The following is a 121,896-nucleotide window of genomic DNA, read 5'->3' as shown; positions in this document are numbered from 1 at the left end:
AGGAGACTGGCTTGGGGTTTTTATGGTGGTTAGAGGGTGAGTCCCTGCATGCAGGGGGGAGGTTATGTGGTTTGAACTTCCCGTGAGGGCTGAAAGTGGCAGCAGTCTTTTGGCTCTCTAAGCCGCTTGGCCAGACATGGAGGAGGAGAGGAAAAAGGAGGTGAGGCTTAAAAGCTGTCAGCAGCCAAACATCAAAAAATAAAGCCAGATTTTTTACTATGGATGGTGTAAAAATTGCACATGCCAGTATTTAAGAAAAACATTTAGTTTTATATTTACATGTGTTTGTGTATCTCTTCTTTTAGTTAAGATAATTACACTGGATTCATAGTGGAGTCTGCTTCAGAGGCTTGAGCTACTAGAAGAAAAGGAATACACAATAGTCAGTCATTTCATATTAAACTTTTTATTAAAACTGAGTCTTTACAATATATTTAAAATGACATGTTCCACAGACAAATATTTTAAAAAAACCTTTTTTATGTATAATTATTAGCATACAAATTTAAGAACATCGTTAAAACTAAGCTAAATATTTATATGTATATATATACGTGTGTGTGTGTGTGTGTGTGTGTGTGTGTGTGTGTGTATATATGTATGTATATCCAAATTCATATCAATGATCTGGAATACCTGAGTTTTAAGTTGTTGGTTTTCCAGATAGTGTGAAACACTTTTCATCCACTTCAGAAAGGACCCAGCCCATCCAGAAAGAATAACTTTGGTTAACTTTGGTTATCTCCCAAAGATCACACAGAAGTCTTCAATGTGATTACAGTTTATCTTCAGAGTCTTCTTCCAAGTGGAGATCTGTCTGTGATGTAAGGAAGGATTCCCACGTAGCAAGGCACTAAATAATCGGAACACAACACGAGGAGATCAACAGTAGTTCACTTTTACTGTTAGAAGAATTAATAAATCCTTACATATCTGTTCCTATAGCAATCTGCCCTACTCCTCTCTCCCACTGGCTTGCCAGGATTCGTGTCATTTTCTACGTGTTTTAATTCTTAATGAGGGAAACCATTCCTAAATAAAAGGAAAACACAAAAAGGTCAAAAATTAGCATGGATTAGTTTGCTGAAATAATCCACTATTCCCCTACTGTCAGGGAAGGAAACAGATCTAAACTATAGAGAAAAAGATGGACCATTTGGATCTGAGGAGGCAGGCATTAAGCATCTAGACAGAGGAGTGGTGATACAAACACGGCTTAATCAGATTTGAATCCTACTATGCCAAGTGTGAGTTTGTGCAAGTTGGTTAATCTCTACCATGGTTTCTTCAGCTATAAATTAGGTTAATGACAATACTTACCACTAAAACAACTGTGAAAATTAAATTTACATACTCTGTATAAATCCCTATGCAGAATGCCTGGCTCAAAGTAAGAATTCGGAAAATTAGCAACTATTATATTATGAAGGTCTGTGAGGACTAGTTGGTGAGGTCGTCATTAATGAGCCCAGGAAATGAATCAAGGTGACCTAATTGATAGCTATAGAACAAAAGAGAATACATATTTTTTTCCATGTGCACATAAAATATTTACCAAAACACACCACATTCCAGGTTATAAAAGAAATCTCAATAAATTTAAAAAGAATCAAGTCATATGAGGTTTGTTCTCTGAACATGATGACATTAACTAGAAATCAGCAGTTGAAAGATGTTTAAAAAATCTCCAAATACTTGAAATCTAAACAGGACACTTATAAATAACCCCTTGTGTCAAAGAAGACATCAAAAGGTAATCTAGAAAGTACTTTATTTTAAACTGAATGAAAATGAAAACACAACATATAAAAAATTTTGGAATGCCACTAAAAGAGTACATAAAGAGAAATTTATACCACTAAACGCCTACATTAGAAAAAAAGAAAGGTTTTAAATGACTTCAGTTGCCATCTTAAAAACCAAATAAGAACAAATTATACCCAAAGTAAGCAGAAGAAAAAAAAATCAAAAAAGATAGAAGTGTGAATCAATGCAAGAGAAAAACAATGAAACAAAACATTGGATCTTTGAGAAGATAAATAAAATTGATAAACTTTTAGCCAGACTGTTCATAAAAGAAGAGAGATGACACAAAATACCAACTGTTAGGAATGAGAGAAGTAACATCACTTCAAATTCTACTGAGGAAAAAAAGAAAATATTATTGAAAACTTTATACCTATACATTGGAGAACTTAAATGAAACCAATGAAAAGACACAAAGTACCAAAACTCATACTAGAAAAAATAGATAATTCAAATGAATTTGAATTTATTGTTAAACATCTTTCCACAAAGAACACTTCAGGCCCAAATGGCTTCACTGGTGAATTCTATCAAAAATTTAAGGAAGAATCATATTAATTCTACACAAACTCTTCCAGAGAACTGAAGAGAAAGGAATGCTTTCCAACTTTCTAAAGACATTACAAGAGAAGATAACTACAGACCACTATCCCTCATAAACACAGATGCAAAAGTCTGCATAAACAAAATTTAGCAAATCTAATCCAGCAATCCATAGAAAGAATTATACATCATGACCAAATGGAGTTTATCTCAGGAGTGTAAGATTGGTTTAATGTTCAAATATCAATGTAACTGACTGTATTAAATGTAATATCTCAATAGATATGGAAAGATATTTGTCAAATTACAATGTCCATTTCTTATTTTTAAAAAATTCTCAGCAAATTAGGAACAGATGGGAATTTCCACAACCTGAGAAAGAATATCTATAAAAAACCTACAGTTAACATCATATGCAGAAATGCATTAAATATTAGCTCTTATTATTTTATTACTTTTCTATGCCAAGAAAAAAAATTAGTTCAGCTTTATAGATACTCAAACATCTCCTTCACCAAATTTTGAGTATTAAAAAGAAGGAAACACAAAAATATCTAAATACATATAATGTTTAAAAATCTATCCACAATGTTCACAAAACAAAGGAAATTATGAACTGGGATTGAAGGGCTGATAGAGAACCGTAGTTCACTTTTAGAAAGAGCCCTGTTTCCCTTGTGAACCTCATTTCTGGCCTCTTCTGCAAATCCATACATAATATAATATCTGGTAACACTGCAGGGCAGCCCAAAGCAATTATTGCTTTCAGGAGATATCATATCTTTTTGATAACTCTGCCAAACTATCATTTAAATAAACTTCTAAACATACTCAAGGTAAAACTCAAAATGAAAATCTGAGCAGTCTGCTCTATTTAGAATTCCTGTCAAATAAGGAATCCAAACTGCACCAAAGATGGTATTAATCCTAATGTGAAGAAACTTCTTTCATTGTCATATTCTTCAACTCTCCCAGTTTAATAAATGTCTAAGGAAGATCAGCCCTCCATGCTGATTAGTGTTGTAAATTAACATTTTCATTTCTAAAGTAAATCCTAAAAATGACAGTGAAACCTGGTAAAAGAAGCAAATTAGCTGCCTATCTCCTTACCATCCACCATATGAAAGGCAGAAAAACAATTTATGTATTTTGAAATACAGATTATAGGACACTAGCACAGAAAAACAAGGGAGGTGTCATGACAACAGCTGAATAACTATATGAACACTTGGTCAGGCATTATAATGGTTGTTTCATTGCATATTACCTTCTTTAAACCTCACAGTGACTATTATGAATCTTATTTTGTAGGTAAGAAAGCTGAGGATCAAACAGTTAAGTGTTTGTGATATTACAAATCTGATAAAAGATATAGCCACTCATCGGCAAATGGAAAATAACCAATCTCTTGAATGAACACCAGGGTACATTTAAGAAGTCACTGGCCCATCAAGATGAGAGACCTTTCTTTTACACAGTGGAAGAAGGACCATTTTGGAGGGGAGGTGGGTAAAAATAAATGTGTAATTACAGGGGGATCAGCTTCTAGGAAAGAGTATGTATGCAGGCTGAGTATGTAGAAATTGATTCCTTACATATCTCTTGGAAATTTTTACATATTTCCAAGAGTATATATACCCTTTGAAGATGACTGAGTTAATACATACCAGGCATATAGTAAGTGCTCAGTAAATGCAGAGACTATAGAGAAGAAATGTACTGAACTATAGATGCAAATACGCTGCTCATCATAAACACTACATTTTTCAATCTGAATGTTAATGAACTGACATCCTGGCTTCTATTGATCTCTAAATTTGTTAATGTTAAGTTTTGCCATAAAAGTCTGATCCCCACTTAGATTGCTGACCATCAGGTTCCTGGGTCTACAAAGCTGAGGACGTGCCCTGAACTGGCAGCTCCTGATGCTACCAATCTTCTTTCGAAATTTTGATAGCAGATTTTTTTACTAATTAAATATGTTAACTGCCCCCTCCTGCCAATGTTTAATATTAACCTGTTACTTGATATGTTGCACATTTACCCAGTTAATGTATATAAATCTATTTTAAAATAATGAAAGATAATCTCTACAGTTCCTTAAATCTTTTTACCCTTTCTTGCTTTTCGTGGTTTATCTGAGTATGAAAAACTAAGTAAAAACTCAAGCAATGGATTGTTTATACCACATAAATAGTTTAGTTCAGTATTCACTGTGTCCAGGACTATGATAATTGGAGGATATGAAGAATCATCAAGGATTCCCTGGTGGTGCAGTGGTTAAGAAGCTGCCTGCCAATGCAGGGGACATGGGTTCGAGCCCTGGTCCGGGAAGATCCCACATGCTGCAGAGCAACTAGGCCCATGCACCACAACTACTGAGCCTGTGCTCTAGAGCCCATGGTCCGCAGCAAGAGAAGCCACCACAATGAGAAACCTGCGCACTGCAACAAAGAGTAGCCCCTGCCCTCAGCAACTAGAGAAGGCCTGTGCACAGCAACGAAAACCCAATGCAGCCAATAAATAAATAAATAAATTTATTTTTAAAAAATCATTACAATGACAACAAAAAAAATCTCAGAGTCTAGTGTGAGACTTCCTTACAATTGCAAGTTATATATTTTAAAAAGGTATTTCTGTTATTTGGCTTCTCATTGTTTCTATCAAGGAATTGACTTTCCCCACTTTTAAATCATAATTAGTAAAGAGAGCTAATATCTATCAAAATTAGAGTAACAACCAAAAATACCCAGTGTCACGGTTGGCCTGACTTTAACTATACCCATCAACTCATTCTAGTTTTCGATTCTTATACTGTCATAAGAGAATCAACAACAATTCTGCTTTTAGTTGAATAATGTGTCATAATTTTCCCTACTCATTATTTTATTTGATACAACAATACTTTGACAAACTCAAATATGTTGAACATATTTATTGGCAAGATGTTGGGTGACCAGAAAGCAAGTTGGTCACAAATCCTCATTAACTGAGAACCCAGTGCACATTTTTTCCCAGATGGCTCCAGTTTGTAGACAAAGACCAAAGTACCTTCTCTATGAAGGGCAGAACTGGGAAAGAGGCTGTACAGTTAGAAAAGTCAGTCAGAACTAGGGCAAACAGACCTGGCAGGTAAACAAAAGACCTTTTGTTCTAACACACATGCTTAAAAACTTCTCAAATACACAGACAGAATATTTAGAAAATAAGTTTTAATTCCAAAACTAGTCTTAAAAGTAAATTTCTTACTTCCCCAGTAAAATAGTGATGACATTTTGCCATTAGAAAAGGTAAATGTCTCTTTAGTTCTCATAAGTAGGTAGTGATCCCACAAGCAGATGTGATCCAGTTTTCTAAAGAATGAATTACAACAAAAATGGTATTTCTGTAGATATAATGTAACTTCCACTGAAAGCTTCCACATTTAAGAATCAATATTTTCTCAAGGTGGTGGGTTATGAAGAGGTTCTGTCCCACAGTCTGACTTCAGGCAAATCTTTTCATTTCTCTGGGCCAATTCACCCAGTCATACAATAGGGGGCTTGGACTATGTGTGTCCACTAACTTTCATCCTAGAACCTAAAGTGGCCAACACAAAAAAAAAACAAATGCAACCTAAAACTTTTGCACAGCAAAGGAAACTACAGATAAAACGAAAAGACAACCTTCAGATGGGAGAAAATATTTGCAAATGATGCAACTGACAAAGGATTAATCTCCCAAATATACAAAGAGCTCATACAGCTCAATATCAAAAAACAACCCAATCAAAAAAGGGGCAGAAGGTCTAAATAGACATTTCTCCAAAGAAGATATACAGATGGCCAAAAGGCACATGAAAAGATGCTCAACATTGCTAATTATTAGAGAAATGCAAATCAAAACTACAGTGAGTTACCTACCACCTCACACCAGTCAGAAAGGCCATCATCAAAAAGTCTACAAATAATAAATGCTGGAGAGAGTGTGAAGAAAAGGGAATCCTACACTGTTGGTGGGAGTGTAAATTGGTACAGCCACGATGGAGAACAGTATGGAAGTTTCTTAAAAAACTAAAAATAGAGCTACCATGTGATCCTGCAATCCCATTCCTGAGCATATAACCAGAGAAAGTCATAGTTCAAAAAGATACATGCACCCCAATGTTCACTGCAGCACTATTTACAAAAGCTAAAACATGGAAGCAAACTAAGTGTCCACTGACATACAAAATAAAGAAGATGTGGTATATATACACAATGGAATATTACTCAGCCATAAAAAAGAATGAAATAATGCCATATGCAACAACATGGATGGACCTAGAGATTATCATACAAAGTGAAGTAAGCAGACAAAGATAAATATCATATGATATCACTTATATGTAGAATCTAAAAAAAAGAAAAGATACAAATAAACTTATATACAAAACAGAAATAGACCCACAGACACAGAAGACCAACTTATGGTTAGCAAAGGGGAAAGTGGTGAGGGGGCAGATAAATTACGAGTTTGGGAATAACATATACACATTACAATATATAAAATAGATAACCAGCAAGGACCTACTGTATAGCACAGGGAATTATACTCAAGATTTTGTAATAAGCTATAAGGGAAAAGAAGCTGAAGAAAATAGATACATATGTATGTATAACTGAGTCACTTTGCTGTACACCTGAAACTAACACAGCATTGTAAATCAACTATACTTAAATAAAAATTTTAAAAATTAAAAAAAAAAAGTTGGCAAATGAGATCACATGCAATTTGTAAATATGCCTTGGTGTATTTGGCTTGACACGGCATTAAAAGGCATCAAACACAAAATTTTACCTCTCCCCTTAGTATTTGATATTCATAAGGTAATTGTCACTATAAATAATTTCCAGAGATAAGATTCAGAAATACATGAGAAATATTTTCAATTACTACTACTGCTACTATTACTACCAATAGTCGACATTTATTCAAATCTTATTATGTGCTAGGCACTGAATTAAGAACTTAACATATATTTTACTTATTTATTTACTTATCTGTCTATCCAGCAGCTTTGAAACATATTTTCTATATTGGCAATTTCAGGTTCAAGTGAAATAAGTAGTGGCTTAAGGGATAAGCTAGTTGAGACTCCTGGGATAAGCTAGCATTTAACAGTATAAAAGCTTCAAAATCATTTATTTTTAGTGACTTACTGGGAATATTAAATTTTGCTTCTAAGACTTTTCTTTCATCTTTATTCCACTAAATACATACATACATATGTACATATATATTTTATTACCAAATAAAACTGATGTATATACTATTATTTTCAGCACTTTATAGATATGGATGCTGAGGTTCACTGAAATAACAAAAAGTCTTCAAGGTCTCTAAGCTTAAAGTCACAAGTTATGCCTGTCCAAAGCCCATGTTCTTAGCCACCAGGTGATAATGCCAACATAAAGTCTGATATCTCCATAGGTAATGCTACCACCCTGTTCATGGAACATAATAGAAAACCTAGTCTCATCCAAATTATCACATAAGTCAAATTAATAAAATATTATCGATCTATCTCTGCTAATAAAGTAAACCATAAATTTGCCTAAAACAATAACAATGATACCTATTATTACAAAATATAATAAAAGCCAAACCTTACCATGTACTCCTTTTTAAGCCAGAAATTTGCATAAGTCAAAAGTTGTTGTGCTTCTAGTTTTCATACTAACCTAAAAGTACCTTTTAGACAGTGCCATAATAACTGCCTCTCTTAATAAACTAAAACTGAGAAATATGACTGAGTGTCCTTTACGTATTTTAATACTATCTCAAATGATCTTGGGCACGGATGGCATCACCTGCATTTGAGGAAACAACTGAAGCTCAAATATGTAAACATCTCCATACTAGGCCAATATCATCACAAAATAAATTACATTAGGCCATGCCTAAAATGAGGGCAATGGGCTGTTTTTAGCTGCATATTTAAATATTTTTCTGAAATGTAATCAATCTGGAAAGAAGTTAGAGAAGATGTTACAAAAGGAAAGCAACTTCTATTTTACAATGGCTCAAAATTACTCATTAAATACCATTTTTGGAAAAGTCTAAATTCAGAATAATCTGCCAATTTATAATTTGAGAAATATCAATAACTTCAAAATAACAAGATTTGCATACTTTTTCTAAAATTACTTTTACGTATTTCTCAAGAATATCAGTAATAAGTTTGCGCTTGTAAATACTGCAAATACTTAAATGACTGCAACAGAGTTAACGCAAAAAACTCATTAGCTACAAACGCCATCTTGTGGTCCATTTAAAAAATTATTTTGTAGTATTAGCATGTAGATCTTTCATTCAAAAACTGTTAAAGATAGAAAGAGCCCTAGATACAACTATTTTCATTTCTCTCATTTTTAGATGTGGAAAAAATGGGGATCTAATACATTGGAAATAGTTATAGAAAGAATTAATACAAGAGCCAAAATTTTCATATCTATCTTTTCAACTTATACTTTTCTATGCCACATTGTCATTATTTACTAATAACAAACCAATTACACAAAGTTTGTCCAGTTTAGTACCAGACACTTCAAACACCAAGCTTATCTGTGTTTGTTTATCATACATGGAAATACAACAAACTAAAAAGAAGAGCACATTGGAAAATTTTCAAGGCACAGCTATGATGTTTAACCACATTATTTTAAATCATTTCACACATGTTTTCTAATTTTATTCTCCTAAAGACCTGTGAGGAATGTGTGTGGATAGGCAGCAGGGGAAGAGGAGGACCATCAGGACCACTTTTTGACAGATTAGAAAACTGGGTACAGAGAAGAAACGATGACTTTACACTTAGCGGCAGGCATCCTGATACCCAAGTTTAACGTTTTTCATTAGTAAATCTACCTTCCTTTTTCAAGCTGTTACATCGTGCAGTGTGTGCATATGTGTTTTAAATCATTTCTTCCCTTTCTTTACAGGAACTGTTATCTTGGTCCATCGTATATAGTCTGTTGTTTATGAAGCACAATGAGATAAGTTCTTGATTCAGAATCTAGATAATTCTAGAAATTATTTCATTATAATATGTATCACCTATTCAAATATCTGATTAACTTAACTACAGAAAAACTTATCTAATCCAAAGGACGGGAAGAGGCACAGACTGTCTATGCTATGGCATAACTGTCCTTTTATACCTAAGCTCAACTTCACTTGTATGGATAATTGAGAAATAACTATATCTCAGAATATAAGAGACTGGTGAAAATGTTTTTAATAGAAGTTTTAAAGAAAGCAGAAACCTGCAAAACAACAAAAGCTTCTAAGACTTACATGAACTATAATAAAAGACATCCACAGCTATGTGGAAACATGAGCTATAGCTATGGCTTTAGAATATGAAATTCAGAATAGAAATCATCAGTTAATAAAACAACAAAATAGTTACTTACATAATACTTTAGAATTCTAAAAATGATAAACACTAGATTTTTAAGGTTTCCTTAGAAGTAAATAAAAATCAGACTCTGGTGCATTTAAATGGAATTCTATGATTTACTGTGCTTTATACACATTATAATACTTGAATATTAATCAGATTATAAATTTTCAAATGAGAAAAGATACTACTTATGTTAAGAGATGAACAGACTCTTAGGCAACAGAAGGAACTTTAGAGCAGCGCTTCTCTCTGTGGTGAAGAACACGTCTTTTTCTTTCAATCTGCTAAGGACCATTAAGTGATCCGACTGAGCTGACTAGTTTGCACTTCATGCCTCAAGAAATCACCACAAAAGCTGGACAATACCCAAATTGGCCTATACCTTATTCAACAAAAGAAGTCTAATAATCACCTACTTGATGTCATGACAATGTCTAATTGCTATAGAAGGTTTCAATTGATTACTTTTAATTTCTGAATTTATCATGTTATAAATCTGTAATAAACAATTTATGAATTGGGCATTAGTTCACACTTTAAGTAGCATTACTTTAGAGATCAACATAATTACCCAAGGTTTCCTAAATTGTGTTCCATGACAGGCTAATCCTATAAGAAGAAATGCTGACCTAGTCAAAGAAATTATCTCTTCAGATTCATAAACTACATAAGCACATAAAAGACTCTGAGAACTTCTTTGGTAAATACATCTGTTTAATTCAAACTTATTTGACTACAGGATCTATCTTTTCTTTGAAGATTAACACCTATCAACATTACAAAGACTAATTTCCTATAAAATGCATTGAGAAATTCTAGTATAGACAGAATTGCTGATATACATTATTCAACAACTGCTTAAAAACTCCCAGTGGCAGAGAACTTATTTCTTTGCAATACAATTTAATATAATTTAGGAATTTCAATGCATAGGAAATAATTCTTTTTTTGTGAATTCAAATTATACAGTTTCCAAAAGTTGGTTCTAGACATATTTTCGGAAGCAATAATAAAACATGTACTGCTTCCATGACTGCCTTCCATGACTGCCCTCTTTTCCAATTACTTCGAAGAAGATTCATTTCTCAGACCAGTATCATCATGATAACCTTATTCTGACTCCATCTTATTTTGTCAATATTACTCTCAAATACACCATCAGGACTGAATTCAGTATTTTGAATAGCTACTGAAGAATGGAGATCATTATTTTGTTCTAATTTTTTTTTAAGTCAAAGTGTCTTCTAACATGACTCTTATTGCAAAGTAATTTTGGCTTGAGTATAAAGATTCCTTGGTGTGGGGGGGGGTGAGGGGGCGGGGATGGGTAGAACTAGTTAGAAGTAGATTTTGCTGCTTGGAATATGAAAGCAGGACCTTGTCATCAATGCAGAGGATAACATTTACCTTATATGCTATGACAGATGAGCATTCATTTGTATCACTGAAAACCTGTATCAATTTATTGAAATGTAAGTTGCAAAGGTAGTTGGCTACAACAGAGCAGTGTTTTAAGCCAAGTGGAATTGAAATTTACTGTCAAGAGCTCATACTTACCTAAACTTCTTCAGATGGTTTTACAATAAAGGTTCCAATGAACATCAAAAGTCTTACATTTTTATCAGTTTCCTAAATATTTTCTAGAGGCTATTTCAGACATTAATTCCATAAATGACTTCTGTGAACAAATAAATCTTAAACAAAGGTGAACAGATTTTTTTCCTAAGGAGTTTCTTAGAAACTTTAATGTGCTGTGATGCACTGTCATCCTTCTCCAATAAAGTGAAACAGTATAACCTAAAAGGAAGGCACCTGGCTATGAAGTTGTCATACCCAATGGTAGCCAAAGTAAAATCAATGGAAGCAAATGATTGTGTGATCAAGTATGTCCTCAAATACACAACAATTAGAGACCCAAAGAACTATGCCCAGGGACTTCGTCTGGCAGTTGATTTAAAAAAAAATTATGAATTGTCATTAATGTAGAGTTCCCTCAGCTCAGTTGATAATTTTCACCTCTTCACTCATCCAAGATTCCCAGGACAATCTATTAAACTGAGAAGGCAGCTTTGCAGCCTCTGTGGTAGCTATTCTCCATAGATGCCTCCCTCCCCAACCAATCAACCAATAATAGAGGACCATAGCCTCGCAGCAGTCCAAGCAAGTGTTTTATTGATGATTCTGTTTCCATAATCAACGATGAAGCTTCTCATCAGACAATAAGAATAAAAAGTTGTAAAGTCTTAAGATGACACAAGGTTATTCCATCTGCTTCCCTTGTTCTTATGATTATTACTGTGTATCTTGAGATACTATTTGAAATAGGAACTGATTGCTCACCAAAAAAATGATCTCCATAGCATACACGGTAAAGAGGACACGATTAATCATTATATAATCAATAGTGTTGGTCTCTTTACACAAAATACAAAGGGAAACGCTCCCAGGTATTCAATGGATTGTCATTTAATGGCATAAAGAAGATGAAAACTTGGTGTTTTTCTTTTGATGACGATGACCATCCCTAAATGAATTGGATGGTCCATAGAAAAGTGGTATAATGTAGCCTGCATTCGCTCATCTAGACATTCAGGCTTCTAGTGAGTGCCTCCCAGTGAGTGAAAAAAGTAAATAATGTGGACAAAAGAATGTAATGAATTGGAAAATTTAACTGGCATAAAAATGGTCAGGTTGAGTAAATATCTAAGCATCTCAGCCTCTCAAGCTGGTGGTATGTTTATTCACCAGGAAATCTATCCTACCCATTAATGGAAATCTACTGAATCCCCTAGGGCATATAATGTAGTTCTGAAACATTCTTTAAATAGTTCCAAAGATAGAATGTTATTTTCTGAAGGGCTATTTTAGCACCAACAGGAGATCTGTCTCCTAAGTCCTAGGGATTAGGTCGGGTACCAGCTTTAGTAAATGTTGTGAGGCATAACTGTAAAAAGAAGGTACCTTGATATGGATTTTAAAACCCCTGTCCTAGATAACTCTGAATTATTCCAGCTCTAGCCAAGTTCTTTGTTCTTATGATTTGGAAAGGGAGTTGAGACACACATTAACCTTAAAGAAAGTATCTGTTTACTGCATTTCATCCTAAGAGACTATCAATATAAAAATATAAATGGTTCAACATAGACCAACTATAATGCTTTTCTCCCAACATTTAAAAGGAAAACTCAAAAACTACAGGTCATTCCTTGGGACCAAAATGATATTAAACAACTATAGCTGGGTAAAGCATCAATCACTTGTACCCTTCTTTCTACAAGAAAGGTCGTTACAAAGAGTCGAGAATGTATTAGGTGATTGTGTATGGTGTGTATCAGAAATTACAGAAGTTAACTATTTTGGAAACAGGTGCCATTGTTCCAGTATTCCCCAAAACCTTCTCTGGAGCTAATCTGAGTATTCACCTAGGAAAGAAAAGTGGCCTGCATTTCTCCTGGGTGAGCAGAAGTCTGATGATATTCTCTATATAAGTCAGTTTAGTATTAAAGGCTTCAACCAAGCCTTTGTAAGCAATGCTTTGGGGCTGGTAAAGGAAAGGCTTTTGCACTGCTCATTGGAAAAAGAACATGCCAGCCTTCTCTTTTTGTGGCAATGCATAGCTAATTATCTTTCAAATATACTGAGTTATAGTTACCTTTTATTTACATTTGCCCAAATCTTGCAACTTATATTTTCATTCTCCTTGATGGAGAAAACAAGAGTGAAATAGAAATGAAGTAGCTCTGTTTTCTCAACATGATTTCCATTAGAGTCACTTTACTAATTTTATTAGAGCTTATTAATTCCTAATTTTCTTGTTTCCAAAGGAGGCTCCTCACGCCTACTTCCATTTGACTTTGATACTGTTTGGAAGTCATTCCATTTTTTTCCCCCAAAACCTCACTTCTTCCTGAAATGTGCCCTCCCTGACATTGTCTGTTTCTCTGTATCCATCTCCAACTGTCTCTCTCTCTTTACATTTTTGTCTTTCATAGTCCATGCCCACAGGTGTAATCATATGATTCTTTAACTGCTTCACTCCTTTTATTTTTTAGAGTTGTTCATTCCTCTTATGTCATATTCTTTTTGAGTCTGTGATGTTGAAATTATACTAACTTTTCTGTAATTTTTTCAAATCACTTTACTAAATTCTAGGGAATATAACTGAGAATGGCCAGTTTCCTCCCCTTCTTTCCTTTTACTTCCCACATTTTGAAAATGGTACTTTCTCCCCAGGTTTCTCTCATATTACATAACAGCTCCTCTGTGCCGGATGCAATTAGGTCTAGGGCAGCTATTCCCTCTCACTGTTCTTCTAAATTCATGCAGATGAACAGAAAGTCCATAATTTATCTGAGTCCCAATTTTTTAATAAAAGAAAGAAATTTTGGACAGAAATCTCAATGCTAAGCAATGATCAGAATCTTGCTTAGCTGACAGTTTTATAATCATTATTAATATAAAGTCACAATGCTTGGGAGTTAACTTGGACTAGAGTGTTTTAAATATTCACAAGAATTTTTAAAATGTTCCAAAGTATGTAGTGAACCAATGAATTTAAAACAAACAACTCTTTCATTAGAATTTACCATTCCCCAACATAACACGGAACACATTTCTAAATAAAAACAACCATACCTGAAGAACTTCCAGGACATTCAATGTTTATCTATTACTTACTTTGCAGAAGAACTGCTATAATACCTATTTTTTTAAACTTTTCTACTTTTTAAATGGTCCATATATAGCTGGACTTGGATTTTAGGAAAGCATTAGTTGTATTATTGAGTTGGCTAGATGGTAAACCCTTGTAATGATTTTTTTTCTTCATTTATTTTAAAGAAAACATCCTATACTATAATTGCTTTTCTGCTTCCTAGATGTCCATGTATATATCTATATTTTTATTATGCAATAATGATAGAACCCTTCTATTAAGTCAGTTCATTACCATTCAAGTAAAAAAAACCTAATTTAAATACTCTTCCATTAAAAAAAAGTAATACATTATAAAGCTGTATCAATCAAGTGAAAAATACATATACTTATTATTCCTCCCTAAGGGCAAGATTTAAGTTTGAATTTGAATGCTACTTAGCGTAGGGTTTTGATGTTAATAGAATCTTGAATGATTTTACATGAGGCAACTGACATTCTTAAATAAGAATGATAGCATTTGAAATGAAGTTACCTCTAACCTGGTTGGTTATTTCTTGAAATTCTTATTAAGAAAGATTTTAAGTCTAATGTTCATAATTATTTTTAATAGTATTATATATGAGCAAAAAATTTACTACATAAATGCTCAATCATTAGTAGTTACCTTCATTAACAAATGTATATTAACATGATGTACTATATGAAGATTACATCATTACATGGAAAAGTGTTTAAACAAATGAAAAATAATACCTATCCACTGTAATCATCATGACACAAATAAGCAACCATATGTTTTTATGTTGACACATTTGGAACACACAGAATTTTAAAAATATTTTGATTTGCATATAGCAAATTATTTTTCTATAATTGCATTTAAATGTACCTCTCTCTAGGAGATAAGGTTATGGGTGCTCTTTCTTTCCTATTTATATTTGTGTACTTAGCTTTTGTTGTTGCTTTTGCTTGTTTTTTGTGTGCATGTATTAACTGCAAAACCAGAAAATGAGGCTATGAAACAAAGACTTCCATACATTAAATAATAATTCAAAAATAAACTGTGCAAAGGAATAAATTATATTACTTTAAGGATTATATTCACTTAACTACAAACAGTTTTACCTGGCAAAAATTAACATTATGTGATCTTTTCATGATTATGATACTAAAATTAAACTTTCAAAGAGCATATTCTTTCAGATTATAATACCTACCAAGGATTACTTCCTTTCACATCTCTTCACCATCATCATAATCATCATCAGCATCATCAATATACTCTTTTGTACCTACTAAAGAACAATTAGAAAACGTCCACGCACTTTATCCAGCATGTCATATTTTATGATTTCAGTATCCCTTCACATTTTAGCAAGAAATAATTTTCTTTGGTTATTTGGATACCAATACACTTTGAAATTATTCACCTATGCACAACCGGATTTTTGGTTTTATTGCTTCGTTATTCTTGTTTTGAAGAAAAAGACTCAAATTTATTCTTAGTTATTGGTCATACAGAAAAAAACTGGGAATAGCTTCATTTCACCAATTCAGTTTTAGAGTTGGTGTCAACTGTCTCCAAGTAAATTCACACAACTAAGTATAATATTTCAATATGACAGTAGTTGGCTTCTGATACAGACCTATACCTCATATTTACAACCTGATTTTCCTCTGTCATTTTAATATTTAGATTTTAAGTTGTGACCATTTCACTTCATAAAAGTCCAGAGGCAAATGTTTATACCCCATTTCTTCTATCACATTAGGAACAAACCCCTTTGGGGATTTATTTTTGCAAATGTTGATGAAAAAATAAGTATTTCCATAATAATGTGATTAAATTGAAAAGGACTGGAAAGATTCTGCAACATTTCACTTCCTTGTATATCTGAGATATTCTGAAGTTAACAGATAACAGTAGACTGTTGCTGTTTCAGGCCACACAGCTTGTGTGTTAATTAGGAAGCCTTGGTTATATAAGGGCCCCAATTCCCCGATTATGCTTGGACTGATGTGCCGAATCAGTTAAAAGCTATTCACTGAGGAAAAAAAAACAATAAATAACTGGAACTGCAAGAGTCTTGTGAAATTACAATTAAGAAAACCAATGATTCCTCTAAATTCATACATCTAAGATACAGTACACTTGATATAACTTTAGCAACATTTAAAACTACAATTCACTTGGAGGAAAGAGTTAAAAACATACTGATATAAACTGCTGTGAAGAACAAAATTTGCAATATGGTACAGTGATGCTAATTTAACTATTTCTAAGAAAAGTGTATTTTGTATAAACTGAGTGCAATCTATGAGAATGACAAAAATATGTATTTATATGAGAAGTACAGTCAAAACCCAAACATTTCAGTTGGAGTTCAATGGAATTTCTATGAAGATTTTCTCTTAGAAAAATAAAATAATAATAAAAAAAAAAACCAGAAAAGTTTTGCAGACCTTATCACTGAAAGGAAAACATAGTAGGTGCACTTGTCACATTATTTTTATAACCTAATATATTTATATTTTATAATCCCAATCACTTATAGTATATTGTATGTTCTAATTTTCAAGGCATTTTCTTAATAATTATTTCAATTAATTGTCATAACACTGCTATAATGTCAATGTGGACAGGTTCTATTGTAAAGGAGACATAAAGTTATTTCTGTGGATTTAAATAGTTAAGTGGTAAAAAAAAAGCCTATGGGTATAAATGTGCTTTATTGAACAGAAATACTTTAAATCATTTCAAAATCTGAGATTTATAGGAAATTCCTTCTAGACACCTGAATTTACTTAAGGTTGTTAATGTAGAATAAAAAAATAGGAGAGGTAGAAAATGATCTTTCTGATCCCACCTGCTAAAAAGAACATCACTTGAATCTGTCCACTAATCTCTAGCCCACTGCCATGAAACCTCTATGTCAGTTCACATCTCTGTCTTTGTTGCTATGTTTTCTAACTAGGCTCAGTATGTTTACTTTTGTTCCACTCTGACCCATATATAGCCAGCGTGATCTTTCCAAAAGGCAAGTCCAATAGACATTGTCTCTTCCCTGCTGAAAACTTTTCAATGGCATTTCCCATTTCCCTCAGAATGAAAAACAAAAGACAAAGCTTACAAGGGCCTCTTCAGCCTAATAGGATTCAGGACTTACTAATGTAAAATATGACACGTTGGCATATTAAGATGAACCAGTTTGAGAATATGGCAGAAACAGAAAGGTCGCTTTGACCTTCTTCCAACCTTTATCTCCTGAAGCAGCTCATAAAACCCTCACATCAGGACTTCCTAGGTGGCGCAGTGGTAAAAAATCCGCCTGCCAATGCAGGGGACACAGGTTCAAGCCCTGCCCTGGGAAGATTCCACACGCCACGGAGCAACTAAGCCCGTGTGCCGCATCTATTGAGCCTGTGCTCTAGAGCCCATGAGCCACAACTACTGAGCCCATGTGCCGCAACTGTTGAAGCCCACATGCCTAGGGCCCATGCTCCACAACAAGAGAGGCCACTACAATGAGGAGCCTGCGCACCACAATGAAGAGTAGCCCCCACTCTCAGCAACTAGAGAGAGCCCATGTGCAGCAATGAAGACCCAATGCAGCAAATAAATAAATTAAATAAATAAATAAATTTATTAAAAAAAAAACAAAAACAAAAACCCTCACATCAGAGTGCCGTCCTCATACCAGAGGAAAGGAGCATCCTTACCTCCAAAGACAAAGGAGCATCGAGAAGACTCCTAACAAAAAGGCCGTGCTAAATTTCCCCCGTTTTATTGCACTTATCTCATACTCATTAACTTATCCTATTTCTACACAACAGCCCACTCTTCAGACCTAGCAAAAAACACTCAGATCTGTTTCTTCTAGTCTTGATTTCCATATGAAGGCTCCTGTGCCACAAGGAACTTACATGAAATCAACTTGTATGCGTTTCTCCTGTTGATTTATCGTTGTCAGTTTCATCTTCAGACCCAGCCAGGAATCCTAAGAGTGTTGAGGAAAACTTTTTCCTCCTCTACAAGGCTCATTTTTCAACTCAACACTACCTCTGGGACATCCCTGGTGGCGCAGTGGTTAGGAATCCACCTGCCAATGCAGGGAACACGGGTTCAATCCCTGGTCCAGGAAGATCCCACATGTAGCAGAGCAACTAAGCCTGTGTGCCACAACTACTGAGCCTGTGCTCTAGAGCCCTCAAGTCACAACTACTGAGCCCAAGTGCCACAACTACTGAAGCCCTCCCACCTAGAGCCCATGCTCCGCAACAAGAGAAGTCACCGCAATGAGAAGCCTGTGCACTGCAATGAAGAGTAGCCCCCACTCACTGCAACTAGAGAAAGCCCGCACGCAGCAGCAAAGACCCAACATAGCCATAAATTAATTAATTTAAAATTTTTAAAACAAGAACTGAATACAAAAAAAAACCTCCAAAAAACAAACAAAAAACACTACCTCCACTCCACTATCCTCCAAAAAAGAACCTCAGTAATTTGAACATGTTCTTTCTCACTTCTAGGCTTTTGTGCATCTTTTCTCTGCCTGGAACTCTCTTTCTAACATCTTTATCTGGCTACCTTTCATTCATTATTCATTCAGGTCTCAGCTTAAACACATCCTCTGAGGAATCTTCCTCTTTCTTTCTAAATAGGGTTAGATGCCCCTGCAATGTCTTTCTATCCTGGAACTTACTATACTTTATTATAATCATATTTTGTTTTTACCTATTTCTCTCATTGACTGTAACTACATGAGAAAGGGACTGTGTTTGTCTTGCATACTGTTGTCTCTTCAGGGCCCAGCACAGTGTCTGGCGGTAGCAGGGGCACAAGTAATTATAATATCAATATCAGTTAGATAATCTTGCAAAATGTAAAATATTTTAAAGTACCTTTAAGCTGGCAAGCACTATAGACTACAAAGTATAAAATAATTTTCTTAATGTATCAATTTTGTATAGTCATTAATTCAGACAGAGATAAGGTTAAAGATGTATGTTTAAAATATACCTTCTTTTTTTTAAATTGAAGTATAATTGCTTTACAATGTTGTGTTAGTTTCTGCTATACAACGAAGTGAACCAGCTATAAGTATATGTATATCCACTCCATATTGGACCTCCCACCAGCACCCCCTATCTCATCCATCTAGGTCATTAGAAAGTACCAAGCTGAGCTCCCTGTGCTATACAGCTAGCAGGTTCCCACTAGCTATCTATTTTACACAGGGTAGTGTATATATGTCAGCCCTAATCTCCCAATTCATCCCACCCTCCCCTTCCCTCTCTGTGTTCACCTGTCTGTTCTCTATGTCTGCGTCTCTATTCCTGCCCTGCAAATAGGTTTCTTCAGAATATGCTACATGAAGAGAGTGGCAGTATAAAATTCATTTAAAACTGTCAGTTGTTCAAAAAAAGTAATCATTTGAAAAGCAAAATGTTGACTAGGCTCTTTCTTGAACAAAAAAACAAAAACAAACAAAAAAAACACAAAAAAACAACTGAACTATAAACTAAACTGAAGTAACGCTCTTTCTTTGATTTTTTTTAATAACTATGAAAGGCATGGTAGGGAAGGCAGGGATATAAGGTACAAGTCCTGAGCTAGTTTTCTGCTCATTCAAACCTTTGGTCCTTTCCTCACTGTGCAAACCCTTTAAAATACAAGAAAAGGAGAGGAAATGGAAATAAGATAGGAGAATCATTAGGAAGCATGATCAAGTGCTTTAAAGAATTCAAATACTTCCAAAACAAGAAACTAAGGGGACAAGAGGGCAGACAGCAGTATCAGCAGTATTTTGTTCTGTGGAACTGAAAACCACAGCCACAGAAAGACAGAGAAAATGAAAAAGCAGAGGACTTTGTACCAGATGAAGGGACAAGATAAAACCCCAGAAAAACAACTAAATGAAGTGGAGATAGGCAACCTTCCAGAAAAAGAATTCAGCATAATGATGGTGAAGATGATCCAGGACTTTGAAAAAAGACTGGATGCAAAGATCAAAAAGATACAAGAAGAGTTTAACAAAGACCTAGAAGAATTAAAGAACAGACAGAGATAAGCAACACAGTAACTGAAATGAAAAATACAGTAGAAGGAAACAAGGGCAGATTAACTGAGGCAGAAAGGCGAATAAGTGACCTGGAAGACAAAATGGTGATAATCACTGATGTGGAAAAGAATAAAGGAAAAAGAATGAAAAGAACTGAAGACAGCCTAAGAGACCTCTGGGACAATGTTAAACACATCAACATTCACATTATAGGGGTCCCAGAAGGAGAAGAGAGAGAGAAAGGACCCGAGAAAATATTGGAAGAGATTCTAGTTGAAAACTTCCCTAACATGGGAAAGGAAAGAGCCACCCAAGTACAGGAAGCACAGAGAGTCTCAGGCAGGATAAATCCAAGGAGAAACATGCCAAGACATATAGTAGTAAAACTGACAAAAATTAAAGACAGAGAAAAGTTATTAAAAGCAACAAGGGAAAAACGACAAATAACATACAAGGGAACTCCCATAAGGTTAACAGCTGCTGATTTCTAGCAGAAACTCTGCAAGCCAGAAGGGAGTGGCATGATATATTTCAAGTGATGAAACGGAAGAACCTACAACCAAGAATACTCTACCCAGCAAGGATCTCATTCAGATTCGATGGAGAAATCAAAGCTTTACAAGACAAGCAACAGCTAAGAGAATTCAGCACCACCAAACCAGCCCTACAACAAATGCTAAAGGAACTTCTCCAAGCGGGAAACATAAGAGAAGAAAAGGACCTACAAAAACAAAAACAAAACAATTAAGAAAATGGTAGTAGGAACATATATATCAATAATTACCTTGAATGTAAATGAACTAAATGTTCCAACCAAAAGACACAGACTGGCTGAGTGGATACAAAAACAAGACCCATATATATGCTGTCCACAAGAGACCCACTTCAGACCTAGGCACACATACAGATGGAAAGTGAAGGGATGGAAAAAAGATATTTGGTGCAAATGGAAATCAAAAGAAAGCTGGAGTAGTGATACCATATCAGATAAAATAGACTTTAAAATAAAAAATGTTACAAGAGACAAGAAAGGACACTACATAATGATCAAGAGATCAATCCAAGAAGAGGAGATAACAATTATAAATATATATGCACCCAATATAGGAGCACCTCAATATATAAGGTAAATGCTAACAACTATAAAAGAGGAAATCAACAGTAACATAATAATAGTGGGGGACTTTAACACCCCACTTACACCAATGGACATATCACCCACACAGAAAATTAATAAGGAAACACAAGCTTTAAATGACACAATAAATCAGCTAGATTTAATAGCTATCTATAGGACATTACATTCAATAACAGCAGATTACCCTTTCTTCTCAAGTGCACATGGAACAGTCTCCAGGAGAGATCACATTTTGAGTCACAAGCCAAGCCTTGGTAAATTTAAGAAAAGTGAAATCACATCAAGCATCTTTTCTGACCACAACACTATGAGATGAGAAATGAATTACAGGAAAAAAAAACTGTAAAAAACACAAACACATGGAGGCTAAACAATACTCTACTAAATAACCAAGAGATCACTGAAGAAATCAAAGAGGAAATAAAAAAATACCTAGAGACAAATGACAATGAAAACACAACAACCCAAATCCTATGGGATGCAGCAAAAGCAGTTCTAAGAGAGAAGTTTATAGCAATACAATCCTACCTCAAGAAACAAGAAAAATCCCAAATAAACAATCTAACCTTACACCTAAAGAAATCAGAGAAAGGAGCAAACAAAACCTAAAGTTAGTAGAAGGAGAGAAATCATAAAGATCAGAGCAGAAATAAATGAAATAGAAACAAAGAACACAATAGCAAAAACCAATAAAACTAAAAGTTGGTTCTTTGAGAGATAAATAAAATTGATAAACCTCTAGCAAGACTCATCAAAAAAAGAGGGAGAGGACTCAAATCTTCCAACACAAAACAGACAGAAAGTAAGAGGATAACTTCTTAAAAAGGACGCGATACCACATATCACTAATTACCTGTTCATAATAGTGGATATTCTCCTCAGCCATGTTTGTAAATGCTGACTTGATATCATTTTGCATGTTTTGTTTCCATCTTTCCCAATCTGCTTTCAGGGCATTATTGGCGCACTCTACTTTATCTTCCAGTTTTCCAATCTCTTCTGTAAGCTGAATGAGATCACAAAGAGAGATCAATTGATCTATGTATTCCTGCCACTAAGTGAATTCTTCAAATCTAAGCTGACTATTACTTAAAAAACAGTTTAAGAATAATACTTTTTCTTTTAAAAGTCACCAGTATTTACCATGTATACTAACTAGTTAAAGTAAGAGAACACTGGATTCAGTCAGAGATGTCAAGTTAGAGTTCTAAGGTGTGCCACTGATTAGCACTTGACTTTCCCTAAATCTCTCAAACCTTGGGCTTCAGTTTCACTACTGATGAAAGGAAATTGAATTACAAGTTATCTCAAAATTCTTTTGCAATAGCTCTCTCATTACCACTGTTTGTGGTGATAATATTTATGTTAAAGATATGGTTTCACATCTTCAGCTTCCCCTTACTGCTCCTCATTTTTCAACTGTTTTTAGCAGAATGATCAATTAACTGACATGTTATAACATCTATATAGATTATGTAGTCCAACCTGGAGGCCCAGAGGATTGCCTTGCCACATTCCATTCATTTGGTAATGGAGGCAGGTTTATATCTCAAGACCCCTGACACCTAGTCCATGCTCCATTAGACAGGCTGAGTGTGAGTCACACCTCCTCCCCAACTCACCCACCAGCCTTTGAGCATGGAACCCATCAATTTATTGCTTTATATTTAACACATGTATATTGATATAAATTTTATATATTTATTCATATCTTATAGACACATATTTATTCATATAGTCAGCATATATTTATTAAGTGCCTTTTCTGTACCAGGCAATCTTCTAGGACTTGGAAACTCAATAGTGAAGACAACAGACAAAAATCCCTGCTTTTATCAGTGCTTATATTCTACTGGGGAAAGACAAACCATAAGCAAGATAAATAAAATATGAACTAATTTGATAATAAGTGCCAAAAAAGAAAAATGAAGCAGAAACGTAGATAGGGATTAAAGAATGATGCAATGTTATATAAGATGGCTGGGGAAAGCCTAAATAAGAAAGTGTCATTTGAATAAATATCTGAAGTTGACATGAGAGTGAACCATGGGGGTCCTTAGCAGGAAAAGCATTTCTGGCAGAGGAAAAATGGGCAATGGTCTAGAGATGGAAGAATGCCTGGATGGTCCAAGAAGAACAAGGAGACCAGCATGGCTGTAGCAGGTGGCAGAGTTAAAAAAAAGAGTGAAGGTCCTAGGAGATGAGGTCAGAGAAGCAGTGGGTACCCAGATCTTACTGAGCCATGCAGCCCGTGGTAAGGGTCTTAGGTTTTATTGAGTGAGACCCAAAGCTAGGGAGATCCAAGTAGAAATAACACCATCTCTCCCATGTTTTAAAAGGGGCATTATACATTATCACTATTCCTTGGCTCCAAATATTTGAAAAAGGCTATCATTTAAGAAGGTCCCCATGACAGACATGCTAAAATGTGAAAATGTACGTCTTAGGATTAAAAAAATATTATTGTACTTCCAATGCTTGTTTGAAATACTACTCATTTTATTCATTTATTTTGCTATGAAATTTCACTTCTGACTTTATTTCACTGCAGCCATATTCGCTTTTACTTCCCTAAAAATAGACATCTGGTATTATAGACATCTTTTATTACCTTTGGAGATCTATTTCAGTAGTAAAGTTGGTTTTCATGTTTTGTGTGTGGCAGGAAGATGTGGTTTTTTGTTTTGGGTTTTTTTTTTTTTTAACTTTCTTGTTTTGTTTGTAAACTGTCTCAGTGAGGCCATTTATTACTTTTGAGTATGTATGACTCTTTTGGGGTAATTTTTTGCTAAATCATAGAGAATTTGATGTTAATGGAATGTCTAGTGGTGGACCATGGATGCGGGGGAGTAAGCTAAGATAAAATTACTGACAGGCCAAACTCAAACAGGATGCAGAGAAAGCTCAGGGGCTGGTTTTAAAACCTCATTCCTCTGGATTGTTGGATGGAGTTTTGCCATTTTCACAACCAGATGGAGATGATTAGAAAAGTGTTTTTTTTATATCTAGGATCAAGAGGTACCTACACCAACTGTACCTGCACTGTTTTTCTCCTCTGTTTACTTTTTGCACTCTAAAATTGCTATGCACTGGAATGGGATTACTGGCAAATTTCTTTATTGAAAGTGGCTTCAGGAAACACAGTATCTAAATCATATATTCTATCTTCCTTCCCCTCCTGATGGAGCTTAAAATGGTGTTACTGCCATAAGGGATTTACAACAAAATCTTTCCTTTTTCACTGCACCTCCCCCTCCTAAAAACCCTTGTTAGTGGTAGCCAGGCTGGTTGGCGCTTCTGTTCTGGCCCAGAGCTACTGCATTCCTAAAGAAGTCCTGTCCTATTCTCCAATTCCACTCCCACCTACAGGAAGACAGTTTGTACCTCATCAGGCACTGGGATTGGGACGACTAATGATAGGTTAGACTGATCTCAGACCACACATCTGTCTTTCACAAGCTGTGTGACACTGGATAAGACTACCTTTTGAAGCCCTAGTTTCTTCATCTGCAAAATGAATATAAAAATAACAATACCAATCCCGTAGGGATTTTTATTAAAAACTGCCTGCAATAATGAACACACTGACTGATGTGCACAGCACCCTGACAATCTGTCTACTAAACGTTGTCTTTTACCACTGCCATCACCACCACCATCATCACCACCATCACCATCATCAGCTGGTGAGATGGAAGCTGATTCCCTCTCCTCTTCCAGTATTTGGGTCTCTAGAAAGATGCTATTCCTCTGCCAAGGTCTAGGTCTTCATTTCTAGTGTTCTGTTCTTTCTTTCTTTTTTTAAATTTATTTGTTTGTTTGTTTGCTTATTTTGGCTGCATTGAGTCTTGGTTGCTGTGCGTGGGCTTTCCCTAGTTGTGGCGCGCGGCGGTTACTCTTAGTTGTGGTACGCTGGCTTCTCACTGTGGTGGCTTCTCCTTTTGCGGAGCATGAGCTCTAGGCACGAGGGCTTCAGTAGTTGTGGCATGCGAGCTCAGTAGTTGTGGTTCACAGGCTCTAGAGCATAGGCTCAGTAGTTGCGGCACATGGGCTTAGTTGCTCCGAGGCATGTGGGATCTTCCCGGACCAGGGATGCGTTCCCTGCATTGGCAGGCGGAGTCTTAACCACTGCACCACCCCGGAAGTCCCTCTAGTGTTATTTCTTGATTTATTCTCACCAAAGTAGAAGATGATACATATGGTCTAAATATATATGATCAATTTGTCACTTTTGGGGGTGACTATATATATACTTTTTTTATTTCTTTAATGGTTCCATCATTATTGTAGTTAGAAAAGGAGAAAAGAGACATTAGGTATTTCCTCACACTGAATCATCTTCCCATAATTTTAACTTTAAGAAGCTCTAGTTGATAATAAGCACAAAACACTTAATTCAAATTAAGAATGATCTGGACTATATCTTTTCTACCAATTTATAAAGACGTATTATTAGATTTCCCTTCCCTTAGCTGATTGCACTTTTAGCAAGTTCTTTGGTATAAGGAACTGTGCACTTAGATGGTGCGGTTCAGGCTCTGAACCTAAACACTCAACAAAATTTCACCGAAGTGGGAGAGTGACGTGTTAGGCACCTGGCAGGCCAAAGAAGTTCCTCCAGTGCTTCAGCACCCCTCTAACCACACAGCAGGTTTCAATTACTCTAAAAGTAGGGAACTCAATTCATAGTTTCTACCACAAAACAGCCCAAAAAAAGACTGAGTTTAAAAGGATTAAAGCTTGAGTCACTCATTTCGCAAATACTAGAAATGACTTGGCCCTCTCTGCTGGTGGAAAAACTGAAGAAGCAAGCAATCCTTTTTGCCCGGAAAATGTTGTAATATCAGAATAAGTAATAAAAGATTGTAATATAATGAAAAATAAATATTTAGATTTAACCGCAAGGCTAATGGGTAATCTCTAGCTTCAGTTATATTCAGCTAGAAATGAGCCACACAATTAAATGAAAACCATTAATACTAAGAGCTCAGGCAACCAAAACAATATCCTTCTTCAATAACAAGTAACTACTACGGTACCAGGAACAGTAGCAATAATAATGACCACTTGTACTTCTGCCATGGGCCACTGTATTAAGCTATATACTTCACATACATTATTTCATTTAATCTGCATAATAATGTTGCAAATTTGGTAATATTATCTTCCTTTTACAAGCTGGGAAACTAGAAGAAAGAAAGAAACGAGATCACATAGCTTTTTGTGGCATCATGGAGATTCAAACCAAGTCAAAACACATGCTCTTTCCATAGCTGCTGCCCCAAGCTAGCTTGCCAGTGACTTTCAAAGTTAAAGTGATTCAGCTCTTACCTCAAGGAGTTTGTTATCTTTTAGAATACAAATATGCAAAAATGAAACAAAAACCAAAGGCTATAATACAAAGCAAAATGTGATATATATCATAATGGAAGAAAATAATTGAAAGAGTATATAGAAAAACACAGGATGGAGAATTAATTCCAGATGGGGTAGGCGATATCCAAATCTTAAGTCTGCTAGGCAATGGCTGGGGAAGAAAATACCCGGATGAGTGTATGGCATAAATAAAACCACAGGGATGTCATGCTACAGAGTGTGACAAAAGAATGAATAAGAGAGAGGTCTGGAGGCTGGAGGTGGGCAAGGAGAAACATGGGAAATGCAGCTGGACAGGTTGATTGACGATTGACCACTAGAGGGTGTAAATGGCATTGAGCATGAAATGGATTCTGCAGGAAAAGGTAAGGTACCGAAAGTTTTTGACCAGGGCTGAGGTATACTTCAGATAGATACAGGGATGCTTAAAAGAGAAAGGAAGGAGGGGGCAGGAAAGGCAACCAATTAACCTGCACTGGACTATGGAAACAGCAATAAAAATGATGATCTGGTTCATTCCCACTCACTCATCCTGCAGCACTCACTCTGCATCCATCCAGCCTGTGTAAGGAACTAAGATGAAGGGTGAAAAAACAGACCTTGTCCTCAAGTACTCATGCCTAAGGGGAGAAATTAAAAAAAAAAAAAAACTGGATAAAGAAAATGTAAAATGCAGTTAATGTAAAGCAAATAGGGTATATGGCTCTAGAAGCATGTTTACTTTAAAGTTTCTAAAAATTGCAGGTGGTTTGTCAAGGTTGGTACCTAGAGTATGAGCAGGGGAATAGCAGAAGAGGAAAGAGAGGCAGGCAGTTGCCAGGTACTAAAGGGATTTCCCTGGGAGGGTGTCTGGATTTTTAATTAAAAAAAAAAAACCAAGTGGAACCACTGAAGGAGTTTAGGGGAGAGAACCAGGAAGGCAGCAGTAACAATCAGATTCCTGATACAGGAGATATTGAGAGGAGGAGACCCTGAGAGACAGAATCAGTAAGGGCTGGCAATTGACTAAGCATGGGCACTGGAAGAAAAGATAAGATTATCTGATATTTTTAACTGGATAACATTCACTAGAAGAACAGGTGGGGTAGGGTGAGGTAGGAAATGAAGGCCTGAAGGCAACAGTAATAGTCTTGCAGAGTGAGGTATATATCAAACAACTTTTGGAGGTCAATCTTGTGACATGTTTCACTAAAAATTCTTACTATCATTCTTACTAAGTGGAAATAAAAAGTAAAAGTACTCATCCCTGAGAGGGGGCAGGGTCACAAAGAAAAAAAAAAAATAAAGGAAATAACAATGAAAAAAAAAATGATCATGCTAAAAACAGTCCACCATTAACATGAACATATTAAATGTTAAAGTAATATTTAATTACTATACTTCGTTATTTCTCATCCATAAAAAGTACAGTCTAAGAGGTGGGTGCCAAATCAAAGAATAAAAGATGCACGAAGTTCATGTCATATCCCATCAACTTGGAGGTCTCCTAGATTCAGCTCAAGGGTGCCCCTTCCTTTACGTGTGAGACTGGGCTTGTTTTGTTTCTTTGATTCAGTTCAAGGTTATCTAGAGAATGGCCTGGTGGCTAAAGGGCCAAGAACAGATATACTAGTTCCATCCACGTCAGTTATGGCTCTGAACCCTGATTATATCATGTTATGAATGTCTGCCACAGGTCATATGGGAAAGTGGGTAAAGCAATTTGGATGACTCCACACAGATCATTCATTATTGCTAGGAAATAAAACCTACATTCTAATGGAATAGCCCTGTGGACCATTCCTACAATTACAGACCATTACACTATTTTTAATAGTTACTTAATTTTTGAAACACGTGTCTACTAAGGCAACAACAGGTGCACTGAATCCCTCAACCCCATTTAATCACCTTGGAGGTTTTCCTCCTTATTCCCTCAAAGCTGACTTTACAAAGTGAAACCAATCCAGAAACCCTATAGCATTTTAATAATTTTTAGTAAAATAGGCCTTTTATAGATTTAAATTTTGTGTTACTTTTATACATTTAAATTTGTAAGAACATATTTTCCCATAAGTACAACCATCAGAAATAGATCTATTTTTATAGAAAAGTTATATAAATCCATGCAAATATAATTTGCATATCTTTCTTTAACAAATGATTAATTAAAACAAACTTTTTTTTCACAGAAAATCAGTATTTTATTTAAGCTAATAAAAAAGATATAAGTTTGATAGAACATTTTAGAATCCAATAATGAAGATAACTTTTTTCCTTTGTGACAAAATGTGGTCCTGGAAATCATACCAGGAATATCTATTTATAAATAAAATACAGATGTGAACTGTATAATCACAGAGTTCAGTTAGTGAATAAAATAGAGTATGAACAAAATATGAAAAACATTTTAAAATGTTGTTTAAAAAAACATACTCCACAAATATAAATCTCCAAAAATCGTTTATAATAAAGTTGGGAGACCAATTCTATAGAATGGGATTACCTGTATACTCAACTATGTAAGAGGTAAATACAATGTATCCAGAGTGTGTATTTGATCTAATACCAAACATTTGAAAACAATTGGGCTTTTCTTCTTAGAGATTAAAGTGTGCTTAAAAATGATTAGGTAGGCCTTTTGCTCTTAAGATTTAAGGGTGATCTTTTGATGCTTTTTCTCTCAATATATTTCCAATACAGAGGCAAGAACTTCTACATTTACCAATAGAAACAAGAATTATTCTACTGGATTTGCTTGGCTAAACTATTCCTCCTAGAAATGGACTTTGAGAGCTTAATTGGACTTTCTGGCAGGGAAGTGCAGGTGTCTAGGAATTACTTTAGAATAGCTTTAGATGTGGCAAGGACTATGAAAAGAGAGCAATCAACTTTTGGAGGGATGGCACAGAACACGGGTAACCAGCTGGCCAGTCAATCGCCTTTGTCATTAAGGAGATGACAAACAGCCCTGATCTCCTTCACATTCTTGCTGGAAAGCCTTTTGATCATCCTTGTTTTCTTTGTCTCTAACACTATCAAGAATGGTTTGAGAGTAAGAAAAAGAGGGATTTACAAGAGGTGTCTTGAAGCTATGGTGAGGGGTAGAGTTAGGAAAAGGAGCTGTGTTTGTGCATGTATGTTGCACATTCTTAATATCTATCTGCCTGCTCACTTAATGCTGAGTCCCTACCATGATTAGGTCCTAAGCTGCATGTCACACATGGCATCTCATTTAACTTTCTCTGTAACTTTTAGAGGTAGCTTTCTTCCCCCCAGTCTAGCTGGTCCAAGTCTTACAAAGTAGACTTTGCACATGATGAATGTGGGTCCTGTAACAGTGCACTCTCAACATCCTTCTGCCAGTTCTCAATTATGTTTTTCTTCTCCTGAATTAATTGGCAAACTCAATTTAAGCTGATTTAAAAAGAAATATTTCCTGCCCCCATCTTAATTTTATTTATTTGTGCTCCTTAAACCTCTATTCTCCTCCAAAATACAGTTTCTTATTATTTTCAATAAGATGGAAGAACAAATAAGTTGAGTATAAAAGTAAACATTCATTCAACAAATCTTCTTTAAGTGCTTACTATGTCCCAGGCATTGGCCCAGGCACATGACCAAGGGCACAGCGGTGCATACAAGAGGGAAGGAAGGTCCCTGTTGCTGGAAGCTTACAACCTAGTAGCAGTTTCAGATCCACACTGCACTGGGCATTTCCTCTATGTCACCTTACCAACTGCCTTAGAATCTATCAACGAGCTTATTCTTTTTTCTTAAAAAAAAAAAAAGGAAGTACCTCCCAAACTAAATTTTAAGAAATCCAGAACATCTAGATTCAAAAATTTCCCTTAAAAAGGAAATGTATCTTTATAGCTAATAAATATCCTTATTTCATCTTTCTTAGTTGCCTTAGGGTATAAATAATTTGCATTTGGCTCCTCCTCTCCTTTTTCCCTGAATTTTAAAAATTTCATAATCACACACTTATAGATCAGTGATCTAGAGCCTGGGCTCTGAAGTCCACGGGTGGGAATCCTGACTATGTGACCTTCGCTAAGTTCAGTTCCATGACGGGTTGCTGTTTCCTCATCTGTAAAATGAGAAGAAAGAAAGTACCTACCTCATAGGATTGTTCTGAATAAGGTGTTAGCAAAGCACCTGGGACTTAAGTATTTAATACACGTTAGGGTTAGAGTGGCACTCCAAAGTGATTATGAAAGGACTATTGTTAGGGTCTCAGAAATGTCCTGACTGAATCTGCCAGCTCACTCACTTCCACTATGTTAGGGAATCCTTACTGAGGACATGCATATAAAAGGAACATCCATAGGGGAAACAAAGAGATATTAATTGCTCAGAAAGCTCCCCAAATGCCCCAATATGCCTGAGAGTGTTGCTGGCTGGAATGGACAATATAGCCAGGCCAAAAAGTCTTTCTCAGGCCATTCCAAATCAGATGGGTGAGGCCAAAAAGTCCAGAAATTACCTCCATTTTGAGGAAATAGGTTACCACATCACATCAATAAGTTATTCCACTCTAATACAAGAAATATTAGTATCTTGCTAATTATGGAATGATACAATCCTAAGATAAACAATGCAGATGGACCTTCCCTCACTGACTCTGAAAGTTCCTTAAAATATACTTCCTAGTAACTAAAAAATCCTGTCCAGCAACTTAAGAAGACCCCCTATATTTCCAAACATTCTCTTAGGCCTTTAGTTTTTCTTACTTACCAGAGATTAGTTTTTAGAAAATATATTAGTTCATTCAAGAACTATCTGTTGAGCACCTACTATGTGCCAAGAGTATGATGCTAGGCACAGTGCCCCAGTGCGAAATATCTTCCTTCTTTTCTCACTCAATTTTTGGCATACTGATGTCACAGAGGTAAATCTTTACTTAAATCAGAAAGTCCTCCCAATTCTGATATAGTTTCATGATGAGACCAGTACAGAATGCCTTAATGTGTGTTTCTTAAATTGCGATTGCTATATCCACATCAATACTCAGTGATAACCTAGACGATTGCCAATGTCGTGAATAAACATGGCATAATCTTGCCATAGATATTTTATGGAGATCAGAGAAAAATACTTTTAAATTAACATAAACATGGGTGGTGGGATGAATTGGGAGAAAAAAATTAACATAAACATTAATATATTATGGAGTAGTGATATTCATATGAAACTTTAAAACAGGAGACCTTAAAGAAATTTTGAGCTTGCATTGGCCATGGATGGGTCTTTTATTAGACTTCTGGGGTATACATTCCAATTTTCCTATACCAAAGAAAGTAAACTCTTCATAAAAATGTTTGAACTGTACACTGCATTACAATGTGTTAGAAGTAAAGGTGCTTGACTGCTGAGCTACATATTTAATAAAGAATTAATACACTTTGGCACGATAATTCTGAGTTAATTGCCATGATTACCAAGTTCTATCAAGGTATCATTTATAAAAATTACAGATTGAGGAAGCACCTTCCCCACAGTCTATTTCTCCAGGAACAGCTGCCAGGATGATAGAAGTCAAACTTTTTCCAACCACTTTGATCTATCACTGCTAAACAGCAGTCTTGGGAAAATTTCACTTACCTCTCTAAGAAAGAACCACCGTCTCTGACTACTGAATCATCCACCCTTCATCACTTATCCCTGATATTATAACCTAGAACTAGTGGCAAGTGAGCATCCCCTTTCGTCACTCTGTGACTGTCTCTATTTACAAGTACAGCAGTAAGTTCATCTGGGCAACACAATTAAAATTTAGAGTCGCTCCAATATCATGACTGAGCTCCTAACATGGAAACAACTTACAAGGGTCTGCTCCTATTGCATTATTAGAAGTTATTTTCCTAATGAATAATGGCAACCTGACACAAATTAGTCTAGCATGTAGAAATTTATAAGGATAGCATGACCTTGATACAAAAACTGACATTTCCGGTACAAGCAATGGTAATTACAAATCATCCCCCACTCCTACTTTATTCAGGTGTAATTGACCGGAAAAAAAATTGTGTATGCTTGAAACATACAATATACAATGATGACAAATTATTCTTATTCAGAAATACAAACACAAAAGTCCTAAAAGTTGAGCTAGCCAAATCCAGCAAGGGCCAAGTTTATTTATGTCAGGGATTTAAGGATAGTTATAAATCTCTTGGTGTAAATCACTACATTAAGTGAATAACGAGAAAAGAATCATACACTTATATGAGTTGGTACAGGAAACCACTCAAGAAATTTCAACACCCACTTATGAATCAACTTCTCATCACACAGGAGTAAATAAAAACTGTCTTAACCTGATTAAAAATATGTATTTTAAAAAGTTTAGCAAACATCATTACTAATGAAAAAATTCCTGAAAGCATTTACTTTAGCATCAGGGATAATACAAGGATGTCTCATCACTAATAACTTTACAATGCATTTTTTTAGCCAGCGCAATAAGAAATGAAAAAATAAACACAAGGTATAAAGATTGAATAAACAAGACAAAACCATCACTATGTACCCATAAGGTTTTCTACATGGAAAATTCCAAAGAGCGTATAAAGAAATTAGTAAAACTAAAAATAATTTAGACGATTGCTGGATATAAGATAAATATGCAAAAGTGAATTATATTTCTATACTCTGGCCCCAAAAAAGAAAATAAAAAAATTTAAATATATAATTTATGATAAACACAAACAAAAAATAAGGTACTTGGGGATAAACTTATGAAAGGATGTAGAAGACCTTTTTGGAGAAAACATTTTAAAACTTTATTGAGAGATATCAAAGAAGACAAATAAATGGTGAGGTTTCTAAAAATTAATCCATTTTAAATCTTCAAGCTAGTTCTCTTTCTTTTAATCTCAGTTTAAGTACAGTTCCTCAGATAGTTCTTTTCAGAACAGCATTTTTGTACAAAGTAGGTTCTTTTTCATTACTCTCTCCATCTCAGTTCACTGTTCATCTCCTTAACATTCATTAGAACAATTATTTTATGTATGTTTATGTACTTTCCTGTTAGAAGATAAGTTCTAACATGGGCCATGTATCTATCTTTTCACCATTATAAACTCAGTACTTACTATGTAGAAATGTGATAAATATTTGCAGAATAAATGAATGATTTCAGAAAGGTGAAATATTAGTAATGAATCTAGGCTTGCTTCACTATTGCCTTTCCATGGATTGTTTTATTACACTTTAAAATGCCACAGAAACTTACAAGCTGCCTGAACCTAAACCTAAAGGTATATATCACCAAAAATTTTCGGCAAAACAATACAATTTGAGAATAATAGCTTTTCTTACTTAAAAATATCTTCATTGTTTGCTTTTTGAAATGACTTCTCTATTATTGCCTTTTACGGAAAAAGTTAACCATTCAATCTATTTATTCAAATGCTAAAAATTTCTCTTCATAATCAGAAAAGCTGAGAAATTATCGTTTTAAAAGTTCTTGAAAATAATATACCTAAATAAAAAGATTTAGATTGCCACTCCATCAGAAGACAATAGAAAATTCAAAACTTCAATTCTAATCTGACAGCTACCTCTTCTTATCAGTATTAATTAAATTGCAGGGGAAAGAGAAGAGGGCTCATAACAATAAAATTACATTATTTTCTGATTTTTGAGAGAGGTAAGATGTATCTGAAAAATTAGATGTTTGACGATACAATGCTGCTCAGGCATACATGTGATTACTACACGTGAGTACCTTTCTTATACACTTTACAATACACAATTTCTTAAAAAGTAGAAACCTCTCTTCCTGAAATTCACTGCCAATTTTGTTATCCAAATGTAACCTGTGCAGTAAAACACAATGCATTTTCTGAAAATGACAAATTAAGTCATAAAACACCCACAAATATAGTTGACGCATCACCTTTCAAGTCAGTACCTCCAACACCATTAACATCCTTCAAATAAGGAATAATCACAGTTTCCTGTGACACTGGAGGCAACAGAAAGCCAATTATTTAAACAGCCCCATTTTAGGAAGCATAGCGATCTCCTTTGCACCCTCTGCACAACAGAGGCACAGTAAAAATATATGGGACAGAAGAGTATTAATTTTCTCAGGTGCTTTCATAAGTCCTATTAATATAAACCTTTTAAAAAGAAATGATGTGGCTCCTTAAAACAATTTTTTAATCAAGTTCTTTTAATTGTTTAGATATAGTTTCTTATATTTGTTTCTGAAGAATATAATGTAAGCCTAGAAAAGTGATATGCTACACTATCATTAGGTTTCAATAAAGTTAAAAATTATTTCAAAGCCAAATCTAAACATTTATTTTACAGACCTTCACAGGCCGTACAATTTTCTGCCATTAAATATTTTTATTCACTATTTAACCAAACAATACTTCACGTATTATCTTATTTAATTCTCACTATACACCTACAATGTAAATATTATTTTCCCCATTTTATTAACAAGAAAAAGGAATGTTTATTGAGACTTCAGTTACTTTTTTGGTAACTTCTTCCCAGAATCCAGGTCCTCTAATTTTTCATCCAACCCTACCACATTATAAAATTCCAGATCAGTCCCTCCCATCAGGAAGCACACAGGAGGCTCCTAGATAGCTTCCTCCACAAGAGGGCAGACAGCAGTATCAAGCAGTATCAACAGTATTTCGTCTTGTGGAACTGAAAACCACAGCCACAGCAAGATAGAGAAAATGAAAAAGCAGAGGACTTTGTACCAGATGAAGGGACAGGATAGGCACCCTTACAGAAAAAGAATTCAGAATAATGATGGTGAAGATGATCCAGGACTTTGAAAAAAGACTGGATGCAAAGATCGAAAACTTTACCAAAGACCTAGAAGAATTAAAGAGCAAACAAACAGAGATATGCAACACAATAACGGAAATGAAAAATACACTAGATGGAACCAATAGCAGATTAACTGAGGCAGAAAGGCGAATAAGTGACCTGGAAGACAGAATGGTGATAATCACTGATGTGGAAAAGAATAAAGGAAAAAGAATGAAAAGAACTGAAGACAGCCTAAGAGACCTCTGGGACAATGTTAAACGCACCAACATTCGCATTATAGGGGTCCCAGAAGGAGATGAGAGAGAGAAAGGACCTGAGAAAATATTGGAAGAGATTATAGTTGAAAACTTCCCTAACATGGGAAAGGAAATAGCTACCCAAGTCCAGGAAGCGCAGAGAGTCCCAGGCAGGATAAACCCAAGGAGAAACACGCCAAGACATATAGTAGTCAAACTGACAAAAATTAAAGGCAGAGAAATGTTATTAAAAACAATAAGGGAAAAACGACAAATAACATACAAGGGAACTCCCATAAGGGTAACAGATGACTTCTCAGCAGAAACTCTGCAAGCCAGAAGGGAGTGGCATGATATATTTCAAGTGATGAAAGGGAAGAACCTACAACCAAGAATACTCTACCCAGCAAGGATCTCATTCAGATTCGATGGAGAAATCAAAAGCTTTACAGACAAGCAACAGCTAAGAGAATTCAGCACCACCAAACCAGCCCTACAACAAATGCTAAAGGAACTTCTCCAAGCGGGAAACATAAGAGAAGAAAAGGACCTACAAAAACAAAAACAAAACAATTAAGAAAATGGTAATAGGAACATACATATCGATAATTACCTTGAACGTAAATGGACTAAATGCTCCAACCAGAAGACACAGACTGGCTGAATGGATACAAAAACAAGACCCATGTATATGCTGTCTCCAAGAGACCCACTTCAGACCTAGGGACACATACAGATGGAAAGTGAGGGGATGGAAAAAGATATTCCATGCAAATGAAAATCAAAAGAAAGCTGGAGTAGTGATACCATATCAGATAAAATAGACTTTAAAATAAAAAATGTTACAAGAGACAAGAAAGGACATTACATAAAGATCAAGGGATCCATCCAAGAAGAGGAGATAACAATTATAAATATATATGCACCCAATATAGGAGCACCTCAATACATAAGGCAAATGCTAACAACTATGAAAGAAGAAACGCAAGGCAGAAATAGAGACACAGGTGTAGAGAACAAACACATGGACATCAAGTGGGGAAAGCAGGGAGGGTTGGGGGGAATTAATCGGGAGATTGGGATACCAAATTGTACAGTCTAAATATATGCTGTTTATTGTCTGTTAACTGTATCTCAATAAACGTTCTTAAAAAAAAAAAAAAATTCCACAATGAGGTCCATGAACTTCAGGACATATTTAAGATCGCTCACGGGCTGCTCAAAGGAACTGTCATTTATATTTAATTATTTTTAATTGACATAAAACCTTATATTAGTTTCAAGTGTACAACAAAATTATTTGATATATGTATATATTGAGAAATGATCACAACAACGTGTCTAGTTTACATCCATCACCACATATAGTTAAAAAATTTTTTTCCTTGTGACGAGAACTATTGAGCTTTTAAGATTTGCTCTCTTAGCAACTCTCAAATACACAATACAGTATTATTAACTATAGTCACCACCCTATACATTACATTCCCATCACTTATTTTATAAGCGGAAGTTTGTACCTTATGACCACCTTATATTTAACTTTCATGTAATGTTTTCAACTTACGTGCATAGTTTATAATACAGATAAAACGTATGAGTACAGTAGTGCAAGTAGATAATTTGTAAATTTAAAATGTACACATATTGGGAGGTGTGCTCAAAAATATTTAGGTGATAGAGTACACTATTAAAAAGTCTAGTGACTGAAATGTTATCTTTGCTGAAGTACTGTGTACATAAGACTTTTAATCAAGTGATTTCTCTTGACGTTTTTTCAGACGTTCATCTCTTTTCCACCTGCATCCCTACCAAAGCTAGAACCTTCATTAGATATGATCTTTCCTCTCTGGCTCAATCAACCAAACTGGCATACATAAAAAATACAGCTCTTAAAATTGCAATGTATTCTAAAACAGAGCTAGCTAACAGAACTTTCTGGAATGAGAGAAATGTTCAATTCTGGAGTGCCCAAAATAGAAGCAATAGCCATATTTGACTTTGAAATGTAGCTAATACAACTGAGGAACTGAAGTTTTCATTGTATTTAATTTAAATTAATGCAAATTTAAATGTAAATAGCCACATGTGGTTAGTGGGTACAATACTGCATAGCAAAGTCCTAGAGAGCTGTGGATCAATATAACTGGAATAGCATATAAATTTTAGGTGTCCCCTCCTCAAAAAGTATCCTTTAGTAAACCTACTTTTACATGGCTTCCCAGAAATCCTCTAATATTATTCAATATTTTCTCAATTACTTCATTCTAAAAACATGATGGTATTTTAGAAGAAATATTAGCTCAAAACAAATTCGATTTTTGGTACTTTTGGATATATATAGTATTCTACTAATAGAATTAGTTTAGTTCTGTTTTGTTTTTTAAAGGGAGACAATACAGTAATTATTTTTAGGAAATAACATCATAATTCAAGTGTTTATTATCATTACAAATAAGTTATTTTAAAGTTTACTTTTAAAAGCACTGCAAACAGACAAACAAGAAGGGCAACGAGTGGGCAGTAGACAAGCTCTACCACATATAAAACTTATCCTAAAACTTCCATTACTGAAACAGTATGGGTTCAAGGCAAGTCAAGGGAACATATAGGAAGCCTTGAAACAGTGGCATGTGACAACAAAAACTGAGTATATTTCAAAGGTAGCATCACAAAGTATTGGGGAAAACATGATCACTCAATAAATAGTTTTGGTACAACAGGACAGTCACCTGAAAAAATATATAGTTGAATTCACACCTCACATTTATAACCAGAATTAATTCCAAATGGCTCCAAGATACAAATGTAAAAAAGAAAACCCCAAAAGTTAATAAAAGTGATACAATTCTTTTGTCATCCTAACTTGTACTTAAAAGTAAAATCCTTTAGAAAAAGATAGATAAATCTGACTTTATAAAAACTAAACATTTCTGTACAGCAAAAATCACTAAGAAGAAAATTAAAATACAATACAAATGACAAAAAGGACTAATTTCTCTAACAAGAATTTCTTAAAAATCAGGAAAAGATCAAGAATTAATAGATAAAATCTAATGAGCAAAAAACAGACAATTACAAAAAAAGAAATACAAATTTTACTTAAACATAAAAAAATGCTTAACCTTGTTCATCATAAGAGAAATACAAATTAAAGCTATAAGGGGATACTATTTTTCACTTATCAGATAGCAATGATTCTACAGTTTGATAACACCAACAAGACTGGGGTGAAGAGTACAGGAGTAAACAGGCAGTCAAATGTAATTTGGTGATAATAATAATAACATCAACAATAACAACAACAGCTAATTCTTTTAGCCCTTTCTTTGTACCAGGCACTCTTCCAAGCACTTACATATGTTACCTGTTTAACCCTATGAGCTAGGTACTGTTATTTCTTCCGTTCTACAAACTATGAAACAAAGTTGATGAGAAGTTAGCTAACTTGTCCAAGAGCCCACAATTAATAATGGGCTATCAAAACTGAATAGTCTTTGGTTCAGCAATTTCACTTTAGGCATTTATTCTACAGATCTACTGCTACATTCACAAAATAAAACACGTACAGGGTTATTCACTGAAGCATTTTTTATAGTAGCAAAAGATTAGAAATAAATGTTCACCAGTAGGAGTCAGATTAAATAAATTCTGGTACATTCAGACATCAGAAGACCATATAGCTGTAAAAGACCAATAACTGGAATGTTCTCCAAGATATTTTATTATATTAATAAAGCAAAGAATAGAAACCTTTATACCATATTACTACATTCATAAAAAAAGTAAAATCAGAATGTATGTTTGTATTTGTTGTACATCCGTAAAGAAACCTGGAAGGCTACAAAAGTAACTAACAGTAGGTACTTGTAAAGTGGGTGGTGGGAATTGGGAAGATAGGATATGGGGATGGGAAGGAGACTTTTCATTAAATGTACTTTAAAATTTATGAATTTTGAGCCATGTGAATATATTACATATTCAAATAAATTGTTTTGGTGGTGTTTTTTTTTTTTTTAAGCAACATGCTAACTGCTTACATTAGAGATCAAAAAATACATTTTGGGGATGAATGAAATGTTTACACTCCTAATGTTCTATAAATGAACACTGGTGGTTGGAGATAACATTTGTAGGGACATATCACACAGGGACTCAAAATTTGGCACAGACGCAGAGACTCTGAGCTCCTTTTTCCTGGTTGTTGAACTGTATGAATATATAACCTCTTCTGATGAAAAGTGAGTGTTAGATGACTCAAAAGAAGTGCTGAAGATGCATGTGGGAGTGTAAAAGGTGATGTTTCCACATTAACATATTATTTAATGTGTATATTAAAGAACCACACGTTCATATGTGTGTGTGATCTTAAATGTGCATGAGTAAGTTAATCTAAACATCATAACTAAAAACTTGACACTGGACGAAAACTTTGGTTTTTTGATGTGGAATCTTCTTTGGGAAACTTGTGCAGGGTGTCCTTACATTTGCGTTTCTACATGTGACAGTGATGACCACTTCTAACATATGTACCTGCACCTTCTGTACCTTCATGAATGGAGTATGGAGAATGTGTCCAGCACTTTCCTGGTATAAGGGTCTGTGATAGATCTTTTAATGCTTTAAAGATTTGTTCTGAGTGTATTTCTTTGTCCTTTCCCTTACTCATTTTAGATTAAAAGCTTCTATATCAGAGGCTGTCAGCAGCAACAGAACCTGCCTTCTGGGATGGAGAGAACCTCTGCAAGTTTGTAGTTTATTTTGAAAATGCACCTGGTGATCCAAAGCTCTTACCCTCCTCCCCAGGCACACTGCTATTGAGAACCACTGATATACACTGTGCTTCCTTAACTCATTTCACATTCTCTTTTTTACTAAAAGATAAGCAAGACAGGTCAATTTACTCTAAAATTCATACTATTAAAACTGCCAGTTCACTATCACAGAATATTTCAAATCACCAATAATGTTCTGGGCAGGAATGGCAAAAAGAATTTATCATGCATGCCAACGCTAACTGATTGGTATCAGTCATCCGAAGTGTGTTCATAAGTATTTTCAGATGTTACCCCAGAATACAGTTTTTAAGTTCCTGGAACAATTTATGGAGCCCTACTTCGACAACTTCTACATGTGCAATAATAAGCCAGTAACTTTTATTTCTCTGTATCTCAGTTTTCACATCTGTAAAATGAGGAAAATTACAGTATCTACCTCACTGCACTGTGTGAGACTTAAATGAGAGAACACACACAGAGCATTTAGAACTCCGCCTGGCACATGCTAAGTGCGTAAAGAATGGTAGCTCTTATTATCACCATCATCATCAATTAGTTTTAGCATAACACTACTGATCTGGTTAAAATAAAATTCTATACAGTAACTCCCTGAAGGAAAGCTAAAAGAATTTCAGCTTTCCGAGATCACAGCTCTACATGTTCCAAAGGGTTTCCAAATTGCAATTTGCAATTTACCGTGAATTCTAAATATACACATTTGTGGAAGGGATTGAAAAAAAGCACAAAAACTCTTAAAATTGTCTTTTTTTTTTTTTTTTTTTGGATCTTAGTAGACTATAATTGTTATCTGCCTTCAAAGTCTCATGCACCTCTAGACTTCAAACCCATTTATCAGGGAAAAAAAAAAAGTAAAAGAGACCAGGGAGTATAGTGCCAGCTTATAGTTCTGATTCTACTATTTAACTGTATAACTGTGGACAAATCACTTAACCTTTCTTATCAAGATCTCCACTACTTCCACCTTAGTTTATGCCGCCATCATCTCCTTTCTACTGTACTGGACTCAACAGTCTTTTCGTTTCCCTTGCAGGAAACAGAGTGAGCACTTGAAATCAATTGTCAGTTCCTCCTTTTCCCTTTCTCTTCCTGAACAATTCAGTCCTAAAGCTTATTTGGTAATGCAGTGCAAAGCTGGTGTCCATTCTGCTGGAGAAAGGAAGGCAAAGTCATGGTGGTCCAGAGCAGGATGTGAAGACATTAGCAAGATGATGAGGTCTTCCCTGCAGAGTGGTCTAGAATGGGCAGTAACATCGCAAGCAAGGGTGCATATTGTGTGTGGGCAGCATGAGGGAGGCAAGGCTAGAATGGAAAACAGACTTCCAGAGTGGTAAAGAGGATGCTCCTGCATGGGTGTGGTCCAGTGCAGGGTGTGGAAACTTGAGTGGGATGAGGAGTACCTCCACTTAGGAAAGAAGATGACATGGGCTATGCAAGCTTGGTTACAAACAGGGACTCAATCAAATACACAGAAATGTAAAGAATAACGGGAGCCCGTTTCTCATTGTCAGACAGGGAACCACAAATATTGCAAGAAAGAAAACTAGAATGAACCCTCATGATATTGGATTTAAGCTGGAGGTGTTGGTATGAAATTGTTGCTTTTTACATAAACAGACAAATCAATTACGTACATAAAAATGGGTGATTTTACATAGACGTATTTACTATCTATGTCCACTCAGATCTTTGAATAATGATACCTAAGTAGCAATGAACATATCCAATGCTAAGATATATATTCTAAACATAACTTTTCCACTAAAACTAACCAGGGCTTGTTAGAAAAATGGCTGATTCCAGGGCTGGGGCAAGAAAAGTAGAAGAGCCTAGAATGTCTTGTTGCACCAGAAAGAAGCAAAGAATGACGGGAACACGTCAAACGGGGAAAAAAACAAACAGCTTGAAGATTGTCCCACTAGCCAAGCTGGAGGCAATTTATATATCAAAATACATAGTGATAGTAATGGACTAAAATGCACTGACTAAAGTAGAAAACCACACACACAATTTAAAGTTTAAAGCAAGGTAAGGAATGATATAATTATACAGTCTCAAAGTATCTCCCCACAATATGTTTATTAATTACAAAGGGAAAGGAGTGATTTTACAGTGGAGAAGCTGGGCAGACATCACCTTAATCGAGTGAGATCAAAGAGTATATCACTAATGGGAGAAATAAAAATCATGTGCTACCTAACAGGTAGATCCCTTGAGTAATATTCCTGTCAAAGACTGACAATTTAAATCTAATCAGAAGGAAGTATCAAAGAGTTAATATTGGAGGTATTCTACGCAATAACTGGCCTGCAATCTTCAGTGTAATGGTCATAAAAGTCAAGGAAAGATGAAAAACTGATCTAGACTGAAGGAGACATCTACCTAACTGCTGTCAAGAACATTACAGAACACTGGAAAAATCATTCAAGGGTCTGAGTGTTAAATAATAGTATTGTTTCAGTGCTAACTGATTGATATTGATAGTTGTATTATGGGCAAAAGCCTTCAAGGGTCTGAGTGTTAGATAATAGTATTGTTTCAGTGATAACTGATTTGATTTTGATAGTTGTAGTATGGTTATGTGGGAGAATGTCCTTGTTTGTAGAAAACATACACCTTTAAGGGACCATGAGCATAAGATTTGCAGTTTACTTTCCAATGGTTCAAAGGAAAAAAAGAAAAAAAGATTTTTGAGCTGTACTTGCAACTTTTTTATAGCTTTGTGACTTCAAGATTAAAACAAAAAAATTTTAAGTCTATTTAATACACCAAATCATAATTCTTCCCTGCTCAAACTCTTCCGTGGCTCTCCACAGCAACTAGGATGGAACAAATGGCCCACATGTTCTCATCCTGCTTGCTCAGTCCTCACGCCCCAGCTGCTACCCCTTCGTTCCCTCTACTCTAGCTACACCAGATTTAACTGAGCTCCTGGAACATGAGAAGCTAATTCCCACTTCAGAGCTTTGCACAGATTCCTCTTAGAACACTTGGGCCAGATCTTGGAATGACGGCTTCTTGTCAGCACTCAGCTCTCCTCTCAACGCCACCTCTTCCGAAAGGCCTTCTCTTCCCCTCCTGGTGTTCTCCATCACATTACCCGGCTTTATTTTCTTCATAGCACTAACCACTATCCAAAATTTCCATAGTCCTTTACCGTTTTTTCCTTTATTTTCAGTATCCCTCCCCCCACTAGACCGTAATTTCCTTGGGGATGGGGCTTCGTCAGTCTCGGTCACTGCAGTTTCCCCACCACAAAGTGCTTAGACAGGGCGGGAACTCATAACTCTCAGCCAACTGACAATCGAGGCCTCAATTTTCTCATCCACCACAGTGGGAGTAAAGTATGCCTACCCACCGTATAGTATTATTCATTGGATAGTAAATGTAAATTATTAACACAGCGCCTGGCATAAAATACGTACTACACAGATGCTAACTATACTTTAGAAAGGAAAGCACTTATTCTGGGCCTAGAACCTCTTTGAAAGTTGAATGGAGCTTTGATTGGGGCATTTCCCCCTAAGTTTGCTCCCCTATTGACTAAGATTTAGTAGAGAGAAAAAGTTTACTCCCCAAGACCTAGAACTATAATAAATCAAAATGCAGTAAGTTTAGTGATATGGCACTGTGCTAGAAGAAAAACTACTGGTTCTGTTCTTTGTAGACATACAATTTTTTATTTTTAAAAGGACTATTTAAAAACAATTCATACTTTAGTTTTATGATACCATTACGTATTTTCTGCTATATTAGTCTTTTATACTTTCTTCTTCTAACTTACCAAAATTTTTACTGACACAAGCTCTAGATTTATAAATATTAATTCATCTTCAAAAAAATTTCTTCAAACTAAGCACTATTTCTGCATGTTCGTGGATAAAGAATACTAAATGTCTGATTAAGGTCACACGTTAAGTAAAAGTGAATCAAAGCCCTCTCCAGGCTTCAGACTCCCAGTGTGTTTCTGCTCTAAGCATAATCAAATATTTATTGAGTGCCCAGGCAGGGCCAGGAGTGAAAGAGATATGTAAGACAGACCCTTAGGACACATTTCTTATTAACAAAAAGTCTAAATGAAAAGGAAATTGAATCTATTTTGAGTTTCTATATGGGAAAGCTGTTTAAACTAGTATATCTATGGTAGGCAGAACTCCACAAACCAAACCACAAATCCACAAGGACACTGTAAGTAGAATTTCTTAAATCCTGAGAAGAAATGACTAGAATTTTAAACAACCCCTTTTACTTATCCATCTGTTACTTTTTCTGCTGCAGTCAAGACAGTAGGGAAAAAACGTTCCTAGAGAAAGACACAGAGCTTACACTCTTCCCTTAGAAAATCACCTACAACAATGCTACACTGCCTCTCTTCTTCTACAGTATTTCATTGTCTCCCCCACATCCCCCACCCGGTCCACCCTCACCCACCACAAACGTACACAGGCCTTATTCATCAAGACTGTAAGTCTGTGTGCTCCTTTTTCAAATCCATAAACCCTAATATGCAATAACTTCCCTAAGCAAATTTCATGGGTAAAAATTTTGGAAGCAGTACAATTTTTTTCACCTCATCCTTAAACATCTCCTGATTAATTTTCTGGGTAACAGTGAACATGAGTAATCTGGTGTTTAAGTTTGTGTTCACATCAGGTATGCTGGTGTTGGAGGTTTCCGAAATAACTAAAAACACATTTTGGGGGTCCAAAATATGTTATAAAAAATGTGTTGATCTTTGAAATTATTTAGAATATTTTACCTCTAGTCTTTATTTATTAATTTCTTGTTCCATATTAGATTTAAGATGGCTTCCAAAATTATACTCTACAACTAAAGGTATTAAGTAGATAAAGACATTAGCACAAAGGGAAAATAAGAGTAGGCTAAAAACAAGGTAAAGCCAGTGATGAGTTTGACACACAAAAGACATTTGTCAGATAGAAGTGGATCAGAATTGGAGTTCTCAGCAGTCTAGAAACTAAGAGTGGGATAGGGACTTTCTTGGTGACGGAGTGGTTAAGACTCCACACTCCTAATGCAGGGGGCCCAGGGTCAAAGATCCCACATGCATGCCTCAACTAAGGAGCCCACCTGCCGCAACTAAAACCTGGCATAACCAAATACATACATATATACATACATACATACATACACACATACTTAAATTTTTTTTTAAAAGGGTGGGATAAAGAGTAGGATAGGAAAAGATATAAAACCCAAGATGTGTACACGCTGAAAACAAGCTAACGGCTCAGAAGAAATTAAATCCAATGCTGGTGCTGAGACATAAATGAAACTTTTCTCAGGGGTCCTGGTAAAGGAAAACTAGAAAGTAGTCCATGCTGTCGATGCTTATTATAAAGGGATTTATGGTTCTCTTCCTTAAAATGTCCCTTATTACAAAATCAATGATACAATACCAAGTGCTGTTTAGTTAAAATGATTGTTTGGAGTCAAAAACACAACTTTTTTTAATGGTCAGTAAAAATTCATATACATTTTAAATTATCTATTCAATTGCCTAAAGATGACCAGGTGGGGCAAGTGGGAGTGGTCACTATGCAACTCAACATAACTAATGTTTTTTTTTTTTTAAACAATGTGAAGGTCTAACAAGCAGGATCAGTTACCACTTTCCAAACTTTGATCTAGAAGAATGAGACATCCAATATATATGTCAAATACAAAATATTTACAATCTAACACTGGTTAGGTAGCACACTAAGAGTTTTCACAGGCTGATTTAGCAACACCCTAAGGAAGATATTACCCACAACTTTTATAGTTGAGGAAACTAAAGCAAGGAGAATGGAAGTAACTTGCCCCAAACTACAAATGCACACAATGCTGTGGTTGAAATCACATGGAACTCTGCAACTGGGTTTAAGACCTTATATTAAACACTTTTCAGACACTGCTCTACCTGCAATGCCATGAGATAAAATGACAGAGGGAAAAAGTAACCTAGTAAAATCCCAAATAAAGACCCCCAGGCTCAACAGACTCTCATTCATAGGGTAGACATGATTTTTGCTATTTAATCAAATACTTATTATTATCCTTTACAAGTTTACATAAATATCAGCACATGGATTTTTTTTCCAACCACTTGAACGAATGATGCCCTGAATGAGAGGCCTGCCAGTGACAGTACAGAGGGAGAGCAATTCTAGGCACTGCCTGGTACTTTGTTCTGGGAGTAGAGGCTGCTGAGGGCTTTCTTGACTAAGCATCACTCACTCACCCAGATTCCCACCCAGTAGTGTGTTTGCAACTCCAATACACAGCTACACTGTGTATGTAACGCACATATTTATTAGCTGTTTTCCCAAAATCCATTCCCTGCTCTCCTTCTTACCACATGAAATAGCGCCAATTTTTTTTAGATATTTGCATCAGGGGGCAGCTTGTAGTTGGTCTAAGTCAATTCTGGTGGTCACATTCCCACTCCAAGCAACTCGTTTGATCATGAACTTCTCACAACTCTGGCCAATGAGGTGTGAGGAATAGTCTGCTGGATACCTTCTAGGATAAACTGATAAAAAGAAACATATAATAAGAAAGCCCTTTCTCCTTCCACTGGGAGAAGCACTGGACAGCAGCATGTCCTTCCCTGCTGTGTGAGTGTGTGCATATGTACATATGTGTACCTGCATGTGTGAGAAACACACATAGATGCAAACAGGCAAAAAAGGAGAGAGCAAAATATAGATACTAGAAAATGAGGCATATAGAAAGGAATAAATTTGTTAAAAAGTCAGGGGAGAGAGGTGAGACAACAAATATCTGAGAAAAGATAGAGCCAGCCTCTGCCCCCAACACAAAAAAAAAGCTATGTCAATGTTATCTCTTTAAAGCTTAAAAAGAGAAGGCAATCTTGCTCTATACAGCATTTAGTATACTATCAAAAACATTTGAAGATTAATAATCAAAATTTGAGGAGGGGAGTAAAAACCTGGTTCAAAAATAGCAACTCACAGAGAGCAAGGACCAGATTAAATAAATTTGGTGTCTGTTTGTATCTTCTGAATGTGGCTACATGCAAATCCAGACCATAATGATCTTATAAAAATGCATTTTTTATTTTTGTTCACATAAATATACTGCTAAACAGCTATGGCATTATATCTAGATCCAACTCTCAGATTCTATGCACATATTGCTAAATGTCAAATGTATTCATATTCATTTATATTTGAATGCTGCTTTGAGTGGCAAACTATAAATCATCCATTCAAAAATAAAAATAAAAATGAAATGGATATGCAGCATTATTTAGCACCACAGATGAACCTTATTTATCTTACAGTTAAACAGCGAAGTGAATAAGCATTTTCAAACAGAAGCTCTGATTCTAAAAACTTATAACTAAACTGCAAAAACCACAAGTTCCTCCAATATCTGAGCTTTCCTCAAAATCTCAGTTATTGTCATACCTTCATCTCCACAGGCAGAAATTTCCTTACTTCAACTGAATATCTATTTTTCTTGAGTATCTTCTTTATCAGAGCATATAACTCTCAATCTCTCTTAAAATGTTATTATCGAAACTAACCTTAATTATTCTGCATCAAGCTGTTTTATAAATACCTCATAAATGGAGAAGTGGTTAAAAAAGTTGAATGACCCTAAATAAATCAGTTTAGTTCATCTTATAGGTCCAATTATCTACCACCAGCCAAAGCTATATAAATTCTCTTTCCTTCTCCTCACTAGCCATCCCTTCTCTGAATTTTAAAGTAGGAATATGTCAAGGCTCAGTCCTATTAAGTCCTGGGACCTATTTTTTTTTCATCCTTTAGTGACATCAACAAACATCATGGCTTTAAATACAACCTACCTACTAATAACTCCCAAAGATATATCTCCAGCTGGATCCCTCCCCAGAGCTCTGGATTTTTATACGGATTTTCATATGTAACTCCCTACTCAACACCTCACTTAGGTATCTGATAGGCATATCAACTTTATACGTTCAAATCTGATTTCTTCATCTTCTCCATGTTCTTCCCAAACCTGTCCTTCCCAAAGTCTTTGCCATCCCAATGCCAACACTTAACTTCCAGTCGCTCAGTTCAAAAACCTTGGTATAATCCTTGTTCACTCACAATTCACAATCCACCAAATAGCAAACAGCTCTAGCTTCAAAATATCCTCAATATCTTACCACTCCACACTACTTCCACCCTGGTCCAAACTATGATGTCTCACTGGGATTGGAGGGGCTAGTCTCCAGCTCTGGCCTTCTCCCATTCCACGTACACCCCACATACACATTATCTCCTGTCCTTCCCAAGCACAGTCATCGATTTGCAGTAAGTCTGACCATGTCACTCCTCTGTTTAACTGTTGTCTTCCTATCTCATTGAGACCAAATCCCAAGGCTCTACGTGATCTGATCCCAGGCTACCTCTCCAACCTCATTTCTCACAACTCTTCTGCTTGCTCATTCCATTTCAGCAACACTGGTCTCCCTGTTTTTCATAAAACATGCAGGCATACCTCCACTTTGCACTTACTGTCCCACGGCCTGAAATTTCTTCTGCCAGGTGTTCATGTAGTTCAAGACCTCACTTTTTTTGAGTTTCACATAATTACTTGCTTGGTAAGATCTTTCATAACCCCTAATTTTAAACTGCACTGCTCCCCAACACAGCCTCTTCTCCACACTTATCAAGATATGACAATACACTATAAATTTTATTTGTTGCTTATTGTCTCTATCACTAGAATATAAGACTCATGAGGGCCTTTCTTGACCACGTCTCCCTAGTGTTTGGAATAGCATCTCTTTCATGTTAGGTACCCATCAATATTTGTTAAAAGGTTTTTGTTGAATACTTCTGCTTTAAACATTAGCTCCTCATGAATAAAGTTGCACATCTCCAATTTTCTTCTTCCTCTTATATGTTATAGCTCGATTTATAGAGCCACAATCTGCTTTCCTTACAAACTAGATATGTCAAGGGTCACTAAGAACTTGAAACAAGGGTCACCCTCATTCTTTAAGCACTTCAGGTTCTATCTTCCACCTACGTCTCTCTCAAATTTCTCTTCTCCGCAACTCCACTCCCACCTCTTCAGTTCAGGCTCTCGCTGAATCCACACAGTCCAAAGGATAAAGCCCATATTCCTCATCCTGACAAATAAGACTGCTTTCCCATCTGACTGGAGCCTACCTTTACAGCCACATGCCTCAATTCTCCAGCACCCTGCTCTCTGCACATCAACCAACCAGGGTTCCTCAGTTAGCACACTTTTTTGAGCTTTTACTGCTTTTCATAATATCCACTCGCTAGTCTTCAAGAAACAATTCCTTACTCATGTTACAGGACCCATCTCAAGTATTACTTCTGTAACGCCATCAAAATAACAACAGCTCACAACCACTGAGTGCTTTCTATGATCCATATAAGTGACTTGCATTGTATCGTTTAATGCTTAAACAAGCCTATTAGAAAAGCATGAATAATTTCCCCCTTTATACGTGACAAAATGAGGCTTAAAAATGTTAGGACATCTGTCTTAAGATTTAAGAAGCAGATAAGATAGGATTTGATCCTAGGCCTCTCTAATTCCAAAGCCAAAATGACAAAACTAAATGAACAGCTGAACTGACCTTCAAATGAGTAATCTGAAAGTCTTTACTGAGTTTAGGTCACTTCAAAACAACTGATTTTATTGTTGTGAGATAAGAAGTGCAAACCACAAACTCTAAGAAGCAGCCACTTGACAAGTACCCAGGTAATAAATCAAGGAATTTACTATAAAACATTATTTTAATTTGCAGGAAAACACATAATTTTCGTGGGCATATTTGTGCGATGAGAAAAAGTAATAATAATGCCATGATTGCCAATTTATAGCATATACAAAGTTACAGGCAAGGTAAAAGACAAGAGCCGTGTATCTGCATGCCACGTAACCCACATGAAGATCACCTGATATGTCTAGCATGACCTCTGGAATGTTACATCACTGCTCTATCTCTACCCAATAATTATAACTCCCCTAGTCTTTGCCCTTCTTGGTAGAACTTCATTTCACTGACCTTTGCATTGAGTTGCCTTGCTGGTTTTACATACAGCATCCCACCCGAAGGTGACTTTGATGGAGCCTCTGAAGACAGCCTCAGCAGCTCGCCATAGAAATGGCCCCAGGGTTGTCTCCAAAGTGGCCCTGCTTGAGTTGCCATGGTAAACAGCCAGGCTAGATTGCTCTATTCAGTTCTCTGCCAGGGTCGCCATGGTGACTGCAAAGGAGGGCTCCTTAGAAGGACCTCACAAGGGCATGTTTCCATGGTGACCCTATCCTGCATATTTCTAAGCAACTTCCCTTCAGTTGTTCTGTAACCAATCATAGCAGGTTCATTTTGAGAGTAACCCTCGAAGGTTGCTCCCAAAGACATCATCATAACACACAGGGATTTGGAAGTGAGGTCTGTAAACAAATAAACTGCTTGAAAATGTAAATGGTACATTCACAAATCATTAAATTAGTCCCTATGCATTTTAGGATCTGTTTTTGATGCGTAACAAAAAAAAAAAAAAAAATACCTGTAATGTCTCTGTTAAATGTCTGCTTCAAATCAGTAAAAATTATCTTACAGAATATAATGTAGATAATTAAAGTTTCAGATTTCTCCAATCTTACCGTATAGCAGCTAACTAGGTAAAAAATATAGTGGACATGTCTCACATACACATACAAAATGAAATCCAAAATACAGATGGAGCATCGGGTTATAATGAGATATCAAGGAAATTTTTATAGAGCAAAAGACAAAATATTTGCAAGTCAAATGAAACGAAAAAAATGTGTTTTTTAGTTGAGTTGGGAAAGCCTAGCCATATTTGGGCCTAAGCTATTTTTTCCTGTGTTTTTGTGGTTGGAACAATCCCAACTACTCTTCCTTTCAATTTAAAATACGAACATAAGCCATTCTGAACAGATGCTTGGTTTTTAAGCCATTTTACTATTCTCCTGAAACTTTAAAATACTGTACTTTTCCTACTATTTAGTGAAGGGCAAAATTTCATCTAATCACAAATTTCAATATACCACGAATTTAAATATCTTTAAAAATTATTTAACAAATAAAAAAATTCTACAGTTCCAAAGATCCAATTATAATTTTTGTACATATGCTCACCCAATTTCTGTTCATTCAAGTTAATTTTTTAAATTAAAAAAATATATATGTATATATATGTGTACGTATATATTTATATATACATTATACTTATATATAAATATATATGTATATATTTATCCCTTACTGTATTGAAAAGGTTAATCTTGGATTTCCTCTTTTTTCTCCTTATCTTGAGGTAAAAGCAAAGACAATTTACCCCTCAAGCATTAGTTCCATTTGTTCTACATTTTCTGTTAGATTCCATTCTCCTACTCTGCCCACAGCAGCCCACCACTCCTCACTCACATTCCACTCAGGAGAATAAATCTGTGTTTGAAAAACAAGCATAGTTAAGAAAGGTCAATTCATAGTCACTTTTCAGTGAAATGTCACTGAGATTTCAGTGAAATCTCAACACTTTACACAAACTCTGATTTTGTAGAGACTTACTGCTTCAAACCTTCAATATGTTTTTATGAATCCAAGCAATCACTGTAATTTTCATTCATTTACAATATTTACTGAGTGACCACCACGTGCCAGGCGCTGTTCTCTGAGCTGAGAACACTTCAGGAAACAGTTAAAAAACTCCTGCCCTCAAGGTGTTTAGATTATGGTCAGGAAGAGAGAGAGAAAGAAAGATAATACAAAGAAAACCAGTAAGAATATTATCTTTTGTGTTAGAAAATTATTAAAACTGGAGAGAAAATTAAAGCAGGGAGAATGGAGGTTAAGTCCCAAACCAAGTTGGGATGGGCGACGATAATACTACAGGTTAATGGGGGTGGGGTGGGGGTTCAAGGACGCCCCCATTCATCTGACATAAGTGTACTCTAAACCCTTATATTAATAATAAAATTAGGAAAGTTTCTTTCATAGGGAACTCAACAGAAGTTAACAAAGCAATGAGCAATTTTTCCTGCTTTCATACTTGCTCTCTGAGAGGTAGCCTGGTCTGAGGGAGGCAAGTGATAGCATCACCTCTAGTCCTACTTCTGTTTCAAAAACTATACAAATTTGGGTAACTTACTCTACCTTTCAAGCCTCCTTCTCAGGTTTAAAATGAGAAGAATAATTCAGATTTGATAGTATTACTTTGAAAATATGCAAAGACAATAAAATATAAATACTAACCTATCGTGGGTGAAAATATAATGTCTGGAAATTGCTTTAGAATACTTCAGAAAAAAAGTGAGGAAAGAGACAGGTGAAAAAAACTGGGCAAAATGCTGGAAATTAATAAAGCCCAGGGATAGGGCTATGAGTTCATTATATTATTAGATCCTTTTTCATGTTTGAAAATTTCCATAAAAAAGTATTTTAAGGAAAAGGTTAAACTTGAAAACAAAAATACTTCCTCTGTAAAGATTTTTACAATAAATAGAAAAAAACAGCATAGGAACACCAACTTACCTTGTACAAATTTCTTATAAAACTTATAAAAAGTAGATTTATTTACTGAGTACTTACTAATGTTCTGGAACAATGTTAGGTAATTTTTTCCATACCTTCTTCAAACACTCTAAAAAAATTAACTTCATACTTTACTCATTGTAAGAAAAAATACAGGACAGAAAGGTAGAGAAGCATCTTAAGCTTACAAACTTTCAATTTTTGGAAGAAAAAATTATCAGTTCTTGGAAGAAATTTTAGTTTATCATTTAGTAAATGCTTAAAAACAAGCATGTAATGGAGCTAATAAAAATTTCAGACAATGAATTCTACGTGATTATAACAAGAAACTTAAAAACTTACCAGATCAGTATCTGCCTTTTTAGAGGTCAAAGCTTCAACTTTGGAATCCAGTTCTGCCTGTATTTGGTCTCTTCTTTTCATGACACCCTTCATATTAAAACACAGGAATGAAAGAGACTCCACTTAGTTTTAATAATCTTTGTATAACAAAAATATACATTTGAGAATATAAATAGCACCTCTTCCCCAAGCCATCAATCATATGGAGGTATAATGACAAATTTTTTTTTTAATTTCTAAAAGCTAAACTGATAGCAAGTATTTAAAAGAAACTTTTTCATAAATCTTTTATTAGTTCTCTCAATGTACATCTTACTGGTTTAAAATATTTTATGTGCAAAATACATATGTTTTGATGGTGCACTCTAGGCATGTGCCTAGAGTGCACCATCAAAAAAAGTTCTTCAAAAAGAGCAAAGAACAACACAAATGAACAAAAAAAATCAGCAGGAGCACTGAAAATATGTGCTATGGTGTAAACTGGTTGCAACTGCGAGGGCACATGGGCCACGCATCTGAAAGTATCTACAATCAGCCCTCTTACTGGACTCCAAAGGCTTAGTTAATCAAAGTCAACTACAGCGGGGAATCAAAACTGAAGTACGCATTCACATCTTAAGATTTTACTCTAGCTTAAAATACTTAAGTATTAACCAATCAGCCAAGCTTTTGAAGAGAAAGCACGGCCTCTGCTCTGAGTGACAGGAGTTCCATCTTGTTTTCTTGAATAATCATGATTTCATGTTTTAGTAACACCCCTGTGAAGGAATTTGAGTGTAGAATTCATCTACATCTCTTATAATATTTTCCAGTCTTTTTCAATGTCTTTCCCTTCGTGACTCACTTTTCTTCCAAGACAGTCTACCTAGGCTTTGCAGATACAAACACTCTTTTTACTTGTACTCATCTTTCACCGGTTCTCATAGTATTAATTAAATAATGAAATTGTAATAATGAACACAAGTGGCCTAAACAGTTCAAGGCAAAAACTAAAACTAACTCTGGGTAAGCAAAAAGTTCAACAAGGGAGAGCAGAGTTGCAGGACATACAACTGAAGGGCCTTAATGAGGTATAGGTCTTCTGGGTGTTTTCAGGGGAAGGGAAGAACTTTAACCACAAATCAGTTGAATGGAACCAGATAAGCTGGCTCTATAGTATTTGAGAGAGAATTGAGAGGCATTAAAGATAAAAAGCATCCTGAAAACGACTCATTCTAGTTTTGTGCCTGGTGGAATCACTCTCAAAACGTTCAAAAAAGATTAACATTTCTCTTGTTTTCAAAGAAATGAACAGAAAATTCAACTAATTATCACAAATTCTTTTATATTTACTTAAATATTTAATCGCCATTAATGTCAGGAACCCCTTCCTTTCTCTAACCCAAATGACACATACTATAATTTAGTTCCATTAATTTAAGGTCTGTTTCCATGCTTCATATACATAGAAATATTGTAAGTAAGAGGTGCCTTCAGAAGACAACTAGTAAAGACTGCACAAATTTAATCATTTTGTCAAGGCATATATTTTTCATTATTTTAGCTCACATTGAAGAAAATATTCCAATACAAAACAGAACCAGAACTGCAATATAAGTGCTACTGATTATACCCTAGGAGTCTACAAAATCTACAAAATAACACAATCAAGTGAGGACCTATAAAATAATTCAATTCTGGTTGCTATTATAATTTTTCCACACCTTTTATAATACATGATTTAAACTGCATAATTTGTATTTTGACATGATAAAGAGCAAAACACATCTAATTAAGGGAAAAGAATATAATATTTTTAATGATAAAAATCAGATCTCTTTGAACAGCTACACAAGAGAGATCAATAATGAAGCAAACCAATAGAATGCAGCCAAGGAAACTGAAGGAGGCAAGCAGGAGGCACCTCAGCAGCGAAGCATTAGAGGACTTTGGGAAGCAGGAAGGGTGTGTTTATGGAGGAGCCCAGCAAAGTCAAGTAACAGCAGAAACCTGAAATACCTACAAAATATTTAATGATTCTGTGAAAGGAAAACCTAAACATGATAAACACGAAAGAGGCAGACATCATGCTGAAAGGGTAAGAGAGCTTTTCTTACCAAGACAGAAGCAACAAAATTTTTTAAATCCTCCCAAATCAAGAGTACAGGAAAACAGAAACTAGACATGAATTCAAGTATAAATGGCAGAAAAAAAATGGACTCTAACTGAATGCAAGCTAATTCCTTTCCCCACTGTCACCCTACAACACTGGAAAGCAAGGTATTGTGAGCAGAGAATAATACTGGATGAAAAACATTAGCTTTACAGACAGCATTGCTAAATCCCAAATATCTAGAAACCTTAACGTGAACTGAGGAGGTTAAATGTGAAACTTTGATATAAGAGGAATAAAAGCCTTTTCAAATAGTGAAAGAAAAACATGTTAACTTGGAGGATTTCTTTTCAGAAGCATCCAGAAGACAGAACAAACATCAACATCCTACGAAAGTACTTTCTACACGATGATACTAAATATACTGCTAAATCAAATGCACCTAGAAGCAAGAAAGCAACTCTTTCATGAAAAGAAGTATCTCAAGTGCTGAAAATTTTTGAAGTAAAATTTTAAAAGGCTGGAAAAACTAATCATACTCCCTATGTAAATCTTGACTGAAGATGCTTCAGATCTATGTTATTAACTGTTGTTGCTACTCTTGAATATTCCTGTCTTTTATTAACATATTCTCCTACTTATCAATTCATTCATGCAGTAAACAAACATTTATGAGCATCTACATGCAAAGCATCCTTCAAGAATAGGAAAATAGTGGTGAACAAACAGTAATAGAAACTGCCTTTATAAAGCTTATAATCAGGTCAGGGACTAAGGTAGAAGTATAATTAGGTGTTCTTACCATTAACATTTCACTATAAAGCACATACTCGTGTATGACAGGAAGCAGGGCCTCTGAGAGTCCAGACATCCGTTCTTCAGTGGTCTTACAGCATTTGTCAAGGCAGCTGGCAACACCTTTTAGAGAATCAACCAGATCTTCTTCTGATGCTGACCACAGAATATGAATTGGGCCATATTCTTTCATTTCATCTAAATATTCTAAAAAAATAAAAAGTTCTTCAATTTATATGTTTCCAAAATGCCTATATTAGAGACAATAAGAAAGGACTTTATTTTTCTCATTGTGCATGTGTTCTTGTACATGAACTTAAGAAAATGGATATCATTTTTCATTAAGTTGACCTAGCATCCCAGTCAGCTCAGAGCAGTCCTTGAATGAAAACTTTCCAGGTGTAATCAATAATAACATGCTTTTTCATTCTCAAAAGTGTCCTGGCTTGGGAGATAAACTATATGATCACTGTATCTATCAAGGACTTCTGCCTACCAAACAAACTACACCTGAATGTTTTATAGGCAACATAACCTAAACAAAACATGTCTTCTTTTTCCTCTTCTATTAACACATCCTACTTAATGGTAATTGCTTCCAGAGATTTAAGCCAAAAATGTGGGGTCATCCTAGACCCTAGACTCACACCTGCACAGAGCCAGTCAATCAGCAATTCCAATATTTCTAAATCTCTATCCGTCTATCATCTATCTATCCATCCATCTATCCATCCATCCATCTACCCACGCACCAATCTACCCACCCACCTATCCTCACTTCCACTGTCATCAGCATCTCTAACCTGCATTACTGTAAGAGACTTCTAACAATTCTCCCTCTTTCAATTTTTGTTACAGTATATGAACACTGAAGCTTCTTAGTTGAATTAAAAAGTCCTTTATGATCAGTCCCTACCTTGCCTCTCCAGGTCTAACTCCTGAGATTCTCCCCCAAAGATATTTTAATTCAAGCCAAAACAACTGCTCATTCATGAATATCTCATGATTTCTCCTAACTTAAACACTGCACATATCTTTTAGTCTTGCCCTCTATCATTTCTATCATCTGACAAACTACTTCTAATCCTTTAAGTCCTAACACAAATAAATCTCTTCTGTTTCTGTTCCAAAGGATACTTAGATGCTTTGTCCTCAATAAATCTATTATAACTTTATACTTCTATTATCCCACTCTATTATAACTGCTTGCATAGCTCACACACTCCTAGGCCATATGCTCCAAGACTCAACAGGGCATAGTCTTATTATTTTTTTAATCTCAAAGCCTAACACATAATGTCTTTAATAAAGATTTTCATATCAATGAAAGAATGAACAACAAAAGACTATTCAACGCTTGATAAGCCATTTATCTAAAAATTTGGATTTCATTTTAAAATCTGAATATTTTTATATGTTTGCTTCCACACTATCAACTTTTAATGACAGATGGCTGTTTATGGTAGAGAATGCATGAGAAGTGAGCATTTTTGGTCTAATACCCACATAAATACAATTAAATTCTCTACATTTAATCATCTTACTAGTCATTGGGATTAGATGAAATATGTCATATTCCTCTAAATTAAACTTGTTACTAAACTATTAAAATTTCAAAAGTTTATATGATCAAAAAGACTTTAAAAATTTTAAAAGAACAGATATATTAGTTGTCATCTAAGGAAGATATCAGATTTAATGACTACTAGAGCCCTTCCAAATTGCATCTTCCTGATCTAGGCCTGTCTTTTATTTTAAATAATGGCCATCCTAAACTAATATTTCTAGAAAAGAAAATATTATCCTTTATTTCTTTTCTCAATCTGTATATATATCAAAGTGTGTCATTATGTGCAGTATTTATTTTTATATATAGAGCTTCCCTGATATTCTAAACTGTGCTTATATATCACTCAAATTGCACCTGTATGTAAACACTTAATGAACTACACTCATTTGTCTGTTAATACATTTGTTTTCCCAGCTAGACTGTGAGCTCAAGGACAGGTACTATCTTAACCCTCTTTCAGTCTTTAGCACAAAGCAGCAGTACAACATGTGGTCAGTACAAATTTGCTTAATAAATTGGGGAACACAAAACAAAGTCACAGAAAAAAGTTGAATAAAAGTAAATCAAAAGAGAAATGACTCATTATGATCACCAAATTCTTCATGATTTAAATATGAATGAAATGCCCTATGTAGCTTAGACTCTCAGAACTACAACACCAACAACAAAATTCCATCATTTTGAATGAAATCTTGACAACTGGGCTTCACATCTGAAAGACCAAGAAATCCCTCATTTGGGCCAGTGTGCATTCACTCCTTGAAAATGAGAGCTCAAATTTATAAAGTCTACCACAAAATCCAGTTCTCCTTTTGAGTATTTCACAAATATTAGAATATATGAAAGATTTTAAAACTAGTCTCTTGTACCGGCAAATATAAAGCATATTGACATTCTATAGAACTCTTAAGTGTCAAGAGTTTCCAGGGGCGTCTTTGAATTGCTATACCACTTAACTATGCATCAAGAATCTACTTAATAGAATTGGAATTACAGACCTAGTTAAAACAATTAGCTTCTTGACATTTATAAAAAATGACAAATGGTAAACACAAAGGCAGACCAAGAAAGTGTAAAACAAATCATTAAGCTATATTTAGTTACCACAATGACCTCACCAAGTCAGTACATAGAAAAGGAAGTTAGAGAAAGGGCAATATACACTCAGTTATAACAATTTTTTCTATATCCCTTTTAATAACCAATCAATTCTTGATAAAGAAATTTTCCTACCACCAAGTTTTATGTTTATTCATTTATTTTTTAATCATTGAACAGATTTCAATGAGTATCTACAATGTGTTAGGTGCTACCTAGATACTACGTGTAGAAATAAATCAATCCCTTTCCCTTTTTGTCCTGATGGAACTTACAGTTTAATGGGGGACACAGACAATAAAGAAATAAACCATCAACATAGGGACTTTTAGTTCATCTCTAAAACCAATTTATATTAGGAAATACATTTTCTGACTTAGCCATCTATTTTTAATGTAGGTAAATGCAATCAGAAAATTAGCAAAAACTCATCGTAGAATTAGAAAAAAAATCACCATGGAATAAATTCTTTACTTTTTAATATTTATTTATTTATTTGGCTGTGTTGGGTCTTAGGTGCGGCACATGTGATCTTCATTGCAGCATGCAAGACCTTTATTTGCGGCATGAGAGATCTTTAGTTGCAACATGAGAACTCTTAGTTGCAGCATGTGGGATTTAGTTCCCCGATCAGGGATCCAATCTGGGCCTCCTGCATTGGGAACACAGAGTCTTAGCCACTGGACTACCAGGGAAGTCCCATCATGGAGTAAATTCTAATTTGAAAATAAGAAAAGGGACGTATTTTCTAATAAATAAATCTCTTTGCCATTGTTTGCACAGGCCTAATATAGAGTATTTATGCCCCTGACAAAAATCACTAGAAAATGTGGAAACCTTATTTCCTGAAACACCACTTCTTTGATTACAACTGTGGTCCATGTTGAACATTTGAGACCAACTACATCCAAAATATTAAGCTCTTTATCACTATTATCTACAAATGGGAATAAGAACAGCCAGTGATTAATTAAGACAAATGCAAACTGGTCATGACTACTTTCAAAATCATTTAGGAATCTGAAATTTTCACAATAGATCTGGGAGTAAATCACACTTTGAAGGTGAAATTCTAACTAAATGTTGTGTGATTCTTCTGTAAGGAGCTTGGAAGTCGCCACTTGGTCTTAACAAGTAAAATTCTGAGCAGACTGAAAAACCAACTTTTTTTGGATCTGTGAGAGAAGGGAGGACACAGGACAAACCATTGCCTGCAAGACTGGAAAGACAGACACATGGATACAAGGAATCTTGGCTTCCTGGAGCAGAGACTCAAGAGAGGAAATCACTTCTGCAGGCTTCCCTCCCAGGGAAGGGAGACTGAAATTGTCAATGAATTGCTGGAAGCTCAGTGCAGACAATTCAAAGTTAAAACCTCCAGAGGAACTCAGTCATAGAGGGACCCCACAATATTGTGAGACAGAGTAGCACAGACATATATATACTACCAACTGTAAAATAGATAGTCAGTGGGAAGTTGTTGTATAACAAAGGGAATCCAACTCGAGGATGGAAGATGCCTTAGAGGACTGGGGCGGGGAGGGTGGGGGGGACTCGAGGGGGGGGAGTCAAGGAAGGGAGGGAATACGGGGGTATGTGTATAAAAACAGTTGATTGAACTTGGTGTACCCCCCAAAAAATAATAAAAAAAAAAAAAAAAAAAAAAAGCTTGCACAGTAAATATCACAGAAAAACTACTTCTGCTTCCTGCAGCGGGTGGGAAAATGAACCATTTTGAAATACTCAGAGTGCTCTGTTCTTCTTAACAAGGCCTGCCCTTGTGGGAAACTGGTTAACCACAGTGTAACCTGCTGCAGTATTATCAGAGCCTAACTGACCTGGAAGGGAAATACCCACCTCAAGCCCACTCTGGCCATCCTGTCCCAACTAAGAGGAGGAGGAAAAAAACCTGAACTTTTGTGAAGGTCATGGTCCAGAGGCAAGACTCACTAAAAGAGACCTAATCACAGGCCTCTAGAACACTTCCCCTCCCTGACACCTCACCACATTACTAAGGGCCTATTTACTTTTTTTTTTTTAATTTTATTTATTTATTTATTATTTTTTTGGAGGGTACACCAAGTTCAATCATCTGTTTTTATACACATATCCCCGTATTCCCTCCCTCCCTCCCTCGATTCCCCCCCGCCTCGAGTCCCCCCCCACTCCCCGCCCCAGTCCTCTAAGGCATCTTCCATCCTCGAGTTGGACTCCCTTTGTTATACAACAACTTCCCACTGACTATCTATTTCACAGTTGGTAGTATATATATGTCTGTGCTACTCTCTCGCTTCATCTCAGCTTCCCCTTCACCCCCCGCCCCCTCCCAAACCTCGAGTTCTCCAGTCCATTCTCTGTATCTGCGTCTTTGTTCTTGTCACTGAGTTCATCAGTACCATTTTTAGATTCCATATATGTGAGTTAGCATACAATATTTGTCTTTCTCTTTCTGACTTACTTCACTCTGTATGACAGACTGTAGGTCTATCCACCTCATTACATATAGCTCCATCTCATCCCTTTTTATAGCTGAGTAATATTCCATTGTATATATATGCCACATCTTCTGTATCCATTCATTTGTTGATGGGCATTTAGGTTGCTTCCATGTCCTGGCTATTGTAAATAGTGCTGCAATAAACATTATGGTACAAGTTTCTTTGGGGATTATGGTTTTCTTTGGGTATATGCCCAGCAGTGGGATGACTGGATCATAGGGTAGTTCTATTTGTAGTTTCTTAAGGAACCTCCAAATTGTTTTCCATAGTGGCTGTACCAACTTACATTCCCACCAACAGGGCAGGAGAGTTCCCTTTTCTCCACACCCTCTCCAACATTTGTTGTTTCCAGATTTTGTGATGATGGCCATTCTGATGGGTGTGAGGTGATCCCTCATTGTGGCTTTGACTTGCATTTCTCTGATGATTAGTGAGGTTGAGCATCTTTTCATGGGTTTGTTGGCCATCTGGATGTCTTCTTTGGAGAAATGTCTATTTAGGTCTTCCACCCATTTGTGGATTGGGTTATTTGCTTTTTTGGTATGAAGCTGCATGAGCTGCTTGTATATTTTGGAGGTTAATCCTTTGTCCATTGTTTCATAGGCAATTATTTTTTCCCATTCTGAGGGTTGCCTTTTAGTCTTGTTTATGGTTTCTTTCGCTGTGCAAAAGCTTTTAAGTTTCATGAGGTCCCATTTGTTTATTCTTGATTTGATTTCCATGATTCTAGGAGGTGGGTCAAAAAGGATCTTGCTTTGATGGATGTCATAGAGTGTTCTGCCTACGTTTTCTTCTAGGAGTTTGATAGTGTCTGGCCTTACATGTAGGTCTTTAATCCATTTGGAGTTTATTTTTGTGTATGGTGTTAGGAAGTGTTCTAATTTCATTCTTTGACATGTTGCTGTCCAATTTTCCCAGCACCACTTATTGAAGAGGCTGTCTCTTTTCCATTGTATACTCGTGCCTCCTTTGTCAAAGATAAGGTGCCCGTATGTGTTTGGGCTTACTTCTGAGTTCTCTATTCTATTCCATTAATCTTCCTTTCTGTTTTTGTGCCAGTACCATACTGTCTTGATCACTATGGCCCTGTAGTATAGTTTGAAGTCAGGAAGCCTGATTCCACCAACTCCATTTTTCCTTCTCAAGATTGCTTTGGCTATTCGGGGTCTTTTGCGTTTCCATACAAATCATAAGATTTCTTGCTCTAGTTCTGTGAAAAATGCCATTGGTAATTTGATCGGGATTGCATTGAATCTGTAAATTGCTTTGGGTAGTACAGACATTTTCACGATGTTGATTCTTCCAATCCAGGAACATGGTATGTCCCTCCATCTGTTTGTGTTGTCTTTGATTTCTTTCATCAGTGTCTTAAAGTTTTCTGCATACAGATCTTTTGCCTCCTTAGGCAGGTTTATTCCTAGGTATTTTATTCTTTTTGTTGCAATGGTGAATGGGAGAGTTTCCTTAATTTCTCTTTCTGCTCTTCCATTGTTAGTGTATAGGAATGCAAGAGATTTCTGTGCATTAATTTTGTATCCTGCTACTTTACTAAACTCATCAATGACTGCTAGCAGTTTTCTGGTAGAGTCTTTAGGGTTTTCTATATATAATATCATGTCATCTGCAAAGAGTGACAATTTTACTTCTTCTTTTCCAATTTGGATTCCTTTGATTTCTTTTTCTTCTCTGATTGCTGTGGCTAACACTTCCAAAACTATGTTGAATAATAATGGTGAGAGTGGACACCCTTGTCTTGCTCCTGTTCTTAGAGGGAATACTTCCAGTTTTTCCCCATTGAGAACGATGTTGGCTTTTGGTTTTTCATATGGGCCTATTTACTTTTATGAACACATCACATCCGGCTACCAAGAAAAGAACTACAAGACATACTAAAAGGCAAAAACACAATCTGAAGAGAGAGCAAGCATGAGTACCATATGTGGCAGAGATGCTGGAATTATCAGATAAGGATTGTAAAACAATTATGATTAACACGCTAAGGCCTCTAATAGATAACGTAAACAGCATGCAATAACAGATGGACACTGTAAGCAGAGAGAAATCCTAAGAATGACCAAAAAGAAATGCTAATTTGATGCTTGCCTTAGCACACCAGCAAATGTAAAGATCCACCAGAAATCGAACAACTTTGAAATTGCATTTTGGTGATTCTACATACCTCTTTGTTCCTTGTAAATTCTCTGAGATATTTTATCTATCAAATTTATTTTCTGACTAAATATTTCAATAAAGTTATTCATTTCCATGAACTCCTCGGGACGGCTTTTAACTCCTCTCATCGATAACGCAACCGCTCTGACTGTCTGTCCCATCCTGCTGAATAACCCAGGCCCTTGCTTCTTATGAGAAGAGAGTTCCTAGAAACAACAAAATTAAATATTTTTTTATTTAATGATACATGCTATTCCAAGACCCAACAACAAAAAGGAAATCTAATTAGGATAAAATAAAGATAATAAAAATGTTTCATATACATCTCTTTTTTTTTTTTTCATGTTAATTTGAAGCAGATGGGTTTAGGGTAACAGTTCTTTCTCTAAGTCTCAGTCTCCTTGATAATATTCCTTTTCAAAGTGCTCATGTAAAACACGAAAACATGTTTCCTCAGAGCATGGATCTTTCAAAGAACAAGGTTTAACAGAGGGAATCACACTTAAGGAGATAATAGGATAAGAAGGATGATATGAGATGCGATTTATATTTTATAACAGGAATTTAATAGAAAAATGATTGAGAAAAACATTTCTCAGGGTATAAGCTACTCCCCAGGGGAAACAAAATTGGAAAACTTCATTAATTCTTTAGTTATAATAATAGCTAGCATTTATTAAGAGCTTAATATGTTGCAGGCACTATCCTTGCAATTTTATATGGATAACTCACGATAACACTATGAAGTAGGTTCTATTACTATTCTCATTGTACAGAAGAAAATAGAAATAAAGGAAGGTTAAGGAGTTTGCGCAAGGTCCAAAAGCATGAATTGGTGGATAAGGATTGGAACCCCGGCAGTCTGACCCCAGGGGCTTCACTGTTAAGCACTAACCTGCTTTGTCTTTCTTAAAGTCACTAGAATAGTTGGTAAACAGACACTCCCTGACCACAGCTCTGCCAACTTAACTGGACAAACTGTGACACTATCTCCCCTGGCTGGCTGTCTTTGGAGAAAGATTTTTAATAAAATATGCAACTAGCTGTTTCACAGTTAACTTAGGAGGGTCAGCTACAGAAGTGCAAAGAAGAAATGCTATAAAAAGATACACTACACAAAAGTATCCCTTCAGAAGTATGGCATACTCAAAAAAGAACACCAAGAAGGAGGACAAAGGATTCTGACTTGCAGCACTTACTGAAACATAGGTTTGGGATCAAATAAAAGTTGAAGAGTAATATACACACACACACACACAAATCTATAAATAGCAATGCTCACCACCAAATCCACAGAGAAAAATATTATTATTTACCCAAAAATTAAATATTATCTTTCTCCAGATCTTCTTTCCTGAAGGTCTTATACAAAATAATATATAAACTTGTTTGTTTCCATGTCAGTATGATTTTGTGTGCAAATAATAACAGATGCCACCCTTGACCAGGCAACACAGGAGTGCTACTGCATCATTTGATAGAGTAAACATTATTAGAAATGGCACAAGTCACAACTGGCAAGCTGTTACTACAACTGCTGACTGTGGAGAATGTTTCTAACAGCTTCCAAGGGTCTGGAGTCAGGCCACAAATTCATCTCATATAAGTGACACAGGGCTTCCAGACAGCAAGTACTGTTGAGATTGAGATGAATCACTTTTTAGCTTCGACCACTTTGGCAACAACTGAGAGATAGAAAACTGAACATTGGTCAGTATTTAATATTGACCATTTGTCCTACCTATCATCTTTCTTGGTGAGTTATATCTTCATAGAAGAAAAGGAACATGTAAGGTTTCTGTATTAGAAATCAGACCCCCTTCAATTAGGTAATTGAAGGAAAAGTAAGGAAATTGTATTATCTATCTATCTACCCATCCATCCATTTAATAAAAACTTTTACCCTGACTTGAAAAGCCCTGATGCATTACTACTCATAACAGTGTCAATTATTAAATGTTTATATATTTTCAGTATTGGCTATATATGCAAGGAGTACCCAGGCATTAAAGAAAAAAAAAATCAGCTACGAAGAGAACTATGAGGATGTATATGTGAGAAAGGTACAATATTTTCATACTGTTTATATGTAGCTCTGATGCAGGGTTACATCTGAAGGATATCTCTCCAATGTTTAAAAATCCATCTTAATTCAAGGATGCTGCTGCCTGACTTCTAAAGGTAAATAAGAGGAAGCATACAACCTACTACACATATAGATACTAAAGGATTATATGAGTATAAATCAAAATTCTTTACCCAAGCTTGTGCAGTAAGGAAAACTTTAAAGTCTTCATTAAATGTTAGAGTTGGATGATCAGCAATTCGGTTCAAAAATTTATGCAATGCCTTCCTGCGAGTCTCAATGAAGTCATCATTAAAGCGTTCCACCATTCCTTTCACTATGAACTTTTCTGGCAATGGCTAGGGCAAAAAAATTTTAAAAGGTATCTGATTGTTATGCGGCACAGGATTATATGGAATTTTATACTTTTTCTTTTTGGAAGACTATTTGAACACATGATCGTTTCTTATAAAAATAATTTTTCAAAATTCAAAATGCTAGAGCCAAACATTGTAAAATCTTAACACATTACAATAGTTAAAAAAAAAACAAATCTGTACATAGACTGAAAAGTTTAAAAACAAATGTTTCTAAGGTAAATGAATTACACTGAATTAAAGGTCTGAAATTGGGTGTTAGGCGTTCTAACGATTCACAAGAAAAAATGGCAGCTATTCTGCGGGAAAAAAAATGTAAACTTACTGGAATAATCAGAGTGGGGTGTGCTTCTTCAAGTTTTTCTTTCAACCAAAGGAAATCTTGATAACGTCTCCTAACTTCAAATTCACTGGAGTCAAATTCCCCACGAGATGTCTGCAGAAAGTAGGAGAAAATAACAGCACATGCAATATAAGACAGGAGACATTTGCCTAATGTTATTTTAGACATTCTGAAATAAATGGGTCTCTAAGAAAAACTAACAAATTCTAATTATTCAGTGTTTGTCAGCCTGTACATTTTTTTTTTGCAGTCATCAATTCATGTAGCAGATGAAACAAAGCAAACTCTCCAGTATTCCCAGAAAGAAAGCAAACATCATGCTCAAATTTAAAATCCAAACTGAAAAATCTGTCTTAGAGCAACCATCTGTCTCCCACAAGATTTTAACTACTATTATCTTTGGCATGACTTTCTTGCTAACAAGAAAGTGTGTTCTGAATTTAGGTTTCAAATATATTTCATTTCTCAAGATGATCAGAATTCAGAATTTGAGGAAAGTCCTATTTTTGCAACTTGGAAAATAACCTGAACATAACTGAGAAAAAAATGTTTTCCTGGAATTTACTCAAATGAGTTGCTTTGCTAAAATTTGCTTTTAGTATTTGAAAATTCTAACATTATACAGAGTGATTTTACCACTGTTTAAAAATGTTATTAATGGAAATTTAATGTGAAAAAATCTTTCTGTCATTTCTCAAGGAATTTTGAGCTATATGCCTAAACTCCTAAAAATTAAGCAAATACACTAAAATATCTGTTCTCAACAAACCAAAAATCTATTCCAACACATATGACAAGAAGAACATGGGTACAATATCAACCTCACGTCTCTTACCTGAATCCCAAGCCAAATACAAAAATAGCTTAGATAACGCACACTCACCTCTCATTAGAAAAAAAGTCACATAATTTTTTAAGAAAATTATACACAGTACTATTAAGTTTGAGATTTTCCTGGAGGAGTAAATATGGAATAAATAACACATTACATATTTCACACTAACCAGAAATATCAATCACCCACACAGACGAACACAATTATAAAATTAAGCAGTTCAAGTCAAAATAAGATGCTATCTTAATTGTCATAAAATAAGGCTCACAAAAGCTTGCCAAGGTTTATTCTCTTAAAATGAATGTTTAGAATATCATAAAATATATCTTAGCAAAACATTCCCTTTTCAGTGGGGAAAAAGTGGAGGTAAATGTGATGCAGAAGTCTAAGGAATTACATGTTCAAAAAACACTACAGAATCTAACTATTATGCAAAATAGTACAAGTTGTGGAAGCAGTAAAAATAGGCAAACTAAATCTAGTAGAAACACAGTTTAACAATATATATAAAAGTTTGTATGTGTGTATATATATGCAAATATACACACATGTATACATACATATGCACACAAAAACATGGTTAGAGTTACTCATTAAACAATACTTACTGACACCGCCTCATACCAGACACATACATACAGGAGGCTCACTATCAATTTCCAAGAAAATAAACTGGCATAACTAACAATAAAAACACTCATATACTGGGAAGTTAAAGTAAGATTGAGCTTTACATGTCCTCAAGAATTCCCAAAACTTCAAGTAAACAAAAAAAATACTGTATAAATTCCAGCAACAGGAGGATATAAAACCAAGTCAAATAATTGGTTGATTCTGTCCTCATCACTCTGCCCCTGACTTACAACAGCTCTCTAACATACTACAATAACAGAAGAAAACAGAAGATGAGTACAAATCTTAAGGATACTGCATTCTTTCTTCCGACTATAAGACTTCACTGGACTTCTAAAGGATTATAAATTATACATTATTTGTGCTCCAAAATAAGTTTTTAGAACACAAGTTTTTTCTAAGTTGGAAATTTGTCATCAAACCCTGTTATTCCCCCTGTTTGGAAGCTTTATCTATATCTTCTATTCTAGAATACAGTTACCCATGGAAGATAAATTATAAATGCTGTTTAATTTTTCATGTCTGATCATACGAGCTTGGCTACTTGAAATTTAGGACTAATGGACTCATGTGCTCTATACCTCAAAATGCATTTATTTAACAAATACTGACCTTTGGTCAAGGGTAAACAGTTAATTATAAAATCGGAGGATTGAGAAAACTGTTTTTGAGGAAAAATGAATCTTAGAATCAAGAATATACTTTAACCCCCAATTATATGCTGCCAAGCATTTATGAGTTTGTCTTCATGAAGACGATGTGAGAGGATACACCCTTATTAAACCTCTGAGTTCTTACTCCTACATGTCCTAAGGCAAGGCACATCTCTACATCTCTGAAACAGAAAATACTTCTTCAGAATAGTCACTTCAGGTATTCTAACCTGGAGAATAAAAGGTAGTTTCCCATAAGGGGAACAGATGCCAGGAATGTGGGCTTCCTGATATAATTATTTACAGTCAGGTCATTCTTAAGTATTCCTAAGCAGGAGATTGCCAGTGTGCATGTAGGCATATGAGTAGACACATTTATCCTTATAAACTTAGTGTCCATGAATATAAATTTTTATAAAACTAAAACTTTCCCAGGGCAGCCATCTCTGAACCCCCTAACTAGATAGAGTACCCATGCATATAAAATTCTGTATTTTTCTGTCATAGTATTTATAACTATAATTAATCAATTCAACATATAATTGTTCAACATCCATCACCCACTCACCCCCAAATACTGAAAAATCCATGAAGGCAGAGGCTACATCTGTCTTGATTGCTGGTGTAGTCTCAACATACAAGTGCCTGGGACATAACTGGCACTCAACAGAACGTTACTGAATATATGAGTAAATGAATAAGTGATAATAAGTGAATAACAAAAGATTATGTTTGGTGACACAACATACATCTACTAAATGTTTATATATTTGTATCTGAAATGCATATTTTAGTATATATAGGTATAGTCTATATACTAGGATATAGTAAAAGTAATCAGATATAGAACAAAGGGACGTAGTTTATAATAGCTAAGCTGAAAGATAGATTGCCATGATCATATACAGATTCACAAAAGTATAATGAAAATCTGCATAGTATGAAAGTAAACTGTTTAGATTTAAATCTTAGCTCAGCTAATGACTACATCTGTGTAACCTTTGGCAAGTTTTGAGTTTCAGTGTCCTTATTCCCAAAATGGCAGTAAATCATAAGATCTAGGATTGTTGTGAGCTTCAAATGAGTTAATATGTATGAAGTGGTGAGAACACTGCCTGGCACAAAGTAGTCCCACAATAAAAGTTACTTGAACACACTATAACGTTATCACTATCACTATTACCACTGCTACCACTACTATGACGACAAGAGCAGCACATTTAAAGTATGATGTAATACGGATAACTCATAAGAACTGTATGTCTGTGGTTTGAATGAAATCCATAGGGTGGCTTATAAGGTGTCTTTCTGAAAGAAACAAATGAGGGGAAAATAATTCAGCCACAAAATCTTTGCTAGAAAGGATGATGAAAATGGATGATTACAACAGCAGCAACAGGAGAAATCTGGCTCAATTCTTAGCAGTGTGCCCGTATTAACACAGTAAATATTCACAAAAACCCTATGAGTTAGTACTGTTATCTTATTTACAAATGAGGAAGTGAAGCATAGAGAGGTTAATTAAATAGCAAGGAAGGCGAGCAAGCAAGATTCAACTCCATGCTGTCTTGCTCTACAGCCTCTTGCTATGACTACGATACTATAAATTTCTTCAGTCACTCACTCACCAAAAGGTTAAACTGCTTACTTGCTATATCCCAAGGACTGCGTTTAGAATTATGGATAACTTAAGATACAATTATCTTCCTCGAGAAGTTCCTAGACTCATTGGGAATAAATACAAATAAACACACAGTTATTGACCTACACACAGGTAGGTGGCAATTACTGAATCCTTATTATATGTTGGGCACTTTGCAAAGTGTTTTACATTGATTACCTATCCTAAATTAATTCTTACAGCAACTCTAGAGAACCAGGTTCTATTATCATCTCAGTTTTATAGATTTAAAAAAACAAACAAACCTGAGGCTTAGAAGGATTAAATGTGGCTTTTAATTTCTTTGCTACACTGACTCTGATGTCTTATACTCTTTAAGAGTTCAGTGAGAACAGTGTGAGCAAACAGAATAAAGAGGACTCTCAGCTTGCGGGGGCAGAGGAGGCAAGCATCATTTTGAATTGTATCTTGAAAAATAAACAGTAGCTCTTCTGTCTGAAAGTGGGAAGGGCATACCAGACAGAAGAAAAAGCATACGCAAAGGCATGAGAGCAAGAAATAACCTAGAATATTCAGATAAAGGACGTAGTTCTATGTCAGTGGAAAGCAGGGGTATTAAAAGTGGGGAGTACAAGGTGAGTCACATACGGCAGGCTGGCCCCAGACTGAGTTCTCTGTCTGTCATACAAAGGAGTCTGCCCTTTGTTCTGTAGGACATGAGGAGCCAGGGAAGGATTTTAAGAATCTGAGTGAAGAGATCAGATATATACATCTTTATGCAACATAATTAGCAGCAGTGTGGAGGCTGCACTGGAAGAAGTGATTATACGTTGAGGGTCCAAAAGCTCTGCAGCTACAAAAGGGATGCACTACAAGAGATGTAGAGTAAGGCTTCATAAACAAAATATTATAACTTGGAAATAAAATTCTTAAAGGCTATTACACAAAGGACTTTAAAAAAAAAGATTATACTATTTGGTTTTTTTATTTTGTCACAGTAAACTGTGTTTTTGCAGAGCCTTGTCCTAGGAGTAAGGAGACTTGGATTCTAGATCTACTCTGCCCTTGCATCATTAAACAGAGAACAGTATCTCATATATTGATATGAGATAAAGTGGCCATTTGCTCTTACTTGGAAAACACATGAAATTATTTTTTTGTAATCTTCAGATGAAACGTGAATACAAAATACTGTATTGTATTTTTAACTAGCTATTTTCTTTATTAGCAAACTGAGGCTCTACTTTTCCAAATATATTTCTTTATAACTTTTAAACTAAAAATTTTAAATGTTCCTATTTTAAGAAGCACAAGTGTTAAAACGCAAGTGACTGGTACTCAGGCTAAACTGAATTCGTACAGAACGAGTGAGGGATAGATAAGATGCAACACCTTACTCAAAGTGGCTGAAAAACTAGAAGTCAATTCAGCTAAGATTCTCTAAGTTGACTATCAAAGTGAATAAGAAGCAGTTCCAAAAGTTCAAAGAAGCAATTGTACTCAAGAAAATCTTCATTAAACACTTACCTTAGTGATAATCCTATAAGTAATGAAAGTTTCAATTGTAGTAACATGGCTTTCAGGTTCATCAACTGTAATGAAAAGATCTTTCAAATCTGGCTCATCTTCAAACTTGACTTGGTTTATCATCGATAAAGGGGATGTTGGCATCATAGGGCTGAAGGAATTCATGTCCATCAATGAGGCATCCTAGGAGTAAAACATTCAAAAATCAGCATCTACAGGGAAAAAAGAGGTTCCACACATCTCTTTTTCTTAGACACCACAAATACTAATCAAATATGTCAAGAACAAAAAGGATAATTGGACTCCTGCTTAAATAAGGTATGTGGAACATGTATTTTTATCTCTGCTTCCTCTCAAAATCCCACTTTAAAAATGACAGTAAAGAAACAAACAAAAACAAAACAAGACCAAAAGTCATAAAAAGGCATAAACCCTCAAGGTAAAGTGAAGAGACCAAGCAAACAAAGTTAATTACTTTTTTGGAAACTGGAAATCTGATGGTTGAGTGGTAACTGAAAAGCAGTGCAGAAAAAGTTAAAGTAAACCTAGGAGAGAACAGTAAACCAGGAAAAGGAAGGCACATTTATGACAGCGGGACACAGAGAGACTCAAGAATTAGAGGTGCCAGAAACCTGTGGATATAGAATGATGGTAGAGCTAAACCGGAGGACTGGTTGAAAAGCTTATAAAACAAAACAAGACTTAGTACCTCAGATTCCCTCATCTATTCCATGCAATCAGGTGACCTTTCTTCCCCAATTTTGCAAAGAAACTGGAAATTTACTTTCTGGAGTGTCTCTGAACTCAAGGGCACCAGGCAGAATGGAGTGAGAGAGAGGCCCTCTGAAAATAAAGATATCAAGGGAAAGTCCTACACACTAGATGGAAAGATATCCAGCCCTTTCCCCTCATTTTGCCCCAATAATGTGGGCAGCAAGATGTAAAACCCCACACAATGGTTGGTTTCCTCTCCTAGCCAACTAATCCAAGAAAAAACTGACAGCTGCAGTCCCCCGAGGAATCAGCCAAGCTTCTGCATAGTCACCCTACAGTGAAGCCCCTTCCACACCTCATGCTGAACGTCTACTCAGCTTTTCATTACCTGGTGCAGGAACTACCAGACATCTCAGTATATGGAAAGCCTCTGATGTGAAAGATTCACAAATAAACAAAGAACATAGGAAGCAGACAGAATAGAGAATATAATGCCTTAAAAATAGATGAAATCATGAGATGATAAGAATGGTATCAATTTAATGAATAAAACAGGTGCTATATCTAAAAACAAGTTCAGAGAACAATAGGAAAAGCAATAAAAAAAGGAGGTTCATGAAAGTTGAAATATGATGGAAGGATAAAAATTCAACAGAAAGTTCAAAAGACTTAAGAACTAAGCCAAACCAAAAGAACATGGGATGGAAAAGGAGAAAGTATTTTTAAAAATTAAAGGATCCAGGTAGACAGTACCTGAATGAAAAGAATTCCCGAAAATGAAGAAGGAAAATGTCCTCTGAACTGAAGTATTTCCAGGTTAACAGGGTCTATCAGGCCTCCTCAAAATGAACAGGACAGTGGTGGGGTGGGTAGTATTCCTACAAGCATCCATCACCATATTTCATAATAGTAGGTATTTATAAATTCCTAAAAGCTTCCAGAGAGAATATGAACAGGTAAAATACAACAGGAATGGCTTCAGATTTCTCAATGGTAACAATGGAAATGAAATGATAATAAAATAGTATCTTCAAAATTTTTAGAGGAAAATACTTCCTACCTAGAATTATACATAGCTAAACTGTCATTCAAGTATACAGGCAGAATGAAGCCATTTCAGAAATGAAAGATTTAAAAAACTGACCTCCCATGTACCCAATCTTTGGAAGACTCTTCACTTTTCCAAATAAGGGCATTTACCAAGAAAGAAAAATTATAATCCAAAAGCAGGAGATTCAACATAGAAGAGAACTAAAGGAAATTCCTTGGATGACAGTGGAAGAATGTTTCAGGTTGACAGCTCTGCAACAGCCTTAGAGAACAACCTATACAGAAGAGAGCAGAAAGACTCCAGGGAGGCAAGGAGATGAAGAGGGAAAGAATAAAGGAAGAGAGGGAGGAAGGAAAGAGAAAAAGCAAAGGAAGAAAGGAAAGAGAAAGAGGGAGGGAAGGAAGGGAGGAAGGAAAGAAGGAAGGAGGGGGGAGGGAGGGAGAAGGAAAGGAGGGGAAGGAGGCTGACAGAATACCCGATACATTTACACCTAATGAAAGGAAACACATCGTGTTAGATTTTGTAGAGGAATTGGTGCAAAAAAGCCAACAGGGAGCGAAAACAAAAGAGGGAGAAAGGGAGGGGCCTCCCCCCAAAAAAATGAATGAATGAATGATGAACTCTAAAGAAAACAAAAGGTATAAGAATGAAAATGTAATCATAGATCTTTACATGGATTGAATGTGAATAAAAATAAATTGTTTTTAATCCTTTAAAAATGGTGATATAGTTATATTAAGATAATGGGAAGAAAAACATGTATATGTTTGAGGGGAGGAGGCGTTGCCCATAAAACAGCTTCAAAAATGTCAGTACCATGATGGAAAAGGAAGATGAGAACTATTCCAGACTGATGGAGACCAAAGAGACAAAACAGCCAAAGTAACATACGATCTTGGATTGGATTCTGTACCAAAGGAGAAGAACCTTTGTTTTTTTCTCTCTAAAGAGTATTATTGAGACAACTGGAAAATTTTGAAAGGGTCTGCAGATTATAGTATTATGCCATTATTAATCTCCCGATTTGCATACTTATACTGTGATTATGTAAGAGAGTATCCCTGTTTTCAAAAAATATATACAGATTTAATTAGGAGTAATAAAACATGTCTCGAATTTACTCAATTTACACACACACAGAGAAAGCAAATGTTGTGAAATGGTAATAACTGGGAAATCGAGATTCTTTGTGGTATTCTTGCAACTCTTCTCCAAGTTTGAAATTATTTCCAAATAAAAAGCATAGTTATAGTTTTCAAAAGTCAGATCATTCGACAAGCTTAAAATAAAATGAAACAAATCAGAAATCAAAAAGCAGCATCCCATGCTCCAGTATTGCGATTACCAGTTCATGCTCCTCAGAAGCAAATTCAGAACTCTATTAGCTCTTTTTGTTCCTTGTTACATTCCTTATTTCAAAATAACATACATGCTCTTTTTTTTAATTTTTCAATTTTGATATTATCAGTAGGTTTCCTACTAAGGAGGATGAAGAGTATTCATTTAAGCCAACTAATTATATGAGTATAGACTCAAGAATCCTATTCTACTGAATAGGTTATAATCCATTAAAATAATTTCTTTTGATGTTCTAAGTGTCCAAAATTTGCCTAGCAGGAGCTCCTTAAAGCTGGCATCTGTGTGTTTTTGATATGTCTTCATTACTCCTTGAGCATTTTATTTTCTTGCATATCAAGATGTTTCAAATTTACCTTATATTTTCCCTTCCCCAGTCATGGAATCAGACACTTCTCCAAGGAGCTCTGGTTTCTTTTAGAGGAGACCGGTATTTAGAAAACAAGATATAAATGCTAGAAAATATCTGTATATTAGGCATGATTTAGACCAAGGAATAGAAGAAAAATTACAGTTGGGTTGAGCAGACACACAAAAACATGGAGACAATAAATGTCTTGCAACAAAATTTTAGTGAAGCAAATTACAGTATATCCCTACAATAGGATACAGTAAAGTCCATCCATATAATAAAATACAGTAAAGTGACTACTGTATTAGAAGAATATATAGTAACTCGAAAAAAGGTTCACAGTATGTTGTTAAGAGAAAATATTAGCTCATAAAATTTGTATTCAACAAGATTCTAATACAAGTATGTGTATTTATGTGTGTGTATGACAGAGGCGGGCCAGAGGGTAGGAGAGAAAAAGTGAGAAAGAGTGCACTCATGATATGTGTGCATGAGCCTAAAAGCTACACCAAAAAGTTAAAAGAAGTTATTCCAGGTGCCGGGACTGCTGTTGAGTTTCATATTTTCCTATCTGACTTCTGTATTTCCAAATATTCTAAAATAAACGTGTATTATCTTGAAAAAAAGATTTTTAATTGTTAAGAGTCAACACTGTATCTAATGTGTTCAGAAACTGTGATAAGGTAAAAGAGTTGTCTAGGGCCATTTTGGCAGGAGACCTTGGATTACATATTTGATCATTTGATTTATTTTCTTAATTCAAAGTTGCATAGTTAAATACGAAATTTAAAAATTTAAAAATATGTCTGGAATCACATGAAAATGGGATTGTCAAAATAAATTATGGGATGCTAACACAATGGAATACTAAGCAGCCATTAAAAACAGAATTGAGAGGTCCCAAATAAATGTGCAATCAGCACGTACAAAAATCTCTCTCAAAAACCATTTCATATAAATAGTAATTTTTAAGCTCACAAATTTTAAGTTGATGGGCTTTAAATTTCACTGACAGCGCATACAACCATGTGCTTTGGCATTCTCTGTAGTCACCCTCTTAACTCACCACAACCCACTTCTTTTACCTACTACATAATTTAGCATTCTATTTCTTCTGCTTAAAATGTAGAGTGGGAAAGATCTGCATGAATTTACAAAGGCTCACAATTCCAATGAGTGTAGTGTGGTGTCATAAAAATATGCTTCGATATCTAGCAAAGGAAGAAAATTACACGCTGAAATTTAGCAACATCCAAAATTTCAGTAGAAGGATCTAAATTACTATGAATCACTCAAAAACATTCTTAAAACCTCAAAAAAACTGACTATCCAAAGAGTTTTATATTCACTTCAAAAAAAGGAAAGAAAATATACTGACAATACTTAAAAGATTTACATTTGGACATGAATAAGTAAAGAAAATAAGTGTTTGAGAAGATCCAAAGAAGTGATTAACCAAAAAGAGCTTCATTTAACCTTTTGTGGTTGATGCTTTTCAGGAGAAATGGATCGTTAAAATTTGTTCTTTTCAAACAAAGGTCTTACCGCCACAATAATGCATGCCTCTTTCTCTTGCTAGTTCTCTCTCTCTCTTTCTCTCCCTGTCCTGAACCTCATTAATATATTCGTTCATTCTTAGCATCTGGGTATAGGTCCATTATCCTATATGATATTTCAGACAATGAAAATACATCTTTTCATTTTTTTCTTCAAGAGATTAAAGCAGAAGGGAAATTATTTGCATGGTAAACCTCCACTTCTTAAATAACACTGAATACCTTTCTTATAGCTAGCCTAGTGAAAACACACACACACACACACAGGCACACATCAAAAAATCCTGGGATGGTTTCAGGCTGAGATCTGAATATTTATAATAGAGAAGTAGGCCAAATTGTTGCAGGAAGTCATTGTTTTTTATCCTTACTCCAAACCAACACATTCACTGTAAGAGAAACCATTTAAGTGGCTTTCCTGAAACAAATGGACATTAGCACTGTGCTAGTATAATACTGCAATTTATTGTCACTTACAAATTAAGGGTAAGTTTTCCTTGTTGTTACTTTGGGTTTATTATAAGCATTTGTTATGGGTTGAACCGCCTCCTCCCAAAATTCGTATGTTGAAGTCCCAACCCTTGTATCTCAGAATGTGACCTTATTTGGTGACAGGGTCTTTATAGAGGTAATCAAAATGAGGTCACTGGAGTGGGTCCTGATGCCATATGACGGGTATTGTTATAAAAAAGGGGAAATTTGGACACAGACACTCACAGACGGGAAACGTTTTGAGACACAGGGAGAAGACAGCCACCTATAAGCCAAGTGGAGAGGCCTAGAACAGATCCTTCCCTCACTGCCCTCAGAAGGAACCAACCCTGCTGACGCCTTGATTTCAGATTTCTAGCTTCCAGGACTGTGAGGAAATACATTTCCAGTTGTTTCAGACACCTAGCCTGGTACTTGGTTATGGCGGCCCTAGCAAATGAACAGCATTTCTATACATAGAGTGGTATACCATAAATATTTAAGGAAGGAAGCAAGGGTAGAAAAGAAGGAAGGAATTATAATTAAAATATTTTACCCTTGCTCCATTCTTTTTTTTTTTAAACAGGTTAACAATCAACTTCAGTAATTTCTGAGAAATGTTTCTGCCTCCCTCTTTTAATGGTATTAGATGGTTCTAAAGTTTTAATATTGAAATAAGTAAAATACACAGCTGAAATTTAAAACAAACAGTGGCTTGCCAATATCTGAATGCTCAGGAGATTAATTCCAAAAGAAAGAGGTTAAAAGGTGAGATATGACCACTCTAAAAGGTGTCCTTCCTTAATATCCCTCACTGAGATGCTACTCGGGAACATCTCATAAATATAACATGAATTACTCTGATAATACTAAATCGCATCCACCATCTGTGCACAAACAGCTCTTTTCTTTTTACAAGTAGAGGGGGAAAAAAATCAATGTGAGAAGTGTGATAAATCAGAATACTGGCATGAAAAGGCCATGCAAATAAAATTGCTGATGTACAAGAAACACGTCCACCAAGAGACATCTGGTAAAAAGCAACTTAAAGTGGAAGGAGTTTGAGAAACCATGTTGTTATGAGGGACACTCATCTTGATGGGCCTAAATTTAGACTTACCAGCTGTGTTTTGGTTTACAACTCCTTCCAATCTGCCTGCTTATAATAATAATAAAAAATTAGAAAGGCCTTCTGTGGAACACTGTTGAAAATGTGATTGGGGGAAAAGCCAGCCTATGTTGTGTTCTATAAAGGGGCATACAACACTCAATAATCTTGTTTGACATAATTTCCAGTGCTATGTAGTACATACACCCTTGTATGCATATATCATAATTTACTTATCCATTTTTCCATTTCTATTTTCTAACAGTGTTCCTTTGAATGCACTTGGACTTTTTCAGTTTTTGTGCACAATAAAGTTATATGCGGACCACAGAAGTGTTTCACATAATGTTATTTGACATAATTTTCCCCTCTAGCCAAGAAAGAAAAAAAAAAAACCTGGTATATTAGAAGAAAAAGTCTCTGTAGTTAGGCAGAGCTAAACTTAAGTTTAGATATATACTAGTTGTGTGATCCTGGTCAAGTCATGTTACTTTCCTGAAATTTAGTAACGTCAGAGAGGTCACATCTCACCTTGGATCACAGAGGACTAAGAAGAGGATAATGAAGACATTGTCTGCTTGAAAGTTTTATGTGAATTATATAAACCTTACCACAATCCCATAGAGTATGTTCTATTTCTTTCCCTTTTTTAAACCAGGTAGCAATACTATTGAGTAGGTGCCCCCTGGTTTTACCTCTTATTTTCAAATGAGGAAATAGATTAAATCACTTGTTCAAACTTTAACTGCTATTAAGTTGAGGAACCAGCATATGACCACCACCTAACTGCCAGTAAGTCAAACATTCTTGGGGTTGTCACTGAATTCAATTTTCAGTTTCCCACAAAATTAAATAGAAATCTAAAGCAACAACAAATCAATTTCTATGATTAAAATATAGTCATATAGTGGACAAAACCTAAGGAAGTACAAAAAACATTCAAGGCAGCCCAGAAGAATGAACAGATAAATTGTGGTATATGCATTCTATATATATAAACACAGCAATGAAAATCAATTACAACTTCATGTAAGTCCATTGATAAATATCATAAACTAAATATTAGGAGAAAAGAAAGCAAGTCAGAGAAGAATTCACACAGGACAACATCATTTTTTTTAAAATTCTAAAATATACAAGGTCCAAATTCACATAAATCTTTAACAAATAATACTTCAAGATACATATACAGATCTCCCTTGACTTACAATGGGGTTACATCCCAAGAAAACCAATGTAAATTGAAAATATCATAAATCAAAAATGTATTTAATACACCTCACCTATTGAACATCATAACTTAGCCTAGACTACCCTAATGTGATCAGAACACTTACATTAGCCTACAGTTGGGCAAAATTATCTAACACAAAGCCAGTTTTAAAATGTAGCACTGAATACCTCAGGTACTTTATTGAATGTTGTCTGAAAGTGAGAAGCAGAATGGCTGTATAAGTACAGATGGTGGCAAGTGTATCGGTTGTTACCCCTGGTGATCACGTGGCTGACTGGGAGCTGCGGCTCACTGCTGCTTCCTGGCACCAGGAAAGTTTATCTACCACTGCCTGAGAACAGATCAAAAATCAAAATTCAAAGTATGGTTTCTACTGAACATGTATCACTTTCGCACTGTAAAGTCTAAATATCATAGGTCAAGCCATTTTAAGTCCGGGAACATCACTTTTATGAAAACCAAATGAATGATAAAAACAAAATTCAAATTATTATTTTCTTTTAAACAGGAAAGAGAGATAATCTTGGGGAGGGCCACACGGGGAATGCAGGCATACCTCATTTTATCATGCTTCACTTTATTGCACTTCACTGATACCATGTTTTTTTACAAACTGAAGGTTTGTGGCAACTTGGCATCGAACAAGTCTATAGGTGCCATTTTTCCAACAGCATCTGCTCTCTTCATGTCTCTGTGTCACATTTTGGTAATTCTTGCAATACTATTTCAAACTTTTTCATTTTTACTATATTTGTTATGGTGATCTGTGATCAGTGATCTTTGATGTTACACTGTAATTGTTTTGGGCTGCCACAAACCACATCCATTTAAGATGGTGAACTTGACAAATGTTCGTGTTCTGACGGCTCCATCCACTGGTCTTCCCCTCTCTCTCTCCCACTCCTCCAGCCTTGCTGTTCCCTGAGATACAACAATACTGAAATTAGGTCAAGTAATAACCTTACCATGGCCACTGAGTGTTCAAGTGAAAGGAACAGTCTCAAGACTCTCACTCTAAATCAAAAGCTAGGAATGATTAGGCTTAGTGAGGAAGGCATGAGGAAAGTCAAGATGGGCTGAAAGCTAGGTCTCTTGTGCCAAACAGCCACGTTGTGAATGCAAAGGAAAAGTTCTTGAAGGATATTTAAAGTGCTACTTCAGTGAACACACAAATGATAAAAATGTGAAACAGCCTTATTGCTGGTATGGAGAAAGTGTTAGTTTTCTGGATAGAAGATCAAACCAGTCGCAACATTCCCTTAAGCCAAAAACTAATCCAGAGTAAGGCTGTAACTCTCTTCAATCCTGTGAAGGCTGAGAGAGAGGTGAGGAAGCTGCAGAAGAAAAGCCTGAAGTTAGCAGATGCTGGTTTATGAGCTTTAAGAAAAGAAGCCATCTCTATAACATAAAAGTACAAGGTAAAGCAGCAACTGCTAATGCAGAAGTTGTAGCAAACTGTCCAGAAGATCTAGCTAAGGTCATTAATGAAGGCTGCTACACCACACAACACATTTTCAACGAAGATGAAACAGCATTATATTGGAAGAAGATGCCATCTAATACTTTCATAGCTAGGGAGGAGAAGTCAATGTCTGGCTTCAAAGCTCTTCTTAATGGCTAATGCTGCTGGTGCCTTTAAGTTGAAGTCAATCCTCATTTACTATGCTGAAAATCTTACGGCCCTTAAGAATTATGCTAAATTGACTCTGCCTGTGATCTATAAATGGAACCATAAAGCCTGGATGACAGCACATCTGTTTACAACATGGTTTACTGAACATTTTAAGCCCACTGTTGAGACCTACTTCTCAGGGAAAAAAAAATTCCTCTCAAAATATTACTGCTTTGACAATGCACCTGGTCACCCAAGAGCTCTGATGGAGATATATAGTGAGATTAATGTTTTCATGCTTACTAATACAACATCCATTCATTACAGCCCATGGTTAAGGACTTTCAAGACTTTCAAGACTTTTATTGAAGAAATACATTTCACAAGGCTTTAGCTGCCACAGACAGTGATTTCTCTGATGCATCTGGGCAAAGGAAATGGAAAACCTTCTGGGAGGATTTCACCATTCTAGACGCTGCTGTGATTCATGGGAAGAGGTGAAAATATCAACAATCACAGGAATCTGGAAGAAGTTGATTCCAGCCCTCGTGGATGACTTAGAGGGGTTCAAGACTTCAGTGGAAGAAGTAACTGCAAATGTGATGGAAACAGCAAGAAAACTGGAGTTAGACGTGGAGCCTGAAGTTGTAACTGAATTGCTGCACTCTCATGATAAAACTTGAATGGGTGAGTTGCTTCCTATGGATAAGCAAAGAAGTGGTTTCCTGAGATGGAATCTACTCCTGGTGAAAATGCTATGAAGGTTGTTGACGTGACAACAAAGGATTTAGAATATTACACAAACTGATACACTTAGCTGATAAACTAGCAGCAGGGTTTGAAAGGACTGATCCAACTTTGAAAGAAGTTCTACTGTGGGTAAAATGCTATCGAACAGCATTGCATGCTACAGAGAAATCATTTGTGAAAGAGAGTCATTTGACGCAGCAAACCTCATTTTGTTGTCATTTTAAGAAACTGTCACAGCCACTCCAACCTTCAGCAACCATCACCCTGATTAGTTAACAGCCACCAACACTGAGGTAAGACCCTCAACCAGCAAAAAGGTTATGACTCACTGAAAGCTTAGATGATGTTCAGCATTTTTGAGCAGTATTTTTTAATTAAGGTACGTACAGTGTTTTTTTAGACATAATGCTACTGCACAGACTACAGCATAAACATAACTTTTACGTGCACTGAAAAAACAAACAAAAGGTGTAACTCACTTTATTGCAATATTTGCTTTATTGTGACAGTCTGGAACTGAAGCTGCAATATCTCCAAGGCATGCCTGTATCAAAATTTCAGGTTATGTCTTATTTCTTAAGCTGAGTGGTGGGTACATGAATGCACTATTATTACTGTATTACTAAGAGTCTGCAAACATTTTCCTTAGAGGGCCAGAGAGTAAATTGAGCCTTATGGGCCATCTGGTCTCTGTCACATTTACTCACCTCGGCTACTGTAGTGTGAAACTAGCAGTAGACAAGACATAAATGAATCGGTGTGGCTGTATGCCAATAAAACTTTGTTCACAAAAACAAAGCACACCAGATTTGGCCCACAGGCTACTGTTTACCCCTCTAGATACTATACAGATGGTTACATTACATATAAAGATGGAGGTAATATAGATACATATATATTCTTTTGTACACATGAAAATATTTTATAATAAAAATCATTTTCAAAGTATTTTGAAAGGTAGTTCAAGTAGGATAAGCATATATTCTTTGTCAACTCTAAATTGGAACTTGCCATCTGCCTGTACAGGAATTAAATCACTTTGTGCTGCTGTGGCTACTGACCTTCCACATCCCCTGAAGGGAATTAGGGTGGAGACCAGGAGTGAGGCACTCTGTGCCTTGGAGGATGGGCAGAACAGGTCTTCAGATAGTTAGATGTTTTCAGGAGCTGATTTTATGAGCCCAACCCTTGCATCTCCTCATATCTAGAAAAGCACTAAATCCCTACATGCTCCTCGTGACTAGCAGAAACCCCTTACAAAAAATGTGTTTGATTGCATGTACTCCTCCTTTACCAAGAATACATATATACTAATCTTCTCCCCTGCCTTTTTGGAACAATTTCTCAGAGCTATCTGGGATGCTGTCTCCCGGGATGCAGTCCCAATCTTGCCCCAAATGAACTCAACTCGCAACTCTCATGTTGTGCATTATTTTTAAGTTGACATCCTGATTATTGAAAATTGTCCATAAATTTATTTTTCAAAATTCTCTCATCAAACTTAGAAGTAAAAATTAAGTCCTCTTAACCATTGGTAGGTAGGCAGAAGGCAAATAAGTTTCAGATTTTTAGCATCTGCATTTCTTTTAGAGACTTTATTTTAACATTCAGACATAAATACACACACACTCACAAATTAATGTTTTTGGTCATCTTGAAACAGGAAGGAAGGGGCCAGGGCCTTTGAAAGAATGACATAGCCCGAGGACATGACATAAACTGATTAGAACCAAATGGGTCCAAGATGGCAGACAAGTCGACTTCCACTAGACCTTGAGCTTCAGTATATGCTCATTGTAACACATCAGCAACCTAAATGACTCTCCCACAGGCATCATGACAGTTCCAAGGCCAACCATAAGGATCAAAAAGTGGGCAGTGACCCAATTCCTAGAAACCCCCGCCCCTTCCCGAAATAGCTGGAATACTCCTCCCACTCATTACCCTAGGAAATCACCCACCCCTATAAACAATGACAACCCCATACCCTGGTGCCTTTCTCACCCTCTGAGATGGCCCACACTCTATCTGTGGAGTGTGTTTCTCTCTAAATAAATTCACTTCTTGCCTATCACTTTGTCTCTCACTGAATTCTTCCTGCGATGAGACATCAAGAACCTGAGCTTCATTAAGTCCTGAAACCAGGTGTGTGATCTCAGTTGGAAGGCCTTGGGTTTTGGCCAGGTTTGAGTCCTGGCCATGTGGGTTCAAGTCCCAATCTGGGTTTAGGCTGGGTTCAAGTCCCAATCTGAGGTGCACGGTTTCAACCTCACTAATGATTACTACATATGTAAGCAAGGACAAGTTAAAAAAACACAAGTAAAATGTTAAGACTGAAAGACAGGCGAGGCTCCCTCACTAAGCGTGTCCTTCAAACCACTGATGCACTTATATGTGTGCCTCAGAGAGATGTCATGCCACTGCATGGAAAAGACACTTAAAGCCATGAATGCTAAATCCACAAATGATAAGTCTACTAAACTTGCCTTAAAATAAGTTTGGGGTACTGAATAGATATATGAAACACAATACCAGCCAACTACTACTACTACTAATCTACTATTACAGATTCAGTCATGACAAACCAGAAGCAGAGCAAGCCAAGAAAAATAATTACACTAATCAGAACTCCTGAAGAGGTAGAAAATATGTCCTATGGGTGGGACATATTTTCCATTGTAGACCCAGCTCAGGGATGTAATAAAAAACGGTTCCTAAGAAGTGCAATCGGCTGGCTGTACGCTTAACACTTGGCTAAAATGGATCCTGCCTACAGCAAATGAAAACTACTTCCCTAAAGCAAAGTGCCATCTTTAGAGATAACTCCCCACAGAAAGCGTAGGGTTGCCTTGATATCCAGCCACACCTACAAACCTAAGTGCATTTCTGAAGAGACTTAATACATGTTATAATACGATATATCAAGAAAACTAGCAGACAGTTAAAACAGCTGTACCAAAACAAAAAACAAAAAAAAAAAAACAGCTGTACCAAGAATATTCTTATCCCCTAGTACTTCCAAATAGCCTGACAGACACTATGTGTAATGACTCACTCAAAGGGGGAACTATATACATAATATAGCATTTGAGACAATACCAGAATTTTGTCAGTAATAATCTCAATAATAATTGAAAAATGTATGCTTTAATTATTTTAAATTGAAAGTATCCCACCTCCTTAATGTTATATCCACAGTGCCTCCTTTGGCTCCATGCAATTTTTTTCCCATACTTTCCATACTTTTAACCTAAGTAAGCCCTCCTAGACTATTGTTATATTACCACAATACCCCTCCCTTAAGTATAAGCTTCTTAAATATAGGAGCACAGATATTTTTGTGAAGCTCTGAAGATCCTCACTACGAATGCAAAATGTTTATACAAGTTAAAAACATTAACCTTATATATCATAATAGCAAATATTGAGAGTTTTCTAAGTGCCAGGGACTGTGCCGTAGCACCATATACTTGCATTATTTCATTTAATCTTCTCAACAATCTGATGAAAGAAAGTGCAATTATCATCACCTGCATTGTACAGATAAATAAGCTTGTAGTATAGGGATAATACTTCTCCCCAAATCACTTATTTCTTAATTGGAAGAGCCAAGACTCCCCCACCACTACCATCACCACCACCCATACACACACACACAAAAAGCCCTTCGTATATCAGCTTTATTTCACATAACAAAGGTTCACTGAATGTCAACTATATGTCAAGCACTAGACTGGCTGGCATGGTGCCTTTCCTCATGAAGCTTACACTACAGTTGAGGGGGATGGTAATGGATAATAAACAAAGAAAAATATAGAAAAACAAGATAAGTCCAGATATAAATAAGTGTTGGTAAACAAGGGAGTAAATTCCAGAGAAAGTGGAAAGAATTGCTGCAGTAAGTGGTTAAGGCAGGGAGAGAGAGGAATGCTTTTGAGAGAGCTGTCAGGGAATGTGTCTTTAAGGAGGGGGTGAAGGGGAAGCTGAGACGAAGCGAGTATATATACTACCAACTGTAAAATAGATAGCCAGTGGGAAGTTGTTGTATAACAAAGGGAGTTCAACTCGAGAATGGAAGATGCCTTAGAGGACTGGGATGGGGAGGGTGGGGGGGACTCGAGGGGGGGGTGGGGGGGGAGTCAAGGGAGGGAGGGAATACAGGGATATGTGTATAAAAACAGATGATTGAACTTGGTGTACCCCCCAAAAAATAATAAATAAATAAATAAAATTAAAAAAAAAAAAAAAAAAAAAAAAGGAGGTGATGTGGGAAGGAGCCATCCGTGAAAAACACGGAGGGAAGAGGATTCCAATCAGGGCAACAATAATGCCTAAGGCAGGAAAGGACTTAGGATGTTGGGGGACCAGAAAGGAGGCAAATGGGTAGAACACAGGCTTTGATGAAGGTATAACCAACAAAACTTATTTTGACATTTACTGTGGCAGAATTTTAAGTATTCACATTTTTATCTCACGGGTCTTGAAAAAAGTGAAAGGAGAATTCCATGATAAATGAACGCTGCACCTGAAATCCAGAGTAAGACATCTGCTGCACAGCTAGAGGTCTTTAAAGATCTGTATGATCTTACTTAGACTATTCATGAGCACTAACCAAGAGGAGGTTCTTAACCACGACGAATGCCTTTCCATTTATCTCAATTATGCTTGGGTAGTTTCTTATCTAGTGGATATTCTTCTTTTTTGTATTTAACACTATGGGAAAAAATTTAGTCTTCCTTATTCAGAAAGGTTCAACATGCCATTTGCATATGATTTTGCCACAAAACTACTGTGGGAGTCGCTATGATTGTTCCCAACCACCCCTTGTCTTTCTATGAAATGAATATACCTCCTGGTCAATTGCCAGGTACCTTTCAGTGCCTCCTTATGGAAGGAAAATAGTTTCCCACCCCAGTGAATTTGACCAGTGACTTGCTTTGGATGCTGCCATGTGCCTGGGCTGAAGATTTGGAAACCACTGCCTGTTTCCACCAGTGCTCATATTCTTTTCCCTCTGCCACAGGAATAACATGTCCCAATTAGCATCACTCCTTTAGTCTTGATCCCAAAATGAAGAAGACACATGAAGCAGACTTGAAGCCTGGAACAGACTCTGAGTTCAGTCACAGTTAACAGATACGTACATGAGAAAGAAGTCTTTAGTGCAGGTAAGCCACTGAGATTTTGAGGCTGTTTGTACTACAGCATTATCTAATGAAACCTAACAAAAATACCATTCAACTTTCAATCAGGTTAAATACATGTAAGCATATATGTACATATGTATGTATGCACACAGATACACATACTTAACCTTCTCAGAGTTAATGCAAAAGAACAAAATAGGGATTTTTTCCCCCAATTTTGAAAATTCATAAACCAAGAGTTTACCTTTTGTTTTTGGTCATACATAATAAGGTTTCCATTTTAATTCTAAACAGAATTTCTATTCCTAATATTTCATCATAAATGAGTAAGCTCTGTTTTTCATTTTAAAGTGAAACTTTTACTTTTTAAAGTTCAAAAACTTTTAAATGATGATTAAGAATAATAAAATATTATGCTAAATGAAAGAAACTAGATACAGAAAAAAGTATGATTCCATTTATATGAAATGTCCTAAAAAGGCAAATTTACAAAGACAGAAAATAGTAGATTAGTAGTTGTCTATGGCTGGGAGTAAAAATGGATATTAACTGGAAATGGCATGACAGATTTAGGGTGGAAGATGAAAATATTCTAAAACTGGTTGGCAGTGATGGTTGTACAACTCAGCAAATTTACTAAAAAAAATCATCTACCCAAAATGGGTGAATTTTGTGGTATATAATTACACCTCAATAAAGTTAGTTAAAAACAATTAAAAAGGGGTATGTTATCCTAAAGTATTTCTCAAGGTCAAAAAAAATTTTATCAGTTTCAATTTTAAAAACTACTGATTTAACCTTCTGTTCTATCACAGATGTGTTTTATTGATTTTTATATCAGTATTTGATGACAATTTTGATTGTCTAATATATCCTTTTTTATTAATACTGTAAGTAACACTGCTTTATCTGGCATGATTGGATACATGCAGTGTCGGAGTTAATCAAATACTCTGTTTAAACAGACAAAACTTTCAAGCATATAACTTTTCATTTGTTTATTGAGACAACTTTAAAGTATATTCTTAAGTGAGTAGCTGTAAACATTAACTTTTAGTCTAATATCCTCTTTGAAAAGTGTGGGATATAACTTTAAAAAGAGATGAATAAAATAAATTTTGAACGCTACAACTGCATAACCATTGTTTCCTTTTGATCATACTAGCCACTAGTAAAACTAGCAGGCTATCAGAGTTATACTAGAGCATCTTATCAGGACCCGAAAAATGCAAAACTAAAACTCCACCTTCAAAACCCAACAGAATAAAGTATATTTTATTAAGCTCAAATCTGAAGTCTTTTAACATTATTTTCTCAAAATACTTGTAATAATTCCCCATTGCCACTGACCAATAAATAAATAAAATACTGTTATCTGCACAAAAGAACTCTACAGTTCTTCTTCCTATAGGTTCTCATGGATATTTTTTTTCTTTTGGCTATACAACATCCAATCCTGTTTCCAAACATAACACTGGGTATAGTTTCTGCTAGTGCCTGTCCCTTTCTGCCTCTGCATTTCCAGCTTTCAAATTTACTCTGTGAGCTACCATTTCATTCCTTTCCTGTCAGAGTTGATTTCCATTGCTTGCAACCAAGCCCCCTGATTGAGACAGGTGCTACTGGCTTAAAAGGATTTATTTTTTCAAGTAAAAGGAGGTTTCTAAATGATTCCCCGGGGTTTTCTTATGCTTTGTGTTTATTTCTTCTAATGAAATCTAAATAGGAGCTTTTGTCCAGGATTGAGGCTTTACATAGCTCTGTGTCATGCATCAGTAACATTTACTCACCATTTATCAAGACACGTTTGTCTTAAATTCTATTTGGTCTAGTAACCTGATTGGAAAGACCAATACAATACAAACTGAATTTACTGAAAACAGGTCATTGGCAAATTACTGTAATAATTGTGTCCATACATATGAAAAAAGGCACAGGCCATGTCATTCATTAATGTATTTATTCCATTAATATTTAGAGTTCCTGTTCATCTACCTTCAAGGACTTTAATATATTGGAGATAGACAAGCAATTCAGATTTTAGAGAAGAGAAACAAATACCTCTTCATAAGGCAACATGTAATAAGTATTATGAGATTCAAAACACAATTACGGGGAGCACAGAGTGGGAAGAAATTAATTCTAGCTGGAGAAAGAAGAAGCTCCTAGGGAAGAAGTCACTTTACAATGGGCCATAAATAACAGAAAGGATTTTGTTTTGTTGACCCAACAGTATACTGTAAGGTGCAAAAAAAAGCACTGAAGAGCCTTGTAAAAATACAGATTCCGATTCATTGGGTCTACAATGGGTGCTGAAACTGCATTTCTAACAAGCTCCCAGGTGATCCAATAGATTCATGGAATGTACTTTGAGTACTAAAGCAGGGTGCAGGGGGAAGGTGGAGGCAAGGAGAGTCAGGGTATAGCCTAATCAGCAAGAGCGTTGAATGACACAATGTGACACTATGTTCTTTATGTTCAGAGCTGTGTACTTTGGAAACAGTTTTCTGTGAGCACACAGAACAGACTACAGGCAAAACATGAGAAGAAAGAAGACCTTATGAGGCTATTTTAATGGTTCTCAAATGTAACCACAATACTACTTGGAGCAGTGGGAGCAAGATGAAGGCACTAATTCCAGAGATACCAAGATAAAACCAACTGGGACACCAGATATGTTGCAGACAGGAAGCGTGAGTACAAGGAATAAATAGAAGGTAAGACCTAGTGTTTTATGCTAGATATCTGAGAAATTGTCACATCATTAGCAGAGAATCAAATGGAAACGATAACAGGTGTGGGAAGAGAAATACAAGAATTAGGGATGGAGAACCATAGTTCAGTTTGGAAATGAAACTGCAGGGATGAGTTGAGGGGATGAGTAGGACCACCTAATTAAGGCTTTCCATTGCTCCTGTGGTTAAATTCAGCAAGTTAAAATTCCATTTCCATCTTAATAGCGGGAAGGGACAGTGCAACTGTTACACCCTCTTCTCCTCTGGGACAGTTAGTCATCCAGCTTGTGCTAGAGCATTTTTAGTGACAGAATTTAAGGCCTAGCTGAGTAATCCCTTTCATTTTGGAAGCTTCAATTAGAAAACTATTCCATAAACTGACCAAAAACTGATCTCTGCGTATTTTTGACCTAATGGTTCTAGTTTTCCCCTTCAAAACTACAAACATTGAATCCACCTAGATCATAACTACTCTTCATAAAGGTTTTTAAAAGAAGTAGCCTAACTCTTTTCCAAGCTAAACTACATTTTGTTCTTCCCAGCCTTTCTTCACAGCTGCCAGAACATATCATCAGTGAAACCCCTTAGTTTATTCTCCTTCACGACAGCAAATGCATGGCGAGACGGTTACTACTACAGCCCTCCGCACTTCTTGTGCCAATGGAAGACAGCGCTGATGGATCCAAGCCCTCTTTCTGCTAAGCCCAGCCTAGATCTAAGGCTCTATCTCAAAACAGCATTCCAAAGAATCAGGGTACTGGTATCAGCAGATGACATCATATCCCTTTGCCATTTTCTGACATAACTCCCCTTTAAAGTACAGAGTGTGGAATGGAACTTAAGTTGCATGGATAGTTCCAATTATAGTACAATTAATACTCCATATGACCTTAAAAATATGTTGTTTGTTCAGATTCACTATATACCTTGTCATGTGAATGTATTGATCATTCGGTCACTGAAAATCACTGGGAATGTTTATACATAAAATGGTCTTATACAAGGTCTCTCCAAACTTATCCTGCAAGTTCCCTGTTTGTTTTCATTCTATTGTTGACCATATATGCTCACTCATCCGGAGAACTTGAGGATTTTTCACCTTCTTTCTGCTTCACTTACCTACTCTTCCTCCCCTGGGAGGAATATAAGAGTACTTAACATATAATAAGGCTGTGACGATAGACAGTAGAGCTTCTAGTGGGAGGAATAGAAATAGTCCTGGATCAGCCCTGTTTTCCTTTACTTTATAGGTTCCTCTTTTTTTTTTAACCATCAAAAGGTAAGACTCACTGACGCAGGATCAGTATGAAGGTGAGAGAAAGGGGAACACATGACTTGCCTGCTGTAATCCTGTATTCTAGATTTTAGGTGAGACAATTGAGAATGCATACACACACACACACTACACATATATACATACCTAGAAACATTCACTATGCTTACACACTCTACATGCACACACATACGTGTGTGTATACATACACATTCACGTATGCCCACACTACACACGCACACGTACCTATGTAAATACTGTGTGTTTTATATATTTCCGTACAGATTACCAAGGTAGGAAACCACTCATTCATTCGAGGATATTTCTTGAATGAATCCAAGCTAGTAATAAAATATTAATTTGTTGAGACCTGTATCTCAAATTGGTAGCCACTAGCCACAGATGGCTATTTAAATGTAAATGTAAATTAATTCAAATTAAACAATTAAACACTCAGTTCCTCAGATGTACTAGTTACAATTCAAGTGCTCAAAAGGCACATGTGGCCAGTGGCTGCCACATTAAACAGACAGATCTGGAATATGCCCATCACCGTGTTCTTTCTGGACAGCAGGATCCTACTGGGGCTGCATATAACTGATCAATACTCAAGAGGGTTTACTGAGGGCCAGGCACTGTGTATAAGCTCTTTACATATAGTAAGTCATTTAATCCTCACCTTTATTATTTGCCCTCAACTTACAGGTGAAAACTCTAAGGCACTGAGAGGTTAAGTAACTTGCCAAAGGAAATAAAGCTAGTAAGCAGTGCAGCCAGGATTTCAAATACAGGCAGCGTAGCTACAGTCTCTGCTCCTAAATACTAAGCTTATGTCTTGCTATATTTTTATTTACAATGATGAGTAGAGCTTTCTTCAAGACTTCATCTTTATCCCAATCAAACTGCACAGTCTGCTTTTAAACCCAGTATTCCAATTTATCAAAAGATCTGGAAGACTGATTATGTGATACAGACTATTAGCTTTTGTTAGTTTCTACTGCTGTCTAACAAACCATCCCAAGACAATTTGTTTTTATTTTATTATGCACACTGGTTTACTGGGTCAAGAATTCTGACAGGATACAGCAGAAATGGGTTATCTCTCCTCCATTATATGTGTGGCCTCAGCTGAGAAGATCTGATGCCTCAATGCTGGGGACTGACATCATCGTTAGACATCTTCACTCACAAGTTAGTCATTTAATGCTGGATGGTGCTGGAGACTTCAGCTGAGGCTGCTGATTGGAGCATTTACATGTGGCCTCTCAACGTAATCTGGAGAGGTTACGTTGAGAGGTCACATGTAAATGCTCCAATATGGAGGCCTTAGGTTGTATTTCTTACGTAGCAAATCCAAAAAGCACAGTGTCCTCACAATATGGAGGCCTTAGGTTGTATTTCTTATGTGGCAAATCCAAAAAGCACAGTGTCCCACTGAACAAAGCAGAGCCTGCATTTCCTTTCATGATATGGCCCTGGAAGTCACACAGCAGCATTGCCACCACATTCCACTGGTCAAAGCAGTCACAATCCCACCCAGATTCAATGAGCGGGGCATAGATCCCATCTCTTGCTAGGAAGGTGGCAGGTCACATTATAGAAGAGCATATGGGATGGGAGGTAATGATGTGGCTGTCTTTATCCAGTTGTTCTCCACACTTCTGTAGTACTAGGTATCATGCTGGTTATTCTCTCCTTTCACTCCCATCCATCTATTCTCGGTGACCTAGGAGGCTGACCCCTATGGATAATATAACCTGAGCACCTTGCTTACTGGAGGCCAAAAGTGGACATCCAAGAGCAGCAGGAGAGGAGCTGAGGGAATATATTCCCTATTTCCTCCCTGCTTTGGGACCACACTTCAGGCAGTGGCAGGTTCTAGCTACATCTCTGTGTAAACACAGCTCATGTGGAAGTGGCCTCTTCTCCATAGCTGCAACTCTCCTTGGGTTCCAGAAACACTATTTCCATTTCTCTCTCTTTAGAACTAGGGGTGCAATGGCTTTTTGCTACTGCAAGTCTCTCAGTGCCTCAGTACCCTTTCTTTGCTCCTGAAATTTGCCCAAAATGCTATAAATAGTTCTTGCATTAAACTCTCTTCATTTAAATCACTGACGAGAATTCTGCTTCTTATCATGGCCATGACTAATAGAGGCAAACAATAGGAACTAAATAAAGATGGTTCAGAGAACAAATGTGAAAAATTAATAATCAGACTTCCAATATCTTTTTCAAGTATTTGATAGAACTGTTGAATAGTATAATTGTCCCTCCATCACTACATTGAATTGCCTGATTGATAGAGATCATATATATATATATATATGTATATATATGAGCTGGATGTCTGAACAACTATAGCTCATTATTCTTTCAAAAATAAGCTTTTCTACAAAAATATGAGTGACTCCTTCAAAGGCTTGCTCAAATATATACATTGTTATATTTCTGATTTACCATAAAAACAATCTTAGTTTTCCACCATTCTTATTAAAAATGATCACCTCCTTCTTTTCAAAGTGTTTATACTAAATATACTAAATAGTTCTGTTGCTTTGATAGCTTTGTTGGAGCTTGAAATTAAGCCTACTTATCTATACCTTCCAGAACTTCCTTCCTGCACCATTATTCTAAAAAATAATTTTTACCCCTCTTTAGCTTTTGAGCACCAAGCCTGCATACTATGCCTTCTCGAAGTCGATTAGTGGTGATGAGGTTAATTACATCTGTAAATTCCCTGATTATCCTAAATGATATAGCTCTCACTTTTAAATGGTCCTGAACACCATTTAAAAGGCCAATAATAAGAGCTATTATTTACTAAGCAACAAATAAGCATCTCAGTGTTTCACTGTGACCTATTTACCTATGCTCTGTTTCAACTGCTGTTTCTTCTATACATTACAATATTTAATAAAAACAAAGGCAGTTTATTTTAATATATTATTTTCCCCCCAAAAGGAGGACTTTTTCTTTTAATTGTAGACAAGTTTGCCCTTTTTCTTTAGGTAAATTTTTTGCAAGCCTCATCTCATTTTGGCCCAATTCTAAAACTATTCTTACACTATTGTTCCATTTTTTATCCTTTTTCTTTTCCTTTTTTCAAATTATCAGTTATGTTCTCCTACCTTCCACATCTATTCTTGTTCTTTTAAGTCAGTATCTCTGCATTCCCTATGCTCTGTTGGGAGTTGGCATCATTTTCTCCTAACTCGATTATTTGAAAACTCAGAACATTACTTTGTTTTACTTTCCATCTCTCTTGATTTATATTGTCATTTAGAGTTTCTGTCACATCTTCTAACTGGACTCCAAGACTGTTATAACAAGAACTGAATCTTGTATTTCTTTTTTTCCAAAGAATCCTTAGCACAGCATCTTACACAAAAATACTTAACATGTATTTACTAGGTACTTGCAATGTACTGTGAGGGGAAAAAAAAAAAGAATACGTATAAGCCAAAGAACTCATTCTTTAAAAAGCTTCTGATCTGCAAACGTATCCTGATAAACCACAGTAACAAAATGAAGGATGAAAATCATATGATCATCTCAATAAAGAAAAAGCATTTGACAAAATTCAACATCCATTTATGATAAAAATTCTCAACAAAGTGGGTATAGAGGGAACATACCTCAACATAATAAAGGCCATATATAACAACCCCCCAGCTAACATATACAGTGGCGAAAAACTGAAAGATTTTCCTCAAAGATCAAGAATAAGACAAGGTTGCCCACTCTTGCCACTTTTATTCAACACAGTATTGAGAGTCTTAGCCATAGTAACCAGACAAAAAGAGGTAAAAGTCACTCAAATTGAAAAGGAAAAAGTAAAACTATGACTGTCTGCACATGACATGATACTATATATAGAGAAACCTAAAGAAGCCACCAAAAAACTACTGGACCTAATAAATGAATTCATTAAAGCTACAGGATACAAAAATCAACATACAGAAATCTGTTGTGTTTCTATACACTAATAATGAACTATTAGAGAAATTAAGAAGATAATTCCACTTACAATCACTTAAAATATATATATATCCAGAAATAAATTTAACCAAGGAGGTGAAAGACCTATACTTTGAAAACTATAAGACACTGATCAAAGAAACTGAAGACAACATAAATAAATGGAAAGACATACCATGCTCATGGATTGGAAGACTTCATATTGTTAAAAATGTCCATACTTGAGAGAGTAGCATAGACATATATATACTACCAATTGTGAAATAGTGGGAAGTTGCTGTATAACAAAGGGAGATCAACTGGATGATGGGTGATGCCTTAGAGGGCTGGGACTGGGAGAGTGGGGGGGGGGAGAGTCGTGGGAGGGAGGGGAAATGGGGATACGTGTATAAATACAGCTGATTCAGTTTGGTATACCTCATAAGCTGGTACAAGAGTATAAAGCAATTATATTCCAATAAAGAGCTTAAAGGAAAAAAAAAAATGTCCATACTACCCAAAGCAATATACAGATTCATGCAAGCCCTATCAAAATACAAATGGCATTTTTCACAGAACTGGAAATAATCCTAAAATTTGTATGGAGTCACAAAAGACCTTGAATAGCCAATGCAATCTTAAGAAAGAGGAACAAAGCTGAAGGCATCATGCTTTCAAACTATGCTACAAAGCAATAGTAATCAAAACAGTATGGTACTGACACAAAAACAGACACACAGATCAATGGAACAGAGTAGAAAGCCCAGAAATAAACCCATGCTTATGTGGTCAATTAATTTATGAAAAGGGAGACAAGAATATGTAGTGGGGAAAAAACAGTCTGTTCAATAGACAGTGATGGGAAAACTGGACAGCTACATGCAAAAGAATGAAACTGGACCACTTTCTTATACCAACAAAAGAAGTAAACTGGACTTCCTAGGTGGCGCAGTGGTAAAGAATCTGCCTGCCAATGCAGGGGACACGGGTTTGAGCCCTGCCCTGGGAAGATTCCACATGCCACGGAGCAACTAAGCCCATGCGCCTTAAAAAAAAAAAAAAAAAAAAGAAGTAAACTCAAGACTAAAGACTTAAATGTAAGACCTGAAACCATAAACTCCTAAAAGAAAACAAAGGCAGTTGCTCCTTGCTCTTTGACATTGGTCTTAGCAATATTTGGGGGCATCTGTCTCCTCAGGCAAGTGCAACAAAAGCAAAACTAAACAAATGGGACTATATCAAACTAAGAAGCTTTTGCACAGCAAAGAAAGCCATCAACAAAATGAAAAGGCAACCTACTGAATGGGAGAAATTTTTTGTAAGCGATATATCTGATAAGGGTGTTAAAATCCAAAATATATAAAGAACTCATACAACTCAATAAAAAATGAACAATCATGAAAAAGAAAATAAACAAAACAAAACAAAAAAGAACAAAAATCCAATTAACTTCATTGTACAGCAGAAATTAACACATTGTAAAACAACTATGCTCCAATAAAAATTTTTAAAAAATGGGTAGAAGACCAGAATAGACAATTTTCCAAGGAAGACATACAGATGGCCAGAAGACAAATGAAAAGAATGTTCAACATCACTAATCACCAGCGAAATGCAAATCAAAACCATAATATGACATCAACTCGTACCTGTCCAAATGGCTATTATCAAATGAACAACAAAAAACAAGTGTTGGTAAAAATGTGGAGAAAAGGGAACCCTTGTACACTACTGATGGGAATGTAAACTGGTACAGTCACTATGGAAAACAGTATGAAGGTTTCTCAAAAAATTAAGAACAGAACCACCATATGATCCAGCAGTCCCACTTCTGAGTATTTATCAGAAGAAATGGAAACTAATTCAAAAAGATATGTGCATGTCTATGTTCACTACAGCATTACTTACAACAGCCAAGATATGGAAGCAATCTAAGTGTCCACTGACAGATGAACAAAGAAGATGTTGTGCGTATGTACATAACTGAATATTACTCAGCCATAAAAAAAGAATAAAATTTTGCCACCTACAACAACATAGATGGACCTAGAGGGTATGATGCTAAGTGAAATAAGTCAGAAAGAGAACGACAAATACTTTATGATTTCATTTATATGTAGAATATAAAAAACAGAATGAACAAACAAAACAAAACAGAAACAAGACTCAAAGAATAAAACTGGTAGTTTGGAGGAGGGAGGAGGAAATAGGTTAAGGGGATTAAGAAGTGCAAACTTCTAGTTATAAAACAGTCAGGTATGTAACATACAGCATAGAGAATATAGTCAGTAATACTGCAGTAACTTTCTAATGGTGACAGATGGTTACTAGACTCATCATGGTGATCAATTCATAATGTATTGATATATAAATGTCAAATCACTACATCATACACCTGAAACTAATACAGTATATCAACTATACTTCCATTAAAAAAAAGAGAAAAAGAAAAAGCTTCTGGATGGGGACACAGTATATACACTCACAAATAATCTAAGGAAATAAGCGACTACAACTGTAAATATGAAAATGGGCAATCTCAGAGTACTAAACCATAACGTTAGTATACTTCAGAAGTAATAGTTGATACCATCTCACGGTAGGCTGGACAGTGGCAGAGTTCTACGGAGGAGCAGGCTAAAAAGGGAGTAGTAGAGATAGTAGGCCAAATGAAGACGACTTTCTTAAATTTGCTCGTCTAACTGTGGTTAATGGTTAAAAAATTCAACTTACTAAAATACAAGCAGGCAGGACCCACACACTTGGATCCACCCTACTGGTCAGTGTTATATAACTACTTAGAAAAAATTAAGACCCTGTTCATAGCCATATAGGTTAAGGTAAAGATACAATATTGCACATTATTATATGTGCTGCTTAATAAAGCAGTGTTAAGTATGTTGCTGAAGCTTACATCCTTTGAAAACAGAATACAAAATTACAAACACAAAATTAAGTGGAAAAACAATTTTTTTATTTAGACAGAGAAAAATCTCAACAACTGATCGGAGCCATAGAGTTCTAGATTCCTTTCTTCTGAGATAGCTTTAGGCAATTTACCAGAAAGGCTTAGTTAGAAATGCTTCTGGCTACAACCTGTCATTCCCTTCCCACCTAGAACCTATACAACTCCCAGTAACTTAACATTTTTCAGAGGCCTAAGCAAACAGCCCAAGCTTAAATGTCATTAACTTCACCTAAGACCTGCCTCTGACTACAGCGGCTCATAAAAACAGCGACTTAGTGGAGGCTGGGACACTGAGAATCTGGGGAAAGAGAAACCACGTGACAAATGTAAACCCTCCCAGACGATTCTGATATGCAATTGCCACTCCCTACATTCTCCCCGCACCCCCTCCCCTGAAGATTCACAGTGCAGAGTGCCAGACACTAATACTCACAGCCTAATGGTATCTTTGAAGGCAATATAAACAAGAACTGGCCAACTGTCCTTGATCTGAACATAATGTATGTGTGGAACATAAAAAGGCAGTGTAAACTTTTTACAAGTGAACATAAAATAATTCCATTCTTTTACAATTTAAACACACTGAAAGGTCAAGTGACTTCATCAAGGATACAAAACTGATATTCTGAACATCCCGAATACAACTGTGCCTAACATTTCATTTAATCCTAAAGCGGAAAAAAAGGGGGGAGTTTTACATATTCCTCTTTGGGGTCAGAGCACGCGTGTTCCCTTTCGAACTTCTCTCCCAGAATAAAGCAGTGGTGAAGTTTGTTGCTTTCCTTAACACCTCAAGGTAACAATTACCTACTGCACAGGCTTCTTAGTAACTAATACAATGTTCCCATCTCAACTCGTCTTCCACCAGCAGCAAGGAGAGAAGCTGCAGTGGCTTCTCTCTTCCCACCCCGCCCCCCGAAATTTACAACTACCAGGCTACACGCACTACAAGCCTGCCAGTAACCCGAGTTAATTTCTCTCCAACTGTCCTACAAGTTCAGAGGGCCCTTTGGTCCTAGATTTCCCTGGGTTTAAGGTTTAAAAACGAAAGCGCTGGCTTTGGCTTGGGTGGCAGCTATTTGAAAATTCTGACTATTTAAAAAATCCTGAGCTCCGCAGCGCAAGAGCTTCTCTGCTGGACACACGAACCGTTTTCTCCTGAAGAGGGATTCCCTCACGCCTCTTCCCACCGGACTTGAGACTCACGTCCGGCGCCACCCAAGCCTCCAATCCACAACCAGCAACAACACTAAATCAAGAAGAATTTCTCTAGACTCGCTCCCAGAGTTCGGGGCTGGCTGCGCCCGGAAAGAAGCTGCCAGGGGCGGGGGCGCTTTCGGGCCACTGCCTCCCGGGTTCGGGCACTGTCCCTGGAAATGTCCGCGTCAGAGAAGGAGAAAGGGGAAAGGGGGGAAATAGCACAACTTTGCAGACTCCACGAAGCCACAGCCCTACCGAGCGTAAGGTCAAAGGGCAGACGAGACAGCCGCTGCTGTTCGGGACCCACGGGAGGCAGCCCCGGGGGCCGACAGCCGCCACGCGGGGTCCGGCGGCCGGGGGAGACCCCCCCCACCCTCGGCTCCGAGCCTGCAGCGGGGCCGGCCGAGCGCGCTGGGGCGGCCGCCGCACGGCGGGGCCAACTCCCGGAGTTGACTTGCAACTTTCCCGGGACGCGCCGCCGCGCAGCCCTCACCTTACTGAACACCTCCAGGTCGTCCTCGTCCTCGTCCAGATCCAGCACCTCGGCCTGCAGGAGGGCGGAGGAGCCGCTGCTGCCGGGGAGGGGGGCGTCGCCCCCCGGGCTCTCTCCGCCGGCGCCCCCAGCCGGGAGGCCCGAGGAGCGCGCCTGAGATGCCCGGCGCTCGCCCTCCATCCCGAGAGTGCGCGCCCCGCAGGCCGCCGCCGCCAGCCCGGCTCCCCCGAGCGTGCCCATTGGCTCCCGCGCATCCTGCACCTCCCCGGCCGGCCCCGCTCCAGCCCCACGTCCGCTGCGCAGACGCGGAACTGCCGGGGCGAACGTGGGGCCCGGGCTCATCCCCACCTGGCCCGGGGCCTGCCGGAGGCAAAGGGGCGGGGCTCTTGGACTCGGGCTAGGGTGGGGCCAGGGACGTGTCCCCCGAAGGTAGGAGGGGAGCGTCCTCGCTCGGACCTGGCTGCGGGGCTGCCCTGCGAGGGCTTCCACGGGGCGGGGGTCTGGGCAGCGACGGAGCGAACCATGAACTTCAGAGGATCCACAGCGGGGCTGGAAAGCAGCCGACCCATGTCGCCAAGAGAAAAAGCCAATACTGTATTTCCTGTATTTTAATGGTTGCCTTTTTTCTTGGTTGTGGTTTTCGAGTCCGTCTTTTCCTAAGGCTAATGCAGAAACTCCTCTGTTTTGTAATTGATTTTTGACCCAGTGACCGGACTGTGTGGGCATTTCACTGCCAGGCCAGGGAAGTTGGATTTAAAAACTACTTTCAGCCACTTTCAAGTGTATGTTTACTCCTGGAAGTCTTCCTGAAGTCAATGAGCAAGACTGTTACTAAGACTCCAGGACAACGAGCAGGACTGGACATTGCCACCAAGAAATAATTTTCAGTCTTTATGCTGCCAGTGCAAAACTGTAATTACTTAGTTGTTCACTGCTTATTATTAAAAAAAAAAAAAAAACTAAATTCCAAAAATAATGGAAAATTGAATGCAAATTGATACATTTGGAACTATCTTCAGGTTTTATTACTTAGTTGCCTCAGCCCCAGCTCTTTTCTCCCATCAGCCAGGAAAGAACATCCAAGAACTTTGCACATAGGGAAGAAGCTAATTCTGACTTGATTTCTAAACCCTCTCCTGGCAAAATATTTAGCCGGATGTTTAAAACTTTTAACTTAGGAAAAAAATTAAAGACATATGTAAGAGAATTTCTCTTTCTAATTAGTGGACAAAGCCTTAATAATATGTTCCCTTTTAACCGTTCATATTGGTTTCAGTTCATATACGCACTTCTTCAGTCAAGCTGGTCTCTCTGCTGAATGAATATCCAGTCTCCTTCCTATGCTTTATGGTTCCTGTACCCAAAATGCCATGTCCTGCCCATCCTTCAGAAATTAACTATAATCCCGTCTTTCAGGAAGACTTTCAGATTGACACAATGTTCCCAATTTAACATTTAATTTTATTTCATGTTATAGATTGTATTTATTTCATGTAAATACCTTACATTCCTTAGAAATAACATTTTAAACTTAGGGATCACATTACTTATTAATAAACCACAGTAGCAGATGTACTCACTTAAAAAGGCTCTCTGCTAAGGTATACAAAGAATACAGTTTATTAAAAGACTATTTTTTTCCTAAGCTCATTCTGGCTAGTGAGGAAGTTTCAAGTTTTTCAAAGTGCAGTCTGAACCAGGAAAATTTTAAGGATACTGTGACTCACAGAATTGCCAGAAAGCATAGAGACAGACTTAGAAAATGGGCAGAACAAACCAAGACTATACAGATTGGGTCACAGCCACACCCATGTCACAGAACTAATAGTGCAGACATGGCTGCCACCACTACTGAGCACCGGATGCCACAACCCTTCCACATACTGCCATTGACAGTGATGGCACTGTACTCCAGGTTCTGACACCAAGATGGGTACCACAGCTGCCTCTGACAACTGCCTTTGCTATTACTACCACAAAATTACCCACAATCCTGTTTCTCTGTTTCAATTATTCTAGTTTCAAAACCCTGAGGGGTAGATATGCTCGGCCCACCTGGCTCAGTCCCACAGAAATTTCAAAGGCAAATTAGATTTCTAAGCATAGAAAGGCCATATTGATACTGGTCAGCCAAAAAAGAAAAAAAAAAGGAAAAAGGAAAAAAATCCCTATGATAATTCATTCCTTTGGCTGCCCAACGTTAAAATCACATTTGTTCACATACTTTTTTCCCCCATTCCTGCTAAATATAGTTCAGCTGTGCCTCAAGCACCTGGGAATATAGTCCTCAGCTCCCGAAAGGAAGAAAATCCAAACCTACTCATTATTGGTGTAGCACCAAGTCTAATGTGTCTATTCCTTCTGTAGTTCTGCTGTAATTCTGTTGATATTTTACAACTGATGGACTAAATTTTTTAATTTAATTTCCAACATGCCATGCTTGCTTATTCAGTGGTATGAAAGATATTAAATTGCTACATAAGAGTTCCAGCTTCCCATTAAATGGGCTCATCACTGGATTCTTTAATGGAAGAGTTCTTATTTGGGTACTAAATTCTCTCAATCATCATAGTTCAAAACTTTAAGTATAGGTATAATATTAATAGAAGCCCTACCCAGTTCTGTCCCTTGGTTTTTGGATTCATTCTAATTAATATCATATAATAATTTTTGGTGCTGAGAGTATACATCTTATCTAAAAGCTCCCTCTCTCCCACACTTTCCAGGTGGGATCTCCTGAGACCATATCTGAGTGTTTAATGTGCCATTCAACCAACAGTAAAGTCAGCTGTTTCTGGTAATGGGACTCATGATAAGACAAGTTACCGCATGGGCATTGCCGCATGTCTTCTTTTGCTGGAGGTGATTTAACTGATTAGAAAAAAATGTTATGTGTGAAATCTGATGGGAAATAAACCAGTCAGTAAGTTTATGGATGATTGTGTTGGGAGAAACTTGTTGAGCAGGAAAAGCAAACCAAATGTATCTTTTACATTAAGGACAAATCATGACATCCTCCAGATTGTGTGGCTGCAGGAGGACCAGCAGTAGTTGCTGCTGTGGCAAGTTGAGGTTTAATAACTTACCCAAGGTAAGTAATAACTGGTAAATAATTTAAGGGTCGCTGAAAGAAAGTGTTATACATGTTGCCTTAAAAAATAGAAGAGAGAATTTTTAAGGATATTTGGGGATTCTTGGTTCTTGGAATTTAGCAGAATAGATAATTCTACAATGCTTCCACTAAATGTCCTGACAAACTATAAGAAGAATCTTTTAAATGCATGGATGAGCTTTCAGGGAAGTAACTGACTTCCAGGAGCAAGAAACAAAGTAAGCTTAAGCAAGAGAATGAGACTAACCATTTGAGCTGATACTCTGCTGGCCGCATGGGTGGGGTGGCAGGATTGGCCCCAATAATCTAAAAGTGTGAGTTTGAATTATCATGAAAGAATCTTGGAAATGGAAATTTGTAAAACAGTCACTTAATAACAAAACTCCTCTGGATCCACCTAGGTTCAAAGTGGGAGAGATCTTTCCCCCCAAAATCTTAACCATGGTTCAGGAAGTCACAATTTGAAAAACTACAAGTGACCCTGGTTGAGTGATATATCCCTGGGATCTCCGGCACAAGCAAATACAAAATCTTTCTTCAACCCACTTCTGGCAGAGTTGCTACAGATAAAACTATACTGCATATTAGATCACAATCTAAATGAAAAGCATTGAAGGAAATGATCTACCATGTGCCAGAATTATCATACAAACTATTTAAAAAATTAGAACCTCAAAGAACTTTAAACAATACACCAAAAATATAAATTATTTGTTAAATGAAAAGAATAAAAATAACTACAAGATACTACAAAAAAAAAAAAAAACCTAAAAAAATCCAAAAATGAAAAACACAGTCATTGTGCTGATGGTTGATTTTTTTTTTTTTTTTTTTTTTTTTTTTTTTTTTTTTTTTTGCCTTTTCACTTCAAATTGGCTCTTGTTGCCTGCTCTGCAATAATGGAGCTGGGCCTTATAAATATTTCTCCTTTGCTACCTGGCATGATGTTAAGCCTTGTCAGTAGAGGGCCTGGAAAGACAGTGGAGGAGGATGGGTTTTCGTTTTCCTATTTCCGGTGTGCTCTCTTACTAGTGTCCTGCAGAATGCTCTTTTTTCTCCTTTGTTCAGCCCCTGCATCGTTTTTCTAGTATAAGGTTCCTGCAGGGCACAGCTTTCTGTGATGTTTATCAAACTCATGCAGCTACGGAGGCATAGTCTAGAGACCCAGAGATTGTGGGCCTGTCCCCAGCGCAGGTTGCTGCACCCCATATCCTCTCCTCAGTCTAGGACATGGACACACACCAGGGGCACTGGAGGCCAGCCACCCCCTAACCTTTGTCCTGCACAGCCAGCCCAGAGCTGACCCAGTCTGTCCTGGACATGGAAGTGCACTAACCTCCTGGAGAGGGGGACCTCTCAAGCTCCTGGTTCCAGCAGTGTCCAGTAGCTTCTCCTGGTGCCTAAAAGTTCTGAGGCTCAGCACCTCCCAGAGGGTAGACTTGCATCAGGTCCCACTAATGAGCTACTTCACTGACTTCTCCACCATTCAGGAAGCCAGCATGATATTCTTTCCATTGACATCTGCATCTCAGCCATAGCAGGAAGGCTTTTCCTTGGGTACTTATCTCAGCCCTAGAGGTAGTGACCACATCTTACATCCACTATTCCTGGATTCTTTAGAATTCTTTTTAACTTTCACTAGCCAATTCCTCCTTACTCAGTTGCCTGTTAATAAAGCTTTATGTTAAACTTTCCCTTTTCAAATGACTGTGTGGTCCTATCTCCTAACTGGACCCTGAACAGTACAGAATTGGTACCAGGAATGGTCCCGGGAAAAAAACCTACAAAAATGTCATTCTGGAATTCTCCTTAGAACCAGGTAACTGAAGAAGAAAAATCCTGAGCCTGGTTTATAGATGAGTCTTCATGACATGCTAGCAGTGCTTGAAAGTAGCAGCTGTAGCACTATAGCCCCACTTACTCAAGGGTAAACCTGAGGACAGTGATAAAGAAAATCCTCCTAGTGGTTAGAACTTCAAGTGTGACATTTTAGTGACCTACTATCTCTGGAGTGAGAAATGTCCAAAAATATAGGTCTATATTAATTCACGGGTAGTTGCACATGGTTTGGTTGGAATGGTGAAGGATTTGGAAGGAACAGTGTTAGAACACTGATGCAAAGGGAGCTAAGGGAAGAAGTATTGTGGATAGACTTTTCCAAATGGGCACAGACTGTGGAGATATTAGTGACTGTGAAATGTCTTCCAGAGGACCAGTGCTGCAGAGGAGGTTCCTGATGATCAGGTGAACACAATTATCAACTCTGGGGATGTCAGTCATCCTTTCTTCCTAGCCATCATATTCCTTGCTTAATGGGCCCATGAACTAAGTGACTGTGGTGGCAGAGATGGAATCAATGCATGAGCTCAATAGTTGCTTTGCTGGGAAGCAGGTCTGTAGAGCTCCTCATGCATCCACTCTGGAAGTTGTCTCTAATGCTTACTTTCTATAAATAACAAGACGTCTAGAAAATTGCTCAGGGCTAGAGTATTTTTTACTCCTTTTCATTGTGATGCAGAGTTTGGAAGATACAGTTTTTGTAATGCAGCATGATCCCAGGGAAAACTTTTATTTCTTTAATTTTTCTTAATTAAAATTGCATTGGATGTCACAAACTTGTCACACAGTTTCCTTAAGCTTGGAACTTAGTATCAACACTTTGGCCTGGAGAAATATTTTAACTGATCTATGTTAGATACTGTTTACATAAATTAAACGGTTCTTGTTTAAAAAATTAACTCTTTAAAATACCTGGGCTGTAAATAATAATGATATGCCAAATAAATATATAAAAGAGGGATAAATAAATAAGCACACTAAAACTCCCACATTTAATATCTTCAGGAAAAAGAGAAAAATTTGCAGTGAATTATTAATATACTTTGAGAACAAAGGCAACCGTATTGAATATTTATAAGTATTAAACAGCAATTTTAACCTTGACCTTATCCTTTTGAAAAAATTGCCATTATTATTATGAGACTGAATATTTCTCCAAACATGATACATAAATGTTTGATCTTATATGGTAGAACTATTTTGTTTTTTTAAAAGATAAGAAGAATTTTTTATGTAGAAGTCTCAGATAAAAATATTTCTCTCCCTTTTGAATAGTTGTATCAAAAGAGTGATTTAATAGTGACAATACCAGTGAACAGTCTGACCGCACACTCTTTGAAGGTGGAAACCTTGGCATATAGTCTTTCCTAAGAATCCAGAGAGTATTTGTTAGCTGTGTGAGCTTGCATGTCAAACGCCATTGAGGCATACGGCACTGGGATAATAGCATCCTCCTCCCATTCTTGGCTGTGCCATCTATTTACTTCTCTATCACTCCCCTTATGCATAACTGTTTTTGGCTTTAGGTCCACAGTCTTTCCTTATATTCAAAATCCGACAGTCAGCCTGAGTGAATTTGCCCCTCATGGTGGCTTTCTGTATCTTCTTCAACACTGAAGGTTTTCTTGACCATTTCAACGCAGTCACTCATTTCTGTCAGAAAAAAAAAAAAAAGTGTATAAATGGATTTTATGTATATAAACAGACACAAACAATAATAAAAAACATAGATAAAATTCTCAAGTTCCAATTTTTATCCATATAATTGTCTAAGATCTCAAAGTTTTTAAAATTTTTCAAATTTTGTTGCTTAGCGAATTTGCTATATTTGGTTCACTGTGATAGTAATTAGGAACAAAGCAATTTGGAAATAATTAGCAAACAAAAATTTTACGTACTTAATATGGGCTGAAATGTGTCCCCCACAAAATCCATACATTGAAGCCCTAATCCCCAGTATGACAATATTTGGAGATAGGGCCTATCAAGAAGTAATAAAGGTTAAATGAGGTCACAAGGGTAGGGCCCTAATTCCCATAAGACTGATATCCTTATAATAAGACAAAGAGACTCCAGAGCATTGTCTGTGTCCTCATGTGCACAGAAGAAAGGCCTTGTTTGGGCAAATGAGAAGACAGCTGCTTTCAAGCCGGGCACAGCAGTCTCATAAGAAGCCTACCCTGACAGAACCTTGATCTTGGACTTCGGGCCTCCAGAACCATGAGAAAATACATTTCTGTTGTTTAAGTCACTCATCTGTGGTATTTTGTTATCGTAGGATAACTATAACGCAATACCTTTTGACCTAGAAATTCCACTGAAGTCTTTTCTCTTGATAAAGACACAGAGACACATACTAGGTGGGGGGTGGGGGGGTTCATTACAGCATTGTTGTCATTACAAAGAATTGGGAATAATCCAAGTACCGTTCTTCTGTGCTGTGTATTATGGATCAGCTCACTCAAATTTTATTTACCTCCTATTTTTTGAAGTCGGAAAGCTAACAACTTTATTTCCTAGATGCTATTGAAGCTGGGGCTCTGGGTAGAAATTGGGTTCATTACTTAGATGTATTCATGTGGGGTTTGGAAGTGATGTGGACACCATCTCCCTGCCTTTTTTTGGTCATTTCTAAAGGGAAGTAAGGTGGTGGAAGTATATGGGTTTTTTGTTATTGCTGTTGTTGTTTGACTGACTATCCCTGCAGTAGTAGCATTCCAGGATCCATTCCCCGGCTTCCTGGATGTTGAGAAAGTTGGGGTAGAAGCAGTAGAAGCAGTATTGGCGTCTTGATTCTGGTACAGCTTCGGAGGTGGTCTAAAAGGTAGTAGCTACCTTACTTGGTCAATTTCATATTATTTTGGAAGTTATCTCTGAAAGGCTTGCTGAGGACTTTCTCTTTTTAGCCTTTCTAGTGGTTTTTTAAGCTCCAATTCCCTATATGTTATCAGTACCTGCTTAATACACATACAGCTCTTTGTTTCTTGTACCGAACTCTGACTGATGCCTGTTCAATAAGGAAATGACAAAATTAAGTATGATATATTCATGTAATGAAATGATGTGTGTCAGTTAAAGGAATGAAGATCAGCTCCATGTATCAGCAAAGTCAAATATGATTGTTAAATAAAATATGAAATGAAAAAGAAAGTAGCAGACTATGTATAAACAGCAAATATATACCTATATCTATATATATACACACAAACCAATAGTGTGTTTTCTGTAGGTACATATGTTTGTACATGAAATAGACATCCAACTGTTATCATGGTTTACCTTTGCAGAGAGAGAGAGGATGTGGGTGACCAAAAGCAACTTTAGCTTTTACTCAAATGCATCTAAGAATTTTGGGTTTGCTCTAAAATTTAAAGGAGAGTTTATCCACATTTTCATGCTTTATAAGGAATTTTTTTTTCAAAACAAAACATTTTATTCAAGTATAGTTGATTTACAATGTTGTGTCAGTTTCAGGTGTACGGCAAAATGACTCAGTTACACATATACATGTATCTTTTCTTTTTCAAATTCTTTTCCCATTTAGGTTATTACAGAGTATTGAGCAGAGTTCCCTGTGCTATAGAGTAGGTCCTTGTTGATAATCTCTTTTAAATATAGCAGTTTTTACATGGCAATCCCAACTCCAATCTATCTTTCCCTGCCCTTCTTTCCCCCTGGTAACTGTAAGTTCATTCTTTAAGTCTGTGAGCCTGTTTCTGTTTTGTAAATAAGTTTGTATCATTTTTTTTTTTAGATTCCACATATAAGCTATATCATATGATGTTTGTGTTTCTCTGTCTGACTTACTTCACTTGGGATGCTAATCTCCATGTACATCCATGTTGCTGCAAATGGCAATATTTCATTCTTTTTAATGGTTGGGTAATAATCCATTGCATATATGTACCACATCTTCTTTAGCCATTCTTCTGTTGATAGACATTTAGGTTGCTTCCATGTCTTGGCTAATGTAAACAGTGCTGCAGTGAATACTGGGGTGTGTGTATCCTTTCAAACCATGTTTTTCTCTGGATATATGTGGGGTTGCTGGATCATATGGTAGCTCTATTTTTTTTTATTATTATTTTTTTGGGGGTACACCAAGTTCAATCATCTGTTTTTATACACATATCCCCGTATTACCTCCCTTCCTTGACTCCCACCCCCCCGAGTCCCCCCAACATTCCCCGCCCCAGTCCTCTAAGGCATCTTCCATCCTCGAGTTGGACTCCCTTTGTTATACAACAACTTCCCACTGACTATCTATTTTACAGGTGGTAGTATATATATGTCTGTGCTACTCTCTCGCTTCGTCTCAGCTTCCCCTTCACCCCCCGCCCCCTCCCAAACCTCGAGTTCTCCAGTCCATTCTCTGTATCTGCATCTTTGTTCTTGTCACTGAGTTCATCAGTACCATTTTTAGATTCCGTATATGTGAGTTAGCATACAATATTTGTCTTTCTCTTTCTGACTTATTTCACTCTGTATGACAGACTGTAGTTCTATCCACCTCATGACATATAGTTCCATCTCATCCCTTTTTATAGCTGAGTAATATTCCATTGTATATATATGCCACATCTTCTGTATCCATTCATTTGTTGATGGGCATTTAGGTTGCTTCCACGTCCTGGCTATTGTAAATAGTGCTGCAATAAACATTATGGTACAAGTTTCTTTGGGGATTATGGTTTTCTTTGGGTATATGCCCAGGAGTGGGATGACTGGATCATATGGTAGTTCTAGTTGTAGTTTCTTAAGGAACCTCCAAATTGTTTTCCATAGTGGCTGTACCAACTTACATTCCCACCAATGGTGCAGGAGAGTTCCCTTTTCTCCACACCCTCTCCAACATTTGTTGTTTCCAGATTTTGCGATGATGGCCATTCTGATCGGTGTGAGGTGATACCTCATTGTGGCTTTGACTTGCATTTCTCTGATGATGAGTGATGTTGAGCATCTTTTCATGGGTTTGTTGGCCATCTGTATGTCTTCTTTGGAGAAATGTCTATTTAGGTCTTCCGCCCATTTGTGGATTGTGTTATTTGCTTTTTTGGTATTAAGCTGCATGAGCTGCTTGTATATTTTGGAGGTTAATCCTTTGTCCGTTGTTTCATAGGCAATTATTTTTTCCCATTCTGAGGGTTGCCTTCTAGTCTTATTTATGGTTTCTTTTGCTGTGCAAAAGCTTGGTAGCTCTATTTTTAGTTCTTAAGGAACCTCCATACTGTTCTCCATAGTGGCCCACCAACAGTTCTACTGTATTTATTCAGCTTTCATTCTTACTCACTGCAATGGCTATTTCAAAAGTCTGATGTAACTCAAAAGTTCAGAAAAGTCTCTGAACCTAGCTTATATAAACTCCTCCCTCACCCTTAGCAGGTGACTTAATCTCCTATTTTATAAAGAAAATGGAAGCTTCCAGTTGTCAGATATATAGACCCACACTTCTGCCTCCATGCAATTCTCCTTCCATTTATAAAGGAATACTTATCCCACTTTTGAAGACAGGGAAATTGTCAAATCTGAATATGAACTCTCAAAATGTTGAGCCCATTTTGGGACTTCAAGAGCATTAATCCTGAAAACAAAACCTACACTCTAAAGTCAGTAGACAGAAATGGGAAAATACTTGGATCCTCACTGACAGTATTAAGTATTTTATCAAGCAAATTTCAAAGTGTCCTTATCAGAGATTCCATGGTTGTATATACAGATTGAAATGATAAATATCTTCATTGTTTGTTTTTTGATTCGTTCTTATTTTTTTTTTTTGTTATTTGCATCTCAAAGCCCTCTATATTCTGCAAAAAATGCTATGTAGTGGCTTTCACTGGGTTAGGTCTCATGTACTGTCCAGATGATCTCAACAACACAGTGCTCTCTCAAGGCTACCTCCTGAAAAACAGCTCCCACTGTGGTAACGGTGGGCAGAATGTACATTCCAAGGACCGAAGATGGGATGAGGAGTCTCTGGTTGTCCAGGTCCAGTTCTGGGGTCAACAGGAAGTCACGTTCCCTTGATGACCTCCTCCAACACACCTCTTTCAGAATCCTCAAAGTTAACATTTCTAAAGTTGACTTCAGAGATACTTGCAGGTCTGTGGTCAAAGCATTCTCGCTATTGCAAAAGCCCCCTTCCCTTTAATGTAATAGTCATTTCCCCCTCCTTGTAATAATCCTTTTGGATAAAATCTCTCTTTACTAAAGCCAAATTTGTGTTTTATTTGACAGTTAATGGTGCTGCACTTCAGATGGAGTGCTGACTGCCCTTTGGGCCCCACTGTCTTCACCTAGGTGTTCATAGTGGCTTCTGAGACCCTCTATGTCCTTTTCTAGTTGGAGAAATTAGAATCTATGGTGGTGAATCACAACCTACTCTAATCCAGTGCTCAGGACATTTGTCTGTTGTAACATGGTAGTGAGTTACTTTTACATATTCTTTGTGACCAAGAGATTTTTCTTCGCCCCTTTTTGGGGGCCTCTTCTATTTTCCTTTGGATTCTCGAAACTGGGATTGGATGTGGGAATTTCCTCATCTCTCAAAACCATGGAGATTGTGTGTGTGTGTGTGTGTGTGTGTCTGTGTCTGTGTCTGTGTGTCTGTGTATGTGTTGGAGGCGGGGCTGTACTGTCAAACCCTGGTCCTGGCTTAACTGTGTGTTAATCCCGTGTGTAACTCTCATTCTGTAAGCCTCATTCTTTCTTCTTATTCTCTGTCGACAACATGAGACTACACGCTTTCCACGTAGTCTCAGTTTAATATCTTCAGAAATAGCCAAATCGCATGAAAGGCAATTAAGAACTTCAGTTGCCTTTTGGGGGAACTTGGCAACTCCTCAAACTGGCTTATTGAAACCATCATCCCTGTTCCTCATTCCTTCTTTTTACCACCTTAGACTTTGAATATTCCTGACTTTCCCAGAACTTAATGAAACTGAACTTATTCTGAAAAAACTTTATTAACAGTAATTATTTTTCATATGTAGTGTGTCAATTTGAAGGTAGTTTCTAAGGTCTTTTGGTAATTTAAAACCCTAGATTTATGCTAAATTAATTATGCAAAATATTGTGGTTGTGTTTCTGTTAAGGAAAAAGAAGAGTAATTTTTTCCTAAAGTAAAATGATTGGTGGTTTCAAAATGAGAAGTAAGAAAGTGTAGGACAAAATCTGAATGAATATGGAAAGTTGTAGAAGGTTTACGGGAAAGGAATTTTATTTCTTTGTGGTAAAAACCTGGCTAAGATTTATGGGCTTATTTGTAAGATTTTAAAAAGAAATTTTACTATCAATTATTACACTGATATAAAGCTAGAATTTGGTTTTCTCTCTGTTAAAGTGACAAAATTTTCTTAGATGATTATTCTGCTCTTAATAAGAGGTTATAAATGACTTTTCTTTACCTTCTGAGTGTCTGCCCAGAAATATTGTGTCTTACTAGAATAATTTCCTGTGCTTTATTTTAACTTTAAATTATTTCATTATTTTTCTCCATTATATTTTCCTCCAGTTTCCTTATCACAGCAAATGGCATGACTATCAAACTAGTAACCCAAGTCAGAAATCCAGATACAATGCCCTTTCTTTCCTCCCATCCTCACCATCTAATATATCAAAAGATTCAATTGATTCTACCATTAAATATGTTTGTATACTGTCCCAAAATACACAATTTATCAGGGTCAGCACATTCTCTCCCTGCAGTGAAGCAACAGAAGATTCCAAATTATAATAAGATGCAACTGTATTGACTTGCCATAAGATATCACTCTCACAGCAATGGAAGATTATTCAATGTGCAGTCTGTCCATGTTGGCAGACCAATATGGGTATCAGAAAGTGAGTTTTGAAGTTGAAATTGGATTAAAGGAAGTTTGAAATAATTTGTTTAATGGTGTTAGGCTAACTAAGACACTCACATATCCAACTTAACGATAGGGTGGGTCTTTCTCATGCAACTAAAAGATTTGAAGTCGTTGACTATAATTTCACACATTCATCTCAACCAGATTAGCTTACCGTTGAAATTTAACATACTGGAAGTTCAGTGGCTGAGACTCTATTCACTAGAAAGTACTTGGATAGTCATAGCTAATATTTGCTTCTCTCACACAGATTTTTTTTTTTTTTTAGTATAGTTGACCCATCTCTTCTGACCAGCACGTAGCATTGCTGGCAAAGAGGACATTTATAATGATTTCAATTGAGTATGAATTGTGAAACGAACAGTTCAATTCTTAAAGGAAAATCTGTTTTCCTTATTTCCAAGAGATTAGAATTTTTTAATTTTTAAAAGTTTTTTTAAAAAGGTCCTTTTCAATCCTGACATTATATTTATCTAGATACCGACACCCAATAAACTATGCCTACTTGTGACAGATTTGGCTTTTTTCCCTTTTTCCTATTTTTTTAAATTAAAAATTCAAAATGTTATATATTGCATAAGAACTAAATTGAGACATTTTTATTTTCCAAAAATAAGTATTCGGCTAAATTGTGTCAGGAAGTGACCCTTCTTGCTTTCCCACTCATCAACGCAATTATCTCACGCCTTCCCTTTTCTTCTTAAATCTCTAATGCTGACAGGCTATCCTTTCCCTCAACAACAACAGCAAAACCTAGTAACTGGTATCATATTTCATTAAAAAAATTGAAGCTATCTGATGCGGACTTAACCATCTTCCACTAGCAGATGCGCTGATGCCATATCTTGTGAAGAAGGGGACTTCCTTTTATGAAAGGCCTGGTCCCCCTCACATGCTCCTGTCCCCAAGCCTTCTCATTGTCTCACTGGCTTTGATTTATCATTGTATTAGTGTGCGAGGGCTGTCATAACAAATACCACACACTAGATGGCTTAAGCAATAGAAATTTATTTTCTCACTGTTCTGGATGCTAGATGTCTGAGACAGGATGTGAGCAGTGTTGACTTTATCCTGAGATCTCTCTCTTTCTTTTATAGATGGTCATCTTCTCCCATTATCTTTACATGGTCTTTCCTCTGTGCCTGTCTTTGTGTCCTAATCTCTTCTTATAAGGACATCAGTCATATTAGGTTAGGGCCCATCCTAAAGATCTCATTATAACTTAACTACCTCTTTAAATACCTTATCCTCAAATATGGTTATGTTCTGAGGTTCGGGGGATTAGGACTTCAACATATGAATTTGGGTTGTAACAATCAGTTACGATGTTGCCTTTCAGCTTTATCAAGTTCTTGGTTTTTTTCTTGTTCTCTCATAACTAGATCATTCCCCAAAGCATAAAACATGCTGTAAAGGCTCCTATTCTAAAAAAATCATCTTTTGACCTCATATCTTACTGCAATTACTGCTGCATTGCTGTGCACCCATCCAAGCCACATTAGTACAATCACGCATACACTCTGTCCCCATTTCCATATCACACATTTACACCTCTGCCCTCTCCAGTATGGTTTCTCCTCCACCCAACTCCACAAAATTAAATATAGTTAATAACTCCTTGATTCTTGATTACCTACCCTGACACCTATAACATCTGCAAAAGACATTTTAGTTGTACAATATCCGTGCCATCCCTCTCCCATTGTGTAGTAGATGTGTAATTTGGGTAGGCTTGAACCAACCCAGTTTTAGGGGTGGGTATTTATTGGTATTCTTGCTCTTGGCACAGTAATTTATTCAATACTGGTTATGGATCTGAGATCTGTGCCAATCATGAGCTCCACATGGTCACACTGATGAGTTTTTTCCCAGTGATCCTTATAAGTGGTCTTTTCTCTCCCTTGGAAGTAGCCTTCCAAGGCTACTTGGAGAAGCATGTTGCCTGTGTTCTGCTGCACTGCATTTTGTCATAGAAGTGGCACAGTCCTGTGGAAACAATACCACGTGGAACAAAGCAATGATGAGAGAATTTCTGAGACACGGAACCAGAGTCCTGATAGAATCATGACTGAAGCTTTCTGTATTTCTGGACTTTTAACTCAAGAGAGTCAATAAATCCTTCATTGTTTGCTAGGTTGAGCTAGCTTTTCCCTTCCAACTGAAAGCATAACTGAGTCACTACTGTACTTGCTGGTCTTCTCATCCATCTCTTTCTTCATTTCTCATTCTCTGTCACAGTCTTCATCTCCTCAAGTTGGCCACGAGATATTTTAGTGTTAGTTCTCAAGGATGTGGTTCTGGGCCTTGTTTCCTTCTTTACAAACACTCCTGCAGCAGAGTGCAGACTGAGAAGGAGATTATGTGTGTAATGGGGTCCAGTGGCTGTCTGGTGGAATGACAGGAAGAAATGGAAGGAAAGGTTGCAGGGGTCTCTCAGGGATGGACTGTCTCTCAGGAATCAATATAATTTTTGCTTGTCTGTGTTGAAGGAATAAAAAATGAAAAATAGCTAAAGAACAAATGATTGAGCATAGTTAATTATTTAAAATAATTTCCTTACTGTAATTATATTATTTATTATATTGAATCAAAAGCAGTTTCTATTCAAGTTTTGAATTCCAAATCTGAAGTTGAACAACCAAGGTGTTTTAGATTTTTGCCTGTGCTTAATCTGTTTTCATGTGCACTGATGTCTTAGAATTACTTAATTTAATTACTGATAATTAACAATTCTGAACAGAATTCTAATGTTATAATATGAAAATCTTATCAAATTAAAATGTGGAAAGTTATTCAAGTATTGATTTTGTTCCCTTGATAAGAAGGCAAATTTAAGATGTAGAAATACTATTTTAGGCTTTGTTCAAGGTGACATCAAGGAAAGAGAACATTTCAAAATATCTCCATGGTAGCATTTGGTATGTTTTCAGTTGAGAATAAGAGAAAACCCAACAAATATTGATGAACAACAAAGGGGACGTATTAGCTCTCTTAACTGAAAAGTGTAGTAATGCTTACTGTAGATGAAAGTTAGCAATTCTTGCTTAATTAGTTTGATGGCCATGAAATATAGTGAGTCAAAAATATGCCAACACAGGGAGATCAACTCCATGATGGGTGATGACTTAGAGAGGTGGGATAGGGAGGGTGGAAGGGAGTCGCAGGAGGGAGGGGATATGGGGAAATATGTATAAATACAGCAGATTCACTTTGTTGTACAGCAGAAATTGGCACAGCAGTGTAAAGCAATTATACTCCAATAAAGAGCTTTAAAAAATATGCCAAATTGTAAACTCTGAAATATGAACCACATTAGAATATTTCTGAGGAAGGCCCCCCCAAATCTGGAGCCACGGTGGCTATTAACCTTAAGTTAATACTGTCTGCTGTGTTCCACAGAGCACTAGTTTCTTACAAGTTCTTGAGGAAAAGAAATCCACAGTCGAATTCATCTTGGGATTATGGAGTGGTTAGCCACATGGGCTTCAGTGGCAGAAAATATGGTTTGGAATGTTGGTTCAGTCAGAGACATATTGCTTATGATCTCTAAGCTTCATTTTCCTCCTACACAAATAGAACAGATGTTGTGGAAATGTAAGTATTACATGAGCTAATATACCACAGTATCTAGTACTTAAAGAATTCAGACTCTGTGCCAGGGACTTCTTGAGAACTTCATGCATATTAACTTGTTTAATTCTAGCAACAGCTCTAAGAGGTAGGTAACATTGTTGTCCCCATTTTACAGATGAGGATGTTGAGGAACATAAAAAGTAAATAACTGCCCAAGATGACCTAGCTAGTAAGCAGCAGTCAGATTCATTCCGGGGCAGTAGGTATCTAAAATCCCTGCTATACTTCTCATTTGATGGTAAAGAAATGTATTGTATTATATTAAACCTAGATTTTCCTTAATACATTTGGTCACTAAACAGTTTATTTGTAATGCTTGTTAACATACTTACTTTAGAAAATATTGCTGTTATAAATGCACTTGGAGAGGTGAATAAGCAAAGGAAAGCATCTCAGCAGTCAGGTCCCAGTACATCCTGGACAGAAAGCAGAGCCAGCTTCAGGGAGAGCTGTATCAGGGGTCCATAACCATCCAGGAGAGAATGAGAGTTTTATTAGCTCAATAGCTCTGACCACTATCCTCTTCTAGACTCTTTGAAGTGTGTATGTTTGTTACCTATTGTTCACTCAAAGTGAATCTCAATTTCAGAATTTCCAAAAGAAATCTGTTTGGGATGATTTGCCAGTTTCTAGTATCAAGATATAGTTTCTTTATAAGTAAATCAAAAGAGGATGACCTTCTTAATGTCAACCCTGTTTTTCCTTTATTCTCTGTTTACGTTCATCAGAATCCCTGGCCCTATTCAATTGTGGCCTGGGAGAGAAAATCACTTGACCCAAGGCTTGGCACTTTTGTTTGAAAGGAGTGGCTTGTGGTTGTTTTCCTCAAAAGAAAACTCTAGGCATGACAGATACATATGATTCATAAAATATTTAGTACTAAGCCTAAGAATAATTTCTTGCTAGTACTAAAATTATCATATATATTTTTGAAGTTTTAATCACTGATAATATTCATTATATTAGCATATATTAAAAATGAAATCAATATTACTTACTTTTAAATTATCTCAATTTCAACAATTACTTGTTGAGCATCTATAATTTGACAGACTGAAATTTTAGTGCTGGGATTACTGCAGTAAACAAAACAGAGACAGGACTTCCTAGGTGGTGCAGTGGTTAACAATCCAGCTGCCAATGCAGGGAACAGGGGTTTGATCACTGGTCCAGGAAGATCCCACATACCACAGAGCAACTAAGCCTCTGTGCTACAACTATTGAGCCTGCTCTCTAGAGCCCATGAGGCACAACTATTGAGCCCGCGTGCCACAACTACTAGAGCCCACGCACCTAGAGCCCATGCTCCGCAACAAGAGAAACCACCACAATGAAGAGCCCCCACACCACAATGAAGAGTAGCCCCCACTCACTGCAACTAGAGAAAGCCCATGTGCAGCAACGAGGACCCAATGCAGCCAATTAATTAATTAATTTAAAAAAAAACAGAGATGTAAAAATCCCTATATTTCTGCAACTTCCATTTCAATAGATGGAAATAGGAATCAGACAATTAAAAAAATAAATACAAAGCATATCAAGAGGTTATATACACAAGAAGAAAAATGAAGCTGGGTGAAAGAATCAGTGTGGGGGAAGTTACTGTTTTATAGGATGGTCAGGGAAGGCCATTCTGATAAAGTGATATTTGAGCAGAGACCTAAAAGAAGGGAGGAATACACCTGGAGAATAGCATTCCAGGTGGAAGGAACAGTAAGTGCAAAGACTTTGTGGCAGCTTAATTCTAGGTCATGGAAGTAAGTAAGGAGAAGAGTGATAAATATGAGACTGGAGAAGTGGCCAGAGATCAGATCACCTAGGCCTTTGTCTTTCAATCTGGGAAGGATGGAAAATATCGAGAAACTCACTTGAGCCAAAGAATCTGTCTTATATTTTTGAGGAATCACTCTGACTGTTGTGAGAAGAGCAGACTTTAGGAGGGTGAATGTGGAAGCTGAAACCCCAGTAAGGAGACTATTACAACAGTCCAGGCAAAAGATGGTGGTGACTCAGAGCAGCAAGGAAGTGGTAGACTGCTGGATAAATACTCATGATTGAACCAACTGGATTTCCCATCCAATTAGGTGTTAGGACTTGGGTCATGTGGTCCCGCTTCCCAGACCACAATCGATTGGGCCAGGGATTCATACCTAAGAAAAAGGTGGCTATAAAAAAAATGGGATTTCTATAAGAAAGGCCAATCTCCTTTAATTTAATTTTCAAGAGATGAGGAGCCAAGGATGACTCCAAGGTTTTTGGCGTAAACAGCTCAAGGAATGGCATTGCTATTTACTAAGAAGAGAAAAATTCTGTAATGAGTAGGTTTGAGGAATGGTGGAAATCAGAAGTTCAAATCTGGATATGTTTAACTTGAGAGGACTATTAGATATCCCAGGGGGAATGTTGAATAGGCAGTTAGATATTGTGAGTGGAGTTTCAAGGAAAGTCTAGGCAGGGGATTAAAAAGTCTAGGCAGAAGTATATACATGGCATTTAAAGCTCTAAGATTTAATGAGATCACCAAATGTGTAAAACAGAAGAAACCTGAATGTTGAGTCTGTGGTACTCCCATGTTTAGAGTTTGAGGAGATGAAGGGGAACCAGCAAAAAGAAAAAGAGCAATCAGTGAGTTGAGATAGTAGTTTTAAAAAGTTTAAAATTTTCAAACACAGATATGCACTGTGAAGATAACTAATTTATATGCTAAAATTATGCAATATTCAATATTAGAATCAGTAGAACAAAAAGTATTTTAGTTTCATAAGAGGAAAAATCTATTCTATATCTGTATCTTTGCTTTGGTAAAAGCAAAACCAAGCTGATTGTTTTGGATAAGTTAATAAAATATGCTAAATAGTTTTAAGGCAAATTTGAATATGTCTTTCAAACTAACATTAAAATAAAAGTCTCAAAGCCTAAAATGAAGTCTTAAATAAAATAAATGTGAAAGTCAGATAATCTAATATTAAAATAAAGATGTAAAGGGCTTCCACATTTCCCTCACTTGAGAGAACCTTGTGTTTTTCTAACTTTTCTGCTCGATGTATTCACTGAGGAGACATTTATGAGCAGTTCCAGGTTCTCAGGTTTTTCAATTCTGATTTTACCTAGAAGTATTATCAGAATGGTAGTGGAAACAACAAAGAAACCGTAATTGCAGTCTTGCACAAAACCAATTTGGTTTGGCTTGTCAATGACAAAGATGTCTTTCATTTAAAGATAAAACATTAGAAACATTTCATCCCAGAAAATGAAAGTAGAATTGGAGTGCTTTGATGTCAGAGCTAGAAAAAGGTTTTTCTGAGTGCTGGGCAGAATTCTCATGTCCTCTTCAGTTTCAGAGTTAACGTAATATACACCCAGATGTGAGTACACTGCCATCCACTCTATTCAGGTGCTTTCAGTGTGTTACTCCCTCTCTTTCTTTTTCAGTTTCAGAGTTAATACATGTAACCAAATATGTACACACCAGATTGGAATATTCTAAATGTCCCAAGATACTTATTGAACTGCATTAGCCTGTATTTGCCTTTGACAAAAATGTGTTTCATTTATTATCTATTGTGTGAATTCATTCTGTGCTAGAGTAGACATAAAAACAAGTTAATTGGGGAACATCAAAGAAATCACTATTATTGAGAAAGACATGGATTTATAGCATGATGTAAACATGTGATATTAGTAATAAAATTATAGCACTTGTAACGTCTATGGGTACAGCCACTTTGCTGATATTCTCAACTCTTAGTGTACTACCTGGCACTCAGTACATTTTTGTTGAATGCTTTAAGACATAGTACTGCAGGATGGCAATGGAGAAAGTTCTATTGGAGGTACCAGGTAGTTCTTAAACATGAAGGAATTTTCTAAGTGAGGAAGTGGAGGCTATGGCATCTAGGCAGAGACAGCAAGCTCATAGAGAGGTTTGAAAGTGCAGAGCCCTCCTGAGAGCTGTGGGTCTGACATAGGGTTCTCCTCCAAAGATTTAAAGAGCTGCTAGGGAGACCTGTGGGTGCTAGGATGGAGGTATTGCACACTACCCCCTTTTCTAGCATGTATATCCACTTTCCCTGACCTGAAGGACAGATCCCAACCTACTCATCATAATGGGAATGTTAACAGCCCAGCTTACAAACACAGAGCTCTGGAGCAGACATCCTATTCACAAGAGAGAATGTGTAGGAAAGAGTTAACTTAGAAGGCCTGGGACTGTTATCATTAGAAAGGCCTGATTGCAGGGGTGGCCCTTGGCTGGCATCTGGGAAGGTGGCTCTCAGAGTGTTCAGTCAATAGTTACCTGATAAGGGTGGTTCATTGTGCCTAGACTTTATGACCAATATGGTTTATGCTAAACTTCTACTTTTTTCTGAGAGTTTGCAACTGTGGAACAAGCTAGGCAGAGTATGCTATGGGACCATCCTCCAATAAAAATCTTGGGTGCTAAGTCTCTATTGAGCTTCCCTGGGAGACTTTGAAAATGTTGTCCCAACTCATTTTCGGAAAAATTCAATGTGTCCTGTGAGTCTCCTCTTGCAAGTTTGTGCCTGGTTTCCTCTACACTTCTCCCCATGTGCCTTTTCCCTTTTCTGATTTTGCTTTGTACCTTTCACTGTAGTAAACTGTAACTGTGAGTACGGCTATATGCTGAATTCTGTGAATAACTCTATTGAATCACCAAGCCTGAGTATGGTTTTAGGGACCCTCAACAAAGGGACCTAAGAGAAAAGAACAAGCCTACAGATATAATCTATATCAGCTATTCAAAAAAACCAACTGAGTTTTGCCATTTATACAAATACTGAATCATTATGTTGCACACTTGAAACTAATATAATGTTTTATGTCAATTATACCTAGAAAAAGAAAAAGAAAAAGGAAGTCCTCCACTTTAAAAAATACATTCACTTGAAGCGAATGAAGTATTATACAATAGCTTAAAGAGTAGAAGACATACTAACAAAGCAAATCACTCAAGAAAAATATCCAGATAATCCAGAGAAAAATAAGAAAGCATATAAAAGTAAAAGCAAAATACCTACTCTAAAATGAGAAATATTTGAGAAGATATTTTATCAAAAAAATATTCAAAATAGGCAAATCAGAGAAAAGAAAAAAGCTCTTAGAAATTAAACATGTAATTGAAACATTTTAAATTACTTTTAAGGCATTATTCTTTAAAATAGAAAAAACAACAAAGAAAGTTGGGGGAAGTGATCAGACATAAACAATAAATGCAGGTGTTTCTAAGTCCTGTAAGTTCCAGAATGACAGAGAGGAAAAATAGAGAGGAGTAAATTCTCAGAGAAAATAGAAGTAAAGTTCCCAGGGTTGAAAAGAGACATGGATCTTCAAAGTAAGATGTTCACTGTGAGCAGAATAAGTGAAGAAAGGTCCAGAGATAGACATATCATCATGAAATTTCAAGCACCAAGGGTGAAGAAATAATGTTAAAAGCTAATATAGAGAGGAAAAAAAT

At 36.5% G+C, this 121,896-nt stretch overlaps 1 protein-coding gene across 5 annotated transcripts; it reads right to left on the bottom strand.

Annotated features, from left to right (window-relative positions):
- Positions 1-408: 408 nt before the first annotated feature.
- SNX7 (sorting nexin 7) lies at positions 409-100,308 on the bottom strand. Of its 5 annotated transcripts, XM_057718504.1 has the most exons (10): positions 99,972-100,308; positions 71,995-72,177; positions 66,708-66,818; positions 66,200-66,364; positions 63,948-64,146; positions 56,610-56,809; positions 53,716-53,802; positions 22,485-22,637; positions 15,649-15,723; positions 798-853 (listed from the first exon to the last, which is right to left on the bottom strand). In XM_057718504.1, exons 1-9 carry the CDS (start codon positions 100,209-100,211, stop codon positions 15,655-15,657), a joined length of 1,407 nt encoding a protein of 468 aa, XP_057574487.1. In that variant the 5' UTR covers positions 100,212-100,308; the 3' UTR covers positions 798-853; positions 15,649-15,654. The 5 variants fall into 5 exon arrangements, with proteins under 5 accessions (XP_057574481.1, XP_057574509.1, XP_057574487.1 ...); XM_057718498.1 differs by lacking the exon at positions 15,649-15,723 and having other exon boundaries at positions 409-853; positions 99,972-100,305; XM_057718513.1 differs by lacking the exons at positions 798-853; positions 15,649-15,723 and adding an exon at positions 887-1,032.
- Between the last annotated feature and the right edge of the window lie 21,588 nt (positions 100,309-121,896).

Source organism: Hippopotamus amphibius, chromosome 1 (genome assembly GCF_030028045.1).
Source record: "Hippopotamus amphibius kiboko isolate mHipAmp2 chromosome 1, mHipAmp2.hap2, whole genome shotgun sequence".
Taxonomy (NCBI): Eukaryota; Metazoa; Chordata; class Mammalia; order Artiodactyla; family Hippopotamidae; genus Hippopotamus; species Hippopotamus amphibius.
Note: the sequence above shows the minus strand (reverse complement) of the source record. Positions and strands in the feature narration are given on the sequence as shown.

Excerpts from the sequence above, each read along its gene's own strand:
- SNX7 (XM_057718498.1), bottom strand. The coding sequence starts at position 100,211 with ATGGGCACGCTCGGGGGAGCCGGGCTGGCGGCGGCGGCCTGCGGGGCG. Across the intron at positions 72,178-99,971 it reads ACCTGGAGGTGTTCAGTAAG|GATGCCTCATTGATGGACAT; the intron begins GTGAGGGCTGCG and ends TTTTACTCCTAG. Across the intron at positions 64,147-66,199 it reads TCCTTACTGCACAAGCTTGG|GAACTCTCTTCTCATAAGAA; the intron begins GTAAAGAATTTT and ends TGTTGTTTCTAG.